Source organism: Palaemon carinicauda, chromosome 38 (genome assembly GCF_036898095.1).
Source record: "Palaemon carinicauda isolate YSFRI2023 chromosome 38, ASM3689809v2, whole genome shotgun sequence".
NCBI classification, from domain to species: Eukaryota; Metazoa; Arthropoda; class Malacostraca; order Decapoda; family Palaemonidae; genus Palaemon; species Palaemon carinicauda.
The window spans coordinates 4,968,843-5,107,212 of record NC_090762.1 but is presented as its reverse complement, the minus strand read 5'-3'; the positions used below and the strand labels follow the sequence as shown (position 1 = coordinate 5,107,212).

At 42.5% G+C, this 138,370-nt stretch overlaps 2 protein-coding genes across 2 annotated transcripts in view; one reads left to right on the top strand and one right to left on the bottom strand.

Annotated features, from left to right (window-relative positions):
* The first annotated feature begins 16,746 nt into the window (after positions 1-16,746).
* On the top strand, positions 16,747-112,028 carry LOC137630396 (BRO1 domain-containing protein BROX-like). The gene is made up of 10 exons (XM_068361844.1): positions 16,747-16,934; positions 48,110-48,316; positions 57,734-57,829; positions 58,484-58,662; positions 62,060-62,235; positions 62,388-62,469; positions 70,956-71,106; positions 88,712-88,883; positions 94,787-94,910; positions 111,983-112,028. Exons 1-9 carry the CDS (start codon positions 16,834-16,836, stop codon positions 94,889-94,891), a joined length of 1,269 nt encoding a protein of 422 aa, XP_068217945.1. The 5' UTR covers positions 16,747-16,833; the 3' UTR covers positions 94,892-94,910; positions 111,983-112,028.
* Positions 112,029-134,708: 22,680 nt separating this feature from the next.
* The window catches only part of LOC137630041 (uncharacterized), an 86,364-nt gene continuing 82,702 nt past the window's right edge, over positions 134,709-138,370 (bottom strand). The window contains exon 18 of the mRNA XM_068361533.1: positions 134,709-137,176. Coding sequence (XP_068217634.1) covers positions 136,686-137,176 — 491 coding nt within the window. The 3' untranslated portion in view covers positions 134,709-136,685. The remainder of the gene's footprint in view (positions 137,177-138,370) is intronic.

Below are 138,370 nucleotides of genomic sequence, written 5' to 3'. Positions count from 1 at the left end.
TTTCTCATGTCTCACTGAACAAACCGAAGATTCTCTCTTCAAGTAATCTCAAGGATACATTATTCTAGAAGTTTTATTCCAGCTGTGACCAAGTTGTGGAATGATCTTCCTAATCAGGTAGTTGAATCACTAGAACTTCAAAAGTTCAAAGTTGCAGCAAATGTTTTTATTTTGACCAGGCTGACTTCAGTCCTTTTATAGTTTATGTGACATATCTGTTTTGACGTTGTTAATATTATATATATGACATATCTGTTTTGATGTTGTTACTGTTTTAGAATGATTTATTGTTAATTTGTTCTCATCATTTATCTATTTCCTTATTTCCTTTCCTCAATGGGCTATTTCTCCCTTTTGGAGCCCTTGGGCTTATAGCATCTTGCTTTACCAACTAGGGTTGTAGCTTGGATGATAATAATAATAATAATAATAATAATAATAATAATAATAATAATAATAATCAGAAGACTGTGAGATCAGTACCGCTCCATCCTAGAAAGACTTTGAGCAAAGGAATCTGACAAGTACAAATCAAACACATTGAAAGAAAGACTGATAGGCCAGAATGCAATCCTTCAACATAGTACTGGATCAGATTTTGATTATGTATCAAGCATTCCATTAAGGGTGAAGCCTTGGAGAAAGTGAAGGTCTACATTATTGGGTAAAGAATGGACTCGGAAGGAAAAATTTTATAGACTATGAGAGAAGGAGAGAAAGGGGATATTCAAGGAGGATATATCCTTTGATACAGAAGAACAAGTCTACATCATCGGATAAAGGATGGACTAAATTGAAAGGATCAAGTTGATGGACTATAATAATTCTCATGTTATATTTACCCTTAACTGTGTCTTATTTTCAGTTATGTTTATTGTTCTAAATGCGGATTCATAATTGCTTTCATGAAACTATGAATGGTAAAGGAGTATTCTATGTTTGAATGATTAGCAAAGAATAGCTTTTGCTTGCTCAGGCACTTCATATATTGTATATTGAATATCCATGACAATGTGTGAATAAATTTACTGAAAGACACCACCTTGACACTCTTTACAGGCAGAAATCTTAACAGCTACTACAAAATATTCTTAGTAAAGAGTAAATATGTACTTGTTCACTGATTACATGCATAATACATATAACTGCATAGGCATATTCAACGCGCAATGAACTAAAATGAATATATGTTGTTATTTAGCAATGAACAGTAGATTCTTTAAGGTTGTCCACCTAAAAGTTTTATACTAGGGTCCAGAGATATGGAAAATATGCGCCAACCTTTTACAACACACCATGACAGGTTTAGCCCTGTGGCTCCCAGGGTATGTTCGGAGTTGATGCATTGTATTGTATTTACTTAGGATGTTTTATGCCATGTGTGTTCTTTTATTGCCAAGATTTATTATTATTATTATTATTATTATTATTATTATTATTATTATTATTATTATTATTATTATTAATAGCGGCTAAGCTACAACCCTAGTTGGAAGAGCAAGATGCTATAAACCCAAGGGCTCCAACAGGGAAAAATAGCCCATTGAGGAAAGAAAACATGGGAAAAAATAAACGATATAAGAAGTAATGAAAAATTAAAATATTTTAAAAACATAAACAACACTAAAACAGATATTTCATATATGAACTATAAAAGGAATTATGTAAGCCTGTTCAACATAAAAACATTCGCTGCAAGTTTGCACTTTTGAAGTTCTACTGATTCAACTACCCGATTAGGAAGCTCATTCCACAACTTGGTCACAGCTGGAATAAATCTTCTAGAGTACTGTGTAGTATTTCCTGTAAAACTAATCGTCTTGTATTTCTTTAATTTCATCTTCATTTCTAAAATATCTATCCCAAAGGGTTAACTACTAAACTGTAATTGTTCAGTGGCCACTTTCCTCTTGGTAAGGGTAGAAGAGGCTCTTGAGCTATGGTAAGCAGCTCTTCTAGGAGGACACTCCAAAATCAAACCATTGTTCTCTAGTCTTGGGTAGTGCCATAGCCTCTGTACCATGGTCTTCCACTCTCTTGAGTTAGAGTTCTCTTGCTTGAGGGTACACTCGGGCACACTGTTCTATTTAGTTTCTCTTCCTCTTGTTTTGTTAAAGTTTTTGTAGTTTAGATTGGAAATATTTATTTCAATGGTTTTGCTGTTCTTAAAATATTTTACTTTTTCCTTGTTTCCTTTCCTCACTGCGCTATTTTCCCTGTTGGAGCCCCTGGGCTTATAGCATCCTGCTTTTCCAATTAGGGTTGTAGCTTAGCATTTAATAATAATAATAATAATAATAATTATTATTATTATTATTATTATTATTATTATTATTATTATTATTATTATTATGTTACAATAGCAGTGATATCTTAAAAACCGAGAAAAATAATATAGAGAAAATAGACATCCAAATTCCAGAGCCATATAGCCATGCGCCATTTAGCCACCATTATGAAATCGTTTCATCTATATAAAAAATCAATTATCACGTTTCTTTGGCGGGGGTGGGGGGTGGGGGTGGGGGGGGTGTACTCCCATCACTCCTACTCGAGCCCGGCCTCACCCCATATGCAGCCTATTTGGGGCTAATTGGCGTAATTACTCTCACTGACTCAAATGGTTTCTATAAATTGCTCTAATGTGTGCGTGACGTCACTGCTACCAAGGTAACAGGAAGGACAGGGATAAAAAAAAGTGAGGAATGATTTAGAGGGAGAGAGGAGGAGATTCAAGAGCGTGGGTTCATGGAGGAGGTATTTGGAAAGACTTGACTGGAGAATATTCAGCCTACACTGCGTAGGCGGAAGTTTAAAATGAGACATTCAGGAGAGATTTAGAAGCCTTTTCAGAGGTGAAATTTTAAATGAATTTGTTATAAAGAACAGAAAGTGGCCTATTGATGAAAAAGTAAAAATTTCATTGGGGAAGATGTAAGCCTACAAGTCTAGAAGGGAACAGTGAGGAAAAACAGTATGCCAGAATTTCAGGGAGGAAAAGTTCAAAATGGAATCAGGGAGAGGTTCACAAATTCATTTTAAGAAATTAGGCAGAAGTTTCTGTAGTCTATGCCTATGATCAGAGATTCGGTTAGCACAAACAGAGAAGCTCTGTAATAAGAATGTTTTACATTTTGGCGAGAGAAGATACTTATGAGCCTGTAGCCTAGACCTATTGACATATAAAAGCTCTGTAATTAGATTTTTTTTTTATTTCGTGAAGAAATCATGCTCATGACATCATTATTAGAAGATTTGGAATGGTAATCAACTTCCTAAAAAGAATAATCAATTTTTTTTTAACGAGACGCATTTGCACCGACTCGCAGCGGTGCCCTTTTAGCTCTGAAAAGTTTCCTGCTATCTGATTGGTTAGAATTATCTTCTCTAACCAATCAGCGAGCAGGAAACTTTTCAGAGCTAAAAGAGCACCCTTGCGAGTTTGTGCAAATCTGCCTTACTAAAAAGATTTGATTAACATAGCTTTGAAATCAATATTACCATAACTGGTTATCCTTCACAGTGAGGAAATAACACACACAGAAGGTCCAAAAGGCCACTTGTAAGGCAAGTTACCACTATAACGAAAGAAAATGTAGATTATTACAAATACTACACCATACAATATCAACAAGCGATTATTATTATTATCATTATTATTACTAGCCAAGCTACAACCCTAGTTGGAAAAGCAAGATGCTATTAGCCCAAGGGCTCCAACAGGGAAAAATAGCCCAGTGAGGAAAGGAAATAAGGAAATAAATAAATGATGAGAATAAATTAACAATAAATCATTATAAAAACAGTAACAATGTCAAACCAGATATGTCCTATATAAACTATTAACAACGTCAAAAACAGATATGTCATATATAAACTATAAAAAGACTCATGTCAGCCTGGTCAACATAAACACATTTGCTGCAACTTTGAACTTTTGAAGTTCTATTGATTCAACTATCCGATTAGGAAGATCATTCCACAACTTGGTAACAGCTGGAATAAAACTTCTAGAATACTGTGTACTATTGAGCCTCACGATGGAGAAGGCCTGGCTATTAGAATTAACTGCCTGCCTTAATAAATAATGTACATTGATGGGTATGGTATCTTTAAAAGGTACTTACATAGAAAGAAATAGAAAATAATATTACTGTGTAATATAGACGAAGGAAACAACTAGATGGTAATGTAATTAAGTATGAAGGGGGTCAAAGTTCAAACAAAAGCGAATGTTTTCATGGTTATCAAACTAACATAAGACTTTTCACAGTTAATATATGAAAAATCTACTTCACTGGTGTTACCGTTAATAAGGTGTTTTATTCTAATTATTCATTACATTTATTATAGTTTATTTCTTTACTTTTTTCCTCACTGGGGTATTTTTAACTATTGAAACCCTTCGGTTTATAGCATCCTGTTTTTCCGACTGGGGTTATAGTTTAGCTAATAATAATAATAATAATAATAATAATAATAATAATAATAATAATAGGGAACAATTGTACAAGACCACGCAAATGCCATCACAGCGGATACCTCATCTCAATCCCTTCCTCCGACGAGAGAGAGAGAGAGAGAGAGAGAGAGAGAGAGAGAGAGAGAGAGAGAGAGAGAGAGAGAGAGAGAGAGAGGTTGGAGTTGAGAAAGGAAGATGATGGACGACTCTGTTCGAACGACTTTATTTCCCAGAGAAATGCTAAATGGATTTGCCCGCCTGGAAGCTACCAACACATTAAGCTTGATTTACGCGAAGGAGGAGATTCAAGAAACGTGAATTTTGGGAAACTTTGGGAAAGTGCGTCTGTATACTTTCTTTGCAAATTCAATAATATCATTAATTAAAAATAGAGGTTATTGTACCAACCGTGTGTCACACGATCGTACATAATTCATTCTGTATGTATGCTTGTATCTTCGCTCTTCCCTCGCACTAAAAAGAACCAGAATAAACATGTCTTCGTTTTTCCTCTGTAACATTGTCTGTTTTTCAAACATGAAATTTCCTGTTGCCTTGAGGTTTTGTATATAAAGGAGAGTGTTCTATGATAAATTACTCAGTTGCTTTCAACCTACCTTTGAGTCGCAACCTTCTCTCGTCACCGTCACATTATAAGTACAGGGTAAACAGGTGATCATAATAACAGTATAAAGTTAAAATATTTATAATGGGTCTTGTTGCAGATTATGTAATCTGTGTCAAGCACAAGGCCGATAAATGATAAGTACATAAATAATGGTGTGTGTGAGAGAGAGAGAGAGAGAGAGAGAGAGAGAGAGAGAGAGAGAGAGAGAGAGAGAGAGAGAGAGAGAGAGAGAGAGCCAACAAATAGGGTTATGAACAAACCTCTTGAGATTGTCAATGAATATACGTGCACAGGACAGATAGTAAGTGTTTCCGTAGGACGTGAGACCGAAATTAAAAGAAAGAGAAGCATGGGGTGGAGAGCAGCTTTCAGTAAACAAAATGAGATTATGAAAATTAAAATGCCACCTTCTCAAAAAAAAAAAAAAAAAAAAGTATTTAATCAGATGGTCCTACCAGTATTAACTTAAGCATCAGAAACTTAGAGCCTTGCCAAAGCCTTAGGACACAAGCTAGGTACAACTCAAAGAGTTATGGAAAGAATAATTAAGGGATTAACACTAAGAGACAGAAAAAGAGCAACATGGATACAAGAGCAAACTAAAGTAGAGGATATTCTAACATGTAAGAAAAGAAATTGACATGGGCCGGACATATAATGAGAATGACAGACAATAGATGGACATTAAAAATAACAGAATGGGTCCCTAGAGATTGCAAACTAAGCAGGTGGGGGAGGAAGAGAAGAGGATGGATTGACGAGCTAAGAAACTTTACGGGTATAGCCTGACATAGTAAGACCTTAAACAAACGCGTATGGGAGAACATGTCTGAGGCCTTTTTCCTGCAATGGACAAGCAGTAGCATATATATATATATATATATATATATATATATATATATATATATATATATATATATATATATATATATATATATACATACATATATATATATATATAATTTATATATATATATATATATATATATATATATATATATATATATATATATATATATATATATATATATATATATATATATATATAGTTTTCATCTGCACATAAAATGTATGCAAATACAATCCCGCTTCATATAAAATTTATGATTGTACCAGTGCCAGAAGAATATTAAGTCGACAGTTATTACGTTCTGAGATAGACCGCCTAACCCAAGCCTCAAGTCTTCCTAATCTTTATATAACCTTTAATTCTATTAATTCCCGCTTCTGTTTTGGACAGTGGTCAGGCGCACGAGTAAATTCTATTGCTCGTTACCGCAAATATATATTGCCCTTTATTTCGTCCGCTCGTAATGGCATCCAGCCTAGATCTGTCGTTAATGGTGCTCAACAGATTGTGTCTAAAGGTCCTAATGGCCAAGGTTTTTATTCGAGCCCTAATTCTTTTGGTTCTTTTATAGATTTTCGTTTTCCAGTCTTAGATTATAATGGGTGTATCGTATGCATTTACTAACAAAATGATAGTCTGAATATGAGGACATAGCTACAAACCTAGTTGGAAAAGCAAAATGCTATTAGCCCCGGGGCCCCAACAGGGAAAATAGCCCATTGAGGAAAGGAAACAGGGAAAAATAAAATATTTCAAGAACAGTAACATTAGAATAAATTTATCCTATGTAAACTATAAAACACTTCAACAAAACAAGAGGAAGAGAAATAAGATAGAATAGTGTGCCCGAGTGAACCTCAAGTAAGAGAACTGTAACCCAAGACAGTGGGATACCATGGGAAGAGCCAATAAGCTCAAAAATCAATATTTCTTACTTTATGCTTCTTGTTTATCAATTTATTTGTTCCAAGAATCATAATTTACCCTCAACAGCATAGCATTGTAATAGAAGACGTTTTCGAAATCTATCCTTTATCGTTTTTGTTTTAACTTTTCAGAGTAGAGTAGAATGTATGGAATGCCCCCATCCCCACTGTGGTTGCGTTGGTGATTCAGCACTAGGCCTAGGCCAGACCTTTGCCTAGACCCGAGACCGCCTCTATAACGTTTAAAACGCTTCCAGAAGATTAAAATTACTGCCAGCTCTTTGCTCAAACAGCACCAATTACGTTTGAAACTATTGAAAAAGTTGAAGCGAATAAACAAAAGACAACTATTATCAAACCTCACAAAAGACAACACTTTCATTTGAAAGGACTCATAGCTTGGACACCTCAGTCTAGAAGCAATATACAAGAGCAGCCGCGTAGGCGAAGAACAGAAGATTAAGTAAACTAGAGAGAGAGAGAGAGAGAGAGAGAGAGAGAGAGAGAGAGAGAGAGAGAGAGAGAGAGAGAGAGAGAGAGAGAGAGAGAGAGAGAATCCGAACCGTTTGATTCTCCTCTTCTTAACAGTCTCTGAATTATTAAACAAAAGTTCTGAATGGTGACTTGGGGCTAGACGATGCCCTGCTGTGATGATGCATTCACTTTAAACGTCGAAAATCCTCCTCTCTGCCGAGGGCTCAATAGGGAAGTCTTGAATCACTGATTTGCCTTAGTACTTTGGATCTGGTATCCCATGCCGTGTTTGTTTTAATAATAAATCTCTGGCAATCAAGAAGGTACACATAATATCCTTCGAAAGAGTAACCTTATCTATCTACGCCCTCTTTAAATACTCCACTGCACCCCACCCGCCCTTCCCCGTCCCCCCAACACAACCAAGAACCCAAGAAGCATTTCTCCTTAAAAGGAAAGGAAATTATCCGTGTGTGCTTTGGAAAGTTCTTCCGTTTTTATCTCGTTTATTGGTTGACGATAGCATTATCTTATTTCTATAATCATTGGAATTTGTATGTAATGTGTCACGAAGTAAATAATTAAATGAGCCATTAGATCCTGAAAAACACCTCGGGCATGGAAAAGAGTTGCACCATGTATGTTGAATGAAAACAGTTGACATTCTTTTACCTCTCAGGTCAAAGCATGGGGGAGATTGGAACTGGGGGATTTGAGGTGGGGCAACCTAGATCGCAGATGTCATATAGTAATAGGCTACCACCTATCCCCTGAAGGAAACACCTGATCCCCATTGAGACAGATGCCTTAAAAACTCACCCTTGGAAGTTGGGTGAGGGGAGTTGGGCGCGAACCATAGTCGCGTGCCCTTGTCGCCTCTGGGCGTCCAGTCCGCACAAACGACACTCCACTGGGTTGCGATCTTAGTAGTAACATTTGCCTAAGACTTGTAATGTGAGACAAGTAACATTAATGTCCCTCCCTCTTACTTGACTTGGATAGAAATTAAGATTGTAATTTTTAGTAGACTTGAGATGAATTGCTCTTTCACAGACTGAAGGAGATTAACAATAATGCTGTGTCCTTTCTCTTCAAGTGTGTCTGTAAATATGAAGTGATCCATCGTTATCTACGTGTGAGCATTATACAGCAAAATATCCAAGTAATTTAAAAGTCAACGAGAAACTTATAGTTCAACTGTTTATGTAATTAAAGAGATTCATCCATTTACTTTGAAGAAGATTTTTGTTCATGTTCAGTCAATCATTATAGACATTAAATCCTCTTTTCGGCGTAAAAGTCTATTTCCACCGCCACTCATCATTCATCATTTAATTGCCTCTAAAATCAGTGACATGTGATTATATTTACAGATAATTTACCAGTCTTGACTCATGATTAGTTATACATACACACAAAACCAAACAAATGCGATTGTAAAGAAAGCTACATAGAGTGAAATTTCAAGTCGAGATATGTATATACATATAAAGCACACACAAACTTGTATATATATATATATATATATATATATATATATATATATATATATATATATATATATATATATATATATATATATATATATATATATTAGATTTGAGAACAAAGCCCTCAGAAGGATATTGGGAGTTGAATGGCAGGCCAGAATTAGAAATGAAACTATAAGAGAGATTACTCGAGTGCCATATGTGGATAAGGTCATGAGAAACTAACTCACCAAACGTTTAGCTGGGTTCCACAAGACACTAGAAGACCCAGGCCTACATAGCTGAGGACTATGAAACGTGAGGTAGAACATGATGAATGGAGAAATATTGAATGGAAAGCTCAAGATAGAGACGACTGGAGAAATCTAACCGAGGCCCTTTGCATCAATAGCGTAGGAGGAGATGATGATGGTGATGATATATATATATATATATATATATATATATATATATATATATATATATATATATATATATATATATATATATATATGAAGAGAGAGAGAGAGAGAGAGAGAGAGAGAGAGAGAGAGAGAGAGAGAGAGAGAGAGAGAGAGAGAGAGAGAGAGAGAGAGAGAGAATCATAGTAGTCAGCCTATAGGTAGTAGGTAGTAGGTTGGTCAGGGTAGCAGCCACCCATTGAGATACTACTACTAGAGAGTTATGGGGTCTTGACTGGCCACACAGTACTACATTGGATCCTTTTCTCTGTTTACGGTTCATTTTCCCTTTGCCTACACACACACACGCTGAATAGTCTGGCTTATTCTTTACATATTCTCCTCTGATCTCATACACCTGACAACACAGATTACCAAACAATTCTTCTTCACTCAAGGGGTTACTGCACTGTAATTGTTAGTGGCCACTTTCCTCTCGGTAAGGGTAGAAGAGACTCCTTAACTATGGTAAGCAGCTCTTCTAGGAGAAGGACACTCCAAAATCAAACTATTCTTCTCTAGTGGGTAGTGCCATAGCCTCTGTACCATGGTCTTCCACTGTCTTGGGTTGGAGATCTCTTGCTTGGGGGTACACTAGAGCACACCATTCTATCTTATTTCCCATCCTCTTGTTTTGTTAGTGTTTATAGTTTATAAATGAGATATTTATTTTGTTGTTGTTACTCATCTCAAAATATTTTACTTTCCTTTTACCTTTCCTCCCTGGGTTATTTTCTCTGTTGGAGCCCCTGGGCTTATAGCATCCTGCTTTTCCAACTAGGGTTGTAGCTTAGGAAGTATTAATAATAATAATAATAATAATAATAATAATAATAATAATAATAATACAGGCAGACTTCTAGCACTGTGTCGTATCCCAGACTACGGTTCAGTAGTCTAATAAATGTGTTAAAAAACGGAACTAGCAACACCACTGTAAGCTTAAGAACTTTCTATACATACATACATACATACATACATACATATGTATATGGTCCTATGTATGATTTTATTAGGGCCAAATTCCAAAACTACAGGCGAAGTGCCATTACGGGAACATTTCATTGTGTCGCTGTTAATGTGAATTCACGAACGAAAGGAAGAAACATTCAAAGTGAATAAAAAATAAATAAATGTTGTTCGAACTGTTATTGTTACGTAGCATGTGACTGCACTTTCCAATTGTGGGGATCGTAATATATATATATATATATATATATATATATATATATATATATATATATATATATATATATATATATATATATATATATATATTCATATTTATGTATGTGTGTGTGTCTGTGTAAGGAACTCAAGAATACGAAAAGTAATTTTAGATATTGTGTTTACACATGTTTTCTAAATAAACCAATGGGGGGGGGGGCACTGCCCTCTTTTCAGGTAAATTGCTACTGACATTGTTAATTTATCCATAATAGTGGTTAGTTCACCCTCTGAATCTTGCATAGAAAATATGAGTATGTATATATATATATATATATATATATATATATATATATATATATATATATATATATATATATATATACAACTGATTATAAAATAAGAATATTTATTCTACGGCTATAAAACACCCAGAAACTCTTGAAGGGATTAATGACGCGCCCAACAGGGTTATGCTTAACACCCCACCAGCAAAATAAAGTTTTCCCAGGTTCCATGCATTACCTAACTCTTCCCTTTCAATTATGTATGCCATATCATGAATACAATCACCACTACAATTTAAAAGAGCATATATTTATTTACTCACGGTTCAGCTGTAGACTGAGACTTCTACTCTATACAAAATTCTTGAATGTTTTAACTGCTATACAGCAAAAACTGTTTGTTGAAGATTGAAATGCCAATGAGACGGCTAACCTCCCAGGCAAAATTGGCAATCTTTAAGATGCGTACCTGAAATAACAAAAAAAAATTAACAGTATGACATGCTGAAAGTAGTGATTTAAAGCTGTTCTGTGATTAATTATTTTCTACAGTTAGCGTAAGGCTTGCTTAAAGCCAACCGAAAATAGATTCCTCTTATGACAAAATCAAACCATTGTTCTCTATTCTTGGGTAGTGCCATAGCCTCTGTACCATGGTCTTCCACTGTCTTGGGTTAGAGATCTCTTGCTTGAGGGTACACTCGAGCACACTATTCTATCTAGTTTCTCTTCCTGTTGTTTTGTTAAAGTTTTAATAGTTTATATAGGAGAAATATATTTGAATTTTGTTGCTGTTCTTAGAATATGTTATTTTTCCTGGTTTCCTTTCCTCACTGACCTATTTTCCCTGTTGGGGCCCCTGGGCTTATAGCATTCTGCTTTTCCAACTAGGGTTTTAGCTTAATAATAATAATTATAATAATAATAATAATAATAAAAATAATTGGAGTGAAAACCAGTTCTGAATATTAATCTGTAACTGTTGTTCAGTTAGTACTTTGTGGATGTTCCGTAATTTTTCCTTATTAATCTTTGGATTCAGAACCACCTAGACGGCATAATTATGTTCTCAGGATTCAAAATAGTATTTTAGAGGTTTTATTCCAATCATGACCGGACTGTGGAATGATTTTTCCTTATCAGACTGTTGAATCTGTGGAACTTCAGGCATTCACATCTTGCAAATGCTTTCCTGTTAAACAGGTTGATTTTAGTCTCATTTCATAGCTTATATAAGACTGATATATTACAACGTTGTCACTGATCTCAAAATATTATAATTAGACTTTATAGCTCTTTTATAATTTCTTACAATGTGCTTTGTTCATTACTTCTGTAAGTTCTTTTCGAACTAGGCTGCTTTCCATGCATCCAGATTTTCCAACTAGGATTGTAGCCTGGCTAGTAATAACGTTTCTGTAACCATAATATTCTTTCGTTCTTTTTCGTACAGGGGGCTACCCTCGCGGAGATCATAATTTTGCGTTGTTTCAGCAGAGCATCTCAGTTTCTTTGGTAGCTCCGTGACCCACTGCGTGGGTGGAGCAAACGAAACGACGTGCCTTCGGACTTTTACTTGCGGGAGCATTTAACAAGGTGTTTTCGCATAACTCATTGATCTTAGTTTCAATACAAATGTAATATACATTAACAATAACGCTGGGTCCGCAGAAAGTCGTAAATACATATCACACATGGGGGTCATCTAACATTATTTATACATCAAATTTCAATAATTGGGATCTGCACTGGGATAAACGGTCTGGTTGGGGTACCCAAGACCCACATGTCTTCACTTTGAAGATGTTCAGCACGACTAATGTTCTTACCCAGGAGATTGTTCAGCACGACTCTATTCAGAACAAAGGAGGTTTGGTCGGATAAAATAACAACAGTATAAGCTAGTTTCAAGTGCCAGAAGTGTAGATTCTGGTGGATCATTTGCTACTGAATACAGGCTAGTACTATTGCTGTAGGCTACTGAGCCACATTGATGTGTTGTAAATTACTTGTGACATTAAACAAAAGCTAAAAACAATTCCCAATTTCCTTGTTGGTAACCGTATTAACAGCTTATGATTTTACACTTGAAACTGTGTTCATAACTATTGAACAAATTGTCGTACTATATCAAGCTTGATATAGGAAACAGTATTTGATTTGCGTGCGGTATACTACTGTATTGCAATTGTACAGGGAAATGAAATGTATGTGGAAATTCCACATACATTTCATTTCCCTGTACAATTGCAATACAGTAGAATACCGCACGCAAATCAAATACTGTTTCCTATATCAAGCTTGATATATTACGGCAATTTGGATAATTATCAATAAATTGAATATTGTTTAAAAAGAAAATTTATTTCAACGCTTATCTCTTTAGTTAATGATATATTATTATAGTTATTTTTTTATTGTTGAGCTTCAAAAAATCATATGGGTAATGTTCAACTGTGAAATGGTAATTTGGTTAAATTTCGATAAATTTAATATTGTTTAAAAAGTTAATTTATTTTGACGCTTCGCTCGTACACTGATTTGAGGGCCCTGTAAAGTCACCGGGCCTAGGGCCCCGCACAACCTAAATCCGCCACTTATTTCTTAAGTTTTATAATTATATGTGTTATATCAGATAATACAAACCTATAGGCTACACTTATAAACTTGATACTGTATTGCATTTACTTATTTTCTTATCTATTTCTGGGATTAAACGTAACAAAACAAGATTTATTAATTTATAAATCTATTTGAATTCGGTTATCAATCTACTTATCTAATCTCAACATTCACCCCCATCTACAATATTTATTACTTTATGTAAAAGCACCAATATACTATCATCGTTTCCTTTCCACACAAATATCTATATTTATTCTTTCATCTTTCTCTTGTTTAAATGAATATGCATACCAGTTTAATGTCATCATGGTTGATATTAGGTTCCTTTGCACGAATAGTTCCCTACTTCAAGCACACTTTCAGACCATATAATACGTTTCACCTTTCTGCTTACGAGACCAGGCGTTGGAATGGTTGAAAATTGTCACGTAGTGGCCCAGTTGTATCAGGAAATGACGTAAAAGACTAAAATAACATCACTAACATGAACACTAATGAATGGCATAAGTAAACCAACTTTAAAGCATAAGGTACATGAGCCTAACTATAACTTCAGAATCTTAGCTAATAAAAACTTGAAATTTTCATTGAAAATGATGATTGACTGATTGATTTAAGGTTTTCAGGCATCCTGACATCTAGGGTCATTGACGCCGATATCATTTAGTTTATATATATATATATATATATATATATATATATATATATATATATATATATATATATATATATATATATATATATATATATATATATATATATATATATATATAAAGAATATTCAATTAAAACCATAAAAGTTAATAATTCATTATAAAAGTTAGATAGTTTTCAAAAGACCCGATTCTGAAACAAATCTAAAAATGCCACATGCAGAGTAGGACACATCATGTCCAAGAATCTTGGCAAGGATGAACCTGCCACCCTCAACTCGAGGCTCTAACAATTATATATTCCTTAAGTTATTATAATTAGGGCATTCGGTCAATAGATGCCTCACTGTTAGAGGTACCAAACAGTCGTCACAATACGGTTAGTGTTGGCCCTTCAGCAGAAACTCGTGTGTCAACCTAGTGTGACCAATACGGAGACGACAAAGAGAAGTCTCCCATTTTCGGGGCATCATGTTATACCTCCAAGGAGTTATGACATTTGTTACCTCTCTCATTTTATTGCCATCTAGACTATCCCAGTGCTGTTGCCATTTATTGCAAAGCAATTTCTTGATGTTAAACAGCCTTAAAAAATATAGAGGTTTAATAATAATAATAATAATAATTATTATTATTATTATCATCATCATAACTATTATTATTACCCGTTATACTAAGACCCTAACTGGAAAATAAGATGCTATAAGACCAAGGGCTCCAGAAGGGAAAATAGCCCAGTGAGGAAAGGAATTAAGGAAAACAGATTGAATAGTGTACCCTCATACAGAACTCTGACCCAATAAAGTGGAAGACCATCGTTCCATGGTACAGAGGCTATGGCACTACCCAAAACAAGAGAACAATGGTTAGATTTTAGAGTGTCCTCGTAGAGGAGTTGTTTACCATAGCTACAGTCTCTTCTATCTTTACCAATAGGAATTAAGAAGCCACTAAACAATTCTAGTAGATAAGCTCTTTAGCGAAGAAGAATTTTACGGTTATTCTAGTGTTGTCAGGTGTATGAGGAAAGAGGAGAATGTGTTGAGAATAGGCCAGACTATTCGGTGTACGTATAGGCAAAGGGAAATTAGCCGTACCCAGAGAGGGGTCCAATGTAGTAATATCTAACCAGTCAAAGGACCCACTAATAATAATAAGAATAGGGAAGTGGGGAATATTGGGAAAGGAAGAGTACCCCTGGATACAATCCAGTTTATAGCTCAAAGGTAGGTACTCGGGTGGGAAAGATTAAGGAAATAGGGAGAAAGAGAAGTACAGGAGAAGAATGAAAGAGAGGGGCAGACCCTCTTGCAATATTAGGGAATTGGTATTATTATATCAGTCATTGTTCAGACTGCAGCATTTGCTGCGGTGGTTCATAGGCTATGATAAAATTTCTAAATCGACAGTCGTTGAAGACGGATTACTTGAATAGCTTAAGAGACATCAAATTACTAGGGCTTTTAAAAATACAGATAAAAGAAACTGTAATTCTACCGTAAAATGTTAAAGAGGCGTAATTCGGGAGATAAGTGTCCTTTCATTACTAACTATGTATTGAAAGGTCATAGCAGGATATCTACCGAAGAATCTGCAAGCTTCAATCCATAAAAGCCAAATTAATACTGAAAATCTCTTCACAGGGTATAGTAACTCCTATTCTTACTGTCACTGAGCTTCTTTGGCTATTTGTTATAACCAAATGTATATACATACACACACACACACACACACACACACACACACACACACACACACACACACACATATATATATATATATATATATATATATATATATATATATATATATATATATATATATATATATATATATATATATATATATATATATATATATATATATATATATATATATATATATATATATATATATATATATAGTGTGTGTGTGTGTGTGTGTGGATGTGTGTTTGTTTGTTTTGGCAATGGTGCGATGATGAATCAAGACTCGCTTGTCAAAATATGTACGTCTACCACCAAAACCTCGAATGAAAATAACATGGACAAATATATTAATAGAACTTGATGCAACAACGATATTGGAAAACGAGTTTGCTTACGAGAACCCCTTTAAGTAGAAGTATACAATGGCCATTATTCACCTAGCTTTAGAAATTTCATAATATACGTAAAAGAAAAGCTTACGAGCTTTACCTGTGGAACATGAGTATGTTAAGCTCGCAGTTTTCCTTATCAAGGACATTCAAATTATACAAAAGAAACTATAAATGTGGCAGGGAATCATTTATTATTTAACCTAGTTTCGTACCCTTGCTAGTTTTCACAGGTTCTTACCAAATAATGGCCATTAATAATGAAATACATAACACCGTGACACCTACCAATACCGTATTCCGTTATATAGTTGGTCAAGATTCTGAATGTCATTATAACATAGAGTTTTTTTTAGGAGTTATAAAACTTATTAGTTATCCAGGTTGAATTAAACGAAAAGAAAAGAAGGCGCAGTCAAGATTACCATGGCTAAGCAATGTCACACAATCATGAGCAATGTCAATATTACCAACACTCTCAGTACTAGAAAGCTTTAAAATCTATTTCAAATTATGAATGATTTAGTAAATAGCAGAAGATTACGATAATTTATATATTCAGAATATACTTAAATAATATTTTAGTTGTATTTAAACAATATTATGGTATATTTTTCAATTAGCTGAATCTTAAAAAGTCCAGAAAGACTCCTTTCATCTGGCAACAATTGTGTTGTGATTGAGAAATTTTGAGTCTTCCTAAACTTCGTAGGAAGTCATTGGTACCTGAACGACCAGCTGTAAATTAGCAATCATGTCTCATTGGTTTCACAGGAATCCCCTTAAAGCTACAGCTGAGGTTAAGTTTGACTTGAAAATGGTGGCATCTGATAGTCAAGCTATAAAGATATGCAGGTTAGTGTAACATATATTGAGCGAAGAGTTTAGAAAGGTCTCTTAGGGTTTGGATGTCTGTTTTGTCAATTTTCCCGACCTGTAACTATGAATTTGTCATTTAAAAAGTGATAATTCAACTCCTGACCATCATAATTGCTTGTCACACCTTGGTCAGGGTGGTTGACAACCAACACAAGGCAACGGTAAGCTCTATTAGGGGTCGTAGCCAAATCTAGGGATATTTGGTCCTGCTGGGCTAGACGGCTAGTTTTAAAATAACAAAACGACTATTGGTGTTTAGGTTTTCTTACAAACAGGTGTAGGTAAATATGGGTGTATGTATGATAGCCGCCACCTGTATGTATTATTATGGCTAACTTAGAATACGGCAGCGTAAGGGGGGTCGCAGGGGACGTTAGCCCCCCCCCCCCCCCCCGTTAGGGATGTAGGTAAGGACACTGCTTGTAGGTTAGGTTAGGGGGAAGTTTAGGTTAGTTGATGTCCATTTTTAATCAATGCATGAGGAACTGGCCGCTGATATGCAAAGGCTCTGGCAAATATATTCCTTGACCTTAGTAACTTAGTACGATAAAGAACAGAACCTCACAACCCCCTAACCTAACCAAGGATGCTGTTCCTTTATGATCTTACCTCATTTACTTTAACTGACTCAGACGCCATATTCTTATTCATTGAACACCTTTTGGTAGCATCAAAAAACGACCCACTGGAAAAGTGATGCTATACTGGTAAGTAGACATGTACTGTAGTAGAGGCCATCAAATAAATTTTTTCTTTACAAATGCTGGTATAAATGTAATCTTGCAGAAATGTTCTGATCGATCATGTAGAAAACAGTTAGGTTTTACTGTGTTTTAGAACAATATTACCTTGGAAACTGAAACTGAAATAATTGAATAGATCTCTTTAAACACAATTTTTTTAGTCTTGCAAGCTATACTCTTAAACTAATAATAACTTTGATAATTTGGTATTATAGTAGTATAGGTCAGTATTATTTAGGACATTGGAACCAACGTAATTGAATAGAGCACTAAAAATGCACTATATTGAACCCAATATTCTATTGGTGGTAGCCACTATTGACATTCCCGTTGTGCTCCGACTTTCTGTTTTTATTTTAATTCTTGCCATGAGAAGCTCCTCCACACTGATCATAAAAAATCTGATACAGTAGCTGGTGCTTATGACATAATTTACATGTTCGAACAGAATCTTAAGGTGCTGTCATACTAACGAATTTCCGTCGACTTTAAATGTTTTGAAGACAACTATTTAGTGTCGTCGTCACAAATTTTGAAAACGATAGGGATTGAATTCAATCTTTTACTACTGTCGATTCTATCATTTGTTTACATCTCGAGAGTGCAAATTCCTAGCAATCAGAAGTAATTCTACAGTGGATGAGATTTTCTGAACAGTATTTGGTTGAAGAGGTGAGGGAGAGAAGTTCCCTATAGGATCATAAACATTATAGTTTTAAATATTAAACTTAGCCGGTGAATATATAATAGCTGACGTCTCCGACGGCTCGACAGATTCCAAAAACTCGCGAGTGATCGCCATGAAGGTAGCGGGTGTGCCCACCAGCGCCGACTATCGGCCAGATACCGCATATACATGTAAACAGCCTCAGTTCTTCTCTGTCGGTTTCATCGACAAGTCGATTCCACTCGCTTTATGATCTCGAGTTTTCTACCGAATTGGTGAAGTACTTGGTTTTGGTTTTATTGCTTTCGCCGTGTTGGATTATTCAATACTATCCTCAAAAGAAATGCTTTTGAAAGGAGAGTAAAAGTGTTTTGCCCTTGCTTTTTTATCTCTGGTTTTTTTCCATAGAGTGAAGATGGCCGACCCTTCCCTCAGTGTACGGAAGAGTGTTTTAGGCTTTTAGTAATTATTTTATCACGTTAAAAATTATTGTTGATAATTATAGATTTTCCTCTATATATTTTATATCTCACCCGCCTTTATTAGGCCTCTTCGATTAGCTTTCCATTTATACTAAACATCAAGATAAATTTTATGTTTTGTTTATATGCGGCCTTTACCTCCGAGATGTAGGCGGTCCTAACTTGGAAACCGAAGTTAAACAACGTTGAGCCCATTCAACTTTTATTTTCGTTAAGTTTAAATCATTTGCTCTGTAAGAGTTATGAAATGAATATTTTTTAGAAAATATTTTAAGAAAGATATTCTTTGAATAGTCTTCGTGCTGTTTTTTTCAAAGATGAACTAACGTTTGGTTTATTTATGCTACGCAGTTTGCGCTCTATCGTTACGATAGAGAAAGAGAGAATCACGGTTTCACTTATTTTCGTTAAGTTTAAATCATTTGCTCTGTAAGAGTTATGAAATGAATATTTTTTAGAAAATATTTTAAGAAAGATATTCTTTGAATAGTCTTCGTGCTGTTTTTTTCAAAGATGAACTAACGTTTGGTTTATTTATGCTACGCAGTTTGCGCTCTATCGTTACGATAGAGAAAGAGAGAATCACGGTTTCACGTTTTGTTCATTCTTCTTTCAAACTGAAGTGTTTTAAATACTAATTTAAAGGAACTTGTTAATTTTCAATTTCTTAGTCCTTTCAGTTTTTTCCTTTGGTCAAATAAGCTGTTTATTGACGAAGGGTGAGTTGGCTTTTCTCTTGTGTGTGACAAGAGAGAGAAAGAGAGAGAGAGACGGAGAGAGAGAGAGGAAGAGAGAACGATCCGATCTTTATTCTCGTCCCAAGTAAGGAGTTTGGGAGCGAGTAACGTTGTTCTCGATTCAGTTTTTTTACTCTCGTCCCAAGTCTCTGTACGGGGAGAAAGGATAAAACTTTTTTAGTTTTTATTCTCGTCCCAAGGCGCTGTACGGTGAGAGATTGAAAACGTAGTCTTTAATGAACTAGTGTTTAGTCTCCTCCCCAGTCACTGATCCTTTTTAACTTTATATATTTCCGTTTTATTCGATATATATGTTTACTGATTTTTGCATGTACTAATGTGCTTACATTATACGACTCATTTCGCAATTATCACCTTTTGATGTAAGGGAGAATTGCGTGCTTCAGGTAGAAATCAGTTTTATACATGCCTAATGTGAAATTATTGAAAAATACGATATCAGTGAAGTAAATGCAAAAAAAATCGTAGTGATAAAGTGATAAGTGCGCAAAGTGTTTTTAGTGTTGCGACCGAGGGTTCGTCTGTTCATGCTTGTCGTTCACCTAGTCCGAGACCTCTTTCAGGCTCCCCTGCACCAGGGAAAAGTAATGTCGTAGGACTTAAGGGGACGAGAGGCTTTAACCAACGAACAGACGTTCCCTCTGTGGTATCGGGCGTGTCTCGTCAAGATCGCCCCTACCATAAGACGAGCGAGGCTTTTTTCTCCTCGTCATCCGAAGGCTTCTCGCAAAAGAAACCTTGGAGCAAAGTTTCTAGACCCTTAAAGCGGAAGTCAGTCCCTTCAGGACAGGTTCAGCGTCCTGGCTGTAGCCATGGGGACAGCTCTGACACTTTGCAGTCGTCGGAAGACGGTTCGCCTATTAAACGCAAGCGTAACACGGGGTCCGAGGGTCGCGGTAAAGGCAATGTTTTGCCAACACAGACGTTACCGTCGTCTCGGCCCGTTCCGACTCCCGTTGATCCTAAATGGGTTGTCCTGCAGGACATGCAGACTAAGCTTGCCTCCCTTATGGAGAAGTATGACGTTGAGCAGGTTCACGATGAACCTTCGCTTTCGAGTCGCCGTTACGCTAAACGAGACTCTGGCCGTCAGCCGCCCAAACGAGCATTTACTCGTCCTTTTGACGTTATGAAACGTGATGTCGGTAGTTTGTCACGTCAGTCACGTGACTTGGATCCTCACTCGCTGCAGTCCCGTGTTGACTTTCAGCCGCTGCCGCAGCCTCGTGTTGACGTTCAGCCGCTGCCGCAGTCTCGTGTTGACGTTCAGGACGTTCGCCAACCAGCTCAGTTGCCTTGTTTTGACGTTGAGCGTCAAGCACCACAGTCAAGGGTTGTTTTGACTGCTCAGTCTAGGCAGTCAAGGCAGTCTCGACTTGACGTCGAGCGTCCATCAATTCCTGTTGTTGTTGCTGGTCAGTCCTTTCAGCAGCGACATGACGTCGCTTCCTTGACTGCTACTGCTGCTCCTTTGCGTGTGAACTTTGCTCGTCAAGCATTGCCACCGCGGCAGGTCTCTCCTTTTCATGAGACTCGGCAATTGTCGGACGAGGTTCCTTCAGATGAGGAAGTTGCTGATCCCCCTCCTACTGATATTCCTTTGGGGACTTTGTCAGACGGAGAGGAGCCTAAACTGCTCAGCCCTCTATGGACTTTAAAAAAAAAATCATGCTGATTTTTAAGGATCTTTGTCCGGACCATTTTGTAACTGCTGCTCCTCGTTCGCCTTCGTCAGAGTTTACACTAGGCCTAGCTACTTCGAAGCCGTTGTTGTCTAAGCTAGTGCTCTCTCGCTCTTCTAAGAGAGCTTTACGTTTGCTAGGCGACTGGTTGATCACCAGGAGGAGTTTGGGGGACACAGCCTTTGCTTTCCCTCCTTTTAAACTGGCTTATAGAGCGAGCGTCTGGTATGACACGGGAGAAGTTCTCGGCTTGGGAGTTCCTGCCTCTGCCCAGGGAGACTTCTCAAGCCTCATAGACTCTCCCCGTCCCCTGGCCATGAGACGCTCCAAGATTTTATGGTCGGCTTCAGAGCTAGACCATCTCCTGTTAGGAGTTTTTCGAGCGTTTGAAGTTTTGCTGTACAATTATGTCATGCATGAACAAGGCTATCAGGGATGGCTCCAATGATCTGGCAGCCACGTTCTCTGCAGGAACAAGGCTATCAGGGATGGCTCCAATGATCTGGCAGCCACGTTCACTGCAGGAGTACTTAAGATGTAAGTGCGCTCAATGTGTTCATTGTCAAGACAAACTTCACGATGAAGACTACCAAATCTGTCTTGGCAGCATTAAGGGAAGGCGACTGGATGGTCTCTCTCGACCTTCAGGATGCATACTTCCACATCCCGATTCATCCAAACTTTCAACTACATCTGAGGTTTGTGGATGGGAAAGTAATGTACCAATGTCAAGCACTGTACTCCAACCTCATTCCTGCTCCTCTTGTTTTTACAAGGCCCTTGCAAAATGTAGCAAGCTTTCTACATTTTTTGAGGATTCAGAGCCTCCCTTTATTTTGACGACTGGTTAATCAGGGCGTCGTCATTATATCGCTGTCTGGAGAGCCTCTAATGGACATTAGACCTAACCAAGGAGCTAGGTCTCATAGTGAACGTAGAGAAGTCGTAACTTACAGTACCCCATCCCAGACTATTCTTTATTTGGGAATGGAGATACAGTGTCTGATTTTTCGGGCCTTTTCGTCTCCCGCAAGAATGGAACAAGCTCTGTTAAAAGTCCTTCACTTGCAAGAGAAAAACAGTTGCTCTGTAAGAGTTTGAACTAGCCTCGTGGGAACTCTTTCATCGCTGGAGTAGTTTATCTCTCTGGGGAGACTCAACCTATGCCCTTTCCAATTTCACCCAAACCATTGGAACAAGGAGAAGGGCTTAGTGAGTATCTCTTTCCCAATCTCCAACTCAGTCTAGACATGTCTGACTTGGTGGGACAGCAACATCAGACTTCGAGAAGGTCTCTCTCTTGCGATCAAGAACCCAAACCATGTGTTGTTTTCAGATGCATCGGATTTGGGTTAGGGAGCTCCACTGGACAGTCTGGAAGGCTCGGGTCTTTGATCCACGGATCAGAAGGAACTCCATTTAAGGCATGTAACATCTCTCCTTTGGCGAGATTTGTGCAAGGAAAATGAATGTCTTGGCGGACGGCCTCAGCAGAAGAGGACAAGTCATCTCCATGGAGTGGACGTTGCATAAGACTGTGTGCGAGAAGCTATGGATGACATGGGGTCAACCCACCATAGATCTTTTTGCGACTCTCTCTGACAAAGAGGCTCTCGACTTACTGCTTTCCAGTTCCAGATCCAGAGGCAGCCCACATAGACGCTTTCCTGCTGGACTGGTCTCACCTGGACGTTTATGCCTTTCCACCTTTCAAGATCCTAGACAAGGTGCTGCAGAAGTTCACCTCTCACGAAGGGACCAGGTTGACATTGGTTGCTCCACTCTGGCCCGCGAGAGAGTGGTTCACAGAGGTACTTCAATGGCTGGTAGACGTTCCAAGGAGTCTACCTTTAAGGATGGATCTCTTACGGCAGCCCCACGTAAGGAGTCTTCATCAAAGCCTCCCCGCGCTTCGTCTGACTGCCTTCAGACTATCGAAAGACTCTCAAGAGCTCGAGGTTTTTCGAAGGAGGCAGCCAGAGCGATTGCGAGAGCTAGGAGAGCATCTACCATCAAGGTCTACCAGTCGAAGTGGGAAGTCTTTAGAGACTGGTGCAAGTCATCATCCATTTCCTCTTCCAGTACCTCTGTAGCCCAAATTGCAGACTTTCTCCTACATCTGAGAAATGTTCGCTCCCTCTCAGCGCCCACTATTAAGGGCTACAGGAGCATGTTGGCGTCTGTGTTCAGACATAGAGGCTTAGATCTGTCCAATAATAAAGATCTCCAAGATCTCCTTAAGTCCTTCGAGACCTCTAAGGAGCGTCGTATGGCAACTCCTGGATGGAACTTAGACGTGGTCCTAAGGTTCCTAATGTACAACAGGTTTGAGCCATTACATTCAGCCTCCCTGAAGGATCTCACCCTCAAGACGCTTTTCTTAGTGTGCTTGGCTTCGGCTAAAAGGGTCAGTGAGATCCATGCCTTCAGTAGGAACATCGGCTTTTCTACAGATAAAGCCACATGTTCACTTCAGCTTGGTTTCTTGGCCAAAAATGAACTGCCTTCTCGTCCTTGGCCTAAGTCGTTTGATATACCTTGCCTGTCAGAGATCGTAGGCAACGAGCTTGAAAGAGCACTGTGTCCAGTCAGAGCCCTTAAGTTTTATTTAGCTCGTACAAAATCCTTACGAGGTGGATCTGAGGCCTTGTGGTGCTCAGTTAAGAAGCCATCATTGCCTATGTCTAAAAATGCTTTATCGTCTTTTATTAGATTTTTAATCCGAGAGGCTCATTCTCATTTGAGTGAAAAAGATCGTTGCTTGCTTAAGGTCAAGACGCACGAAGTAAGAGCTATAGCAACTTCCGTGGCCTTTAAGCAAAACAGATCTCTACGAAGTATTATGGACGCGACCTTTTGGAGGAGCAAGTCGGTGTTCGCTTCATTTTACAGTACTTAAAAGACGTCCAGACTCTTTATGAGGACTGCTACACACTGGGTCCATTCGTTGCAGCGAGTGCAGTAGTGGGTGAGGGTTCTACCACTACATTCCCTTAATTCCAATATCCTTTTAATCTTCTCTTGAAATGTTTTTAATTGGGTTGTACGGAAGGCCAAGAAGCCTTTCGTATCCTTTTTGATTTGGCGGGTGGTCAAATGTCATTTCTTGAGAGCGCCCAGATTAAGGGTTTTGATGAGGTCCTGTTGTATGGGTTGTCGCCCTGGATACTTCAGCTCCTGGGAGTCTTTCAGCATCCTAAGAGGATGGCTGGGCTTCGTGAGGAAAGCGGACTAACAAGGCAGAGTAATCGTCAGAGTCAGCTTCCTTACCAGGTACCTATATTTATTTGGGTTTTGTTATGATATAACTGTCAAAAACTCTAAGCATATACGCCTATATTGTATTAATACTGGTCTCTACCCACCACCATGGGTGTGAATCAGCTATTATATATTCACCGGCTAAGTTTAATATTTAAAAATGATATTTTGATTATAAAATAAATTTTTGAATATACTTACCCGGTGAATATATAAATTATAGGCCCTCCCTTCCTCCCCGATAGAGACCCAGCGGAATGAGAAGAACTGAGGCTGTTTACATGTATATGCGGTATCTGGCCGATAGTCAGCGCTGGTGGGCACACCCGCTACCTTCATGGCGATCGCTCGCGAGTTTTTGGAATCTGTCGAGCCGTCGGAGATGTCAGCTATTATATATTCACCGGGTAAGTATATTCAAAAATTTATATTATAATCAAGATATCATTTTCATGAAAAAAAGCTCTCAAAAGAAGAAAAATTAAGAAGAAATCACCATGCGAGTCTGGGAACACTTTGCAGAACTTGCTGATCTTCAGACAGGTAATCATGCTATATCTTTAATATCTGATTGTGTTATGGCCTAGGTCTGCTCTCATTATGTTTTCTTATTTGCATTATTAAATTATATAAACAGATCTTTAAAATTTTTGCAGCGATTCTCCAACTTAATTTTAGTTCATGATATATGTTTTTCTTTTCATGTTGTTTTAACCTGGACCAAACCCAAAGAATTTTTTTTTTTTTTTATTTGTAATATCATCAAGCACATACAAGCATGCCCAACAAGTTGCTTTGTGTAATTAGGCATAGTTGTTTTATCAGTCCGGGAAGTCACAGAAGAGATGATTGTTAATGTTTTAACATTGTCAGCTAGAGTATGAAGAAGATCGTTTGTGGCAGTCAGAGTACAAATTGACGTTGAGTTTTTGTAAAGTTGATGGCAAAATTAGAACGCGTCTAGCAAATTTCCTTGGTGTGACAGCGACTTAAATCCTAATGTTTCACAGTCATAACCTCTTGATTATGTGTTTGTGAACATCAGGACATATACAGTAGTGTAATAATCCCATTAGGTCTATTTCAGTTATGCAAATAATGACAAGTTAGCCTAGGTTAGAAACATGTTTGTTCCGTAACTGGAATACAAACCACGCTATTTAATAGGGGTATTACTTTCGGCGTAGCTGAAATGATGAGCCATTAATTTTTAAAGAGGGTTTACTACCCACACCGCTAGTTAGCGAGGGTAGGGGAGAGTAGCTTGCTATCCCCCCATCTCACACACCTTTGCTTGAGCTCACTTTGCTCTTGGCTCGGATGGTGGTCGGACGTGTCCGCTCTCATCCTCGCCTTCATATTGGCAGCCATTTAATTGCTTTTGTTCTTTCTTTTTCTAGTTTCTGTGTATGTAAAGTTTGCCTCTGCGATCATGCGCACCTGCCCTGGTTTTCCCGACCGCCCCTGTGGAACGTTCAATTTGGCGGTCGAGACTGATCCTCACGCCCTTTGTCCTTCTTGTAGGGGCCAACGATGTGATAGTACAGTACCAACAACTGTAGTGAGTGTAGGGAGTGGTCTACCTCCCAGTGGGAGAGGTTTTCGCGACGACTGAAGAATTAGTCCAAACGGGATATTTCTCCTTCGAAGATTGCTTCGAAGGGAGAAAAACCCAAGGCCTCTTCTTCCGTTGCCCAAACCTCCTCCGAAGCTCCCACTCGGTCGGTCTCTTTCGAGAGACCGTCGAGTGGTAGTCTAGACCGATTTATTGTTAACCAACCTTCGGGTCTCGAGAGATGACGTTGCTTCCCCTAGCGTAGCAGCTCCACCTCTCCCCCCGGGGAAGGACATGTCACTAACCTCTCTGTTTCAGCTTTGGTCCTCCTTGGGGCTTACGGGTTCGCCCTCCAAGGAGGTTTTGCTTAACTACATCCGATTGGGTGCTGCTGTCAAGCAATTGTCGTCACCGTCAGAGGTTGACCTCTGTCTCTTGTCGACGTTGTGGTGTCAGAGGTATCCAATGCGGTTTCACCCATCTCCTCATCCACTCCAGACTCTACGGTAGCTGACGGCTTAGTTTCTCCCGTTCCTGATCAACCTACGAGGGAGAAACTTAAGTCCATCGTCAGTCTCTCCTGCTAGTGTTTTTCCCCCTCGGGGGAGTTCACTTATAGAGACTCCTCTTCGGAGGACTGCTGAAGGTCAGCTTGCTGATCCAACGGCCTCCAGAGGGCACATCCGTCGGAAGGCTCGCCTTCCTCTTCATCATAGAGGCCTTCTTTCACCTGCGGTGAGGAGGCTCCTCTTTTGTTCAACGTCATCTATGCAGTCCCCCGCAGAGGAGCCTCTAGACCGATCATCCGTCACTGCACCTGCATTGGTCCTGGACCTCTCTGCAGATCTTTCGCGATCTCCTTCGGTGGAAGGTCGTCCTTTTAAAGGACACGTCGACCTCCCACCCGACAGACCTGCCGTCGCCGTTCCTGTATGGGCCTAACAAGGTTCCAACTGAACGGGCTATTGCGCGCCAACAACCTACGCGCCCACGAAACCTTGTCAAGCGCTCTTTAGTAGCTCGTCAGGCCCCATCACTACGCGCTGATCTTCCTTCTAACCCTAACACAGCGCATCAAGAGCGTACGGGCCAACATCCGCATACGCTCCAACAAGAGCATAGCTCCACCACGTGTCCTCATGCGAACATGAGCCCATGATCTCATGCGCACACTGCGCCCACGCGCCCTGCGCTTACACGCTCATGATCTCCTATGCGCCAGCGCCCACCTGCGCGCCAACACTCGCCTGCACGCCAGCGCTCACCTGTGCGCCAACGTTCTCCTGTGCGCCATGGATCTCCTGCGCAACAGCGCTCTCCCGCGCGCCAAGATTCTCCTGCACGTGAGCTTACGAGCCCTACATCTTACTCTCCTACGTGCCAGGTAAAACCTGGGCGCCAACTTTCTCCTGATAGCAGGACTACTGACAAGTCAGCCAAGCTGCCTTCACCCGCACGCCACCCCTTACCAACGCGCCAGCCTTCTCCCGCGCACGTCCACAAGGATATGCGCACGCTTGTCAATCCTCTCCTAGGGATGCGCGCCAACACTCTCCCGCTCGCCCCACGTTTCTAGTACGCGCCTGCACGCTAGGGGACTTTCTCCTGCGCGCGCTCGCCCTAGGGCTGTAACAGATGCGCACGAACACTCTCCCGCGTGCTCTTCGTGATGTTCCTGCGCGCCCGTGCATGCGAGCCCCGATATTCTCCCTCGCGCGAGCGTCAATATCCTCCTGCGCGCGGGACTACGCATCCTAAGGAACGACGTCCGGCAAGGTCGCCATCGCCTCATTCCCCTCCCCGCAAGCACATACCACCGCGCATTGTGGGAGAAGGGAAACTTCCAGAGGGGTTCAGGATCCCAAAGCTACCACAGGCGAACTCACCAATTACAGTGACTCCTCCCAGGGATCCTTCAATCCCTTTCCCTTCAAGGGGTTTGTCTGACAGTGTGTCTGTCAGCCAACAGCCCTGGTTCGGTGCCCTGATCAGAGCCGTAATTCAGGCTTTCAAGCCTGTCCTCTCTGAATTGGGACATGGAACCATGGCTTTCTCTACCCCTTTGAAGAGAAAAAGAGGAGTTCTAGACACGGTCACTTCCCCAAGGGCAAAACTGACTCCGCCCAGACCTTCGAGGCAAGTTCCTTCTATTCCTCAGACTGCTTCTCCTTCCCTTTCAGACGAAGATTTCCCGTCTCCAAGGGAATCACGCGAGGAGAGACTTTCCCCCTTCGCACCAATGGAGGAAACCTCTCTTTGCGCCAAGAGTTCCACAAAGTCAGGGATTGGAAGGAACATGCCACCCTCATCAATGTTGGAGTCTTACGTCCTTCCCAGGAAGGAATCCAAAGACTCCAAAACATTGCCGAAGTCCTCCACTAGGACTAGGATGGAGCCAACTAGCCACTCAGGGAATGTCCCCAAGAAGAGCCTTCGGGGATAGAAGGAGACTTCGCTGCAAGTCCTACAACAGGAGGAGACCAGCAAGAGTCAGAACACGCATTTTGGCAAGTTCTGACTCTAATGAGGGCTCTCAACGGGTTTTCCAACCCAGAGATCCCTCCTTGAGAGGTCAAAGACACGGTCTTAGACCGTGTCTTTGGTACTCTAAAGCCCTCTAAAACCAGTGCAGCCCTGCCCTGGTCTCAAGGGGTAAAGAGTACTAGGGTCAAGATCTCACAACAGCTCTCCGAGATGTCCTCCTCCAACCGTTCCGGTACCACCAACAAGCTCCTCCCACCTCCTCGCGTACAGCAGAGGAGGTACTTCGAGATCCTAGAGGAGCCTTGTCTAGCTCTTCCACTTCACCACTCACTGGAAGAGCTAACCAGGGGAGTCCCTCTTGAGAGACTCCAACCGGCAGGTCTCGTTCACGGCAGCCAAAATCCTCAATCAGGAGAAGGTCGCGAAGTGTGCTATGCAAGCTACATCGTGGCTCGATATCTGGTTGGGGACCTTAGGTATTCTGATACGCTCTGAGGATTTCTCCAAGGAACGTACCAGGAAAGCTATGGAGACCTTCCTTCTCTCAGGTACTCGCATGATCGAGTTTCTGGCCCACCAAGTCTCGAACTTGTGGGCAAATACCATCCTGAAACGTCGGGAGGCAGTAGCTGAGAGATTCCATCGTAAGGTCCCTAGCGCCGAGATCAATAGGCTCAGACATTCCTCCATGGAGGGGTCTGTTCTTTTCGAGCCTAAGGATGTGGAACATGTCGCTGAGAGGTAGAGGAAATCTCACCAAGACTCCCTCCTTCATAGGGCTTTAACATCCAAGCCCTATAAGCGTCCAGCACCACAGCAGTCCCGTCCAGCCAAGACCAATACGACGACAACAGCAGCGAAGACGATGGTGTCTAAGCCCTTTCCTGTCAAAGAAAGGAATGGCAAAAAGTTCTCCAGGGGAGGCAAAAATCCTAGAGGGAGCAGCCAAGGCTGCAAATGCTAGGATAGGCAGTCCCCCTACATTTCCACCATTGGGGGATGACTACAAAGTTTTTCAAACAGGTGGAAGCAACTCGGGGCCGATTCCTGGACAATCTCCGTGATCAGTCTAGGATATCGCGTCCCGTTCATAACATCTCTACCTCCCCTGATGACAAATCCAGTGTCATTGAGCTCCCTTGCCATGGGATCGGCAAGGGGGCAAGACCTTCGGGCAGAAGTCCAGACCCTGTTGAAGAAGGGCGCTCTCCAAGAGGTCCTTGACGGATCCCCGGGCTTCTTCAGTCGACTCTTTCTTGTAAAGAAGGCGTCTGGGGGCTGGAGACCAGTCATCGACCTCTCAGCTCTGAACAAGTTTGTCAAACAAACTCCGTTCAGCATGGAGACCGCAGACATGGTCAGACTAGCAGTTAGACTGCAAGACTTCATGTGCACCCTGGACCTAAAGGACCCATACTTCCTGATCCCAGTCCATCCGTCTTCAAGGAAGTAATTAAGATTCAGTCTGGACAACAGAAAATACCAGTTCAAGGTGCTGTGCTTCGGTCTTTCCACAGCACCACAAGTCTTCACCAGAGTGTTCACCCTAGTATCATCTTGGGCACACAGGATTGGCATCCATCTCCTCCGTTATCTGGACGACTGGTTAATCCTAGCAGACTTGGTGTCAACCCTTCTTCAACACCGAGACAAACTTCTGAGACTTTGTCAAGATCTGGGGGTCATGGTAAATCTCGAGAAGTCTTCCCTGCTTCCCACTCAAAGACTGGTATACTTAGGCATGATTATAGACACCACTCTCCACAAAGCCTTCCCATCAGACGACAGGATAGCAAGGCTGAGAAAGGTTGCAAGACCTTTTCTCAGACGAGAACTTCCAGCCCAATCATGGTTACGTCTCCTCGGTCACCTTTCATCGCTGGCCTGTCTAGTTCCCAATGGTCGCCTCAGGTTGAGATCCCTCCAATGGCGACTCAAGTCCAGGTAGAATCAAGCCTCATACTCCCCGGACATCCAGATCCCCATGGGACCTGCGGAACTGACGGACCTCCAGTGGTGGGTGGCAGACGAGAACCTACGAAAGTGAGTGGATCTTCTTGTCCTTCACCCGGATTTGATGCTGTTTTCAGACGCTTCAAAAAAAAGGGAGGGGGGCCCACGTGCTGCACCACACAACCTCAGGCCTCTGGTCAGAGTCAGAAAAGTACCTTCACATAAATCATCTAGAGAGGAAGGCCGTCTTTCTAGCCCTTCAACAGTTCCAACAGTACTTGGCAAGTCACTTTGTGGTGGTGATGAGCGACAATACCGCAGTAGTGGCCTACATCAACAAACAAGGAAGTACTTTTTTGCAGCAACTATCCCATCTAGCAGTAGAGATACTGAGATGGGCTGAAATCCACTCGATACCACTATCGGCACGCTTCATTCCGGGCAAGAGGAATGTGCTCGCCAACAACCTGAGCAGAGCATCTCAGATAGTGAGTACCGAGTGGTCTTTGGATCATCTAGTAGCCAACAAAGTCCTAACTTTGTGGGGTTCTCCGACTGTGGACCTCTTCACAAAGGCCCTGAACTTCAGGCTCCCGCTGTGCTGTTCCCCAGTCCCAGACCCCAAGGCTCTCTGGCAAGATGCTTTCCAACAACGGTGGGACAACATCGACGTTTACGCCTTTCCCCCGTTCTGTCTGATGAGGAGGGTACTCAATAAGACCAGAACATAGGTCAATCTTTCAATGACCTTCATAGCTCCGCAATGGCATCACGTAGAATGGTTCCCGGACCTTCTGCAGCTCCTAACGGAACCACCAAGAGAACTCCCTCCACGACATAATCTGCTCAAACAACCACACGCCAACATCATCCACAAAGCCGTAGCTTCACTACGACTTCATGCCTGGAGCCTATCCAGAATCTCCTCTCTGAGAGAGGATTTTCACAACAAGTTGCAATCAGGATGTCTGGACACCTGCGAAAGTCATCAGCAGCAGTCTACCAGGCAAAGTGGAAAGTCTTCTGTGGTTGGTGTCGTGGAAGGGGTATCTCTCCACTTGATGCCACTATTCCAGCAATAGCGGAGTTCCTCGTGTATTTGCGTGAAGAAATGCGCCTATCAGTCTCGGCAGTGAAAGGCTATTGCTCAGCCTTAAGCCTCGCCTTCAGGCTGAAAGGAATGGACATTTCTTCATCGCTAGAAGTTTCTCTACTCATACGGAGTCATGAACTTACCTGCCCTCAGTCGGAAGTGAGACCTCCACCATGGAACGTGGTTCGAGTTCTCGGGCTCTTAAGAGACCTCCCTATGAACCTTTACGTCAGGCATCAGATCGCCACCTAACTTGGAAGATGGTGTTCCTGCTAGCTTTGGCTTCGGCCAAGCGAGTCAGCGAACTTCATGGTCTCTCGTATGACATCGCCCATTCAAGGGGATGGGGGGAGGTAACGTTCAGCTTCGTCCCTGAGTTTATTGCTAAGACTCAGAACCCGGGAGTAGCGGATCCTCGATTCGACTCCTTCCAGATTTCTAGTCTCCGTACTGTAACAGATGACCCAGACTATCTCTTACTATGTCCGGTAAGGAGCTTGAGGCTGTACCTTAAGAGATCAGCCGCAGCCCGTCCTCGTGTGCCAGCACTATGCGTCAGCACAGGAAGGACTAGGAGGAGGGTCACCAAGAATACCATCTCTGCATGGATTCGCAAGGTCATTGACCTTGCACTGAATCCAGACCCTCCTCCGTCACGTCGCCCCAGAGCACATGATGTCAGGGGCATAGCTACGTCCCTGGCCTTCAAAAGAAATTTGTTCCGACGTAGATACAAACCCTCCGCTATTTATAGGGTATACTTTCGGCACAGCTGAAAGTATACCCTCTAAATAGCTCCAGGTTTGTATACTAGGAAAAATACAAATTACTTACAAATGTGTTATTTTTTAGTGACGCAGGTTCTTCAAGCTGGGGTGTGGAAACGGCAAACTACGTTCACATCCCACTACCTGCAAGATGTGACCCACAGGAGACTCGATACGTTCTCTATCGGTCCTGTGGTGGCTGCACAATATCTGGTTTAAAACCTCAAGCTCCTTATTGGACAAGTAGCAGAAAGTTGAGGACATTGTTACCCAGTTTTAGTCTGCATGAATGAAAAGGTTTGACTGGCCCTTATTCTTTTCTTCATCATCCTCTTCCTTGGGGAAAGCAGCATCTTGGGTTCTCTGCATAGCTGACCTCAAACCACTGCAGGTAAACCATGCTCCCTTGTGTTCCTAGTATTGATATTAATACTGTTACGTCCCCATACCCTGACGAGGTGGTATGGGGAAAGTCCTAGTCTACAAGTTTCCATCCAAAGAACTTCAGAACAACTTTCTAGGACAAGTCACACTTCTTCATACCTTCACACACAGCTTGAGTAGGCCGCAGACCTTGCGTAGCAAGGTTTTAGCGAGGTGCAGGGGCTCCTTTTTTCGTGAGTGGTAACACACTCAAATAAGGAGTCCCCGGGCAAAGCCAAAAGCCAGACTGGCTGGGACGTCCACCCTTCCTAATGGGTGAGTCACTCCTATTAAATAGCGTGGTTTGTATTCCAGTTACGAAACAAATGACAAATTCGTAGATAATTTGTATTTTTCCTAACTATACAAACCTTAGCTATCTAACCAAACTTGCCCGCCAGCCCTATCCCCCTTGAAGTCCTACCTCTAAGCAAAGTGAGCTCAAGCACAGGTGTATGAGAAGGGGGGGGGGGTTGTTAGCAAGGTACCCTCCCCTACCCCTGTTAACTAGCGGTGTGGGTAGTAAACCCTTGTTAAAAATTAATGGCTCGTCATTTCAGCTACGCCAAAAGTAATACCCCTAATAAATAGCTAAGGTTTGTATAGTTAGAAAAAAAACAAATTATCTACGAATGTCATTTTTGGTATATTTAGTCTGATAATTAGAAATGAAAGCCAAGTTCAAACAGATGCTGGTATGGAAAGCTTAAATTCACCTCTTTGTTAAGTGTGTACTGTATATCCATGCAGAATGCAGATCCCGTTCAAATGGGCCTAAAGTGAAACTGGAGTGGAACACTCGCGCCAACATGAGGGGAGCAGTAGACAATCCGAAGCACAACACTTTGAACTGGTATATGACTCCCTGGAAGTTGGAGCAGAGGTACTTTCTGTTGGAAGGATGGTCGGTATTTGAAAATACACATCCTTTAGGTCAACAGAGAGCAGGAAGTCTTCCTTCCTGATGGTAGCACAGACCATGCTTACTTTCTCCTTCTTTAATGGAGTTTGTGGAACAAAACTGATCAGGAAAGAGAAACCTATGACAATTTCCATTCACCTATCACTTTCTCCACCAGAAAGAAATGGACCATTCTTAGACGACTTCCAGTGCATTTTTCCCCAGTATCGCCTTCACTTTGTTCTCGAGTATGAGGGCCTTCGGTGATTCCAATATATGTGATAGGAATGTCATCTGAGAGTGAGTGAGGGGAGGAGGAGAGGTGATGACAGGAAGGTGGTATCCATCTTATAAGACTTCACCACCCAGCTATCAGTGCTGTATTGCTTTCATGTTGCCCAAGAAGACAAAGCTCTTGGTGCAGTCAGTCTTGAAGGTCCATGGCCTCTAAAGGTCACTGCTCTGTGGATAAAGGAGTCGTGACTCTCCTTTCTCCACTTCTTGACTGTCTTCTCCATCTCTTCCGTGGTGAAGAGTCAAGATGTCCAGATGTGGTGCATTCTTGAGGGAGAGTGTTGCGTCCTATCCCACCTGTTTGGAGGAATGTCAAGCTACTGCATATCACCTCTTCAAAACCCAGTTTGCCCACCGTTTGGCTGACTGATGAGCCAAGAAAGTCACTGCCTTTGCCCCTGAGAGCACAAGGTCAGCAAATTTCTTCTTCATCTTAGGATCTGAAGCAAAGTATGCCAAGGCTCTCAACCATGGTCAATCTAATTGGCAGCCTTTATGCTGAACATTGCTGTCATTTCTATTACTGTGTACCTGGCTGCCAAGAATAAAGTGCCCTCATACTTCAATCTATACACTGCTGTGCCTGTGGTCAGAGCCGTCATTGTTGGATCTATCAGAATAGGTGACAGAAGGCTTCTTGTGGAGCATTAAACCTCCTCTGTCAAGAATGTGCTGGAAGCAGGAGCTGGGTGGATCTACTCGATTGGAATAAATTTTTAGTTCTGGTGACATCGATTTATTGCATTAGAACGAGTATATCCATGGAAGCTCAAGGGTGGGCCTGGAGGTTTCAGGGGCGCCATAACGTTTATCAGTCTTTGTCATCCCACCTGTGATAGGTTCTATGGCTGCCATTTTGAGTTCATTCAACTCCCTATTATTATTTTGTTCCGTAAGTGGAATACAAACCAACGCTAGTGATAGGGTTATTACTTTCGGCAAAGCTGAGAGGACGAGCCATTAGAATTTAGCGAGGGTTAACTACCCATTCCGCTAGTTAGGGGGGGGGGGGGGGTTAGGGAAGTGGCTAGCTATCCCTCTCACACACACCTGTGACTGCTTCACTTTGCTTTTGGCTCGGATGGAGAATGGTTGTTGCCACTCTTCTTCCTCACCATTGTTTTGGACTGCCATTAATCTGTATTTGTTTCGTAACTGGAATACAAACCACGCTATTTATTAGGGGTATTACTTTTGGCGTAGCTGAAATGACGAGCCATTAAAGTTTAGCAGGGGTTAACTACCCACACCGCTAGTTATGGGGGGTAGGGGAGGGTAGTTTGCTACTGCTCCCACTCACACACCTGTGATGTATCCCACTTTGCTCTTGGCTCGGATGGTGAATGGGCGTTGCCGCTCTTCATCCTTCGCCTTATTTGGACAGCCATTAATGTGTTTTTTGCTTTTTCTTTTCTAGTGTGTGTTTGTGAAGTTGACTTCTGCTGCCATGTGCACATGCCCTGGACTCACTAGCCGGCCCTGTGGAACATTTATGTTGGCGGTGGAGACAGATCCCCACACCCTTTGTCCTATCTGCAGAGGTCAATGGTGTGATAGTGTTAATAAGTGTAATGAGTGTAGGGAGTGGTCTTCCTCCCAGTGGGAGAGGTTTGGGTAACGGCAGAAGAAGAATTCTAAACGGGATATTTCTCCTTCGAAGGTTCCTTCGAAGGGAGTAATACCCAAGGCCTCTTATTCTGTCTCCCGTCCCTCCTCCGAAGCTCCTACTCGTTCGGTCTCTTACGAGAGACCGTCGATTAGTAGTGTAGAACAATTTAATGTTGGCCAACCTCGGTCCTCGAGAGATTCTATTGCTCCCCCTAGTGAAGCAGCCCCACCTCTCACCCTGGGTGAGGCCGTATCACTAACTCCTTTGTTACAGGTTTGGTCGTCCTTGGGGCTCTCGGGTCCACCCTTCAAGGATGTTTTGCTGCACATCATCCGCAAGGGTGCTTCTGTTCAGCAGTCATTGTCGCTGTCAGAGGTAGATCCTCTGGCCCTTGTTGACGTTGTGGTGTTAGAGGTGTCACCCTTGATCTCTTCCGACTCCTCTGCCCCTCCAGACTCTCCAGCGGATGCTGCCGACTTAGTTCCCCCCTTTCCTGAACATCCTTTGAGGGGGAAACTAAGTCCAACATGTGTCTCTCCTGCGAGTGTTTTTCTCCCTTGGGGAAGTTCACTCATAGAAACTCCTCTTCGGAGGACTGCTGCGGCGTACAGTCAGCTTGCTGATCCTACAGCCCCTAGAGGGCGCCTTCATCGGAAAGCTCGCCCTCCACTTTGCCTTAGAGGTCTCCCTTCACCATCGGTGAAAAGGCCCCTCTTTGGCTCTTCTGCTTCGTCGTTGCAGCCTTCACCTGCAGAGGAGCCTCCGCTTCAGTCATCTGAACCTCGACCTTCAACCGTCACTGAACCTGCTACTAGTCCTCCGACTTCGGTCCTGGACATCTCTGCAGATTGTTTGTGATCTCCATCGGTGGATGCTCGCCCTTACAAAGGGCACATCCTAGTTCCTGACCTGCCACTCATCAGACCTGCCGACCTTCCATCACCGTTTCTGTTCCCGTTAAAGCCTCTTGAGGCCCTACCGAGGTGCACAGCTGCACGCCATCGCCCTGCAGCTCGCCAATCTCCTACAGGACACCAGCACTCACCGGCAGCTCATCAACACCAGCCTGCTCGTCAGCGCTCTACAACGCTTCGGCGCCCCCCTTCACCTGCTCTCCCTTATAGACGGCAGCTTCAACATGCTCCTGCGCACCCACGGTCTCCTGCGCGCTCACGATCTCCTACGCGCCAGCGCTCTCCTGCGTGCCGTGGGCCTACGCGCCAAAGATCTCCCGCGCACCAGCACTCACCTACGCGCCAGCGCTCTCCTGCGTATCAAATCTCTCCTGTGCACCAGGGCGAAGGACGCCAGCACTCGCCTGCACATCAGTGAGGTACGCGTCATCACGCGCCTACGCACTTGCAAACAACATGTGCCGATCCAGCGCTCACCTGTACGCCAGCGCTCTCCTGCGCGCCAGGTCTCTCCCGCGCTCACGCACCAGGACATGCGCGTCCGACACTCACCTGTGCGCGCCAACACTCGCCCGTGCGCGCCAACACTCGCCCGTGCGCGCCAACACTCGCCCGTGCGCGCCAACACTCGCCCGTGCGCGCCAACACTCGCCCGTGCGCGCCAACACTCGCCAGTGTGCCAGCTCTATCCCGCACGCCACCACTCGTTAGCGGGCGCAAACCAACGCTCGCCCATGCGCCAGCTCTCACCTGCGCGCCAACTTTCACCTGCCGCGCACCAACACTCCCGCGCGCACGTGCACAGGAACTACACCCGGCCAGGTCACCTTTGCCTCATTCCCCTCCCTGCAAGCGCATTTCAGCGCGCCCTTTGGGAAAAGGGGAACAGGTATCAGCAGAGGGGTTCAGGATCCCGAAATTGCCTTCTTCTAAGGCAGACCCACCTATTACGGTAACTCCACGAAGGGAACCTTCGGTCCCTTTCCCTTCAGGGGATCTGTCTGACAATGCTTCGGTCAGTCAGCAGCTTTGGTTCAGTGCCTTAGTCAGAGCTGTAAGCACAGACATTCAATCCTGCCCTGTCTGGCCGCTCGTCAAAGCAGCCTATAGCTCTAGATTCTTGACACGGAACCATGGGGTCCTCCACCCATTATTATTATTATTATTATTATTATCACTTGCTAAGCTACAACCCTAGTTGGAAAAGCAGGATGCTATAAGCCCAGGGGCCCCAACAGGGAAAATAGCTCAGTGAGGAAAGGAAAAATAAAATATTTTAAGAATAGCAACAGCATTAAAATAAATATTTCCTATATAAACTATAAAAACTATAACAAAACAAGAAAGAGAGAAATTGGATAGAATAGTGTTCCCGAGTGTACCCTCAAGCAAGAGAACTCTAACCCAAGATAGTGGAAGACCATGGTACAGAGGCTATGGCACTACCCAAAACTAGAGAACACGGGTTTGATTTTGGAGTGTCCTTCTCATAGAAGAGCTGCTTACCACAGCTAAAGAGTCTCTTCTACCCTTACCAAGAGGAAAGTAGCCACCGAACAATTACAATGCAGTAGTTAACCCCTTGGGTGAAGAAAAATTGTTTAGTAATTTCAGTGTTGTCAGGTGTATGAGGAGAAAGGAGAATCTGTAAAGAATATGCCAGACTATTCGGTGTATGTGTAGGCAAAGGGAAAGTGAACCATAACCAGAGAGAAGGATCCAATGTAGTACTGTCTGGGCAGTTAAAGGACCCCATAACTCTCTAGCGGTAGTATCTCAACGGGTGGCTGGTGCCCTGGCCAACCTACTACCTCTAAGAGGAAAAGAGGAGTTTCCGACGCGGTCACTTCCTCGAGGGTGAAACTGACTCCGATCAGGCCATCAAGGCTAGTCCCTCCGGTATCTCCCCAGGGATACTCTCCCACCTCCCCTCCAAGGGAGGCGCATGTGGAAAGGCCCTCCTCCATTCCACCGTCAGAGGAAACCTCTCTTCACGCTGAGAGTCCCCCACAGTAAGAGATCAGGAGGGACACAACATCCAGGCCTTCGATGTTGGTGTCTTACCTCCTTCCTCGGAAGGAGCCAAAAGACTCCCAAGACCCTGCCAAAGTCCTCTACCAGGACTACAAAGACGGAGACAGCCAGCCACTCGAGGGATGTCCGCGACCCACCCCGGGAAGAGCTCTCAGGGATGGAAGATGGAGACTTCGCTGCAAGTACGATGTCAGAAGGAGAGCAAAAAGAGCCAGAACATGCATTCTGGCAGGTCCTGACTCTAATTAGGGTTCTCAACGGGTTTTCCGACCCAGAGATACCTCCTCGGGAGGGCAAGGACACTGTCTTAAACTGTGTCTTTGGCACCCAGAAACCCTCATAGACCAGTTCAGCCCTGCCCTGGTCTCAAGGGTTGAAGGGTGCTAGGGCTAAGATCGCCCAACAGCTCTCCGAGTTTGCCTCCTACAACCGTTCCGGCTCTACCAACAAGCTCCTCCCACCTCGTGTACAACAGAGGAGGAGCTTTGAGATCCTGGAGGAGCCCAGTCCAGCTCTTACTCTTCACCACTCACTGGAAGAGCTAACGAAGGGGATCTCTCTTGAGAGACACTCCAGTCGGCAGTCACTTTCGGCGGCCGAAGTCCTTAACCAGGAAAGGTCACAAAGTATGCGATGCAGGCTACTTCATGGCTGGATATCTGGTTGAGGGGACCTTAGGAATCCTGGTACGAACTGAGGATTTCTCCAAGGAGCGTACCAGGAAGGCAATGGAAACCTTCCTTGTCTTAGGCACTCGCACGATCGAGTTTCTTGCCCACCAAGTTTCGAACTTGTGGGCAAACACCATCTTGAAACGTCGAGATGCGGTGTCTGAGAGACTCCACCAGCAGGTCCCCAACGTCGAAATAACTAGGCTCATACATTCCTCTCTAGAGGGAGTCCACCTGTTTAAGCCTAAGGACGTAGAACTTGCTGCTGAGAGGTGGAGAAAGTCTCATCAGGACTCGATCCTCCATAGGGCTTTGACATCCAAGCCCTATAAACCTCCAGCACCTCAGCAGTCCCGTCCAACCAAGACCATAACGATGAAAACAGCAGCGAAGACAGTGGTGTCTAATAAGCCCTTTCCTGCCAAGGACAAGAAAGGCAAGAAGTCCTCCAGGGGAGGGAAAAATCCTAGAGAGAGTAGCCAAGGCCGCAAACACTAGGATAGGCACTCCCCCTGCTTCTCCACCAGTGGGGGATGCCTACAAAGTTGCTTGGACAGGAGGAAGTAACTCGGGGCCGATCCCTAGACAATCTCCGTGATTCGTTTAGGATATCGCGTCCCATTCATAACATCTCTCCCTCCCCTGACCAGGAATCCAGTGTCAATAGACTCCTTTGCCATGGGATCGGCAAAAGGGCAGGCCCTTCGGTCAGAAGTCCAGACCCTGTTGAAGAAGGGCGCTCTCCAAGAGGTCCTCGACGGGTCCTCAGGCTTCTTCAGTTGACTTTCTTGTAAGAAAGGCATCTGGAGGCTGGAGACCAGTCATCGACCTCTCAGCTCTGAATAAGTTTGTCAAACAAACTCCGTTCAGCTTGGAGACGGCAGACACGGTCAGACTAGCGGTAAGACCTCAGGACTTCATGTGTACACTGGACCTAAAGGACGCGTACTTCCAGATCCCAGTCCATCCGTCTTCAAGGAAGTACTTAAGATTCAGCCTAGACAACAGGAAGTACCAGTTCAAGGTGCTGTGCTTTGGTCTTTGCACAGCACCTCAAGTTTTCACCAGAGTGTTTGCCCTAGTGTCATCTTGGGCACACAGGATTGGCATCCATCTCCTCCGCTATCTGGACGACTAGCTAATCCTAGCAGACTCAGTTTCAACCCTTCTTCAACACCGAGACAAACTTCTGAGACTTTGCCAAGATCTGGGAATCATGGTAAATCTCGAGAAGTCATCTCTGCTTCCTACACAGAGACTGGTATACCTAGGCATGATTATAGACACCAATCTCCACAAAGCCTTCCCATCAGACGACAGGATAACAAGGCTGAGAAGGGTCGCAAGACTTTTTCTCAGACGAGTAGAATTTCCACCCCAAATGTGGTTACGTCTTCTCAGTCACCTTTCATCACTGGCTCATCTAGTTCCCAATGGTCTCCTCAGGATGAGATCCCTCTAGTGGAGACTCAAGTCCGGGTGGAATCAGACTCGCGATTCCCCGGACATCCGGATCCCCATGGGATCAGCGGAACTGACGGACCTCGAGTGGTGAGTGGCAGGCGAGAATCTACGAAAGGCAGTGGATCTTCTCGTCCTCCCCCCGGATTTGATGCTGTTTTCAGACGCTTCAAAAAATGGGTGAAGGTGCCACGTGCTGCACCACACAACCTCAGGCCTCTGGTCAGAGTCAGAAGAGTATCTCCACATAAATCTCCTAGAGGTGAAGGCTGTCTTTCTGGCCCTTCAACAGTTCCAATTCCTGGCGGGCCACTCAGTGGTGGTGATGGGCGACAACACCACAGTAGTGACTTACATCAACAAGCAAGGAGGTACTTTTTCGCAGCACCTATCCCATCTAGCAGTAGAGATACTGAGATGGGCCGAGATCCACTTGATACCACTATCGGCACGCTTCATTCCCAGCAAAAAGAATGTGCTCGCCGACAACCTGAGCAGAGCATCTCAGATAGTGAGTACCAAGTGATCTTTGGATCATCTAGTAGCCAACAAAGTCCTGACTTTGTGGGGTTCTCCGACAGTGGACCTCTTCGCAACGGCCCTGAACTTCAGGCTCCCGTTGTATTGTTCCCCAGTCCCAGACCCCAAGGCTCTCTGGCAAGATGCATTCCAACAACGGTGGGACAACATCGACATTTACGCTTTTCCACTGTTCTGTCTGATGAGGAGGGTACTCAACAAGGCCAGAACATCGGTCAACCTTTCAATGACCCTCATAGCTACGCTATGGCATCAAACAAAATGGTTTCCGGACCTTCTGCAACTCCTTCCATGACACAATCTACTCAAACAACCACATGCCAACATATTCCACAAAGCCGTAGCTTCGCTACGACTTCACGCCTGGAGACTATCCAGCATCTCCTCTCACAGATGATTTTCGCAACAAGTTGCGATTAGGATATCTGGACATCTGTGAAAGTCATCAGCAGTAGTCTACCAGGCAAAGTGGAAAGTCTTATGTGGTTGGTGTCGTGGAAGGGGTATCTCTCCTCTCGATGCCACTATTCCAGCAATAGCGGAGTTCCTCGGGTATTTGCGTGAAGAAATGCGCCTGTCAGTCTCGGCAGCAAAAGGCTATCGCTCAGCCTTAAGCCTCGCCCTTAGACTGAAAGGAATGGACATTTCTTCATCACTAGAACTTTCCTTACTCATACGGAGTTATGAACTTATCTGCCCTCTGTCTGAAGTGAGACCTCCCCCATGGAACGTAGTTCGAGTTCTCAGGTCTCTTAAGAGACCTCCCTATGAACCATTACGCCAGGCAACAGGTCGCCACCTGACTTGGAAGACGATGTTCTTGCTAGCTTTGGCTTTGGCCAAACGAGTCAGTGAACTTCATAGTCCCTCATACGACATTGCCCATTCAAGGGGATGGGGAGAGGTAACATTCAGGTTCGTCCCTGAGTTTATTGCGAAGACTCTGAACCCGGCAGGAGCGGATCCAGGATTTGACTCCTTCCTGATCTCGAGTCTTTGTTCTGTAACAGATGACTCAGACTATCTCTTACTATGTCCAGTGAGGAGTTTGAGGCTGTACCTTAAGAGAACAGCCGCAGCCCGTTCTCATGTGCCTGCACTATTTGTCAGCACAGGAAGGACCAAGAGGAGGGTCACCAAGAACACCATCTCAGCATGGATTCGTATGGTCATAGATCATGCATTGAATCCAGACCCTCCTCCTTCACGTCGCCCCAGAGCTCATGATGTCAGTGGCATAGTTACGTCCCTGGCGTTCAAGAGAAACTTCTCAGTGACACAGGTTCTTCAAGCTGGGATGTGGAATCGTCAGACCACATTCACATCCCACTACCTGCAAGATGTAACCCACAGGAGACCCGATACGTTCTCTATCGGTCCTGTGATGGCTGCACAACAGCTGGTTTAAGACCTCAAGCTCCTTATTGGACAAGTAGCAGAAGGTTGAGGGCATTGTTACCCGGTTTTAGTCTGCGTGAATGAAAAGGTTTGACTGGCTCTCATTCTTTTCTTCATCCTCCCCCCCTCTTGGGGAAAGCAGCATCCTGGGTTCTCTGCATAGCTGACCTCAAACCACTGCAGGTAAACCATGCTCCCTTGTGTACCTAGTATTAAAACTAATACTGTTGCGTCTCCATACCCTGGCGAGGTGGTATTGGGAAAGTCTTGGTTTCAACAGTTTTTCCTTCTAAAGACTCTAAATAACTTTACCTGGACGGTCACACTTCTATATATCTCAACACACAGCTTGCGTAGGCCGCAGACCTTGCGTAGCAAGGTTTTAGCGAGGTGAAGGGACTCCTTATTTTTGAGTACGGACATACTCAGATAAGGAGCCCCCAGGTAAACCCAAAAAACCAGATTGGCAGGGACGTCCACCCTTCCTAATGGGTGTGTCACCCCTAATAAATAGCGTGGTTTGTATTCCAGTTACGGAACAAATGACAAATTCGTAGATAATTTGTATTTTTCCTAACTATACAAACCTTAGCTATTTATACAAACTTGCTCGCCAATCCTATCCCCCTTGAATTCCTACCTACAAGCAAAGTGAGCTACATTACAGGTGTGTGAGTGGGAGCGGTAGCAAACTACCCTCCCCTACCCCCCACTAACTAGCGGTGTGGGTAGTTAACTCTCGCTAAACTTTAATGGCTCGTCATTATAGCTACGTCGAAAGTAATATACTGTAGTACCCCTAATAAATAGCTAAGTTTTGTATAGTTAGGAAAAATACAAATTATCTACGAATTTGTCATTTTTTTTTTTACTTTTCCTCCCAGTGTGTGTGTGTCTGCATCCTTCTTGCCAGCCTTGGGTACCTTTCCGGGTCCTGAGGGCCGCACCTGTGGTACCTTCATTTCCGAGGAGAATACCGATCCTCACCAACTTTGCCCGGTCTGCTGAGGACAACGTTGCGACGAATCTAATAAGTGTGTTGAATGCCGGGAGTGGTCTGCCTCCCAGTGGGAAAGGTACGGCCGTTGGCGAAAGAAGGCTAAGCGCAATGGTTCTCCTTCGAAGCAGAAGAAACCAAGGCTTCTTCTTTCGCCTCCTGACCTTCCTCCGAAGCTCGTGCTCAAACGGTTTCCTCCAGGGAACCATCGAGTTGTAGAGTAGGCTGATCACCCCCCGGACAACCTCAGTCCTTGAGAAATGGTGCTGCTTACCCTAGTGATGTGGCCTAGGCTCTCCCCCCAAGGGATTCCGTGTTTCTATTTCCTATATTACAGGTTTGGCTGTCCGAGTTTGCCCGTTCCTCCCTCCAAGGAGGCCCTGCTGTAGCTGTTTCATCAGGGCTCTGAGCTGCAGCGTCGGAGGTCGACCCCTTGACCTTGGTCAACGTGGTGGTGTCGTAGGTATCGTCTACTGCTCGGCCAGCAGACGCTGTTCTTGCTTCATCTTCTGCTGCCGAGGACTGATCTCCCTCTGATGAACATCTTTAGGGGGTGGAGCAAAGTTCAAGGCATGTCTCTCCTGCGAGTGTTCCCCTCTCTTGTTCGCGAGAAGGAACACTCATAGAGATTCTTCTTCGGAGGCCTGCTCCTGATCCTAATGTTCACCTTCGGCGCTTTGGAGGAACCTTCTCGTCCTGCCTCTGCTGGTTCCCAACCTCCTGCTTCTACGACTTGTCTGCTCACCAATGAACTCCAGTGTGCAACTCACCTTCAAGGGATCGTTTGCGATCCCCTCCTGAGGATGTACGCCCTTCAAGAGGTCACATTCCTCCTTCAGAACATCTTTCAGCTGTTCCTTGACCATCCGTTCGTCGATCGCTTGTTTGCCGATCTCCTACTCAGCGTTCGCCTACTTGTCAGGCTCCTGCTTAGCATTCGCATGCTCCTCAGGCTCCTGTTCATCTTCCTGCTGCTCGTCAGCCTGCAGTTCGTAGTTCGCCTGCTCATCGATACCCTGCCCACTGTCGGGATACTCCTATAGCTCGTTAATCGTCTGCTTGTCGGTGTTCGCTTGCTCGTCAGGCTCCTGCCCAGCGTTCGCCTGCTTGTCAGGTTCCTACCCAGCATTCGCCTGCTCATCAGACTCCTGCCTAGCGTTCGCCTGCTCGTCAGGCTCCTGGTCAGCGTTCGCCTACTCGTCAGGCCCCTACTCATAGACCTGCTGCTCGTCAATCTCCTACTCACCGTTCCTCTCCCATTGGTTCTTCTCCGACTCAACAAACTCAGGTTCGCCATTCGCCGACTCGCCGGTCTGTTGATTACATTTCTCCGTTGCTTGACCGTATGGTTTTTCCAGCATTGCATATGCTTCGGTCGCCTACGTGTCAACCCTGCCGTTCACCAAAGCAGCTTTCTCCTCACTGTTCTCCAATGGCTCGTCGATTGCCAACTCGTTGATTGTCGGTTCACCATCCATCCTCTCATCAGATGGCTGCAGTTGACCCTACGATTTTGCATCAACGCTCCCCAACACACAAGTGTTCAGCAGTACGGCAGTGTTCGCCAGCGATTCAGCAGCAGTGTTCGCCAGCGATTCGACGTCTTTCATCGCTCCAGCGTTCGGAAATGCTTCCACTTTTGATTGCACCTCAACGCTCTCCAACGCACCAGCGTTCGGCAATTCGTCAACGTTCTCCGACATCAGCGTTTGCCTGCGAAGGTAAGTAGCCACCATCAGCCACGCGAGGGTCGCCAACCATTGTCGACCTCTCAGCAGCAGGATTCGCGTAAAGGTAAGATCCTTGCCAGGTCTCCTCCACCGAGAACTTCGGTTATCTCTCCAAGGAAGGGCAAGGTTCCTTCTCATCATTGACCGTCGCCCTCATTTTTTCCACAAATATATAACAGCACGACCGCCAGGGAAGGAAGAAAGGGGCAAGCTGCAGGTTTTCAGAATCCTGAAGCTGTCGGCCTCACGGAAGGAACCAACATCGACGCTTCCGAAGTTTTCCTCTTCGGAGATGAAGACTCCTTGGAGAGACCCTTCGGCATTGTTCCCTTCAGTGGAACTCTTGGACAGCACCTCCATCAGCAAACAGCTGTGGTTCGGAGCATTAGTCAGGGCGGTATCATAGGCCTTCGGCCTGGTATTTTATTCTCTCATCCTGCGGAAGTTCCCGGAGTTCCCTTGGGCGACTCTGCCGTATCTGTAGACTCAAGACAAAAAACCACGGCTTATCTCCCCTGAAGAGGAAGAGAGGAGTACCAGATGCTATTACATCATCAAGGATTAAGCTGACTCCAATCAGAGCTTCAAGGGTAGGGGTTGACCATGCCATTCCATCTTCTCTTCGACCTCTTGCTGCCTCGTCACACCATCCGAGAGGTACTCGCAGGGAAGAGTCTTTTTCCGACTTCCCAACTGTGTCCAATGGAAGAAGCTCTACGAGAGGGCACTGTTACAGCTACGGAGCCCGTAGAGGTTCCTAGCCCTCTCTCTACTATTGTCCGTCGGAAGGTCATTTCACCAAGACCTTCAGTTTTGGAGACCTTTTTCCATCCTAATAGGGAGTCAAAATACTCCAAAACAATTTTGAAATCCTCGTCTTGGACTCCAAGATCCGCAAAGGGGTCAAGGCAATAATCAGCCAGCCGAATACCGACCTCGACCCTCCCTGAAACGAGATCTTGGCGGTGGATGATTATGACCATGCTGCTAGCCCAATATCGGACGGCAACCAGAGAGAGTCGAAACATGCTTTTTGGCAGATTCTGGCTTTTATGAGGGCCCTCAATGGGTTGTCAGACCTGGAGAGGGCTCCTCAAGAGGGGAAAGACAGTCCTGGATCGTGTCTTAGACACTCGGAAACCTCTGAAGTCCAGTGCGACTTTGTCCTGGGTCTGTATGTTGAAAAGTGCCCGGCATAAGGTTGCCTCCCAACTTGCCGAATTCTCTGCATCGTTCAGGCTCGTCTCCCAAGCTCCTCCCACGTCCGGGCGTCCAGCAGAGGAGGTATTATGAAGTTCTCGATGAGCCCTGCTCGACTCTTCCTCTCCACCACTTCCTTGAGGAGTTGACGAAGGGGGTCTCTCTAAGGAGGCTTTCCAGTTGTCAGGTTGCGTTCTCGGCCTCAGAGATTGTAAACCAAGAGAATGTGGCAAAGTACGCCATGCAGGCTACTTCATGGCTTGATCTTTGGTTGGGATCCATGGGAATCTTGGTTTGGACTGAGGAATTTTCCACAGAAAGTACCAAGAAGGGGATGGAGACCTTCCTTCTCTCGGGTACCCGTACCATTCAGTTTCTGGCCCACCAAGTGGTAAACTTGTGGGCCAACACCATCTTGAAATGCAGGGACACAGTAGCCAAGAGACTCCATCAACAGGTCCCCAATGTCGAGATCGCAAGGCTCTGGAACTCCTCTCTGGAGGGTTCCTCTTTATTCGAGCCCAAAGACGTAGAGCAGGCAACGAAGAGGTGAAGGAAGTCTCTCCAAGACACACTCCTCCATAGGGCCCTGACATCCCGGACCTATAGGATCTTCAGTAGGCAGACGTCTGGTTCCATTGCTTTCCAAAAGGAACTATTGAAGGTCCAGTAGCCTTCTACTTCGGGCCTCACTCATCCAAGCATCCTAATCCTCCTCCTTTTCAGGCTCCCAAACCTAGACCTCCAGCACCTAACCTTCCGAGGGATCTTTTGGCCAGTACTACGTTCAGTAAGGAACCCTCCTGGTTTGAGGCCCTGGAAAAGGCAGTGCGTCAGGCCATCACGGTTTTTTTTCCTCTGGAGCAGTCAACTACCAGCTCTCCGAGGATTCATTTGGAGAGGTCAGCCTCCCCTCCATCCAACTCCAGACATATGTTTATATTGTTAGGAAAAATACAAATTACTTCCAAATTTTCCATGTTTACAGTTTTGTGAATAGATAATTATTCTGTTTTGTTTTATATTGAACAATTATACATTTTACTTTGCAGTATGTTAGTCTTTCCGTGCTAAATGGGTATTTTCTTCTAGGAGGATCTCACTGTGACTGCAGAGCCTTTAGGCCTGTCCTATAAGAAAGTGCAATGTATGTACAATAGGATTTGCAGTAAAGGGTGATAACCTCAAACCCTAGGTTTTTATTTTTTTGAGTATCTGGTACCCATTGAAATGTAGGACCCCTAAGCTGGAGATGCAGTAAAGCAGATATTTCAGATCAGTCTAACAAGGGGTCTGACTGAGCAATTGGCTAAATGCTGATCATCATATGTAGTCTGCTCAGAAACTACATCAATTTAAGGTTTTCGTTTTATTGTTTAAAGTTTCCATTTTATAGTCAGAACTAGTACTATTTTTGTTTAGAGTATAATGTACTGTACAGTATATATGTGTACAAAGTCTACATTTATATATTATATGAATTTTTTAATAATTATATTTATTTTGATTAATTTTTTTCTCAATATTTTGGCAGTGATCTTAAGCAAGCGAGAACCAGGTTACTCCAACTCATACCTGATGCTAACCATGAAATTGACGTTGTGGAGCCAGCTCTCACACTTTACCTATCTCTCTTACGAGGAACAATTGAAGCTCCTGAAGGAGAACATTCTGGATGGAGTAAGATTCGTCATGCCATAAGATTTCGATGGACTCATTCCATGCAGGGAAACACCCCAGAGTAAGTTTACCAAAAGGGAAATGTTAGTTTTTTAAAAGTGGTTTTGTTCTGACACGAATTCAAACCCTTTCGCTCTTTACAGTGGATATTTTTTCGGTGAATGCAGAAAACTAGCCAAAAGACTTTTTAGCAAGGTGTAACTACCCACCAGTTGAGTGACGCCACTTTTTATTTTGGCTAGTAAGAGATCTGTCTCCCCTTAACATTTTGCTCCAGTGATTACAAACTGGTTAATTCTTTCTGCTTTTTCTTTTCAGAGTGAAAGTGTACTGTACTGAAGATTCAAACCATTGGGGTTTGTCCAGGTGTGGAAGGGCGCTCATGTGGATCCTACATGTCCGTGGTAGAGAAAACCCTCACAACCTGTGTCCTTCCCGCAGGGTCCATTCATGCACCCAGGAATATCCTTGTAATTTGTATATAGTGTGGCCAACCTTTCAATGGTAGAGATTTACTAGATGATGAAGGAAGAAGTCCAAGCGTCACTCTTCCCTGTCGGGTTCATCCTCGAAAGGGAAGAAACTCAGACTTCGTGTTTGTCGGCTCGCTCTTGCCATTCTGACTCTGCTCGACTGATTTCCTCTGGGGCCTTTTGGAGTAAGAGTGATGGCCCTTTGACCTCCAAACAACCTTACGAAGAGGGCTCTGTCACATGCCCTAGATAAGCGCCACCACCCTCGAGCATAGGGGATTTCTTACTGCTGATGCTTTGCAACAGTTGTAGCCTTCCATGGAGATTTTGGATTTACCCTCTAAGGAATGTCTTGTTGAGGCTCTGCAAGCAGGAACACAGTGGGAGCACACACTGCGGTCTCACAGGAACCTTCCGTGTCTGGCAGCAGTAGTCTCCGCACCTACTACTTCTCTTATTTGAGCTACTTCAGTAGTTAGGCAAGAGCAGATGTTGACGAGTACTTCTCGGAGTTTCCCGTCGGGGGATCCCTTCGAGTTGAACCCAGAAACTGACTGCAGCTAGGTTTCAACAGTTGCTTTTGATACCCAGTCTCAGTCTGAGTCTTCTCAGCAGGCTGAGGGTATGCTAAGTTTGCTTCCTCCTCTGTCAGCCGATGATCGCCCTGTCATGCCAACAAGTTTGACTCCCTTCTACTGATTGGTCCCCTCCCAGGGGACCTGGCAAGTAAGTACCGCACTCCTCCATGCCGCCATCAAGCTCTTCAAATCATAGCTTGTTAGAATAGGACAACAAAGGGGTTTGGCAGGGTTTGTCTCACCAGAAATGTTCGCCCTACCAGAAATGTTCACTTTGCCAACAATGTTCATTTGATGATGCAACTGAACAATGAACAGCAGGCAACTAGATCGAACAAAGCTAAGGAAGGGAATACAGGTAGTTGTCGACTTACGACTTCGATTTTACAACCATTTTTTCACTGTGATGACGTCACTAGTCTGTAGGAAATACTGTAGTACACGAATAGGACAACTATTTCCTAAGACAAAATATTTTTCTAGTATAAAAATTAATTAATGGTGTTAGTATTTTCTTTTATTGTTGATATACAGTATCCATTTTGAATAATAATATATTAAGTAAAGTTTTAACACCTGTTGAGTTCATACTGTACTGTATCATATGTTTGGTGACGTTATATTTCTGGAGAAGCTGTGAAAAACTAGCGGGCAAAGGCAAAATGATTGGTTTCCGTTTGATAGGCTTCCGATTAATGTTAGTTTACCCATAATTGAGATATCGAGCAATGATTCAAAGTATTTTATGGGTCTGTATCAGTAGTTATGAGTACTACGGAGCATAAAATTGACTCTACAACTAGGACAGAGTATCAAATTTTATGCGAGTTTCATTTTCTTTATTTCCTCTGATAGTACTGTTAATGGGAGGATACCTGGAGAGCATGTGGCAAGAGATGGAGTTTCCACAGGGCCGAACCTTGGTCAGTCTCTATCCTCCAAGCAGGATACCTTGTCCCATTCACACTTTCTCCCTCCCCGAATTTGCAGTCCAGCAATGATGAGCTCCTATTCATCCGGATCAGCAAAGAAGTAGGCCGTTTGGGCCAAAGTCTATATCATGCTAGAGGAGGACGCTCTCTTAGAGGTCCAGGATGGGTCTCCGGGCTTCTACAGTCAACTCTTACTTGTTGAGAAGGTGTCTGGAGGCTGGAGACTGGTCATATACCTCTCATCTCTGAATTAATTTGTTCAACTAACTCCGGTCCACCATTCATCAAGAAAGTATCAAAGGTTCGTCTTCAACAACAGGATATACCATTTCAAAGTGCTGTGCTTCGGCCTGTCCACGGCACCTCAGGTCTCCGCACTGGTTTTTTCCCTGGTGTTGACCTGGACTCACAAGAACGGCATTTGGCTACTTCGATATTTAGACGATTGGCTGATTTTTCCGGACTCGATAGAAATCCTTCTTCATCGTGACAAACTTCTCAAGTTTTTCCATGATATGGGGATTGTGGTAAATCGCGAGTAGTCCTCTATGTTCCCTACGCTGTAGTGGTTTGCGGACTTGGCTAAACGTAGCACATAGACTGCCTAGTGTCAGAATGCCGATCACACCCCAACTTTTCACTACACAAAAAATATGGTGGAATATCCAGAGATCTGGGCAAATAGTAAACAGTCAAGAAGAACTGGTCATGGGGCACCACCCCTTAATTTTATACTGGGCAAGGGAACCCAGCTAAAACCTCAGAATTTCCTAATATTATTCCTGAGTACATAGTTCTTCAGAACAATGGCATGGCTCTATGATTTAGGTAAGATTTCTTTCTTTATTTCAAGTTAGTTAGGAACATTAGGAGAGGAAGTAAAATTATACATTAAAAAAAAGTGGTGTCTGAGGAGGAAACAGGTTATGAAAAGATACGCTTACTCCTGTTTACAAAAATAAACAAAATTATTTCATTAATGAAGAAAATTAGTTGGTTGAAAATAACACTAATAATGTAAATTTACAAGTTCAATGGCAAAATTTATATTATAAGAAAAAAAAAACTAGTATCCCTATACACTTCAGGCCCACAATAACTAGACTAAAAAAGAATTTGGAAAAAAAAAATAAACCATTCACATGTTGGATACTCCCATATTAATACAAAGTCACCCGGAACGGGTTACAGTATCGAGTAAGCCACACATTAATAAAAAACATTTAAAATACAAAAGTCCTTCAAATTACCATCCTATCAGGTTCTAGATGCAAAACCTATACTGTAAGCATTAACATCACGACACAGCCTCTTTGGTAAAGATAAACATAAGAATGCTTTCAAATATGAGGACACACACAATAGTAACTACACAGGTGATGTGTTAAAAAAAGTTCCATGTTAAATGATATAGCCTCTTCCAGGCAGGCTTTAGTCACTCATAGTAAAGCAAACTACGATTACTCCTTTTAATTTTAAGGAAGACACTGGAATCGGGATTAATAAGGCCATTAAGTTTGTAACGTAGATTTTCTCACAAAAAAAAAACTCAAATCATATGATCACAACCGTGAAATCTTTATACGTCCTCATGATCTAAGCACCAGCACCTGTGTAAAAAGTGCAACTAAGGCCATTTTTCCAAGGGGGTTTTGACACTTGGTTGGCTTCATATCACAGGGTATACCTTCAGGAGGAGAGTCATGGAAGTCAGGTTTCACCGTCGAGTAGTTATAGACACGAATGAAAGTTGTAATCATCACAGACAACTCGCTTTCTTCTTTCTCAGCCATTGTTTGCTCCCACCCAAAACTCCGTTCAATATTCAGTAAACACCACCAGTAATTATGTAACAAAATGCAGTAATGAATCGTCAACACTATCAGCAAGGACAAACTGGGCACTTTCAAATTCTTCAACAGTGCCTTGTCGGCAGTATTCTCAGTCTTTCTAAATCTAAAACCTTATTTCTAAAACCCTACGGGGTGTAGGGATTGCTGCCAGCTACCTGGTAAAATAACAAAGAAAGGAATTTTGAGAATGATGGACAAGAGCTCAACAAGTTATAGAAAATATTAATAAAAAATCTGAAATAATTTTTATTTTTCCTAGCTATACTTTTTTCACAAAGCAGAACCTGGTATATCTCAAAATAGATATCGACACAAAGCTACGCAGTCTTTCCGTCCTTAGACAGAATAGACAAGACAAGTTACTAGCTTGACTGGCAGAAGCTACTTGGTCAAATGTCCTCGTTAGAGAGGCTGGTACCCAATGGCCATCTTCGTATCCGTTCTCTCTAGTGACAACTGAAGACCTTATGGTTAGCACAAAGACCCTCTGAACCTCTGGGTTCCGATAGGGTTAGAGCAAATGAGAGACCCGAGTTGGTGAGTGTCAGACACCAACCTCCTTAAGGGAGTAGACCTCTTTCCTCCCCCAAAATTGATGTTCTTTACAGATGCATCAAAAGAGGGGGGGGGGGGGGGCACTTATATGTTGCACCATACAGTCTCCGGATTGTGGTCCGAGTCCGAGCAACAGTGCCACATAAACCCTGGAAATGAGGGCAGCCTTTCTAGCCCTCAAATAATTCCACCAGTTCCTTTCAGAACACTCCGTGCTAATGAGCGACAACACCACACTAGTGGCTTATGTAAACAAACAAGGAAGTACTTTTTCACAGCCCATTTGACATCTAGCTCTGGAAATATTGAGATGGATGGAAGACAACTCAGTAGCCCTCTCAGACCGATTCCTTGCAGGTAAGAGGAATGTTCTGGCAGACAAAGTGAACAGGAAGACTCAGATAGGTGGCTCTGAGTGGTGTTTGAACCATCAGATTGCCAACAAAGTCCTGACTTTATGGGGTTTTCTAACAATAGACCTCTTTGCAATGTCCCTCAATTGGAAACATTCCAGTGTACTGCTTGCGAGTACCGGATCCCCAGGCCATCTGGCAGGATGGCTTCCAACATCTATGGGACAGGTTGGACTTTTATGTGTCCCCCCCCTGCCTAGTAGGACGACTCATAATCAAGGTAAGGGCATCGCAGGATCTCTTGATGACCCTCATAGCTCTGATGTGGCAGCAGGTATAGTAGTTCCCAGACCTTCTACATCTGCTCACAGAAGCTCCGAGAGGGCTACCACCTCTTCCCAAGATATTTACACAGCCATTCGCAGAGATATTTCACAAACCTGTGGCTTCGTTACGATTTCACACCTGGAAGTTATCCAGCGTCTCCTCTCAAAGAGAGGCTTTTTGCAACCAGTTGCGAAAAGGATGTCTGGGTACCTCCAAGATGTGGTTAGTGTTGTGAAAGAGGTATCACTCCTCTCAAAGACACTATCCCTGTCATAGTGGAGTATCTTTTATACCTCAGGGAGGAAAAACTCTGCTCGATCTCGGCAGTAAAAGGCTATCGCTCAGCCTTGAGCCTCGCCTTTAGATTGAAAGGAGTTAACATTTCCTCCTCTACAGAATTCTCACTCCTCTTATGGAGTTTAGAGTGCTGCTCTGAGTCAGAAGTTAGACCTCCTCCTTGTAACGTAGTACATGTACTACGAGCCCCGAAAGAAAAACCCTATGAATCTTTACATCATTCGTCAGATGGTGTCTTGACATTCAAGACGGTTTTTCTTCTAGCCTTGGCCTCGGCAAAAATTCAGTGAGCTATGAGGTCTATCGTACGATATCTCCCATTCAAGGGTATGGGGACAGGTGACACTCAGCTTCGTCCCTGAGTTTATTGCTAAAACCCAAAATCCAGCGGTAGCGGATCCTAGATTCGAGCCCATCCGGATTGAGAGTCTACGTTCTGTAACAGATAATCCAGATCAGCTGTTATTATGCTCTATTAGGGCACTGAGGACTTATCCCAAAAGAACCACAAGAGCTTGCCGACAGACTAACAGACTTTTCGTCAGCACGGGCAGGGTCAAGAGGCAAAAAATATGCAATACTATGTCCTTCTGGATTAGGCTAGTGAGAGAGCTCTCGTTCCAGACTTTAATCCTCAGACTAAAAGACCCAGAGCTCATGACGTCAGGGGCATTAAAAAAGAACTTCTATGTGGCAGGTATTACAGGCGGGCATGTGGAAGCTTCAAACAACCGTCACAGCCCACTACTTGCAAGACATAACACATAGGTAACATTATCCATAAGTCCTGTGCTGCACAAAACGTTGTCTAAAGCACCTCAGCTTCCGTGTAGGACGAGTAGCAGTTTGTTGAGGGCAGACGTTACCCGGTATAAGACTAGAATGAATATGCGAGTGACTGGCATTTTTATCTTTCACGTTCCACTCTCTTGGTGTTGAGCAACAGAGGAACTCTCCAAGCTGATCTCCTCTAACCGCAGGTGGGTACCATCGTCCCTTGTGTAACCTGATATACGTTTATATATTTGTTATGGCCCGATATCCCTGTAAGGTGGAATCTGGGAATGTCTAGGTTAAGTGTAGAGTTTAGCGCAAAATATTAGCTTACCTGGTCAAGTCACATTGCTGAGTTCTCACACATTCACTTGATTGCCCAGGCTGTTAAATCTCATACATTCTGAGAATTAGTGAAGTGACAGGGTGTATCTATTAAGCTCATGCAAAGCACAGACTAGCACCCCAGGTCAGGAACCAACCAGTTAGTTTTAGTACTTCCACCCACCTAAGGGTGAGTCTCCACTATAAAGAGGAAAAGGGTTTGTATTTGTGTTGGAACAAATTAGAGTTTTGGAAATAATTTGTTTTTTTCCCTAACTTGAGCTCTTTACACATACCTGACCAGCCATCATCTTACCCCCTAGAAAGTCCTGTCTGCAATTTGAAAAGCGGTGTCACTCAACCGGTGAGTGTGTGAGCAGGGCGACTAGTCTACCCCCTGCTACTCCCCCTCCCCATGCTAACATTAGCTTTCTAGAAGAACCTGTCATTGAGTCAAGTGTTGAAGGCTGGAGTCTGAAATGCCAAAGAACTTTATCTGCCCACTGTCTGTGGGATTATACCCACAAGTCCTGGAATACATTCTCACTGGAATCTGTGGTAGCTGCTCGTCAGATTGAGTAATGAGCCTTGTTACTTCATAAGACAAGAATTATCTCATTTAAGATAGCGGTAATGACGTAAGTCAAAGATAACATGTAAGAAGGTCTGGCCCCTATCCTTATTTCTTTTCTCTTGGGATACAGTAGTCGTGCTGTTATTTGCTGGATCAAATGTTGATGCAGATAGGCTTCCGCATCAAATAGTTTTTTATATAAGTTGATATAGAAGTATTTCTCCCATGATCCTTATGTTGGAGTGGATAGAACCGAATGTGGACAACCCCATTGCTTACTTGACCATGTATTGAGACATCATACCCTTTTAGGAAAGAGGTTCTTCATTGTCTGTTTGTCGCCAAACAGATACTTAGCTTATCACCTGAAATCATGTCTTTGGTGGTTTGAGGTGAACACTTTTGAACCTCCTCAGGTCAAAATGTTCGGCCGTGATTTTAAACCAGCCATCTTGGTCATATGCACTTACTCCCCTCTTTAGAATAAGTCTCCTATGAAAGGATGATGGTTTTTGTATGTGTAGGAACAAATAACAAAATTTAAAAGTACTGTAATTTGTATTTTTCCTAACTATATAAACCTGAGTCCTTTAAGTTTTACTTCCCACCTCAGCCACCCCCACAAGTCTTAGGTGAAAGTCAAAGTGTCTATTCAGTGTGCCATTGGTGGGGGTTACCGGGGCTTCTTGACCAACTGCCAGTAACTACTGACACCTTATTTAATTTTAACACCCGAATTCCAGCAATGCTGAAAACATACTCCTATTAAAGGACTAAAGTTTGTATAGCTAGGAAAAATACAAATAAGAGAAATTTGTGGTTATTTTAAATGCAAAATTACCTTAAGGACCGATCCTAATGTATGTGAAGGATTCATATTTGGTAAGCCTTAAGTATTGAAAATTAATGCAAGTGCTCCATTAGGAAGTTACTTTAAAATGAATGCCTTGTTGATAATATATTTTCAGTCCTATCAAAATATGTATCCCATCATCTGTTATGTGGGATTATCTTCGGGTACAAGTTGGGTATAGTCATTGAAGCTTGGTTGTAAGGAACAGTAGTCAATTGGTAGCATTTTATAAGACCACTCCTTTTTTTGTGCGGTCAATATGCTCAATTTGGGTATGAAACATTATTATTAGTGTAACTGTATTTGTGTTTGGTGATCATTGTGAGTGTCAGGTATAATACATCAACAATTTAGTAAATTTTTTTCCTATATTTATGTCTAAGAAGATTAATAAGTTACAGATTTGATGTATTATACATGTTCGTACAATTTCTGAGTTGTCTATGCCAAAAGACAATTTTGTATGTATAGAAACGATGTCATATTTATGAAAAATCCCATGATGATATTTGTTAGGATCTGTTCACATAAACTTCTCCAAGTGCCTCAGTTATCATCTCTTCCCTACCTGCTGTAACTGTCCATCTCAGTTCTTAGACCAAAAATTTGGTGGGTAGGGTCTCCGAAGTCTTGTAGGTTATTGGAATACCTTTTGTATTTTTCTATGAGCATTGTTTCTCATGGAAGTGTTATTTCCTGCACTTGGTCTGCACGTGCCAGTGCTTGGTGTGTATGTGTTGCCCTACCCCTTCCATCTCATCATCTTCCTTAAGTTAACAAGTGTGATACTGCATGGTTCCTTTCCTATCCATCTATGGAACTGACATACTACGCACCTACACTTCTGACTGCCGCTACTAATGTTCATCCAGTTTATGCCCGTTTTCTCCCTTCTGCCCTAATCTGCCCCCCTGTCAAAAGGATTATCAACATTGGCCAAATTTACAACCGAAATATGAGTAATACCTGGACTCTTGCCTACTCTCTCTCTCTGGAAATTTTGTTGACTTTATCCTGGTACCTATGTTTTAGTTTTGAGGCTTAATTCACATGGCCTTATGAAGGAGTCAGAGTTTTCCTTTTCCCTAAAGTATTTGGTGTTATTTACTAGATACTTTCCCATGCTGTCCAAAGGCTTAGTAATAGAGGGGAAAAAGGGCTATAGGGAGACAACAAAATTACAGTAAGATCTCTTTAAGGGGAAAGAGAGAGAGATGATATATTGTATTAGGCTGCTACCATATAAAACATTTAAGTACTGAAATATATTATATATATGCTATGGTATATACTGCACTAGTTGTGAGTTGACTAGCATTAGTTAATGTTTTGGATGCATGCTACTCAATTTTTTCAATTTTGGATATTCCCTTGTGGCTCTGATTAATTGAATAAACAAGGCAGTGATTTTGTGAGTAATTAGCTCATTGTAGGATTACAGAGAATTATTTTTGGTACCTGAATTATCACATCTTGCAGTGTTCATGTTAAAAAGAGTTTATTGGGAGTTTTATATTTTAGTACTGTACTATATTGGTATTATGATTTAGAAACTGGCTAATTTTAAACTTTATTTTGTTATTAGGTCACACTATGATGCTGTCTTTGAGCTTGTATCTATTCTTCAGAATGCAGCCTTTTGGTATATGAAACATGCTTCCAAAATTGCAGCCCAAGAAGAGTAAGTGTATCAAATACTGTATAGTTGTATCATGGTTTACCATTTTAATTCATTCTGGGAGTGAGCTCGCAACCTACAGTGCTCACATTCTAAAATACATTTTCCATAAGAAATATAGGAAATTCACTTAGTGCATTTTACAAGTCCATGAATACAATTGTTACAAAAGAAAAAAAATATTAAGATCATTAGAACTGATGTTCCTCTTGGCATCTTGACTAAAGTACTGATGGCTTCAAATTCTCTAGATTTTTATGTTTTGAATTTCTAATACTGTATCATTACATGGAACAGTTCGATCATAAATGATTAAAACATCCAATGTGAATAAATGAATATTAATACAGTTTGAAGTAATTGAGTACGGGAAACCTGGCTCTTGGGTAAAGGGTAGGAATATTAGTCCTCAAATATTATTTTAAGGTATATGTAATGTTCTATAAGAAATTTTAAGAGATTTAGTAGTAATCTCTTGAATTTTTAACCAATAAATATTAAAGAAAAAAGATTAGTAGGTACAGTAAATACTTTACAAGCAATGCTTTTCATGAGTAAAAATTAACTTCAACTTAAGCAATATTCTTACTTAAATTAAATATTTTGATCTGAGTATTGTAATGTCATATAAAACTATTCTTAAATTTTTCTTTGCAGTGTAAGTATGGATGAAGCAAAGATAGTTCATCGTAGCCTTCGTAGAGGAGCTGGTTTATTAAAGTATGCTCAAGATGAATGGGTCGACAAATTACTGGAAACTCCACCCGCTGGTAGTGATTCTGATCCCAGAGTTCACACTGCCTATCTCAATCAGTCAACTGCAGAAGCTCAAGAAGGTAGTGAATATTAAAGTCTTGTAATTTTTGTACTGTATTTATTTAACATAGCCAATCTTTTACTTTTGTGCAATTATGCATTCAGCAAATGTAAGCTGATAAGGTAGTATTAGAAAATCAAATCTTTGCTCAGACAGCCTGTATAATATATACAGTACAACGCTTCCGAAAGGCTAAAATCGCTTTCAAATCTTCGCTCAGACAGCCTTTATGATATATACAACACTTCCAGAAGGCTAAAATCACTCTCAAATCTTTGCTTAGACAACCTTTATAATATATACAACACTTCCAGAAGGCTAAAATCGCTTTCAAATCGTCGCACAGACTGCCTTTATAATATATACAACACTTCCAGAAGGCTGAAATCACTCTCAAATCTTTGCTCAGGCAGCCTTTATTTGTTTAGTTTTAATTTTATTATTCAGTAATACAGTAATGTTATTAAATTAATTCAAAATCAGCTCACTGATTAAAATAGCTTGTATTGCAGAATATGTCCTGAGGATTTAATCATGATCAAAATTAAAAATGGAACACATACAGTATTAATTTTTTGAAAATATGTTCATATAGCTTTTATTCAAAGTTGTGTCAACGTCTACCCTAAAATTCTTTTTACTTGCAAAATGCTTCCCCCTCTGGGAACCACTATCCCATCTGGTAGTTGATGATATGAGGTATTACTGTACCTCCTACTATTTGGTTCTCAAAGTTGAAAACCCAATCAGTAGTCTCTTGACATCACTGATCAGTTGGGAGGAGAGGCCCATGTATATGAATGTCAGGCAACTAAGAAAATGAATTTTATCATTAAAATTCTTTTCAGTATCATGATACTCACCTTGATGTTCATATTGCTGATTCACACACTGATGGAAGTGGGATAGTGAAGGAAAGATGGGAAAGTAACAATCTAGTTTATTAAATTTATGAACCATCCTAACCACAAGTAAATTTGCAATCATTCAAGTTGCCTTGTTGGATTCCAAACCCATAACATTAACTCAAATCTTAGACAATATAGTAAATAAAAGTGAACTTTCTCATTGAGAAAAGTAAAGGTATAACTTAATCAAAATTAACCGTAAATTCTTAATTACACCACATCTCTCACAGTTACCATATGTTATAGTACCCAGTAAATTTCTAATAAAAAAGTTTATTGTAGATAAAGCCATGCAAAAACTTATTATGTAAAGCACTGAGTTCCTGTCAACACCTTTCTAAAAATGTTTTTTATCTTCATAGTAATGTGAATTCTGTTGATATGCATCAGTATTATGCTCTCTTTCCCTCGGTCCAAAGATAGATTTAGTGTCAGGGTTGGTAACAAGGTTTTCTTCTGTTGTTGACTAGAATACGCTGCCATCTCAAATACGTGGGCTATCACATTTCCCCACTGTATCTGACCTAGTAAGGTAAAAAAGATGCATTTATTTGTCCTTACTGACTTGTCGTTGTTCAGCTAAAGAAAAGAACTCTAATTCTGTCCTTATTTTTTATCGCTATGTATGAGACTTTTTCCCGCTTCCTTTCCTCTACATTTCCAAATAAAAAAGTAAGGTGGAAAAAGGAAAGACAAGATTATGCCAGGAGTTCCACTTTGTAAATCAAATACAGATACTCGTCAACTTACAATCTGCGACTTAAGACTGATTGACTTTATGACCGCAACCATGACTGGTACCTGTGGTTAAGACATTCATCAATGTGAGAAATTTAGTTGAAAATCAACAAATGGAGCGTAATTTAAAAAAACAAAGTCCAAATATGAAATTTTGCATTTGTAATTGGCAAATAGTAATGTACAGTATTAAAAATTACCAAAGAACATGAATCAAGACGTAAGATTTAGTTCCAAATTTCCAAATACAGCATAATGTTAAAAAGTGCAGGTCAGAATGATAAATTTAGCATTAGAAATCAGCAAATAATACTGTACAGCACCTAATTAACAATTGCCAAAGAACGAAACTCAAAACATGAAATTTTGTATTAAAAATTGGTAAATAATACTGTATATGTTATGAAATTATGGCAATAATACTGTGTTTGATTATATGTGAGTATATTCTCAATGCCGTCGTCATTTTGAGATCAGGTGACAAAAAAAAAAAAAAAAAATATGTTAAAATAATGAGTAATTACTTTTGTTAAAATATACCTTAAATTGATAACAGAAAAGTAAAAAAATTATTACAGTACATGTAAGTTCAGTTAACATCAGAAATTAAGATTATTTTAGACATCTTTCAGTATGTTGTCAGCTAAAACTAGATGTCAACTGACGAAATCGAATGACCGTGTTTTAAGCCCTGTCTACTATCGAACATCGATTTAAGAAAATTATAAGTTTATTTTCTGTGTAGTACGTAATTGACACTTTTTAAGGAAATAAATATTTTTGTTTCTTCTGTTATATGTATGCTTTGTAAGGCATCTCTGAGAGAGAGAAGGAACACATTCATATAACTACCAATAATAATTAAAGCAATAAATTACCTGTATGAAAATTATATTCTATACTGTAACATATTTGTGCTAAAGTAATATTTATTATAAAGAAATTTTGAATAGATTAAGAAATTATATAAATGATACTCTTTGTTATTCGTATGTGCGTAGTTACGGTAATCAAGCAGGACGTGTGACACCCCCTGTTTCGGCCTCTAGGCACAGGGCCAGTGGCCGTGATCCAATGTCAGTGTCACAAGCCTCGGAGTCGGGCCTTGCTTACCTAGGTGGCCATGTTGCCCTTTGTGGCTAGGTGTTATCCCCCTTCATGGTAAGGGATCCTCCTTTAACCATATACCAAACTTTTGGGACAGGGCAGTCCCTATCAGCCTATTCATCCCTATGAAACACAGATTGGAGGTTGCTGGAGTCATCTCCTTTTCTCATGTACAAGAATAAGTAGATTGATACTTCCTGGGAAGTAAAAGAACCAATCGTTTTCGGTTCTAATGGGACTTCCGACCCACCAATCAGAGAGTCTCCCTATGTTAAAGAATGAAACGTTTGGATATGTGTAGTAACAGATAACGAATTTCAAAAGTAATTTGTATTTTCCTAGCTATACAAACCAGAGTCCATTAAAGTTAAACTTCCCACCTCAGCCTGAGCCGAAAGTTGAAAGTGAAGAGTTTCCGACATTGCTACTCGCCTGTTGTTAACTACCTGGTTAACAAGTTTAACGGCCGTTCCAGCTCTGCTTGAAGACCCATTCCGTTTTAAAGAACTCAGGTTTGTATAGCTAGAAAAGAACAAATGACTTTAAATTTATTTTTCTGCAGCTGTATTTCTGACCCAATGAGGGTTGTAATGTTTTAGTTTTACTGTTTGGGAATGATAAAGTTAGTCCAGCTGTTGTATGATTATACTGTACTCTTTTCAGTTACAATTGCTCGAGCCATCGAATTGAAACACAATGTTGGGTTGATTTCTGCACTTTCCAATGAAACATCGAAGTTATTTACCACAGCTGCTGATTCTATTGCTTCCCTAGATGAAAAGAGATTTGGTCACTGGAGAAATTATCTACGCTTGAAAGCAGCTCTGTATGCAACCTATGTAAGTTTTGAAGGATCTTATTGTTATTGTTCTTGTTATATAGTTTAGTGAGACCACTTAAGTCTCATTTTTAGTGATTTTTTTATTCTGACATCCAATTGCTTAGCCTTAAAAGATTTTGAATTTTCTCAAGACTTAACTCTTTATTCCAGGCGTACAATTATGCAGGTGAAAATATGCTGAACCAAGATAAATGTGGAGAAGCAATTCGATCTCTCCAGGAAGCTAAGAAATGTAAGTTACTACTTGAATTGCATAATACTAGCAGTGTACAATATCATCAATTCATTTCCAATTTTTTTAATGTTGCTTGTTGCAGCAGGTCATAGTTGAGTTATTTTTCATACCCTCAGTTTACCATTTAGGATCATCTATTAACCCTTTTACCCCCTGGCTATTTGGAAATTTCCAACCCTTAACCCCCAGGGGGTTATTTTTTTCCCAGCACATTTTGCAGTATATTTTTTTAAATTGCTCTAAAAGCCTTAATTTTTGTCATAGAGAGGTCAGGTTGGTCTCATTCTCTTGGAAAATGCCTGAATTTTCTCAAAAAATTATAAAAAATATGAAAAAAGAAAATTTTATTGCATTTTTTTGCAAGGACGTACCGGTACGTCCATGGGGGTAAAGGGATGGCTTTTGTGAAACGTACCAGTACGTCCTTTGGGGGTAAAAGGGTTAACTGACCTGCTTTTCCTTCTGTTTTGCTGGTTGGCCTTCTGTATTTCTGTCATCCACAAAAGGTTAAAGATTTTCTAAGTATTATGATTAATACATCTGGGGATAAAAACTTTATATATATAATTTATTTTATGGGTGGATAGGGTGTTATAGTCATACGTAGAAGTCAAAGGTCAGATTAGTGTGCAACCTTGGCCATAACTTTCAAGTTATATAAGATCATAATTTGTATGTTTACTACAGTAAGAAGCTGATATGCTGAGTTAGGTCAAGGTATTAAAGGTCAAATAGTAATCATAACTTTAGCCATGAATATTGACCTATGGGACATAGAGGATTCATTGTTGACATATGTGCTTCATTAAAGAATCCAATGCACAAGTAAAATCAAGGTCATATCTAGAGGCCAAAGTTCAAACTTAAATTTGTCAATAATGTAGAAAATTGTTTCAAAAAAGGGATTTTGACGTAGGAAAAATCTATTTCTGGGCGAGGGACCTGTGCCGCCCAGTGAATAAGCTCCATTTAGCACTTATTCCTAGGTAATTTACTGCTAAATATACCAGAGAAAAAAATGTAAAGGAGTGCTAGGTTAACTAGCTCGCTCACCTATTGGTGTCGGTATAAAATTGGGCGTATAATCCAGAGGTCCCGCACTATTTAGATTCATCCACGACAAAGACCCCAATAGAGGAGAGCCGTTCAACCTCACTCGGCACCACCAACTCTGCATCCGCTCAGAACCCAACTCCTTAGCACCCAAAGTTTGGGGACTCCAAGGGAGAGGAGCTGGGAGGGTTCACTGGGCGGCACAGGTCCCTCGCCCAGAAATAGATTTTTCCTACGTCAAAATCCCTTTTCTGGGCTCGAACCTGTGCCGCCCAGTGAATATATACAAGAGAAATGTCACCAAACTTGCAAAATAAAGGAAAAAACATAAGCGTAAGGGAAATACAAGTTGCTTTAATCAGAGATGAGTGCCAAAAACAATTATAAGGGTATCTTAAAAGGAACATAAATCCACTTGGTAGAACAACTGACAAATAAGGTAAGGTATAATAATGCCGTGAGTGATAATATATACAGATACTCAGGAGTTAAAAATTTACAAATATAATAACAGTATTCAGGTGCGAAACCAACGAATACAAATAGGGTATAAATGAGGCAGGTAAGGGGGAGAGATAACATGACAAGGAATTAACATGTGAGTTACCTGGGAGTAACTACGCTCCCTGCAGCTACTGTAGAAAATTTTAGGGCTTCCAAATGTTTAAGGTAGTGTTTCTTGAACACTGACGGTGATTTCCACCCTGTATACCTGGAAAGGTCCGTAAAATTCATGTGGTGAAAAAAGTTCACCGAAGTAGCAACCGCTCTGATATCATGTGCAAGAGGAAAAGAGTCAGGGCTAGCTTGTTTAATAAAATACAAAATTTGTTGCCTGATCCCTTTAATGGTAATGGTACCACCTTGTTCTCTAATGAATAGAGGCCCCGAGGAGTTAGAGGAGGTCCGGGATAAATAAGACCTAAGAGTAGTAACAGGGCACAGAGACGGATCTTGCGTGAGGGGAACAATTTTCCAGGAGGACCATCTGTTCTGAGGGTCTTCGTTCTTAGCCAAAAAGAATTTGTTAGGTGAAAGAAGGACCTCTCCCGAAGGAAGGAACTCAATATGACCCGGGTCTCTCGACAAGGCTGCCAGTTCAGAAATTCTTGCCCCGGAAGCCAAGCTCACCAGGAAAAGTGTTTTCCTGAGAAGGAGAATGTAATCACAAGAACTGTTAATGGTATCAGAAGCCAATTTGAGTACATCATTAAGGAACCAGGTCACCGGGGTAGGACGAGTAACCGGTTTCAGTCTGGCACAGGCTTTCGGAATTGAAGCTAACAAAGAGTCGGTTAAGTCTATGTTAAAACCCACTAGGAAGATCTTTTTCAAAGCAAATTTAATAGTGGTGATAGTATTGGCTGCCAGACCTGATTCTAATAAAGTTCTAAAGAAAAGTGACTGTAAGGTTCAAGTTCATACAGTGCACGTCTGAGTCTATCAAAAATTTTGCCAACTTTTTAACTGCAGAATCATATTGGCGGATGGTGGAATCCCGTTTATCTGATTCTAGGAACAGGGTGTTTTGAGGATCGATATTGGCACCATGCATGGCCGCAAACTTCATGAAGTCCATAAAGTTAGGGCGCTCTGAATGTTTGAGAAAGCGTACACAACGCGTGTTTGTACTATCTGAGACAGAACCGGATTGGGTATCGGGTGAGGATATAGTCTCAACTCTCGCAGGAGAGGATACCAGTTGCTCTTGGGCCAGTTGGGTGCGACCAAGGCTACTTGTCCCTTGAAGGATCTCAGTTTGTCTAGGACTTTCAGTAAAAGATTCACCGGGGGAAAGAGATAAATCCTTTCCCAGATGTCCCAATTCTGTGACATGGCGTCTGTGGCGTAAGCCTGAGGGTCTAGATTGGGAGCCACATATACTCTCAATTTGTGGTTGGATTCCGTGGCGAAGAGGTCCACTTGGAGACCGGGAACCCGAGAGAGAATCCACCGGAATGACTTTAGATCGAGTGACCATTCCGATTCTAAAGGGGAGGTCCGGGACAAGGCGTCTGCCACTACGTTCCGGACTCCCGCCAGGTGGACAGCTGAAAGATGCCAACGGTTCGAGGCTGCTAGGGAGAATATGGCTACTAGAACATGGTTCAGAGGCCCTGATTTTGACCCGCCTCTGTTGAGGCAGCGGACCACCACTTCGCTGTCGAGGACCAGACGAAGGTGTTGTCTCTTGGGTAGAGCGAGACGTTTCAGGGTTAGAAGAACTGCCATGGCCTCCAGCACATTGATGTGAAATTGGCGGAATAAGGGAGACCAAAGACCTTGAACTTTCCTGAGCTGAGAATAGCCGCCCCAACCTGATAGGGATGCGTCCGTGTGAATGATTAACTTCGGAGGCGGAAATCGAAGGGGAACTGACTTTGACAGATTGTTGGCTCTTGTCCAAGGAAGAAGTCTTTCCCGTAGAATGGGAGGAAGGCGGACTTTCCTGTCCCGGAGCTTCCGGTTCGCCCTCGAACGCCAGACACGATTGATATCTTTCAATTTTGCCTTCAGAAGTAGATCCGTCACTGAGGCAAATTGAAGGGACCCCAGAATCCTCTCTTGGAGTCGTCTGGAACTTACTTTGTCTTTGAGAAAGCGTTTGGTGTTCCTTGCCATCTCTAACCTTTTGGGTTTGGGAAGACACAGAGTATGAGATATAAGATCCCATTGCAGGCCGAGCCATTGGAACTTTGATTTCGGAAGAAGACGGGACTTCTTGAAGTTGATCTGGAAGCCTAGAGATTGAAGATATTGGATGACTCTGTGAGTGGCTTTTAGGCAATTTTGGGAGGTGTCTGACCAAATGAGCCAGTCGTCCAGATAGGCTACTACTTGAATCCCTTGATTTCTGAGTTCCTGAACAGCGACTAATGCTAACTTTGTGAAGATCCTTGGGGTGATGTTGAGCCCGAAAGGCATCACCTTGAAGGAGTAATTTTTGTCCCCTAGGCGGAAGCCTAGATACGGACGGAAGTGTCTCGCTATCGGGACGTGATAATAGGCGTCTGTAAGATCGATAGAGGTGGTGACGGCCCCACGGGGAAGTAAGGTCCGCACCTGCGAGACGGTAAGCATTCGAAACTTGTCGCATTGAATGGACAAGTTGAGAAGGGATAGGTCTAGAATCACTCTTCTCTTGTCTGAATCCTTCTTCGGGACACTGAACAGCCGACCCTGAAACTTCAGGTGTTTCGTTTCTTGTATGGCGTTCTTTTGTAACAGATCCTGGACAAATTCGACTAGGTCCGGAGTGGAATGTTGATGAAATTTGTTCGGAGGAGGAGGCCCTTGAATCCAACTCCACCCCAGTCCCTTGGAGATGATACTGAAAGCCCAGGGACTGAACCTCCATTTGTTGCGGAAGGCATAAAGCCTCCCCCCTACCTGCTGCACCTCAGTATTGGCTTGAGGAGTTGCCTCCACGTCCGCCTCGGAAGTTCTTTCCCTTGCGAAAGACTCTTCCTCTACCTCTGTTCTGGTTTGAACCACGGTGGTAGCCTCTACCTCTGTTATAACTCTGGGAAGAGCTATGAGCCTCATAAGACTGGTTAAAGGCAGGAGAAGTGGTGGAGGCACCGGAAAGCTGGCTCTTAGGGAGCAGAACGGTGACATAGTCGTCCGAAGGAGCCTGAGAGGTGGAAGGCTGTGCAGGAGCAACGGGAGATGGAGGAAGAGGCAGTCGGAAATTGGACGAACTACTCTGCTGTTGCCTGAACTGGGTGGAGGTATACGGGCGGAGCTTCTTCCTACCCCGGGCTTGGTAATTTGCGGGGTCATATTTCCGTTTAGGAGTCAAACCCCAACGGGCTTTAAGGCTCTGATTGACTCTAGTGGCCTCTGCCAAGACTTCCTCTACAAGATCCTCAGGGAAGAGATTTGAACCCCAGCAGGAGGACCGGATAAGCTTATTAGGCTCGTGCCTAATAGTCGCCTCAGCCAGGACGTGTTTGCGACACCTACGTTTAGCAATAGCGAAGTCATAAAGGTCGTAGTATAATGACTGCAACGTAGCCTTATTGAGGGACTTAAAGATACTCTCAGTATCATAAGTTAAGGCTATCGACTCCGTGGACGTGGCCAAGTTCAGAGTACGGCCAACACGTAGGCGAGAATCATACTCCTGTTTAATGAGGGATTCCGGGAGACGGGGAAGCCGCTCACTAAACATAACTGAAGCACAGTCCGCTGATAGCTTGCCAGAGGTAAAAGTGGTATGGACATTGTCCCAACACTCAATGCCAGAAGGAAGAAGGAGGGAGATCGGATCCACCTCTCGGATGGGAGGCAAGGGCTTCTCCTCCAGAGCATATTGGAAAGCAAGCTCTGCTACCTTATTGACGCATGGAGTCACGGTGTTTTTGTCCATTATGAACATTGTGAAGGAGCTCTTATAAGGCGTCAACATGGTGTTGGTGCAACCAATGTCATTCAGGAACCTAGCCCAAACAGATTGGGCTTGTTCTTTTGGGAAGATGACAGTCTCTTTGGGGACCTTATCTAACCGAACCAGAGCTTCCTCGGTAAGCCTGGCATAACCATGAAATGGAAATGCCAGACCAGGAGGAAAGAATTCAAAGTCCTCTAGAGGACGAGTGCCAAGACCTTCCAAAGTTAACATTCCGTCTGAGAACGGGGAATGAAGAGCCATGCGCCAAGGATTATTCTTGGTAAACGGCGGGAGCTTAGAGGCATCCGGGATGAGAGAGCTTTGGACTCGCTCCGGAGCACCTTGCTCTAATGCCCCAAGTCTCTGACCGATGTTAGAGAACATCGTGTCCATCTTGGCCTGCATTTCCGACACCAACTTAGCTTGCATCTCCGACACAATGCGAAGCATGGCTGATTCGGAAAGGCCCGGGCTAGGAGCAGGAGTGGCGGATTGTACTCCCAGGTCGTGAGACTTAGAGGAGGAGCCAGAAGCCTTAGATGACGGGTTTGTATTCAGCTTAGAACTATGGGAAGCCTTGTGAGGCTTACGAGCTTTAGGTAAGGTTCTAGATGTAGACTTATCCTTGGGGGGAACCGGATGTGATCGTTGAGACGAATCACGGTCCCCAGAAAAACCATGAAAGGAAGAGCGATCAGATGAAGAAGAAAGAGCGGGGCTGAGGATAGGAATCTCAGCGCCGGTAACACCTGCCTCACTTACCACCCTACCTGCATCCGGATCATCCAATATCATGGGTTCAACATCCAGGTTCATGGAAGCAACATTGTCTTCCAGATCTCCGGGGGCATCCGACGGATCTTGTTCTTGATCAATGAACCCCGCTATGGTGGCATCAATGTGGGCAATGATGGGAGCTGCAACATGCCTAGCCACAGCGGCTGAAGACTTGGCGTTAGGATAGATCATGGCACAATAGTCTTCGGATAGGACGTAAGGCTGCTTGGATTTCACGTTTCGGGCAAAACCACCAACCCACACTTTCAGTGTGGCCCGAGCCGCAGACTTTTGCTCCGGGGATGCCTGAAATAATAGTGGGAATTATAAAAGGGAAGACTCCCAGTGGTCCTTCAAGACCATAGAGATCTTACTAAATAGTGTATGTATACCAAAAAAAGGTAAAATAAATAAGAAGGCAACATAGCCAACGGGACTCACCGAGTCAGATCCAAGGGTGGTGATGAGGTCAAAACAGACCATACAGTTATCAGGGTGCCATACCACGATGTCCTCCAGCTGAACTCCGCAGAGGGCGTGAGACCGACATACGGTATGGCCACAAGGCTGATGAAGAACAGCCGCACAGGCCGTCGTCTGACAATGCACCATCTATAAAAAGAATAGTATATGAGAAACTGTAATTCTCTTAAGTAGGGGCGGGTCCGGAGGACCCGGGCCTAACATAAGTCTAACATAAGATTAGAGCTTAACTGTAATATTCTCAAGTAGGGGCGGGTCCGGAGGACCCGGGCCTAAACATAAGTCTAACTTGAGACTAAAGTATAGCTATCCATTCCGGTCGAGCCGGGAGCATAAAAAGGATGCAACAAAGAATTAAGACACATGGTGTCTGATTTCCCGGAGCGAGGTTAAGCCCCGGGCCGGGAAATAAAAGTATATCCATAAACCAATTCATATAGGAACTCCGGGATAGTGATCTGTCATATATAATCATATATAATCATAGGAACTGTTATAAATTAATAGGGGGGCGGAACTGTAGATAAGAACCGCCAACCGAACCCGGAGGGTTTCGTATAACATAATAAAAGTGTGATAAGTGAATATACAATAGGGTGCACCGGGATCCAACTCTGTTGACCGGTGGCCAACCAGTCTAGACAGAGACGAACCCGCCGGGACACCCGGAGGACAAAGTCCATAAACACTGAACTACCCCCTCTAAAAGGAGGGAAGGCAACGGTCCCCTAGGGGAGGGGGGGAGAGAAGCCTAGCCGCCCACCTAGCGAGAGGGGGAGCTTGGGGGAGGATCACGTGAAACGGAGCAGCAGGGCTACCAACTGACGATCCCCAACCAGACAGATCAAACGGAGTAATAGCACAAATATTCATTTTAATAGTAATAGCGTTGAAAAATTATATAAATATACACATAAAAAATTTAGGGCAAGGCATGCAACATAATAAATAAATCACAAAGGACACACCTGATGGCTTATAAAATAACATTGCCGCCTAGTAACGAAGGTCGGCAAGCCATACGATACGTAACTGATATCGGCCCTAAAAATGAACCACGAGGGTTCTAAACGCTAAATAATGAATATCCACAATAACAAATAAAATTTAATTAATAATAAAAATAATACACATAGTAACACCGCGAGTGAAACTAAAAGCTCTCAAAACAGGAGTACCAACTGTAAGCGGAATCAAGCAAGATCGATATGAACGAAGAGAATAAACTCCTATAATTTAAATATTAAACGATCTAGATTGCTCAAAACACAGCAAAACATAGCTTGGTACTTAACTTAGACGGTGTCTCCTGGGAAACCGATGAAGAAGCCATAATCCAAAGGAAAATCGCAAAAACACGAGAGCACAAACAAAAAGCGGGTTACCATAAAGGCGTGCTAAAAGGAGTTGGGTTCTGAGCGGATGCAGAGTTGGTGGTGCCGAGTGAGGTTGAACGGCTCTCCTCTATTGGGGTCTTTGTCGTGGATGAATCTAAATAGTGCGGGACCTCTGGATTATACGCCCAATTTTATACCGACACCAATAGGTGAGCGAGCTAGTTAACCTAGCACTCCTTTACATTTTTTTCTCTGGTATATTTAGCAGTAAATTACCTAGGAATAAGTGCTAAATGGAGCTTATTCACTGGGCGGCACAGGTTCGAGCCCAGAAACACTTTTTTGAGATTTCCTTTGTATAATGTACAAAATTTTTGTTTTATAAAAATCTAATTCTGTTTTCTTTGAATGCCACAATGCCAAATGAATTTATATTTCAGGTTATGAGTCTGCTTCTGAATTGTGCAAGGAATATGCTCAAACAAAAGGTCCTGGAACACAAGCAAAACCTGAACGACATCAGTTTTTCAGACGTGTGGCACCTATAGTTGCTAGAACACTTGAAAAATGTGAAAGAGAAAATGGGATGATGTAAGTTTTATTTATGTCGAGTATGAAGACACCTCTTTCTATAATTTCATGTAATTTAAGGATATTATTAGAGAATATATTCATAGCCCCATGTGGCCGCGGGAGCATAAAACAATTAGAATAGCGCCAACGTATCCCTGCGTGTCGTAAGAGGCGACTAAAAGGGACGGGACAAGGGGGCTGGGAACCCCCCTCTCCTGTATTATAATCCTGTGAGACATCAAAGAGGTGGAGCTGGGGGGAGAGTGACTGCTCCCCACACTCTAGTTTTGGGGTGTTTGAATGTCCGTGGATGTAGTACGATAGAGAGTAGATGTGAGATTGGAAGTATGTTTAGGAATACAGTAGAAGGATGGATATATTGGCTTAGTGTGAGACAAAGATAAAAGGGAAAGGTGAAGTGATGTTTGGTGAAATGTCTGGTAGAGTGTTTGGGATTGAAAGGGGAAGAGCAAGAGAAAGTGTTGCTTTATTGCTGAGTGAATGGATGACAGGTATAGTAGTGGAATGGAAGGAGATATCATCTAGGTTAATGTGGGTAAGGGTTAGGTTGGGTAGGGAATGTTGGGCTTTTGTCAGTGCATTTGGGCTAGGTTGTGAGAAAAGTGAAGAAGAGCGGAATGAGTTCTGGAATGAATTAACTAGGTGTGTAGAAGGACTGGGTAGAAGGAATTATGTAGTTGTCATGGGTGACTTAAATGCTAGAGTGGGCGCAGGAGAGGTAGAAGGTTTCATTGGGAAGTATGGCATACCAGGTGAAAATGAGAGTGGTGAGAGGCTGGTAGATATGTATTGATCAAGAGATGGTGATAAGTTCTAGTTGTTCCGTAACTGGAATACAAACCACGCTATTTAATAGGGGTATTACTTTCGGCGCAGCTGAAATGACGAGCCATTAAAATTTAACGAGGGTTTACTACCCACACCGCTAGTTAGGGGGGGGGGGGGTAGGGGAGGGTAGCTTGCTAAAACCCCCCCCCCCTCCCTCACACACACCTGTGCTTGACTTTACTTCACTTTACTTTACTTTTGGCTCGGAGCGAGAACGGTTGTTTCCTCTCTCTCTCCTCACCTATTTTGGACTGCCATTAATTTTTGTCTTTTTACTTTTTCTTATACTTGTAAATATATATATAATCATTCTTAATGTTTACGTATATATATGTGTATAGAAATGTAGTAAGTTTTCTTTTCAGTGTTTGTACTGTGTGTGTGATATACGACAACAACACTTGCGTAGTAGCAAGGCCAGCACAGTTCCACTTCGTGGGGAACGGCCTCTCCCTCGCTGGTCCATCGGTCTTCCCGTCGGCATATATCCGTTAACTCGGCCGCCGCAGGGGAATCGTCATCACTTGGACCCTCTTCATTCAACTAATGTCTTCGCCTTTTCCTCTTTTCCTACGGGAAACTTGGCGAAGGCAATGTGACCTTTTAAAGATTGACTACGGTCTCTCTCTTCTCGAGGTCGTTCGCCTTTACTACAACAACGTACTATTGCGGAAGCTCCTTTCCCGTGTGCGGGTTAGGTTGCTATTCCGTTTGTTTGTCTCAATTATTTTTAGTGATATCTAATTGTATTTTTACTTTCAGCTTTCTCCGTGGGGAACACTTAACTTCAGGGTGTCAGTGGTTCTCACTATTAGTGAATATTCTTTGATGTTTTGAATAATTATAATTCTGATTTTATTACAATTACTCCGCTCCCCCCCCCCCCCCTTTTCCCGTGGATGTCATCTGGGGAAGGAAGGGCGCATACTTAATTCTTATTTTATGTTATTCCCTCGGGGTTCCTCTTCGGAGTTCCTCCCTAGAGAATTTCTCTTAAATAATTATTTAATTTTATTTTCCCAGTTAACTATGCAGTTTTTCTTCGTTCGACTAAAGAGTGCCAACGAAGCAGAGCTGTGCTGTTCATGCCTGGGGAATCTGCTGTCACTGCCGTCCCTCAGAGGACGTCGTCGTGGGCGTCATCCCTTCTCTTAGAAGTACTCCCGTGACAACATGGCCAGCACTTCAGATCATCTTAGAACACTAAAGGAGGTTCGCCTCCAGGGGTTGGACAACTTCCCTTCCGAGGGAGGTTTCCTCCCCAGGTGTGAGGTTGTTTCTTCCTTCAGAGGGAGAACATCCCATACCTTAATAAATTCATCGCCTCCGACTACTGTTCCTGCCCTTCGGCCAGACTTCTCTCCCCCCTTGCTGAGTTTCTCTTCCTTCAGGGGTGGAGCACAGTCTTGGCAAGTCTCTTCTATGAAGTATTCACCTCTCTCGTTCGCGAGAGAGGCCACTCATAGAGACTCCTCTTCGGAGGATCGCTACTGCTAAGGTCAGCTTGCTAATCCACTGGCCCTAAGGGACGTCATCACGAGTGTCTTCAAGTCTCTTCTACGAAGTGTCACCTCTCTCGTTCGCGAGAGAGGCCACTCATAGAGACGCCTCTTTGGAGGATCGCTACCGATAAGGTCAGCCAGCTTGCTGATCCAACGGCCCTATGGGGCGTCATCACGAGTGTCTTCAAGTCTCTTCTATGAAGTAGTCACCTCTCTCGTTCGCGGGAGAGGCCTCTCATAGAGACACCTCCTCGGAGGATCAAGCAGACCTTCCAGTGACCTACCGATCTACCAGCGCAACCCTGTGCTGCAACGTAGTCCTTTGGACTTCGGTCCTGGACTCTAACACGGACCTCTTACGGTCTCATTGGTGGATGCTCGCCCTTCCAAAGGGCACATCCCAGTTCCTGATTGTCCTGCCAGCTGACCTACCGATCTACCAGCGCAACATTGCGCTGCAACGAAGGACTTCGGTCCTGGACTCTAAAGCAGACCTGTTTACAGTCTCCATGTGGGGATGCTCGCCCTTTTTTAAAGGGCACATCCCAGTTCCTGATTGTCCTGCCAGCTGACTCTCTAACCTACTAGCGCTACCTTCGCGTGCGCTCGCCGATCTTCTTACGCGCAAGCGCCGACGATCTTCCGTGCGCGGGTACCGATGGTTTCCCGCGCGCGCTCTTATATACGCGCGCAAGCGCCGACGATCTTCTTACACGCGCAAGCGCCGACGATCTTCTTACACGCGCAAGCACCGACGATCTTCTTATGCGCGCAAGCGCCGATGATCTTCCCCCGCGCGGGTACCGATGGTTTCCCGCACGCGCGCCAATAGTCTTGCGCGCACGCGCCGATAGTCTTCCGCCCGCGCGCCAACAATCTCGTACGCGCGCACTGATAGTCGCGCGCGCGTGCCAACAGTCTTGTACGCGCGCGAGTGCCCATGGTCTCCCGCGCACGTGTCGATGATTTTCCACGCGCGCTAGTGCCAACAAGCGCACGAGCGCCAACAAGGGCGCAAGCGCCAATGCTCTTGCGCACGCTTCATTGTCTGGCATGCGCGCGCGGCAACAGTTCCGGCCGACTTTCTTCCCCGCGCGAGCACCTAGGGTCTCCTGCACGCGCACCAACAGTATTGCGCGCATGCGTGCCGATTTTCCTCTGAGCGCGGGCGCCGATGGTATCCTGCACGTGCGCCAATAGTCTACCGGGCAAACACACCAACGGCCTTACACGCGGACGCGCTCCGACGGCCTTCGCGTGTGCGCGCTCCAATAATCTTGAGTGCAAGCACACAGCCTTCCGTGCACTCCGACGGTCTTCAACTTGCGTGTGCCGATGGTCTTCCGCACGCACGCGCCAACAATCTCCACGTAGTACTCTCACGCACGTGCCAATGCTCCCACTCTTGTGCAACCAGTCACGCTTTGGTGCATTCTAGGGAGAATGCACAAACTACACAGTACCTTACGGCGCGCCAGCGATCTTCCTCACTTTCCTGCGCAGTTACGGTCCCCGGATTCATACGTCAGCTCTTGCCAAAGAGTCAAGGCTCGCAGATCCAATGCACCAGCTCTTGTCTAAGAACCAGCGCTTGCCTGCTCTCCTGGCAGATATTAAGCACCAGCACCATCCTGTGTGCCATCGCTCCAGACTCACCTACACACTCGCGCAACTGTCAGTAAAAAGGAGTGAAACTTTTTGGACAGGTCACCATTGCCCCATTCCTCCCCGCAAGCACATAAACATTGCCACCGGGAAAAGAGGAATAAGGCTCCACAGAAGGATTAAAGATCCCGAAGATTCCATCCTACAAGGGAATCGAATCGGGGAATCCTTGGTCCCTGTCTCTTCTAAAGTTTCTTTTTTCCTTGACAGACCAGCGGCAGCAAACAGGAAAGCATCAACAGACTAATCTCTAGATCACTGTTTGCTGATGGCTAGTTCACAGTTTACTGATCGCTAGGTCACCGATCGCCATTTGCTAGCTCAATGCTGATCTATGACCTCTAGTCCCTCCAATGACTAACGATCTTCAATTGCTAGCATTTCCAATCATCGATTGCTAGTCATTATCCAGTCATCAGCTTGCTGATCACTAGATCACCGATGGGCAGCTCATCTTTCTTCGATCATCAAACTCAGCTCGCTGATCTCTGACCAGCCCATCTTCAGCTTGCTCATCTCTGACCAAACAGGGGGATCATAATCAGCTGGCTGATCTCAAACTCACCATTGGCGCACAGACCACCGATTCATGGTCTTCAGTTATTTGCCAGCAGTTCGTGACTCGAACTTACTAGCCAACTGCTTCCTGTAGTTCCTAGATCAGAAGTTATACAACATACTTCTCGCTACTGGCCGTTTGCCATCACGCTAAAGTGATCGGTAAACGTTCGACATCCCTCATCAACTGCTTGCCAACAGGGAACTACTTGCGAGCACTCTCCAACTGCACAGTATCCACGATACCCAACGGTTAAGCATTGATTAACATTCGCCAGATTAATTCTTTTTAAGGAATAGCTTCAGTCCCATCAGGGCGCGTGGTAAGGCTAAGCGTGGCCTTCCTTCTAAAGAAATTCTTTCTCAGAGAAGAATCCTTACACTGGATATCGCTCCTGTTCCTTTACGATACGAGTTAAGACTCCAGCGTCGACAATCTTCCATACAAAAGGATCACCAAGGAGCTGTCCCTTTGGGTAGATGTCCACTCCATGTTGGAGTTCGATCGAGGGTTAAGACCTCAGGTCTTCATTTGCACACTGGACCTTAAGGACACTTACTCCCAGGTCCAAACCATCCATCTAGGAAGGTTGGAAGATTCAGTCTAGACAAACAAGAAACACCAGTTCTAGGCACTGTGCTTTGGTCTTTCCATTACACCCATCCTGGTTTCACAGGATCGGCTTCCGTCTCCGCTCTCTCGGGACGACTGACTGACCTTAGCAGACTCAGTGGCAACCTTGCATTAACACTGGAATTTCTGAAGTCTTTTTACCAAGATCCAGTGATCAGGGTAAACCTACGGAATCTTCCCTACTTCCCTCCCAGGAGACTGGTGTATCTGGGAATGATTCTAAACACCAATCTCCACAAAATACTTCTCGGAACGAGAACGACTTCCATTCCAGGAGACTGGAGTTGGAAAGAAGAAAGGAGGGACCATAGAGCTGCACCACACGACCTCAGCCCTCTGGACAGAGCCCGAAGGTACCTTCACTTAGATCTCTTAAGAGATGAAGGCCAACATTCCTGTCCTTCAACAGCCTCATCGGTTCCTAACAGACCACTCAGTGATGTGATAGACGACACACCGCACACCACATAAGAGACTCACATTGACAAGCAAATAGGATCTGGCTTGTAGAATCTAACCATCTAATAGTATAAACACTAAGATGGGCCAAAGTCCGTTCAGTACCACTTTCAGCCCTCTTCATTCTAGACTGGAAGAACAGGCTCGCCGACAATCTGTGCACAGCATCTCAGATAGGTATACCGAATGGACTTTGGATCGCCATGTAGCCGACAAAGTCCCGACTTTACGAGGTCCTTCAACTAGGGGGTCTGTTCACAATGCCCCTGAACCTCAGGCTACCGTTGCTCACCAGCCCTAGACCCCAAGGCTCTCTGGCAACAACGGTGGGTACAACAATGACGTTTACGTCTCGTCCCTGTTTATCTGGAGAAGAGCACTCAACAAGGTTAGAACATCGGTCAACCTCTCAAGGACTCTCCTACCTCCGCTATGGCAGTATGCAGAAAGGTCTCCAAACCTTTTGCAGCTCTGGATAGAGCCTCCAAGAGAACCCTCTCCGCATATCAGACAACCCACTTCGACACCTACCACAAGCTATAGCTTTGCTATGAGTGTATGCCTGTAGACTACCCAATACCTCTTTGCGAAGAGGTTGTCTAGATACCTGAGGAGTTCCTCAGCATCAGTCTACCAGGCAGCATCACGTCTTGTGGGGTGGGCGTCATGGGAAAGTGTCTCTTCTCTCGATACCTCGATTCCAGCAATAGCGGAATCCTCAAGTATATGCAAGTGGAAAAGATCCCCTATTCAGTTTTGACAGGTAAAGATGATCACTCAACCTTGATCCTTCACCTTCATACTGAAAGAAAGGGACACCCTTTCATCGATAGACTTTTCCTAACTCATACGGACTTACTGCTTGCCTTTCCCCAGTCGGAATTGAGACCTTCCTCTCAGAACATAGTTCAATCTCCGATCCCTAAAGGGACCTCCTTGTGTTCCACTTCACCAGGCAACAAATTTCCTCCTGATTGAAGAACACAATGTTCTTACACACTCGGACAGCAACCATACGAGTTAAGGAACTTCATGGTCTCTCTTTCGACATCGCCCATTATTGAGAAGGGTGAAAGACACAGTTCAGTTTCGTCCCTGAGTATGTCACCAGACACAGTCTCCAGAGGTGACAGATCCTACACAAATCTCAACTAGGTCGATCCAGATCATCCGTTACTGTACCCAGGGTAAGGTATGAGACTTTACCTAAAGGAAACGGCAACAGCCTGCCCGGGTCCCTCCTCTTGTCAGCACCGAGAGAGACTAGAGGAGGATCGCCGAAACATCATCTCAACATGACGACTCACAGTGTCAGGGGCATAACTATGCCCCTGGTCCTTCTTAGCAGATTACTCTGTGACGCAGGTTTTACAAGAAAGGATGTGAATGCTCCAGGTGACTTTCACAACCTTCCTCCTGCAAGACGTAACCCACAGGAACTCAATACGATCTCTATCAGTCCAGTGGTGGCTGCACAACAGCTGGTTGTATACCTCAAGCTCCTTATTGGACAAGTAGCAGAAGGTTGAGGGCACTGTTACCCGGTTTTAGTCTGCGTGAATGAAAAGATTTGACTGGCTCTTATTCTTTTCTTCATCCTACCCTCTCGTGGGGTAAGCAGCATCCTCGGTTCTCTGCATAGCTGACCTCAAACTACTGCGGGTAAACCATGCTTCCTTGTGTTCCTAGTATTAAGACTAATACTGTTACGTCCCCATACCCTGACGAGGTGGTATTGGGAAAGTCCTAGGCTACAAGTTTCTATCTAAAGAACTTCAGAACAACTTCCTAGGATGAGTCACACGTCTTCATACCTTCACACACAGCTTGCGTAGGCCGCAGTCCTTACATAGCAAGGTTCTAGCGAGGTGCAGGGACTCCTTATTTCTTGGGTGCTTACACACTCAAATAACGAGCCCCCGGGCAAAGCCAAAAAGCCAGACTGGCAGGGACGTCCACCCTTCCTAATGGGTGAGTCACCCCTATTAAATAGCGTGGTTTGTATTCCAGGTACGGAACAAATGACAAATTCATAGATAATTTGTATTTTTCCTAACTATACAAACCTTAGCTATTTAATCAAACTTGCCCGCTAGCCCTATTCCCCTTGAAGTCCTACCTCCAAGCAAAGTGAGCTCAAGCACAGGTGTGTGTGATGGGGGGGGGGGGGGGTAGCAAGCTACCTTCCCCTACCCCCGTTAACTAGTGGTGTGGGTAGTAAACCCTCGTTGAATTTTAATGGCTCGTCATTTCAGCTGCGCCGAAAATTTACCCCTAATAAAAAGCTAAGGTTTGTATAGTTAGGAAAAATACAAATTATCTAAGAATTTGTCATCTTTTTCAAAAAGAAAGATAAAAACAAGTATACATGGGTAAGAGTGGCAAATGGAATAGTGGTAGAAAGGGCGTTAATGGATTATGTGTTGATAACTAAAAGAATGCTTGGAAGATTGAAAAATGTGCACGTGTTTAGGGGTATGGCTAACGGTATGTCTGATCATTTTTTGGTGGAAGGAAAATTAGTTGTAGCAAAAGAGTGGGAGAATAGAGTAGGTGGATGTAAAAGGGAGCTAGTGAGGGTTGAAGAGCTGATAAAACCGGGAGTAAGAAGTAAATATCAAGAAAGGTTGAAAATGTCATATGACGTAGTGAAAGTAAGAGAAACTGGTAATTTAGAGGATGAGTGGAAGTTAGTAAAAGAAAGTTTTGTTGGGATTGCAAGTGATGTATGTGGCAAGAAGTTTGTTGGAGGCAGCATGAGGAAGGGCAGTGAATGGTGGAATGAAGAAGTGAAGGTAAAAGTGGAAGAGAAAAAGAGGGCTTTTGAAGAATGGCTGCAGAGTAATAGTGTAGAGAAGTATGAAAGATATAGAGAGAAAAATGTGGAAGTAAAGTGCAAGGTAAGTGGGGTCAGGGATTGGGTCATTCATATGAACAGAATAAGAAGTTTTGGAAAGAAGTGAAGAGAGTAAGGAAGGCTGATTCAAGAATTGAAGAGAGAGTGAAAGATGGAAATGGGAGGTTGTTAAAAGGAGAGGAGACAAGGAAAAGGTGGGCGGAATATTTTGAAAGTTTAGTGAATGTTGAGGATAATAGGGAGGCAGATATAATTGCTGTTGCAGATGTTGAGGTGCCGGTGATGGGAGATGAGAATGAGAGAGAGATTACAAGAGAGGAAGTGAGGAGAGCACTAGATGACACGAGAGTAGGAAAAGCATCTGGTATGGATGGTGCGAGAGTGGAAATGTTGAAGGGAGGGGGTGTGACTGTACTTGAATGGTTGGTGAGATTGTTTAATGTGTGTTTTGTGTTGTCAATGGTACCAGTAGATTGGGTTTGTGCATATATTGTACCACTATATAAGGGTAAGGGATATGTACATGAGTGTTGTAATTCATGGGGTATTAGTTTGTTCAGTGTAGTTGGAAAAGTGTATGGTAGAGTACTGATTAATAGGATTAAGGATAAAACAGTGAATGCAATATTAGAAGTACAGGGTGGTTTTAGAAGAGGTAGGAGTTGTATGAATCAGATTTTTACAATTAGGTAGATATGCGAGAAATATTTAGCAAAAGGTAAGGAGGTGTATGTTGCGTTTATGGATCTGGAGAAAGCGTATGATAGAGTTGATAGGGAAGCAATGTGGAATGTGATGAGGTTATATGGTGTTGGTGGAAGGTTATTGCAAGCAGTGAAAAGTTTCTACAAAGGTAGTAAAGCATCTGTTAGGATAGGAAATGAAGTGAGTGATTGGTTTCCAGTGAGAGTGGGACTGAGATAGGGATGTGTGATGTCGCCGTGGTTGTTTAACTTGTATGTTGATGGAGTGGTGAGAGAGGTGAATGCTCGATTACTTGGACGAGGATTGAAACTGGTAGACGAGAATGACCATGAATGGGAGGTAAATCAGTTGTTGTTTGCGGATGGTACTGTACTCGTTGCAGACGAGGAAGAGAACCTTGGACGATTAGTGACAGAATTTGGAAGGGTGTGTGAGAGAAGGAAATTGAGAGTTAATGTGGGTAAGAGTAAGGTTATAAGATGTTCGGGAAGGGAAGGTGGTGCGAGGTTGAATGTCATGTTGAATGGAGAGTTAGTTGAGGAGGTGGATCAGTTTAAGTACTTGGGGTCTGTTGTTGCAGCAAATGGTGGAGTGGAAGCAGATGTATGTCAGAGAGTGAATGAAGGATCCAAAGTGTTGGGGGCAGTTAAGGGAGTAGTAAAAAATAGAGAGTTGGGCATGAATGTAAAGAGAGTTCTGTATGAGAAAGTGATTGTACCAACTGTGATGTATGGATCGGAGTTGTGGGAAATGAAAGTGACGGAGAGACAGAAATTGAATGTGTTTGAGATGAAGTGTCTAAGGAGTATGGCTGATGTATCTCGAGTAGATAGGGTTAGGAACGAAGTAGGAAGGGTGAGAACGGGTGTAAGAAATGAGTTAGCAGCTAGAGTGAATATGAGTGTGTTGAGGTGGTTTGGCCATGTTGAGAGAATGGAAAATGGTTGTCTGCTAAAGAAGGTGATGAATGCAAGAGTTGATGGGAGAAGTACAAGAGGAAGGCCAAGGTTTGGGTGGATGGATGGTGTGAAGAAAGCTCTGGGTGATAGGAGGATAGATATGAGAGAGGCAAGAGAGCGTGCTAGAAATAGGAATGAATGGCGAGCGATTGTGACGCAGTTCTAGTAGGCCCTGCTGCTTCTTCCGGTGCCTTAGATGACCGCGGAGGTAGCAGCAGTAGGGGATTCAGCGTTATGAAGCTTCATCTGTGGTGGATAACGGGGGAGGGTGGGCTGTGTCACTCTAGCAGTACCAGCCGAACTCGGTTGAGTCCCTTGTCAGGCTGGGAGGAACGTAGAGAGGAGAGGTCCCCTTTTTTGTTTCATTTGTTTGATGTTGGCTACCCTCCAAAATTGGGGGAAGTGCCTTGGTATATGTATGTATGTATATTCATATGTTACAAAGACAACATAATATACAGTATAGTTATTTCATACATATAAACTAATGATTAGTGGCTTTTCACTTCCTTTTTTTTTTAATTGCCACTTGAAATAAGCTTTGTACAGTTAGAAAAAGTAGGACATCTGTAGGAAAGAGAGACCCTAGAAATAAGCTTTGTATCTATCTATCTACCAAGGAGCTTCTCCCAATTTTTGGGGGTATCCGACATAAAAAAAATAGGGAACTTTTCTTTTCTTTGCTTCTCCCAGCCTGACAAGGGATTCAGCCAAGTTTGGTTGGTATTGCTGGAGTTCCACAGCCCACCCTCCCCTGTTATCTACCACAAAGGAAGCTTCATATGCTGAATCCCCTACTGCTGGTACCTTAGCAATCACCAAGGCAACCGGAGGAAGCAGCATATCCTATCAGAACTGCATCACAATTGCTCGCCATTCATTTCTATTTTCAAATATTTAACTTAGCCGGTGAATATATAGCTGCAACTCTGTTGCTCGACAGACAAACTCTACGGAAAAAACTCGCCAGCGATCGCTACACAGGTTGCGGGTGTGCCCAACAGCGCCATCTGTCGACCAGATACCCAGCTCTTATGTAAACAAAGACTCAATTTTCTCTCTGTCGAGGTGTCGACAAGACGTACCTTACTCGCTGTTGCTAAACTGGAGTTTTTCACATCTTATTGGTGAAGTACTATATTCTGGTTTTGAGCTTTCGCTGTGCAGGGTTTTTCTTCAAACAAATCCTTGAACTCTTTTTTGTAACGGATTCATTGTTGATGACTTAGATCGTTTTTGGAATTTTCCTTTGACCAATTCAAAATGGCTGACCCTTCACAAGTTCCCAAATTTAGGAAATGCAATGCTAGGGACTGTTCTAGGCGTCTTCCGAAGGCTTCTATCGACCCTCACACTGTTTGTTCCAATTGTCGGGGTAAAACCTGTCAATTGGAAGATCGGTGTGAGGAGTGCGTGGGCCTTTCGGAATTCGATTTTATCGAATTTGAAAAGTACACACGCAGGCTAGAGAGAGATAGAGTTAGGAGAAGTTCTTCTCGGTCTATTGATGTATCCTCTCCTCATGCCCCACAACCTATTCCTTCCCCTGTAGTGGTTGTTCCTAACCCCCCTCCTAGCACTCAGGAACCATCGATGGCTGACATGATGCGTGCCATCCAGGCTCTGGGTGAGAGAGTTGAGTCCCTTGCAAGTGACCGCAATCAGCTCATGGCGGATGTTAAGGAGCTTAAGTGCCAAAGTGCAGTGGGAAGTGCTAAAGTGCCAAGTGATAGTGTTGTGAACAGTGTTGCGCTTGAGGGTTCGTCTGTTCGTGCCTGTCGTCCTCCTAGTCCGGGACCTCTTGCAAGCTCCCAAGTCCAGGGGAGAAGCAATGTCGTACGACGCATGGGTTCGAGAGGCTTTAATCAGCGAACAGACGTTCCCTCCGTGGTATCGGGCGTATCTCCCCAAGATCGCTCCTACCTACCTAAGACGAGAGAGCCCATTTATACCTCGTCGTCTGAAGGTGTTTCTCGCAAGAAACTTTGGACCAAGGTCTCACGACCGTTAAAACGTAAATCGGTCCCTTCAGGACAAGTCCAACGTCCCGGTTGTAGCCACTGGGTCAGTTCGGACTCGTTGCCGTCATCCGATGACTGCTCACCGCCTAAGAGAGGCAAAGCGGTACCGCTTCAGACACTAACACCGTCTGTCGCCGCACCTGCTCCCGTAGACCCTAAATGGGCTTTACTGCAAGACATGCAGTCCAAGCTTACGTCTCTGATGCAGGACTTTCATGCGGAGAAGGTTGCTGCCGTACCAGCAGCGAGTGCAGTACCTAGCCTACAACCCTCCAAGCGATCGGTTGTGCGTCCTGTGGACGCTGAGGTAACCTTCTCACGTACACCAGTTGAGGGAGTTCCTCCACCGATGCGTTCCAGTGTGGGCTGCCAGCCGCATGTTGACGTTAAACGACGCACGGAGGTTGGTTTTGACGTTCTGGACGTTCAACAACCATCAGAGTTGCCTTGTTTTGACGCGGTGCGTCAACCTCCGCAACCCAGTGTGGTTTCCACTGCGCAACCCAGTCAGTCTAGACAGTCTCGGGTAGACGCTGTGCGTCCTCGCGCTACCATGGTTGTTGACAGCTCACAGACTGTGCAGCAGGTCCATGACGTTGCGTCCGGCTCAGTCACGCATGCACCAGTGCGACCGGACTCAGCGAACCAGCCGTTACCCACTCCGTTGCCGTTTCCTCATCAGTTTTCGGATGAGGAACTTTCTGATGATGATGTTGCTGCACATCAAGATGAACAACAATCAGAATTGGATGAGCCTAAGTCTACTCAACCCTCTTTGGACTTTAGAAAAGTTTTGGCTATTTTCAAAGAGCTGTTTCCTGACCAGTTTGTTTCTGTGGCTCCTCGTTCTCCGCCTTCAGAGTTTGTTTTAGGCATGCCTTCTACCGCACCTGCCTTTACTAGACTCGTCCTCGCACGCTCGTCCAAGAGAGCTTTGCGGGTGATAGGAGACTGGTTAGAGTCCAAGAAGAGTTTAGGGAAGACAGCATTTGCTTTTCCCCCTGCTAGACTCTCTTCTAGGTCGAGCGTCTGGTATGCCACGGGAGAAGTTCTCGGCTTGGGAGTTCCTGCCTCTGCCCAGGGCGACTTCTCAAGTCTTGTAGACTCTCCCCGCCGCCTTGCCATGAGACGCTCAAAGATTTGTTGGTCATCATCGGACCTGGACCACCTTTTGAAAGGAATCTTTAGGGCTTTTGAAGTCTTTAACTTCTTAGACTGGTGCCTAGGAGCCCTAAGCAGGAAGATCTCTTCGACAGATAAAGAGACTTCTTTGCTCATTATGTCCGTGATGGGTCCAATGAGCTTGCTGCCTCATTTGTGTCCGGAGTCCTGAAAAAGGGAATGCTCAGGACTGTGGAACTCGAGTCAGAAGAACATGCATATCAACTGCAAGGAGCTGTTGGCAGTACATCTGGCCTTGAAAAGCTTCAAGTCTCTCCGAGGCAAAGTGGTGGAAGTGAACTCAGACAACACCACTGCCTTGGCGTACATCTCCAAGCAAGGAGGGACCCACTCACTGACGTTGTACGAGATCGCAAGGGACCTGCTCATCTGGTCAAAAGGTCAAGACATCTCACTAGTAACGAGGTTCATCCAAGGCAACTTGAATGTCATAGCAGATTGTCTCAGTCGGAAAGGGCAAGTAATTCCAACAGAATGGATCCTCCACAAGGATGTATGCAAGAGACTTTGGGCCACTTGGGGCCAACCAACCATAGATCTCTTTGCAACCTCGCTGACCAAGAGGCTTCCAATCTATTGCTCCCCAGTCCCGGACCCAGCAGCAATACATATAGATGCCTTTCTCCTAGATTGGTCACATCTAGATCTCTACGCATTCCCACCGTTCAAGATTGTCAACAAGGTACTGCAGAAGTTCGCCTCTCACGAAGGGACAAGGTTGACGCTAGTTGCTCCCCTCTGGCCCGCGAGAGAATGGTTCACCGAGGTACTTCGATGGCTAGTAGACGTTCCCAGAAGTCTTCCTCTAAGGGTGGACCTTCTACGTCAGCCGCACGTAAAGAAGGTACACCAAAGCCTCCTCGCTCTTCGTCTGACTGCCTTCAGACTATCGAAAGACTCTCGAGAGCTAGAGGCTTTTCGAAGGAGGCAGCCAGTGCGATTGCTAGAGCAAGGAGAGCATCCACCATTAGAGTCTACCAATCGAAGTGGGAAGTCTTCCGAGACTGGTGCAAGTCAGTCTCTGTATCCTCGACCAGTACCTCTGTAGCTCAAATAGCTGACTTTCTCTTATACCTGAGAAAAGGACGATCCCTTTCAGCTCCCACTATCAAGGGCTACAGAAGCATGTTGGCGTCGGTCTTCCGGCATAGAGGCTTAGATCTTTCCAACAATAAAGATCTTCAAGACCTCCTTAAGTCTTTTGAGACCACTAAGGAGCGTCGTTTGGTTACACCTGGTTGGAATTTAGACGTGGTACTAAGATTCCTCATGTCAGACAGGTTTGAGCCGCTACAATCAGCCTCCCTGAAAGATCTCACTTTAAAGACACTTTTCCTGGTATGCTTAGCCTCAGCTAAAAGAGTCAGTGAGATTCATGCCTTCAGCAAGAACATCGGATTTTCGTCAGAAAAAGCCACATGTTCGCTACAACTTGATTTTCTAGCCAAAAATGAGCTGCCTTCTCGACCTTGGTCTAAATCGTTCGATATTCCCAGCTTATCGGAGATTGTAGGCAATGAACTAGAAAGAGTCTTATGCCCTGTGAGAGCTCTTAAGTTCTATTTAAAGCGCACTAAACCTTTACGAGGCCAATCTGAAGCTTTATGGTGTTCAGTTAAGAAACCATCTTTGCCTATGTCAAAGAATGCTTTATCCTACTTTATCAGACTGTTAATACGAGAAGCTCATTCACATCTGAGTGAGGAAGACCAAGCTTTGCTTAAGGTGAAGACGCACGAAGTTAGAGCTGTTGCAACTTCCGTGGCCTTTAAGCAAAATAGATCTCTGCGAAGTATAATGGACGCAACCTATTGGAGAAGCAAGTCAGTGTTCGCGTCTTTTTATCTAAAGGATGTCCAGTCTCTTTACGAGGACTGCTACACACTGGGACCATTCGTAGCAGCGAGTGCAGTAGTGGGTGAGGGCTCAACCACTACAATTCCCTAATTCCATACCCTTTTAATCTTTCTCTTGAAATGTTTTTAATGTTGTTTTTATGGGTTGTCCGGAAGGCTAAGAAGCCTTTCGCATCCTGGTTGATTTGGCGGGTGGTCAAAGTCATTTCTTGAGAGCGCCTAGATTAGGGGTTTGATGAGGTCCTGTTGTATGGGTTGCAACCCTTGATACTTCAGCTCCTAGGGGTCGATCAGCATCCTAAGAGGATCGCGAGGCTCCGTAAGGAAGACGTACTTAAAAGGCAGAGTAATTGTTCAAGTCGACTTCCTTACCAGGTACCTATTTATTTTGTTTTTGTTATTTTGATAACTTCTAAAATGAAATAAAAAACTCTTAGCTCATAAAATGTAAACATATATTACTGGTCTCTACCCACCATCCTGGGTGTGAATCAGCTATATATTCACCGGCTAAGTTAAATATTTAAAAATGATATTTTAATTATAAAATAAATTTTTGAATATACTTACCCGGTGAATATATAAATTAAATGACCCTCCCTTCCTCCCCAATAGAGACGCAGTGGGACGAGGAGAAAATTGAGTCTTTGTTTACATAAGAGCTGGGTATCTGGTCGACAGATGGCGCTGTTGGGCACACCCGCAACCTGTGTAGCGATCGCTGGCGAGTTTTTTCCGTAGAGTTTGTCTGTCGAGCAACAGAGTTGCAGCTATATATTCACCGGGTAAGTATATTCAAAAATTTATTTTATAATTAAAATATCATTTTTAGTATGCTTTTTTGCCTCTCTCACATCTATCTTCCTATCACCTAGAACTTTGGTTGCTTCATCCATCTACCGAAATCTTGGCCTTCCTTTTGTACATCTCCCATCAACTCTTGCATTCATCATCATCTTCAGCAGACAGCCATTTTCCAATCTCTCTACATGGCCATACCACTTCAACACATTCATATCCACTTTAGTGTCTAATTCATTTCTTATACCTGTTCTCACCCTCACTACTTCGTTCCTAAACGTATCTAATCAAGATACACCACCCATACTCCTCAGACACTTCATCTCAAACACATTCAATTTTCTCTCTTACTTACATTCCCCACAACTTTGATCCATACATCACAGTTGGTGCAATCACTTTCTCATACAGAACTCTCTTTACATTCATTCCTAACCCTCTATTCTTTACCACTCCCTTCACTGGCCCCCAATACTTTGCATCCTTCATTCACTCTCTGACGTACATCTGCTTCCACTCCACATTTGGAGCAACATCAGACCCCAAGTATTTAAACTGATCTACTTCCAATAACTCTCCATTCAATATGACATTTAACTTAGCACCACCCTCCCTTCTCTTGCAATTCATAACATTACTCTTACCCCCATTAACTCTCAACTTCCTTCTCTTACACACCCTGCTAAACTCAGTCATTAATTGACCCAGCTTCTCCTACTTTGCAACCCATACAGCGTCATCCACAAACAACAACTGATTCACCTCCTACTCATGATCACTCATCTATCAGTTTCAATACTCGAGCATTCACCTCTCTCACAATTCTATCAACAAACAAATTGAACCATGGCAACACCACTCATCTTTGTTTCAGCACCACTCTCACTGGAAACCACTCCATTCCTTCATTTCCTAACCTAACACACGCTTTACTGCCTATGTATAAAGTTTTCATTGCTTCCAACAACCTTCCACCAAATCCATATAACCTCATCATATTCCACATAGATTCCCTATCAACTCTATCATAAGCTTTCTCTTGATCCATAAATGCAACATACACCTATCATTTTGCTAAATATTTCTCACATATCTGCCTAACTGTAAAAACCTGATCCATACATCCCCTAACTCTTCTAAAACCTCCCTATAGTTATAAGATTGAATCTTCTGTTTTATCCTTAATCCTATTAATTAGCACTCTACCATATACTTTTCCAACCACAATCAATTAACCAATAACCCTTGAATTACAACATTCATGCACATCTCCCATACTTTTGTCAAGTTAGAAAAATTAGGTATTATGGAGGAAAGAGAGAAGGGGCCCTCCATATGTATTTCTCATTAACAATTTTACAAAATTAGGAAATCCATTTGAATTTGGAGAAGGTATGCATGTATGTTTCCACCAAAATTAAGGACTTATGTATACAACGTTTGTGATTTGTATTTCAGAGACAGAACCTTAGAAAATATAGTGTTTAGATATATATAGTACCAAAGTAATTGTAGTAATATCATCAGGATGAAATAGTTTTAATGGAAATATGCTTTCTATATTTATATTTCCAGATATCATCAGAAAGTTCCTTATGACCCTCCTCAGTTGGAGCTACGAGCAACTTATGGACTGGTCGCACCCGATGATTACACCCTCCCTCCAGCTGCACCTCTTTGGTCACCAGTTACTTATGCTGCTTTTGATTTGACAAAGAATAATGCAGATGATCCAACTTCTAAGTCTGTAAGTACTGTAATGAGAGAAGTCTAGCCTTGCCCCCCAAAAAAAGATATTGTCTTACAGCCTCCTGGTGGAAGCAAATTATATTCATATATATCAGGAGTATAATATTAAAACATCTCTGTTAGATGTCACCCAGAAATCTGTATCAATTAAAGCACCTTAAAGATTTGTAAGTCAAATCACTCGTCCAAGGAATGCTGATACCAGAACCACACTCTTAACTAGATATTCTGTTCATTCTGTTTCTGTGACATTTTCACTGTATAATGATATGTTGTAGTTTTTTTTGTTTTTTTTTCAAGAGAACTGTATTATTTATTTGTCCTTTTACAGCTACAAGTATGATTGCTTTTTATTCTATAATGCTTATGCATAATATTATATCACCATTAGAACGTGTCCCATCAGAGGTGCGAGTTGCTCCTCCATACATTAAGAAGGGGGATCTGCGTCCTATAGACCCTAGACTGGGGCTACCAAAGATTACGGGTGAACGTAGGCTCTCTCCTATAAAAATTGTTTGTGAGAGAGGGTCAAAATCAACCCAAGAACCCTCACCACAATCATGAAAAATGACCCAAGAGCCATCACCAGAAATATGTAAATTGACCAAAGAGCCACCACCACAACCATGTCCAATTCCAGAGTACCTGGATGAGATGGAACTTCCTCTCTCTGAATATCATGTGTCTCCCTACCTCTCTTCCCTTTCCAGTGATGAGAAAGTTAGGCAGAAAAAAGACATTGCTTCAAAAAAGAAGAATAAATTGGTGCCATCGACAAGAGACTCCATATAGTCTCACAATAAGATATTTTCAAAGAGGGCAAGACTTGTCTCCCCTGAGCCCATGGAGACTTCCCATATTGCCAACTCACTGGGTCATGCTGAGGTGAGACCCTTCGAGTTTACCTCTACTGAGCCTGAAGAGGAGCCTTCTTCCTGAGGGTCTTAATTGACACTCCATAAGTCCCATTTTCTGGAAGGCAGACTTCCATTGACTCCTTATTCAGGAAAGCACACACTTTGCAGCACCACCTTTAGTTGCTATGGTTGTGTCAGTCCAGGAAGACCATCCAGAAACTAGAAATATAGGTGTCTATAACCAAAGACCCTCTGCGAGCACGGCTTGTTCCTCAAAGCTAATTCCTCCAATCTTTTTGAAACCGAGGAAATTCTAAATGATAGAGGAAGCTCATCCCTTTCCCGTTTCCTTAGACCTGGAAGTAGCGACCCTATCCCTGGGGATGTCACCAGATAAGCTCGCACAACAACCATCACTTTTTTTGGCCTCGGAGGCCATGAATATGGAGGTAGCAGCAATGTCAGTTTAGCAGGCTTCTTCTTGGTTGGACCACTGGTCTGGTACACTCATATTCTGCAGTATCTCAGAATTGGGTGGATTCCAAGATATGAAAGCCTTTTCAGGAGCAAAGGGAATGGAAATTTGGTACTTCAGATTGCATACCAGTGGAGAAACTTGGTACTGAAATGAAGGGACACTGTGGTCAACAAGTTCATCAGACATATGGTTTCAAGGACTCTGTCCGTACAAAATGCTTCACTGACACAGACTGTCTCTCTTTTCCTCCGGGACGAATTGGATATAGAAGTGGGACAAATTGGATGCAGAAGTGGCAAAATGGGAATAGGTGAGTCAGGTCTCCTTCTTCAGGAGAGCTGTCACCTTCAGACATTGTACTACAGCGCCTACTAAACGTAAGAACTCGCCCTACAGGCAGCCGCCTGTGTGAGAGAGTCAGACAAACAACAACTTTCAATTTAAGAAATCGACTGATCAGAACTAGCCCTTTCATTAAAGGCATCAAGGCAAACAAGAGCGAGATGGGTGAGGACCTTATTACGGGTAGCATTCCCCCCATGCCACTACCTGTGTGGTGATGCCTGTTTAGTTGGTGGACGAGGTGGCAATTCCACAAAGAAGAACCTTGGACAATGGAGGTTTTGTGTTGAACGATAGCTCCTGGAGCAAATGTTTTTATGTTGACCAGGCTGACATGAGTCTTTTTATAGTTTATATATGACATATCTGTTTTTGACGTTGTTATTAGTTTATATAGGACATATCTGTTTTGACGCTGTTACTGTTTTTAGAATGATATACTATTAATTTATTCTCATCATTTATTTATTTCCTTATTTCCTTTCCTCACTGGGCTATTTTTTCCTGTTGGAGCCCTTGGGCTTATAGCATCTTGCTTTTCCAACTAGGGTTGTAGCTTGGCTAGTAATAATAATAACTCTCTTCCTCCTGTCTGTCAAACTCCTACTCCTTTAGGAGGAGGTCAAAAATGTTAGATAAGAAAGTGGTCAAGAAGATCAAAGACTCTCCTTCAGGATTCTACAGCCATCTGTTCCAGGTTCAGAAGTTGTCAGTGGGTTGGAGACCAGTCATCAATCTGTTCCATCTGAATGATGTTGTTCTGCAAACAAAGTTCTAGATAGTGACCCCAAGTAATAAGACCTTTGTACTGTCCATAAACCTGAAAGACACAATGTATAGTACTTTTAAATTTTAATTCATCGGAATTCAGGGAAGTAACTTCAATTTGTTCGGGGAGCAAGAAAGTTCCAGTTTCATGTTCTCTGCTTCAGACTTTCCACAGCACCTTAAGTGTTTATGAGTGTTCTCACTGATTTCAACCTGGACTCACGTGATGGGAATATGACTTCTCCAATACCTAGATGTTGGCGGAGTCAGTCTCAAATTCTACTTTACAGGGACCTTCTCAAGTTTTGTCGGGATTGAGAAATCGGGTAAATCTTAAAGTCCTTTCTTACCCCATGTCAGAACCATGTCTACTTGGGATGTGTATAGACATAGGCCAAGGAAATGTTTTCCCATCACAAGACAGATTATTATTATTATTATTATTATTATTATTATTATTATTATTACTAGCTAAGCTACAACCCTAGTTGGAAAAGCAAGATGCTATAAGCCCAAGGGCTCCAACAGGGAAAAATAGCCCAGTGAGGAAAGGAAATAAGGAAATAAATAATCAATATAAAAAACAATGAGCAATTAAATTAAAATATTTTAAAAACTGTAACATCAAAACAGATATTTCATGTATAAACTATAAAAAGACTTATGTCAGCCAGTTCAACATGAAAATATTTGCTGCAAGTTTGAACTTTTGAAGTTCTACCAATTCAACTACCCAATTAGGAAGATCATTCCACAACTTGGTCACAGGTGAAATAAAACTTCCAGAATACACTGTAGTATTGGGCCTCATTATGGAGAAGGCTTGTCTATTAGAATTAACTGCATGCCTAGTATTACGAACAGGATAGAACTGTCCGGGAAGATCTGAATGCAGAGGATAACCAGAATTATGAAAAATCTAATGCAACATGCATAACGAGCTAATTGAATGATGGTGCCAGAGATTAATATCTTGATCAGGAATAAGAAATTTAATTGACCATAAGTTCCTGTCCAACAAATTAAGATGAGAATCAGTAGCTGAAGACCAGACAGGAGAACAATACTCAAAACAAGGTAGAATGAAAGAATTAAAAGACTTTTTTAGAATAGATTGATCACCAAAAATCTTTAAAGACTTGATAAGCCAATTTTTTGTACAATTGAAGAAGACACTGACCTAATGTGTTTCTAAAAAGTAAATTTGTTGTCGAGAACCACACCTAAAATTTTATGTCATACAGAGTTAAAGAAACATTATCAATGCTTAGATCCGGATGTTGAGAAACCACTGTCCTTGACCTACTTACAATCATACTTTGATTTTTGTTAGGATTCAACTTCATGCCCCAAAATTTGCACCATGCACTAATTTTAGCTAGATTTTTAAGAGATTTAGCAACCCTAGATCTACATTAAGGAGATGGAATTGAAGCAAAGAGTGTAGCATCATCTGCATATGCAACAAGCTTGTTTTCTTGGCCAAACCACATGTCATGTGTATATAGTATGAAAAGTAATGGGCCAAGAACACTACCCTAAGGAACACTAGATATCATATTCCTTTGTGATCCATTATTTAAAAATTCAATGATAATGCTAGGAAACAACCCACCCACTCTCAACTGCTTGAGTTTGAAAACAAGGGCTCCATGATTAGCACGGTCCAAGGTAGCACTAAAATCAAGGCTAATCATACGAACTTCCCGTCCACAATCAAGAAATTTCTGTACACCATTGGAGATTGTAAGAAGGGAATCACATGCTCCAAGGCCTTTACGAAAACCAAGATGCAAACTAGATAACAGATGATTACCTTCCACAAACCTATTCAGACGTTTTGCCAAGAGACGTTCAAATCCTTAAGGTAATATAGGAGTTATGGAAATTGGGCGGTAATCATTGGGACTTGAGCTACCACAAACACATTTACATAGTGGAGTAACATTATCAATTCTTCAAAAAGTGCTAATAGCTCCTCTTCTTACTAACTTGCACAAAATAACAGATAACTTTGGCGCTAAGAAATCTGTAGTCTTTCTGGAGAAACAAAGGAAAAATACCTTTGGGGTCCACACCTCCATAAGCATCAAGGTCCATCAAGAGAGCTTTAATTTAACAATTTTGAAAAGCTAAACTAGTTAGTTTAGCCTCAGGAAAACAGCAATGAGGAAGATCAAGTTTCTCATTACTAGTTAGTTTAGCCTCAGGAAAACAGCAATGAGGAAGATCAAGTTTCTCATTACTCTGCATACTGTCAAAAACGCACCAACCCAAAGGGTTGCCTTTTTCTTTGGACCGGGAGTGACTGAGCCATCTGGTTTAAGTAAAGGAGGAACTGTTGCATCCACACCAAAGAGCACAGATTTAAGGAAATTGTCCACCACTTATGTTCCTGGGTTGTACCAGAAAGGGTTTCTTTCATGGTTAAATTATATTCCTTTTCAGTTAAGCATAAACTCTCTGAGCATAATCTCTAAGCAGAGTACAGTATAGTTATTCTAAGTCAAATCTGATCTGTTTCCCTTCCAAAGATGATAGGCCTCTTGTTTCTCCAAATAAGCACTTTTACAATTATCATTGAACCATAGTTTGTCCTTCTCTTGGTACCTTAGCATGCGAGAAGGGAAACGCCTATCAATTATCTTGACTAGATTCTCATTCAAAGGGATAACATGATCAACAATACTATATAATTGTGACAAATTTAAGCTCAAACGATCACTTAAAATCCCATTCCAGTCTGCTTGAGATTTCATATAAATCTTACACGAGTATGATACATCAGGGACAGGCTGTTCTCAAACCACCAGTGGATGCTGGGTGGTAGTTGCCAGAACCTCGATAATTCCTCATGGGCTGTTGCTAGCTATTACCAGAATCTTACTCTTATGACAAAGAACATTAATTTCATAACACAGAGAATAGTTATACCAATAGTTCGCACAATTTAGTGTATGTTAAGTCAGAGGAAAACATTTCAGATATATGGTTAAATAATTCAGCAAAGAGAATATTCACCCATTTTCTTGAAAAATAAATTTTTTCGCATATGACTTAGTATCTCACATTACAATGAAGGGGTTTTTTGCAGTCAGAGATGTCCAACCTTTTTGACATATATTCAAAGAATAAAGGACTATTACACTTAATCAATGCATTATACAGTGCCCTTTATTTATGGTTATAAAGATATGTAGATTATACTGAATGTTAGCTTTCCATTATTTATAAAGTACCTTGTTTTTCATCCATTATTAATGATATCAAATGTTAAAAGTATTTTCAATCAGTATACTTTACACGTCCCAAAATTACTGATCAATTTGGTTTGTAGCCTAATGTAGGTGTCCTGTTCAACAAATGAAATGGAAAATTGTTGTTACCTAAGATAATGATTTAAGATTTGTTTATTTTATTAAAGTAATGTAATTTTATTTATATTTCCAACAGAAAGCTGCCCAGAAGGTTGAAGGAGACCTACCACCTGTAAAGGAGGCAGATATTCACCAGTCTAATAAAGACCACAAAAATGATAGTGGCTGTAGTGTGATGTAGCTTATTTTCTACTTACAAGGTAATTTTTTCTTGTATTTTGTGCATTCTTCATTACTGAAGCTATTGTTAACAGTTACTATGACATCGATTCATTCAACTCACACGGCGGAGCTGGTTCGAGTCTACCAATTAGGTCAAGCTCTGTGCTGTAGAACTTGAGGTAGGTATTAAAACCACAAATAGATTAGAAATAGCTAAATATGCTTGGTATGAGTTTGAACCTGCTTCCTGGCTGCTACCACTGAACCCCAATCTGACCCAATGCTGTATTTTGTGTGTTAATTGCTCTAGTTCCTTTACCATTTGTTGTTCCAGCATGTCTTCTATTTTATAAGTGTCTTTGTGTACCTCCGTTGTGATTCTTGTACATATTTTCTAATCTTCATGTTATATTTTATCACTAATGCATAATCGATTTGTCTTCAGGAAGGAGATGGTGGGCTTGGCTCTGTGCCCTGACATAATCTAAGCTTTATGGTTTCTGGTAATAACTATACATGTTTCCTAGTACAATAAAATTCAATAGTCTATCAATACTCACTGGTCAGTACTTTCCCAGTGTAGTGAGTTAGACTTACCTAGATAACAAAGTGTCACAGACTTGAAATTGATTGTGTCTGTACATCTTACCACAAGATTCTGGTAAACTTTTTTATTTCTATACCACCAAAAATGGCACTAGTGCAGTTTGAATTCTTCCTTGTGTCACTGATGCAAGCTATATATTCTGCCCTGTTGTATTGAATGTTCATTGTACATTTGCAAGAACATTTTTTCCATTGCAAAATACAAATCATTATCTTTTAATAGGGAGATGTTTTCACAGTGAGTTAGAACCGTTGTCAAAATCGTTTGACGTATGGTTGAAGGACCGGTGGAGGGAGTGGCCGAGAAGTCCTACCTCCCACCAATCAGACTATCCACACTGTGCTTTCAGCCACCAGCTACTATAGACGTGCTGCTTGCACTCTGCACGAACTTTTCATTTTCCTTAGGAAACTGAATGCTGGTCATTAGTTTTGATTACTTGTGATGGATGTGAAAGAAATACATACTTGCTGGGGAAAGGGTGTATGTTGCAACTGGTTTATGAATAATCCAGCTGTAGATCCACACTCTCTCTGTGCTTCTTGTAGAGATCCATGGATGTTGCAACTGGTTTATGAATAATCCAGCTGTAGATCCACACACCCTCTGTGCTTCTTGTAGTTATCCATGATTGCTCACAATCATCTCCTCGTGTTGAGTGCCGGTTATGGTCTCTTGTGCAATGGCAGCTTTATGCCCTGAAGACAAAGAAAAGACCTAATCCTTTGCCAGTGTCTATCTTGGCAATGCTAATGAAGACACCGTACTAGTCTTTTGCTTCTTCCGCTTCCTTAGTGTGTGCGTCAGCTGTTGCTGCCCCTATGCATATGACTCTGGTTCTGTGACCCGGGAGGGGAGTATGCATTAGGAGCAAGGAGCCCTCAGATCTGCATCAGTGGGCTTTTCAGGTTCTGGTGGTGTGTAGGGTTCCCCCAGTGTTTGCTGCACTCCTTCGGAGGCTGGATGCCCGAGAACTTCAAGTCATTCATTCATTCATTCGGAGGCTGGAATCTCCTCACCTGTCTCCATGCAGATCTTTGACAACTAATTTGGCCTAAGGAAGTCTTAGGCTTCCTTAGGACTTTCAGGTAGGCCCTCTATAACTTTTACGGAGTTAGTTGCTAAGACTACCTCTCCCAGGTTGTCCCAGTGCCAGTGTCTCCCATGGTAATACCAGTGGTGAAAGGCATGTGTGTGAGCCCTGTGGTATTCCTCCCTGAGCCCAAGAAGATTGTTAAGGCACTAGGAGTGACTCCTGTGCTGGCATAAAAAGTTCTGGCACCAGGAGAAGTCAATCCAGAGTTTAGGCATAAATCATCCTCAAGGCCAAAACTGCTTGTTGCCCTGTTCTCTGATCTGATCATCCCTGTGTTACCCACCCCTTCCCCTGTGCCTGTCACCCCAATGCTTGTGCTTGGGGTCCGAGGGCTGTTACCCCTGCTCCTTCTGTGGCTATGCCTGGTACCCCACCTTTTGCCGTGTCACAGGCCCCTCTGAGTGTGCTTTCCCTCTCCCTTGTGAAAGTGTACCTTAGTGCTGTGTCATGTCCTCTGTCAGTTGACTCTCCTTGCCTTATTGCCTTACCTTACCTTACCGAGACTTGAGGCAGAAGGTACGTCCTCCTCGCCCTATTGAGTCAGTATCTATGAAATTTTCTGCCATGGTCTCCCTCCACAGTGTTTCTTGGCTTGACCAGTTGTCAGGGGCAGTGACATACTTATTAAAGTCAACGGGGTTACCAACCAACCATGGAGTCTTTGGAGAGATTCTCTTCAAAACTCTTTAGTGCTGGAACCTGGCTGCACAGGACTCCCTGGTCCAGTGTGATGTTTCCTTCAAGGCCCCCAGTGCTTCAAAGAGACCAGCGGCGAAGCCTGCAAAATCGGGTGCAAGGAAGGGCCCAGGACCTGCTCCTAGGCCTTGATCGGCACTGCCTCATACCTCTCAGAAAGAGCCTGTGCTTTCACAGCATTTTTGAGGCCCCCAACTTGATTTCATCAGGAAAGGCAATAGTGGATTGAGGGGAGCTAGAGGGAAACGTTGATGCTGGTATTCCCTCCTCTCCTGCTGTCGAGAGTAGTTAAATGCCTGCCTTGCCATTGGGTAACCTGGCAGAGACACAGGGTCTGAACCTTTGGTAGTGAGTGATTTCGGGACAGTTACTTACCAACTAGTTTCAGAATTGTTGACCCCTGCCTGTCTCACTTATTGATAGAGTTCTCATCCGATTCTTCAACATCACGGAAATCTACAAGTCTCAGGGTTTCTACAGTTGGCTCTTCTTTGTGAAGTCAACTGGGCCTGGAGATCAATCATTGACCTCTCTCATGTGAAGTTTGTTTAAAAAACTAAGCTCTCTCTCTCTCTCTCTCTCTCTCTCTCTCTCTCTCTCTCTCTCTCTCTCTCTCTCTCTCTCTCTCTCTAAAAAAGGATATTCCTTATTTCCTTAAGATTTTATAGTATCATTCAGGTACTAGACATAGATTTATACTTTGCTTAAATCTAAATTCAATAGTAGGTCAAGTTTGAAATAGCATATCATTCGATTTTCTCAGCTGATCTTCAGTTTTAGTTGACAACATAACGTATATGGACTGAAAGAAGTCTAAAAAGATGAATGAAATCGCAAAAAATAAAGAGAATCAAAAGAGTTGAAAGATACATTGTAGATTTGTATTGGAGAGCAAAGTAAATGTACGAAAGGGATTTGGGAAGGAATTGGGAAAAAGATTAAGGACATAATAATAAGTGAAGGACAATAATAATGTGAAGGAGATATCATACTAATATGCATGATAGGTTATATCATTGAGGTAATTCTGTGAAAGTAAATGGTCATATCAGTGGGATAATATTGTGAAAGTGAATAGAAGTTGACGACAAACTACTGTACGCAGATTTGATCAGCTGATTTGAATGTAAACAATGCATGAGATTACAATTCAATATGTTTTTGATTATAAATATGATGCTAAAATATGAGTGTTACATGCATTATTATTGGATACAGTTAAGTGAAACGCCAGTTTAATCAAAATCTGGTTTATTTCAAATATAACTGTAATTTTGTACCACAGTAAATGTATATACACTGTACAGAGAGAACTAGAACCAGGTGGATGTAGAGATAGGTAGTGGCATACAGCGCTCCCAGTGTAAAGGAGCGCGAGCTGTTTGAAAACATCGCCCACCTTGTATTTATTGCAATTCTTATGAGAATTTTCATTTAATAGGTAGTGCATTACATTGTTCTTAGCCATCCCAATGCTGTTGCCAACTATTAGAATCAAATTCTTAATATTGGATAAATGATCATCACAAAGAATTTTTTTTTCCTTCTCCTTGGCCACAAAAAACCAAAACCACGAAGCAAGAAACCACGATTAACGAGGCCCAACTGTACTGTCGGGCCACTCAAAGGACCCAATAACTTTATTGCGGTAGTATCTCAACGGTTGGCTGGTGCCCTGAACCCACTCGCAGAGGATATATCTGCTAATGTATCTCGATAATTGACTGATCCTGGCCTCCTCAGAGAGACAGTTGCTGTAGGATCAAAATCTGATTTTTACATTACATGCGGTAATGCATAGTTAATACAGTTATTTTGGGGGAAAAATATTGTTCATTTAGTTAAAATATGAAAATGTTCGGGACTAGAGGTCCATATTATACAGATTTACCATGTATTCATGTGGAAAATATACAGACATTTTCATATACGAATTACTCGTGGATAACAAGAGTCAACTGTGTCCAGTTCTTTCTTAGAAAGAAAGGGTTTTCGAAGATATAGGAGATATCGGATTTCTTCAAGAAATCCTCCACAGCAGTCTGCTAAGCCAAGTGGGCAATCTTGTGTATATGGTGTCGGGGTAAGGACAACTCTCCAGTTTTAACCTCCAAAAGCGTTATAACGGACTTCCTGAATTTTCTCCGTATGGAAAAACCACTATCAGTGCTATCAGTAAAGGGCTACTGGGCAATGCTAGGTCAAGTATTTTCCCTGAAGGAAGTCGACTTGAAGGTCTACAGGGAGATCTCCATTATCATGTGAAGGTTTGAGCAGTCAGCCAAGAGAAGCTGTGAGATCCATGGTATCTCCCACCAGGTCTCACACACAGGGTTGGATGCAGATGACGTTAAGTTTCGTATCTAAACTTGTTGCTAAGACTTGGAACCCTACAGTTCATGATGAGCGGTTTGAGTCTTTCTCCATGTTATCCCTCAGTTCAGTTTCCAAATCTCTGGAAGATTTTCTGCTTTGCCCCTTCAAGACCATTAGAAGGTACATGAAATGAATGGCAAGCTGCAGGCTGACCATTCAGAACCTGTTCGTAGCCACAGGTGAGCATAAGTAGAAGATCAGGCGGAACACCATATCTTTTTAGTTGTAGGGAACAATCAGGAGAGCATGCGAGACTAGGGGTGGTGTGACCCCTACTACTATAAGGCTCACGAAATACGAGGGCCAAGGGCAATTCCCGTATTTTTGGAAAAAAGAATTGAGGATTTTACAACATATCATAGCAGTAATTCCTAGTTGGGAATTCTAAAGTGTGATTTTTTTATATTGTGGGTGTACTATGAAATGGGACGGGTAAATATTAATTAGCTATACACTTGTTAACCCAATTTTATTACATTTTCGAATAAATAAACACTAAACCAGTCGTAGTTGCTGTCATCGTAACAATTTTTTAAAGTGTTTGTTTACATGAAAGAAGTGTTGCCAAATGCTCCTGATCAAATGTTGGTAGGACAAGTGTTGAAAGCAGGAGTGTGAAAGAGGCAATCTTGTTCCTAAGCAATTACCTGTGGAAGGTTACTCAAGTCACTAGACACTTCCTTAGGGATGGTTATAGCTGCCCAACAAATGATCTAGATCATGTTCAGATTGTATCTGAACCTGAGCACGGAGTGAAAGTGTGTGAATGTCAAATACATAGTTTTTCTTTACTCTTTTGTCTCCTTCTTTAAAGTACACAATCTATCACCCAGGCTAGAGGAAGAGTACCAGGTTACTTACAGAAAAGTGGAGAGTTGGATTCTGTGAATCGGTCTATGCCGCGAGAGGATGAGGAGGTTAGAATAGACAAACCCATTACTCGGTTTAAGCCTAGTAGTATGGCACCTTCCTTTTCCAAGTTTCCCCCACTGAAGGGGTAGCATGAGGGAAGGTACATGTAGTTCTCGCTTCCCCCCTATATGTCCGAGAATGGATGAAGGAAGTGGGTTTTTTCTTGGAGTTTTCTCATGGTCAGTATTGGTAAGGTTTCTCCCCTCCTAACTGTGAGTCTCCTACTTAAAGGACAAGGGTTTGTATTTGTATCATAACAAATCACCAATATTTAGTAATTTGTATAATTTCCTATCTATACAAACCTGAGTCTTTTAAGGTTTACTTCCGACCTTTCCTCCCTACAAACATGAGGGCTGGTGCTTTCAAGAATGCTGAATTAGGCTATGCTGGAGAACAGGTTAATCCCCCTTCTCCCTCACACTCCCACCAATCTCCCACACAGGATGCTTCTCTTCCTACTTGAAGGATCAGATTTGTAGTTAGGATAAATGCAAATTACAACAAATCTGTGATCTCCTCCGTCCTCCCTAATGAGGGGGGGGGGGATGGTGGAAATTACTCCAACCTATTAATAATCATACAGTACAGGTATATTATTCCAAGCTGATTTCCCCTTGTAGGGGAATGTTTTTTTTCATTTGACCATGTACATTTCATCTTGAACAGGCCAGACCCAATCAGTCGCGTCATCCTTATGAAAGACAGAAGTCATTGCCTTTGTTCCTGAAAAGGACCAGGCAGACTGACTTATCCAGGGAAGAAAAAAAATTCATTTCAGTTATGGGGAGACTTCAGTCCCGCCAGGCAGTGAGTCTTTCTATTAAAGAATGATGGTTTGTATTTCGTATAGGAACAAATCATAAATGTTAAAAGAAATTTGTACTTTAAGTTAAATTACCTCCTCAACCAACCCTCTCAATCCTGAGAGAGGTCAAAGTAATAATAGTGCAACTGGGTGGGGGCTAGGGCTTTTTGCCCACTCTCTCCACCAGTCATCCATTCTTTTGTTAATTGACTAATGACTGTCCCAGCTAGTCCCTAAAGCATCCACCTATTAAAGGATTCAGGCTTGTATAGCTGGGAAAAATGCGAATTAATTTGAAAATTTGTAATATTTTTTTCGATGAAAAATTATGCAAGCTTTATTTTAGTAGGAGGATATACTGGTTTTATTTATTTTGTGGCTCACTTTAAGAGGGCAATTCAGTTATCTTTGACAATCTAGTCATGATTGTAACCTTAGGTATCTGGTTCCCAAATAATGGTCTTTATTTTAGCAAGTAATGGAATCTCTTTACAAGCCCAAGAGGTTGTGCAGGTTTACATTGATATATTTTGGAACAAACCATCTTTTTATGGTGTTACTTAAAACTAAAGTGCTATGTTCAGTGTAAATCTTGAATTGTATTTTATATTTTTCAATATTAAACTTAGCCGGTGATTATATAAGCTGCAACTCTGTTGCTCGACAGAAAACTCTACGTTCAAAATACGCCAGCGATCGCTATGCAGGTAGGGGGTGTACATCAACAGCGCCATCTGTCTAGCAGGTACTCAGTACTCAATGTAAACACAGAACCAATTTTCTCTCTGTCGGGCTACCGGCAAGACCTACTAATACGCTGTTACTAACTGGATTTGTTTTCACAACTATTTGGTGAAGTACACTATTCTAGTTTTGAGCTTTCGCTATGCAGGTGTTTTATCTTCATCTCAAAACTTGAACTCGTTTTGGATAGATTTAATTAGGGTGACAAAGAGAGTATGGACTCTCTTTCACTTTTAAATGGCCGACCCTTCCCTTAGACGGAAGTGTGTTTAGGTTTTTAGTAATTTTGCTTAACACGTTATAGGTAGTAGGTTGGCCAGGGCACCAGCCACCCGTTGAGATACTACTGCTAGAGAGTTATGGGGTCTTTTGACTGGCCAGACAGTACTACATTGGATCCTCCTCTCTGGTTACGGTTCATTATCCCTTTGCCTACATACACACTGAATAGTCTGGCATATTCTTTACATATTCTCCTCTATCCTCATACACCTGACAACACAGATTACCAAACAATTCTTCATCACCCAAGGGGTTACTGCACTGTACTTGTTCAGTGCCACTTTCCTCTTGGTAAGGGTAGAAGAGACTCTTTAGCTATGGTAAGCAGCTCTTCTAGGAGAAGGACACTCCAAAATCAAACCACTGCTCTCTAGTCTTGGGTAGTGCCATAGCCTCTGTACCATGGCCTTTCACTGTCTTGGGTTAGAGTTCTCTTGCTTGAGGGTACACTCGAGCACACTCTCCTATCTTATTTCTCTTCCTCTTGTTTTGTTAAAGTTTTTATAGTTTATATAGGAGTTATTTATTGTTGTTACTCTTCTTAGAATATTTTATTTTCCTTTTTTCCTTTCCGCACTGAGCTATTTTCCCTGTTGGAGCCCCTGGGCTTATAGCATACTGCTTTTCCAACTAGGGTTGTAGCTTAGTAAGTAATAATAATAATAATAATAATATATATTTTATATCTCTCCGCCTTTATTAGGCCTCTTCGATTAACTTTCCTTTTATTATAAACATATAAAAATAAATTTTTATGTTTTGTTTATATGCGACCTTTCCTGATAGAAGGCGGTCCTAACTTGGAACCGAAGTTAATCAACGTTGAGCCCGTTATATCGTATTTAGCCTTTAAAGAATTTAAAACTTTTTAAATTTAATGTTTTATGAAAGAATTTCTTTGATAGTCTTCGTACTGTTTTCAAAGATGAACTAACGTTTAGTTTTTTAGACTACGCAGTTGTTGACGTTCAGGACGTTCAACATGCGCTCTATCGTTACGATAGAGAGAGAGAGTGTATCACGGTTTCACTTTGCAGTAAGAGTAAATCGATTCTGACGTTTTGTTCATTCTTTCTTAGCTTTAATGTTTTAAATTCTAAATTAAAGGAACTTTTTATTGGAAAACCTTTCAGTTTTTTTTTTCCTTTAGTCAAATAACATGTTTTTTTGACGATATATAATTGGGCTCTTCTCTTAGGTGCGAAATCAAGAGAGAAAGAGAGAGAGAGATAGAGACGGAGGGAGAGAGAGGAGAGAAAACGTTCCGTTCAAGCGGGTAACGTTGCTCTCGTCCCTAGTCGCTGTACGGGGAAGAAGGTAAAACGTTTCTAGGGTTTTATTCTTGTCCCCAGGCTATGTGCGATGAGAGATTGTAAACGTAGTTTATTTGAACTAGTGTTTAGTCTCTTTCCCAGCCACTGAATTTTTTATCTTTATATATGTTTTCTGTTTTTTGCTAGTATTAATGAGCTGCATTATACGACTGATTTCGCAATTACTACCTTTTAATGAGGGTAGAATTGCGTGTTTCAGGCAGAAATCAGTAAAAGTTTCGATTTCAGTGAAATAAGTGCAAAACAGAAAATCGAAGTGATAAAGTGATATGCGCAAGTGTTACAGTGTTGCGTCCGAGGGTTCGTCTGTTCGTGCCTGTCGTTCACCTAGTCCGGGACCTCTTGCAAGCTCCCAAGCCCAGGGGAGAAGTAATGTCGAACGACTTATGGGTTCGTCAGGCCTTGATCAACGAACAGACGTTTCCCTCCGTGGTTTCGGGCGTATCTACCCAAGATCGCCCCACCCACACAAAGACGAGAGAGCCCATTTATTTCTCGTCTGCGGAAGAGGTTTCTCGTAAGAAACCATGGACCAAGGTCTCGCAGCTTATTAAGCGCAAGTCGGTCCCTTCCGCGCAAGTCCAACGGCCCAGTTGTAGCCACGGGGTCAGTTCGGACTCGCTGCAGTCTTCCGACGACTGCTCACCTCCTAAGAGAGGCAAAGCGGTACCGCATCAGGCAGTCACACCGTCTGTTGCCGCACCTGCTCCTGTAGACCCTAAGTGGTCTTTGCTGCAGACCATGCAGTCTCAGTTAACGTCATTGATGCGGGACTTTCGTGCGGAGAAGGTTGACACTGCACCAACCTCTAGCCTACAACCAACCACGGTTGTGCGTCCGGTGGACGCTGAGGCGACCTTCTGCCGCACTCCAGCTGAGAGAGTCCCGCCATCCATGCGTTCCAGTGTACCCTGCCAGCCGCATGTTGACGTTCAGTAACGCACGGAACCTTCCGTTGACGTTCGCGAGGTACAACAACAGTCTAAGTTGTTTTGTTTTGACGCGGTGCGTCAACCTCCGCATTCTAGAGTTGTTTTGACTGCTCAATATAGACAGTCAAAGCAGTCTCGAGTGAACACTGTATGTCCTCACGCACCTGTTGTGGTTGACAGTTCAGTTGTTGACAGTTCACAGACTGTCAAGCAGTTACATGACGTTGCCTTCTGGTCTGCTACTAATGCACCAGTGAGAGACTCACTGAGGTAACCTAGCTTTTATCGGACAAGGTTCCTGTAGATGAGAAAGTGCTGTTCTCCCTCCTACTGATATTCCCTTGAGGACTCTGTCATTTGGAGAGGAGCCTTAAGCTGCTTAGCCTCCTATGGACTTTAATTAAATCATGATGATTTTTTAAGGATCTTCGTCCGGATCTTGTAACTGCTGCTCCTCGTTCGCCTAAACGTCAGAACGTACACTAGGCCTAGCTACTTCGAAGCCGTTGTTTTTAAGCTAGTGCTCTCTCGCTCTCCTAGAGAGCGTTACGTTGGCTAGGCGACTGGTTTTTGCACCAGGAGGAGTTTTAGGGATACAGCCTTTGATTTCCCTTCTTTTAAACTGGCTTATAGAGCGAGAGTCTGATAGGACACGAGAGAAGTTCTCGGCTTGGGAGTTCATGCCTCTGCCCAGATAGACTTCTCAATTTTGGTAGACTCGCCCTGGCGCCTAGCCAGGAGACGCTCCAAGTTGTTTACAGGTCAACTTCTCAACTTTTGTCGAGCCTTTGAAGTTTTGCTGTACTATTATGTCACACATAACAAGGCTTTCAGGGATGGTAATTGGTTCCGCCTCAGTCGCTAACCCCGTCTGTTGCCACACCTGCTCCCGTAGACCCTAAATGGGCTTTGCTGCAAGACATGCAGTCCAAGCTTGCGTCCTTGATAGAGGACTTGAATGCGGAGAAGAACCTTCTGGCCAACAACCTTCCAACCGGTTGGTTGTGCGCCCTGTTGACGCTGAGGTAACCTACTCGCGTCTGCCAGTTGAGGTGGTTCCTCCTTCTGGCCAACAACCTTCCAACCGGTCGGTTGTTCGCCCTATTGACGCTGAGGTAACCTACTCGCGTCTGCCAGTTGAGGTGGTTCCTCCACCGATGCGACCCAGTGTGGGTTGCCAGTCGCACGTTGACGTTAAGCGACGCTCGGAGGTGGTTGTTGACGTTCAGGACGTTCAACAACCAGCAGAGGTGACTTGTTGTGACGCAGTGCGTCAACCTCAGCAACCCGGTAGGGTGTTGACTGCACAACCCAGACAGTCTAGACAGTTTCGGGTTGACGCTGTACTTCCTCGCGCACCCATGGTTGTTGACAGTTCACAGACTGTGCAGCAGTTCCATGATATTGCGTCCGGCTCCGTCACGCATCCACCAGTGCGACCGGATTCAGCGAGTCAGACGTTGCACACTCCGTTGCCGTTTCCTCATCAGTTTCGGATGAGGAACCCTCTGATGAGGACGTTGCTGAACAAGACGATCAGCCCCCAGCCCTGCTATCCATCCAGAAGATGCTGAAGAAGGAACGCTGCCCAGTCAGGCTGTGGATGAGTCTGGTAGGGACACTGTCATCCGTGGATCAATTTGTGTCACTAGGAAGACTACACCTCCGTCCTCTTCTATACCATCTAGCTTTTCACTGGAAAAAGGACAAGACGCTAGAAGCGGTCTCGATCCCGGTTTCCGGAAAGATAAAGTCTTGTCTGACATGGTGAAAGGACTATATCAACCTTAGAGAGGGTCTTCCCCTGACTGTTCAGACTCCCAACCACGTTCTCTTCTCGGACGCATCGGACGTAGGCTGGGGTGCGACATTAGACGGTCGGGAATGCTCGGGATTATGGAACTCGAGTCAAAGGACAATGCATTTCAACTGCAAGGAGCTACTGGCAGTAAGTCTGACCTGGAAAAGCTTCAGGTCTCTCCTTCAAGGCAAAGTGGTGGAGGTGAACTCGGACAACACCACGGCTTTGGCGTACATCTCCAAGCAAGGAGGGACCTACTCTCTGACATTGTACGAGATCGCAAGGGACCTCCTCACCTGGTCACAAGGTCTAGACATATCACTAGTAACGAGGTTCATCCAAGGCAACTTGATTGTCATGGCAGATTGTCTCAGTCGGAAGGGACAAATAATTCCAACAGAATGGACCCTCCACAAGGATGTATGCAAGATACTTTGGGCCACCTGGGGCCAGCCAACCATAGATCTCTTCGCAACCTCGATGACCAAGAGGCTCCCAATATTTTGCTCACCAATCCCGCACCCAGCAGCAGTTCATATAGATGCCTTTCTACTAGATTGGTCACATCTAGATCTATATGCATTCCCTCCGTTCAAGATTGTCAACAAGGTACTGCAGAAGTTCGCCTCTCACGAAGGGACAAGGTTGACGCTAGTTGCTTCCCTCTGGCCCGCGAGAGAATGGTTCACCGAGGTACTTCGATGGCTAGTAGACGTTCCCAGAACACTTCCCCTAAGGGTGGACCTTCTACGTCAGCCACGCGTAAAGAAGGTACACCAAGGCCTCCACGCTCTTCGTCTGACTGCCTTCAGACTATCGAAAGACTCTCGAGAGCTAGAGGCTTTTCGAAGGAGGCAACCAGAGCGATTGCTAGAGCAAGGAGAACATCCACCCTTAGAGTCTACCAATCGAAGTGGGAAATCTTCCGAAACTGGTGCAAGTCAGTAGCCGTATCCTCGACCAGTACCTCTGTAACTCAAATAGCTGACTTCCTCTTATATCTGAGGAAAGAACGATCTCTTTCAGCTCCCACTATCAAGGGTTACAGAAGCATGTTGGCATCAGTCTTCCGTCACAGAGGCTTAGATCTTTCCAACAATAAAGATCTACAGGACCTCCTTAAGTCTTTTGAGACCACGAAGGAGCGTCGTTTGGTTACACCTGGTTGGAATTTAGACGTGGTACTAAGATTCCTTATGTCAGACAGGTTCGAACCGCTACAATCAGCCTCCCTGAAAGATCTCACCTTAAGACTCTTTTCCTGGTATGCTTAGCCACAGCTAAAAGAGTCAGTGAGATTCATGCCTTCAGCGAGAACATCGGATTCTCATCCGAAACGGCTACATGTTCTACAACTTGGTTTTCTAGCCAAACACGAGCTGCCTTCTCGGCCTTGGCCAATGTCGTTCGATATTCCAAACTTATCGTATGGTTGGAAATGAACTAGAAAGAGTCTTATGTCCTGTAAGAGCTCTTAAGTTCTATTTAAAAACCTTTACGAGGCCGTCAGAAGCTTTATGGTGTTCAGTTAAGAAACCATCTTTGCCTATGTCAAAGAATGCTTTATCCTATTTTATCAGACTGTTAATACGAGAAGCTCATTCCCATCTGAATGAGGAAGACCAAGCTTTGCTGAAGGTAAGGACACACGAAGTTAGAGCTGTCGCAACTTCCGTGGCCTTTAAACAAAATAGATCTCTGCAAAGTATAATCGACGCAACCTATTGGAAAAGCAAGTCAGTGTTCGCGTCTTTTTATCTTAAGAATGTCCAGTCTCTTTACGAGAACTGCTACACTCTGGGACCATTCGTAGCAATGAGTGCAGTAGTGGGTGAGGGCTCAACCACTACAATTCCCTAATTCCATAACCTTTTTAATCTTTCTCTTGAAATGTTTTATTATTGATTTTGGGTTGTCCGGAAGGCTAAGAAGCCTTTCGCATCCTACTTGATTTGGCGGGTGGTCAAAGTCATTTCTTGAGAAGCGCCTAGATTAGAGGTTTTGATGAGGTCCTGTTGTATGGGTTGCAACCCTTGATACTTCAGATCCTAGGGGTCGCTCAGCATCCTAAGAGGATCGCGAGGCTCCGTAAGGAAGACGTACTTAAAAAGGCAGAGTAATTAATTGTTCAAGTCGACTTCCTTACCAGGTACTTATTTATTTTATGTTTGTTATTTTGAATAACTGCTAAAATGAAATACAAAATACTTAACTCATAATAATGTAAACAAGTAATGCTGGTCTCTACCCACCCCCCTGGGTGTGAATCAGCTTATATAATCACCGGCTAAGTTTAATATTGAAAAATGTTATTTTTATTAATAAAATAAATTTTTGAATATACTTACCCGGTGATTATATATTAAAGGACCCTCCCTTCCTCCCCAATAGAGACCCAGTGGACCGAGGAGAAAATTGGTTCTGTGTTTACATTGAGTACTGAGTACCTGCTAGACAGATGGCGCTGTTGATGTACACCCCCTACCTGCATAGCGATCGCTGGCGTATTTTGAACGTAGAGTTTTCTGTCGAGCAACAGAGTTGCAGCTTATATAATCACCGGGTAAGTATATTCAAAAATTTATTTTATTAATAAAAATAACATATTTTAATGAAAATTTTGGTAGAATTAATCTTCTATAACCCTTACTGTGCTTTTGAGTCTAATATTGATTATCCAAAGAACTTGAAGGAGGTTAATGTTGAATGGCATGTCTCCTCACTCATACAATTCAAGTACCGGACATGGTCGAGTGAGGTAAAAGTTTAATATCATGCTCTATGTAAATGCTGGGTCCAATCTTGACAGACTAACAGCCCTCAGAGCAGTAGGAGCTTTGCAAGTATATACATATATAAGCCCTAGGGTGGCCCTGACTTGGTGGATATACCTGTCTTTCAAGTTTAACTTTGTGGTAGACATGGGAAAATACTGGGATAAACATAGAATCTAGGTTTTTAGGATTTTTATTTTATAAGGGATTAATACACTTTTAGAAGGAGTGATGTATAAAGTTGAAAAAAGTTGTTTCTGTGCTAAGTTGTTGGATAATTAAACGAGTTATGAATGGAATGTGGAATAGGTTTTTACAAAATATATAGTACTAGTCCTGAGGTAACTGCCTCCTGGAGGAGGCCAGGATCAGCTAATTGTCAAGAAACCATAAGAGCTTAATCCTATTCTAGTGGACCAAAGTGGAGACCAGCTTCAATACTTGGAGAGTGGTAGGCATTCTGAAATACGGGGCTTTTAGCTTGTACACTACTCCTCCAAGAACTTAGTAGGCTACTTTCTGTTCAACTGATGTTTGGATATCGAGAAGTATGCATCCGTTTGGACCCCCTTTAGCATGACTTCTTCTCTGATGGCAGACTAGACAGTTGCCAACAATACTAAAGTGGGCATAAATTCTGCGAACTCAGTAGACGTAGAAGCCTTAAGAGAGGATTTAAAGCTAGGAGAATGGTCCAGAAAATGGCAAATGCCTTTCAACTGTGGGAAATGTCAAGTAATGCATATATGTTATAGTAACCCACAATCAGATTACTCACTGCAGGGTAATGAAATAGAAAGTGTGGACAAGGAGGATGATCTCGGTATTATTATTAGCAAGGGTTCGAAGTTCACCAAACAAAGTATAAAAACTGTAAAGAAAGTACAAAAACTATTAGATTACATAAAAAGACAATTCAATTCCAGAAACAGACACTGTACTACAGCTGTACACATCATTAGTAAGATCCCATCTAGAATACGGAGTCCAATTCTAGGCTCCAAATATTCAGAAGGATATAGATTGACTGGAAGTAAGTACAAGCTAGGGACACCAAACTAGTTCCATCACCAAGTCAATTTGGATGTAGACAGAGAATGGAACGTTTTAACTTATTTGATCTACAAACTTGACGACTAAGGGGACATTTAATAGAGGCTTTCAAAATTCTTAAAGGAATAAATGTAGATTATAACAAAGATCTCTCTCTCTCTCTCTCTCTCTCTCTCGTACCTTTACCACGCACCATGACACGTTCACGAGCTGGGTACGTTATTGTTTTGCATAAACTACCTTTTAAAGGTTTAAAGTCCACTCATGAATGGCAAAGGCAAGAGACAGTGACATTGCCCTAGCAAGCAAAATAATGCCCTAGAAACTGCACTCAAGACCCCTCTCCATCCAAGCTAGGACCAGGGATGGTCAGGCAATGGCTACTGATAACTCACGAGGTAGACCTATAGGCTCTCCCAAACTCCGTCTGGCGATCACGAGGCAGAAACGTTACCAAAAACTGTTTGTAAGTAGAGGTTGGTCGCAGTCTCACTATCCGTCTGATAGTTTTCCAGAACTTCAATGAATTTTATGTGGCAGAAGTATGTAGCAGCGTTATAAGATTCAACCAAGGACACTTGGTTCAGCATCAAACCAAGCAAAGGTAGTGGACTAATAATCACTTATATTGTTTCCCATTATTTCTTCCCAGAGTGGGATAGTTTTGGGCCCTGCATCACCTTCCCTCACTCTCTTGAGCGAGAGATCGTCCAGGAAAGGGGAAGGGCAGTACCCTTCGTCCCAGCTGACAGTACATGTGCCGAGTTTGGTATGTACAGTTAATCTTGTACCGAGACACCTCCCTGTTGTGGGTTGGTTCTTGGTACTGCGTTGTCTCATCCACATATGCAAGGAGAGATCGGTTGGAGCCGATATTTACGTAACTTTTATCAATATGTTTTCCTGGATTTCTTCTAAGATACCTTCTACTTTGATGCAAGGGCAGAAATGCAGTTCCCCCTCCTTGGAAACCTAGCCGCAGCAAAACCACCTTCTGTCAATGGAGTACTTGTGATGTCCAAGGAATGCAAATTTCCTTAGGTTCATGGTTTTGTTATAAAGAAAATTATCATAACATTTGCAGTTAATCTGTAAAACAACTGCATATCCTTGTCTTCTTCCATAAATCTATCCCCCAAACATGGTGGGTCAGCACATTTATCCATTTACTGTACATTAGAAGATAAGAGCCAAATATTAAAACAGTTGAAATAAGAGAGGCAGAAAGAATATTTCTGTATTATTTATGGCCGAAATAAATTGAAGGTGAATGAAATATTATTGAAGTTTTTCAAATTATTCATTTCCACAGGAATATTTAATGGGAGAAAAATTGAGATACAACACTTAGAAGTGGTAAAATATTAGCCTAGAGAAAGGATTAATCAGAATTTGTTGAGGCAATTTGCTCATGGAGGATGATTGGTTGTCTAAAAATCTTAATTCAGTAGTGTTACAAATTAGGGGGAGATGATAGATTTGAAATACTTGGAAAAGAAGAACCTAGTGTTTAGAAAGTACAAGTGTGTGCAAGGAAGAGAGCAATGGTTTATTCATTACCCTTTATGGTTTTTTCCTCCGTAACCACCCTCTATTCAAAGAAATTACTTGAATGTTTTAAAGATTATTGACATATACAATGTTTATAAATTTATTTGTTGTTTGTTAGTCTCAATTCAGCTTTTTTTCTTTCAGGTTTCAGCAATATCTTAATGAAACTGAAATGTGAAGGCACCATCATCCTTGAAAAAAAAAATAATGTACATTGGGCTTTTAGGACATACACATATTTGTGACAGTAATACTACTACTGTACTCTGTTACTGGTGAGTGTAAGTATCATAAGCATCACTTTTACTTTTATTAAATGCAACTACCGTTTTCCAAAATGTATAGATAAATATTTATGTGGCATTTAATACTACATAGGTGGAGAGGCAAGAAATAGGATAATTTGTACATCTATTTGTTCATGCAAGTGAATACATAAGGATACTTTATGACAATTCCTCATAGATATAATACATACATTATGTAGCTTATCATATATATCGGCAAAGATTTTTGAAGAGATATTTGTGTATCGTGATTGATCAGTAGGATGAATAGTACAGTAGTTTTAAGAGTTAATTACATTTTAGAAATTTATCATCCCTTATATGCAACATAACGATCCCTCAACATAGATATTTTTTAGACTTACTGCAGATAAATTTTTTTAAGAGCAGCTTCTGTAAGTTTGTGATCTTTTTATATTTTTGAACACTAATATATGTGTATGCAAAAAGAACTTATTTCCTAGCTTAAAGCATCCATAGTTTCATTCTACAGAGAAAATTAATAGGTTTGAGTAAAGGCAGTTCAGTAATGAGCCAAGCAGAAGTCCATACTTCTGTCAGCCTTCACAAACATAAAAGGAAATCTACTCGTGATTTGCATCATGGATTTTGTTTATATTGCATAGAAAGGAAATCAACTTGTGATATGCATCATAGGTTTTGTTTATATTGCATAGCTTTTATTATAATATTCTTCACAGGAAAATTAATCATATCTTTAACTGGTCATCATGTTATTGCTGATTATTTACTGTACAGTTTAATTATGGCAATAGCCATAAAAATTTTGTGAAATTATAGCACATCATATGTCTTTCAGTGGCCTCTGTGTATGGTACTTGATAAAATAGTTAACCAGAAGCCACCACGTAACTCAAACTTAAAAAGGAAATTTTTAAATAAAATTGAAGGAACAGTGTTGCTCAAAAACACTAAAACTGATAATGTTGTGTAAAGTATAAGGCGAAAGATGCTGCCCAGAGATGCGACTTGTCTGATTAAGTTGTGGGGGAACTAATAACTGTTAGAGAACTTGGATTTAATAAACTTGGATTTAATAAACTTATATAATTAGGGAAGATAGTTGCAGTACTCATAAGCTGACTCATGGCACACAAAAATGGGGATTTGGCCTTGGAGTTTTAAGTCAGAATGAACAGATAATTTCTTTGATACATTCCCTTTGAAAAGTTAATTTAAGCAGGGAATACTTCCAATATGAGGGAAATATTCCAAATAGGAATGATTAAAAATAGTTTATAAATAGTGATTGAAATAGATTTAAGTGCATTAAACTGAAAATTATCTTTAAAGGCAAGTATCATGAAATTAAGACCGTAAAATGTTACACCACGGATTTGAACTTTCACCATTATAACAATTATGAAAGGAGGGAAAATAAACTACAAATGAAGCAGTCTTGCACAGAATACACATAACTAAATTTTGGATTCCATAACAATTTACTTACAACATTAAAATTTTTTAAAGGAAGAGCAATAGAATGGGGGCAAGCTAAAAGCATCATGAAGACAAATTTAGAATACTTAAAAATGAGGAGGAAAATGTGAATAAAAGAACAGAATTCCGTAGTGTACTTCAGGCAGTGTGGAAGTTAACTGATGCTATGCCATTTACCACCACAGTACATCAAATTCCAGGCATAAAACTACAATGATTATAAGGAGTAAAAAGTTTGGTCAGAAGTAGATCATGTCTGTAATGATTAGCGATTTAAAATGGTTGCCATTAGTCCTTCATTATAGAATGATAGGAAATTAAATAAGAAGGCAATAAATAGACCTTTCCTTATGAAAACTATAGTTGTGATCTGAACGGTGAAACTAGGGTTAAATTTTTAGGCTCTGAGGAAATAGGAAGGTGTAATTCAATTTGTTTATGGAAGCCAGAGAAAAATTTTTGTTGGAAGGATTTGAGTTGGCATGTTTATTAGAAGATGATCAGCTACTGGTATAAATTGTAGATTGCAAATTAATATATATAATCTATCTAATAAAAATGTATATATCTGCTCTCTATATTTCTTTTAAACATGAGTCACTACAGATTTCATACAAGGCCAAAGAAGAATTTTATAATCTGTCATTTTTTTCTTGATACAGGATAAGCAAATTATTTATTGAGGTCACAGGAAGAGTAGTGTATTTTTTTGGGTTGAAATGTTAGCCAGAGTATGTAAAAGAGAGAAATGTTGAATGGAAATTTAAAATACATTTTGTATGGCGAGTAGCCGTGAAACTTTGTTTATATGCTAGTCATTTCCAAAATTTTTCCAAGCGATCATACTCTTATTGCAGGAGGTTGTTAGTACCGGTATTTAACTTTATCCTTAAAAAAATATGGTCTCGTTTGCCAAAAGGAAATTGTATTGTTCTAATGTATGTTAAATATTGTTGTGTTCCTCATTGTTACTCTTTTCTTATTTTTGAAAAGCTAAAACTTTCTATACTTTTTTTTATCATTCTGATTTTTTATTGCATACTGTATTGTTATATTTTTCAAATATAAATTTTCAAATGTAATAAATTTTAGGGCTCTTATAATGTTTTTATATTTGAATGAAAACATTGTAAATATTATTATGAACTAAAAATATTTTAGGCCATAATAGCATAATAGGCAGAGTTTGTATTTGGTGCTATTGGTAATAGCTGATTTATTCACTTATTTTTACTTAGCAATATATATAAGTAGATATTTTATGCTAAAGAAACAATGATTACATGGGAGATAGTTAGTCTTTCATGTGTTCTCTTGTTACTCGTTAATTTATTTTGATTGATCTGGATGAAATAATAAATATTGCATGGTCATAGCTTTGTATTTATCATAGTAAACTGCAAAATTTTTGCCATTTAAGTTCATAAAGTAGAATTGAACTTCATAAAAATATGGTTCTTTTCAGTTTACTAAATGTAAAATTCATGATCCATGATTCCATCATGCTATTATAAAATAATCTCTATAAAGAAGTTATGTAACATTTGTATTTTGTTTTCAGACCCTTAATGTCTTGTAACTCTTTCCATTAAGTACACTGAACTTTAATTTTATGTGAAATTACTTGGTTATTACTTTTAAAGGGTAATATTTTATAAAGAGAAGCTGCACAAAGTTTTATGTAGTAATGCAGTATTCCATCTTTAATACTCTTCCCTTATATCAATTAGTGAAACCAACCACCTAACATCACGGTTGTTTTGCATGCAGTTTTATGGGACTATCTGAAATTATATTCACTTATCCCCAATATTTCACTTTTGTACATCAGTGTTGAGGTGATAGGTGATAGAAAGGATTGTTGCATGTAATTTTTTGTATTTTAATTGATTTGTATACTAATTATTTTGATGCTCTTAATGTTAAGTTTGTTCCAACACTGAGTACTTACCTCGAACTACTTTCTTAGGAGTATCTGGGATCTCCTCCCAACCGACCAGAGTTTTGTGTAGTTTACCCTACTCCCATTTTCTATGAGGGGTAACCTCAGGTGGTGTGATACACGCCTTGAGGCGACCCCGGGTCAGAGAGCATGCTTGCTCAGATCTCGATCTCCAGTAAGTTCTCTGGTCGCGTCGTGATAACATCACAACGCTCTCCTTATCAAGTGCGACCCTTTGTGTCCCCGACCCCCTTTGTGTCTCACGCGGTTCCCACGTGGTACCTTTGTACTCCCCCTTATCCTTTCCCTTTGTGTTCCTGTGTCTCGCGGTGCCTTACTAGTGCGTAATGGAGCATCCCCGCCATTGTCCTGGGCCTATGGCCGGTAAATCGTGGGGTGCTTTCCTATCGAAACCTGAAGTTAACCCGAACTCCTTGTGTTCTTCGTGTAGGGGCAGTGTGTGTTCCCCTACAGCCATGTGTCTGGAGTGCGAGTCCTGGAACGAGGTGCAGTGGGTGCGTTACGGCACCAAAAAGAAGAAGGCGTCTAAGAGATCGCCTAAGAAGTCGAGCGTCTCTTCTCCTCTTGCTTCGCCGGGCGTATCGTCAGACAGAGCCTCGCTGCCGCCTTCCCCTACCCAGAGTAGGGGACGAGGCAAGTCAGTTGCGGGGAAGAGGCCTGTGGCCCTTCCCCAGGATTCTGATTTACGGGATAGTGGTGTTGTGGCGTCATTCCAGGCAAGTGAGGGGCCTGAGGGAGGGATGGGAGTGTGTTCGGCGGGACAGAACCCTGGTGCAAGCAGGGCCCGTCTCCTCAGATAATCCTATGTGGGGAAAAACTGTGCCTACCTCTTCTCCCGCCTCGTGGGCGTGTTTTTCAGGTGCTTCCGCCGAGAAGGAAGACTCGCTGCCGTCGTACTCTCTCGCGTGGGTGCCGCCGAGGACGCCCTTCAGGTCTCCGTTGGGGATGGAGGAAGGTTTTGAAACCTGGTCCCCTATCGAGGAACTCCCACGTTCCCCTCCAGTGCCTTCAGCTACGTTTCTGTCCGTCTTCCTACAGCCCTCTTCTTCCATCGAGCAACGCGTGGACCCATCAACAACGCGGCACGAGTCGGGCCCGCCAGTGAGAACATGCCAGTCGTCGGGCTCCTCGGTTGAAGCCTACTCTTGCTCCTCGGAAGACGGAGCCCCGAGGGACCATAGAAGACGTCGTGAGAGGTCACGCAGGAGATGTTCTCATTCTCGCTCCCGCTCCAGAACCCGCCACGGGGGTAGGCGCTCTAGATCCCCCAGGAGGAAGTTTAGGAGAAGTGACTCCCCGGGGAAGAATGGGTTGTCATCCCTTGTAGCAAACTTCTCGAGATGTCAGCAGTTCTGGGCCCCTCGAACTGGCTCCCAAGGGCTCGCTCACCAGTGAGGTACGTATCCAGCGGCAGATACGATCGACGGAGGGAGTCGTCTCTTCAGGTCCCAGCGGACAGGTATAAGTCCGCGAAGGTTCCGACTCCATCCACCCAGCGGAGAGAGTCGCCCCTTCGGTCTGGCAGCCGCGTCCCGACCTCCAAGTCAACAGGAACGAGACAAGCAACTCCCTTCGACGAGCAAGCCCGCATCTACCTGGACCTCCGTAAGCAGGGATAAGTCCAGGACGGAGGCCTCCGTCCCGACGGAGATGCCTGTGCTACGCTCTGAGCCACCGAAGTTGGACCATTCCAAGATGTTTCCTCCCCCCCGCGCGCCAACCTCCGTCACAGGCAGCGGAGCGTCCTAAGGAGGAAATGGACGACAACGTAGAAGGTTCAGCAGCAGAAGTTTCGGCATACAGGAAGGTAATAGGACTCATTAGGAGGCATCACAGACTGGACGAACCTGAGCCCTCCTCTGACGAAGTCTGGCTCTCGAGCCTCAGCAGGCTGGTTGATGCCCCGGTGCAACAGAGATCCTCGCTAGCCCTGCCTTTGGCTAGGGATATTAGGCTGGGTAGGGCTCACGTGGACAAGATCGTGGCCAACCATGCAGAAGCCCCCAAGACCCAGAGCTCCTCCAAGCTTCTTCAAGGCCTAAAATCCCAGAGCCGGTTTTACCTTCCTGAAGGGCATCGCGCAGGTCCCTGTACTGTGGAGCCTGCAATCGCCATCCTGGGACAAGGAGCAGCTGAAGAGAGGGCTACTACTGCCCCGATCTGTTTCTCCCTTTCAGAAGCTGCCATGATGGAGGAGATAGCCAAGGACCTGGTGAACGTTTCCTCGTGGCTGGATTGGTGGGCCTCCACGCTGGTAGGCTTCCAGTCCTCTTACGACCTCACTATCCCGAAGAACTAGGCCTTACTGAAGGAGCTGATTAGCTCGGGAGGTAAAGCCCTTGAGTTTCTCTCATACCAATCCATCACGCAGGCCGCCAATTGGGTTCTGCGGAAAAGGGACACGGTGCTCAACAAGCTCGTAAGGAGGCTCCCCGACAGAGAAGCGAGGTCCCTGAGGAGCCTACCCCTGTGGGATGACTCATTTTTCCCCCTGAAGGTAGTGGAAGAGACGGTAGAGAGGGTCAGGAAGCTGAAGGATACGGGAGACTCCAGACCCCCTCCAACGAGAAGACCTACCCATAGAAGGGCACTCTCCGACGCCTCCCATCCTCCTCGTGCCTCACCTAGTCAACCCAGGAGAGACGCCCCTACTACGGCCTGGTCTCAGTCTTCGCAGCCCTCCCACAGAGGAACGTCTTCAGCACAGTCATCCTTCAGGCCTTCCTATGCGGCAGCCAGAAGAGGTCGTTCACCGCGCCTCTAGAAGGAGATAGGGAGAGAGGCCCCCTTCTCCTGCCGAAGCCTCAGGTGGGGGGGTTGCCTCAAACATTCTTGGCAAGCTTGGAGAGACCACGGAGCAGATCCGTGGACCGTAGCAGTCCTGAAAGAAGGGTACAGGTTGCCCTTCCTGCTGGTGGACCCCCACCTCTAATGGCAGAGTGGTTGGCACCCAAGGACCCCTTGAGAAGGACGGCCCTACAAGAGGAGGTCTCTGCAATGCTGGCGAAAGGGACGATAGAACCAGTCAAGAACCCGGGCATGGGGTTCTACAGCAGACTCTTCCTGGTGGAGAAAGCGACAGGGGGCTGGAGACCAGTCATAGATCTCTCAGCCCTCAACAAGTTCGTGTGCAAGACCGACTTCAAGATGGACACCACGAAGTCGGTCCTAGCGGCCTTGAGGGAGGGGGACTTCATGATGTCCATAGACCTCAAGGATGCATACTTCCAAATCCCTGTTCACCCCTCCAGCAGGAAGTACCTAAGGGTGAAATGGGGTACCCAAGCATTGCAGTTCAAGTCCCCCTGCCTCGGTCTGTCCACAACCCCTCAGGTCTTCACGAGGGTCTTCACAACAATCTCAGCCTGGGCACACGAACAGGGCATCCACCTGATTCCGTACCTGGACGACTGGGTGTTGCTTTCAGCCTCAGGGGAAGTACTGAGGGAGCAAGGCGCGAAGCTCCTGCGGTTCTGCAACTGATACCCTCCACCAGGATGACCTACCTCGGAATGGTCCTGGACTCCCGGTTGGTGAGAGCTTTCCCTTCCGCGGAGAGACTAGACAACTTGGACCAGATCCTCCGGCCCTTCCTGTCGGACCAGCCCAGGAGAGCCAAGAACTGGCAAAGACTGATAGGCCACCTCGTGTCGCTGGAGAAGCTAGTCCCCCAGGGGAGTCAAATGGAACCTGAAGGGGACCTGGAACCAGAGAGACTCCCCCCACAAGGTGGTCCCGGTGTTCCCGGAGACGAAGGAAGTCCTAGAGTGGTGGCTCGCCAGATCGAACACCCTCAAGGGAATGCCCTTCGCAGCCGACCATCCGGAGATGCTTCTGTTCACGGACGCATCCAAGGAGGGGTGGGGTGCCCATCTCCTAGGCAGGACAGCAAGAGGAAGTTGGACGGACGAAGAGAAAAACCAGCACATAAACGTACTAGAGATGATGGCAGTGCGAAGAGCGTGCCTAGAGTTCGTCCATCGGCTCCGGGGAAACACCGTGGCACTGATGTGCGACAACGCCACGGTGGTGGCCTACATAAAGAAACAAGGAGGACTAAAATCGAAGGAGTTGTGCGTCCTCACAATGGGACTGCTGGAATGGGCCGTAGAAGAACAGATCAAGATCTCAGCAAGGTTCATTCCAGGGAAGAAAAACGTCCTGGCCGACGGCCTCAGCAGAATGGGTCAAGTGGTAGGATCCTAGTGGTCCTTGCACCCGAATGTGGCCAAGACCCTCATTCAGATCGCCAGTGTTGGACCTCTTCGCAATGAGACTGAACGCACAGCTCCCCGTGTTTTGTTCTGTGCCAGATCCAGAAGCGGCGTTCGAGGACGCCTTCCAGCACCCGTGGGACAACCTCGATGTTTCCACCTTCCCTCCCTTCGGGATGCTCAGACATGTCCTCAACAGGGTGAGGCGAGCGGACAACCTGTGGATGACTTTGGTAGCGCCCTGGTGGCCGGAGAGAGAGTGGTTCGCGGATCTAAATGAACAGGCGCCCCTTCCGGACAGGCCAGACCTTCTCCGGCAGCCCCACTTTCAAAGGTTCCACGAGAACCCTCGGTCCCTCCGCCTTCACGCGTGGAGATTATCGAGTGTCTCCTGAGGAAGGAAGGATATTCTTTGAGAACGGCAGCAAGAATGTCGGGGTATCTGAGGCGTTCATCAGCGGCAGTATACCAGGCAAAGTGGGCCACATTCACTAAATGGTGTGTCTCGAGGAACATCAAACCATTGAGGGCCTCCATTCCAGAGATAGCGGACTTCCTAGTCTATCTCAGGGACGCGGTAAACATGTCCATCCAAGGCATCAAAGGAGTCCGGGCTGCTCTGGGTCAAGTCGACCTGGGTGCCTCCAGACATATCTCGATGCTCATCAGGAGTTTCGAACAATCGTGCCCAAGCCAGTAGGGTGCCCCTGTGGAACGTGGCCAGAGTCCTGAAGATGCTGTCAGAACCTCCCTTCGAACCCCTAAAGGACATCTTGGACAAGGAACTCACCCTCAAGACAGTTTTTCTGTTAGCTCTGGCATCAGCAAAACGGGTAGGGGAGTTGCACGGACTGTCGTACGAGGTGTCACACTCGAAGGGTTGGCGTGAGGCTACCTTCAGGTTCGTCCCATCCTTCGTGGCAAAGACTCAGAATCCAGCTGTTTGGAATCCCAAGTTTGAAGGGTTCTCAGTGCCGGCAATCCCTCGATCGGACAACTCAAGGGACTTGCTGCTGTGCCCTGTCAGGGCAGTACGAAAATACTTAGAGGACAGCCAGACTTCGACCCGAGATCAAGTCTGTTCGTCTCCTCGGGACTAGTGAAGAAGCCAGTCTCTAAGAATACTATCTCCTTCTGGCTATGGCAGGTGATCGTCAGGGCCTACAGTAGTGCAGGGGTCCCCCTTCCAGGAAAGCCCAGACCCCACGACATTAGGGGTCTAAGTACTTCATTGGCATTTGAGAAGAATATGGCAGTGGGCCAGATCCTGAGGGCAGGTACTTGGTCTAACCAGTCGACCTTCACAGCTCACTACTTGAAGGACTACTCTAGGAAGTCCCTGGACGGGTTCTCGATAGGTCCCGTCATTTCCGCGCTCCAAACGGTTTAAAGGTGTAGCCCCAGTGATAACCGTGGTTAGTAAGTCCAAGAGACACAGGTTCCTTCCTTAACCCCCTTGTTCTTCCTTCCCCTGCTCCCTTACCAAAATTACTCCAGTAGTCCCCTGAAACTGCCATGGGATACACTATCTTTGGACGGACATGTCTCCAAGGATTTCTTGCAGAGGTGAGTTACTTAGACACTAAGATGGGTTTTTGCGTAGTTTTCCCTATTCTCTCGTGTTTTCCTTGGGGTTAGCAGAACCTAGTCTCCTATCTAGGTTCCTCTTATATACTTCTCACGGTCTCTAGGTCTTGAAGGACACTCCCACCTCCTAAGGTATAAATCTAAGAAAGTAGTTCGAGGTAAGTACTCAGTGTTGGACCAAATCACAAATTTGAAGTAATTTGTATTTTTCCTAACAGTACTTACCTCGAACTACTTTCGGGTAATGGCCCACCCATCCTTCCCCGAGTGACTTGCTGGACCTCATAGAAACCTAAGCTATCAAGAACTTACTGGGGATCGAGACCTGAGCAAGCATGCTCTCTGACCCGGGGTCGCCTCAGGGCGCGTATCAGACCACCTGAGGTTACCCCTCATAGAAAATGGGAGTAGGGTAAACTACACAAAACTCTAGTCGGTTGGGAGGAGATCCCAGATACTCCTAAGAAACTAGTTCGAGGTAAGTACTGTTAGGAAAAATACAAATTACTTAAAATTTGTGATATTGTAGTCATTTGAATATCAATCACATTGTTAGTGAGGGTTCCTTCCTTTTGTTCCTATATGTTGTACAAACCTATGAATTTTAATAGGAGCACGACTTCAGTAAACCTGGAAACCAGCCATTAAGCTTTTAACGAGGTAAACACAGCCTCACTTTGCCTTTGGCTCAAAGAGTACAGATGTACTTTTTGATACTCTTGTTAGAAATTTCTAATCAGTCTGCTTTTTCTTTCAGATTGTGTGGTTTGATTGCTGTTGGTTCTAGACATACGGCTGTTTCCCAGCAAACCCGGTAAGGGCTTTGGCCAGTACACAATTAAGCCTGAAGTCAACCCGTATGAACTTTGTAGCTGCTACAGGGGGCCATTGTAATTCTAAGTGTAAGGAGTCACCTCCAGTGCAGTGTGCCGAGTTCACTAAGAAGCCGAAGTTGAAGTGAGATTCTTCAGAATCAGTTTTGGGTACGCGCAAACTTATACCCAAAAAGCTGTCGGGCTCATTTCTCCCTATTTTGGGTTCTAAGACTGCTGCACCCTCTTCTTCTCCCTCTGAGGCAGTATCTGTTGGAGGAGGGAAAAGGAGGAGACCCATACCCTTTCCTCAGGGAGCTTTTTGAATGTGACAGGAGTATTGCCTTTCTTTAGCAAAGGTAATACCCCTCACTGCCTCTCGCCCAAAGTTCTCTCGCAAAGATGTAGATGAGTCGTGGCCCACCTTTGATATTGATGGTGCCCTTTCAGCAGAGAAACTCCCGGAGATTTTAGCTGCTGCTAGATCACAGAAATCTTCTTGTCCTGTTGCTGCTCCCATCCTGCCTGCAGAAGAAAGTGGTCGATGTGTCCATTACCGTTGTTGCAGACGGTCCACTGCCAGTTGCTGACGTTTTGTCTACTGTGAAATCCTTGACTTTGGTGAAGGAACTGCTTCGTCTTTTCCTGCCCTTTCTTCTTCCCTTGCTGAGGAGCTGCCTGCCGTCAAGAAGAAGAGGAGAGCTCAACGAAGATCTGGACGATCGATATGGAGAATTCTCTTGAGACATCTCCTTATTTCTCTGCACGGTTTCGTGGGAAGACTAACGTTGTGTCAAAATCTTCCCTCGGGAAGTGTCGAGGTAAGAGGTTTAAGGGCTATGGTCCATGCCTGAAGTAGTAAGTCTCGCAAGGTACTTTTATGGGCACAACTGGTCAGGATGGCAAGCTATGCTCTAGTCCCTCCTGCCCAGGGATGCTCCCCGAATACTTTGGTACAGTACAGTATCTCCATTTCCATGTCCAGGAACAAGTAGACGAGCAAAGAAACCTGAACAAGTAGACGAGCAAAGAAACCTGAACCTAAGACCTCTAATGCTGATTGTGAATAAATGAATGATTTCAAGTTCTCTGGCATCCTGATATCGCTGATTGTGACTTGAACAATCAGCGCAAAGGCGGCTAATTGTCAGTTACATGTCAACTTCGTAAGAGCCACCCCCACAAACTGATGAACCACGAGCATAATAAATCACCAAAGCGTCAGATATCACCAGAGATTTCTAGATCTGCTCCCCGATCACTTCCTAAGGCTAGACTGGGGAAGGGATAAGATTGCATAGGAATGCTTTGTTGTCACCAGGGACAAGCGATTCATGCACGCCCTCATCCTCATGAGACCTTCCTCTGAGCACTCTCCAATGATTCCTAGAGTAGAGAGGAGTTATAAGAAGGCAAAGCCTTCTTCATCGACGAAGACACAAGAATGATCACCAGCATGCGCACAATCCCCACAAGCTATGTTCCCACTACTACAATCATCCCTGCGCATGATCATGATGCTCTAAAAAAGCACATAATACCTTCAAACTCAACATGAACACAATCACCTCACATTAAGAAAAGGGCATGATCACCAGTACACGCTAAATAACTGGCTCTTTCGTACTCTAGTACCAGGGAAAGCTAAATTTCTCTGTTTAGGAAATGTTCAACTTCTCAGTCTCTTTCCTCGACACTCACACATTCATCAGCTAGTATGTGTTCACCTGTTAAGGAGAAAACTGACAAACTTTCCAAACGTTCTCGCTCGTTGTCCCATGAACATTGGGTCACAAAACTAAATGAATTTTGATTTCTTGCTTTTTGCCTAATAAGCAGTAACACCATGGGTCAGACAATTCCATTCCTCCGAGTGACAACCCAGAAGAAATCCCCCCCCCCCCCCCAGGAGAGGAGTAAGTTCAACTGAGATACCCTGCAAGCCAAAAGAACCCCTAAGCCTTCGTCTTCCAGCGATCAAGATTCCCTTGCAACCACATAGCCTGTCTCCTACGATCCCCAAAAGTTCAAGCTTAAACCCAGTACTAAGATGTGCCATCAGCTCGAGGTCAATCTTGGTAATGCGGAATGTCTACAGTTCCTCCCTCAAGTAAGTGTGAGAAGAAACATCTGACAACAGGTATGAACTCATGACACTTCGGAGCGAAGGGAGTCTTCCTATTGAAGAGAGAGTTCCGGTCATAACTATTCCTCAAAGAGGAAGTACGAGCCCCAAACCAGGGCTGCCGGCAGACGGCTGCGCTGTCAGACACTCCCTCTGGAGGAGTCGCCTGTAAGAAGAAGGAAGATAAGGAAGAAATGTCCCTGGACCTTTCTGGAATCTCCCCCCCCCCACCTACCGGCAAGCGTGCTGTTCTGTGCTTGACTAGGGGGGGGGGTTGCAGTGATGGTGCCCTTACCGCGCGTGGGAGGGTATTGGCAATTGCGCTGGGAGCGCGCTGGCGCTCGCGCGACGGGGAATACCCGGGGCTAGCGCGCGGGAGACTGCTGGAGCGCGCGGGCACGATACTTCATAGTGTGTGCAGGAATCAGATTGACGTGCAGGATCAGAATGAAGAGCCCGTGCGGGCCAGAATGTTGGCACGCGGGCGAGACTTCAAAGAGTGTGCAGGAATCAGATTGACGTGCAGGGTGGGGGGGTAATGCGGTGATGGCGCCCTTACCGCGCGTGGGAGGGTATTGGCAATTGCGCTGGGAGCGCGCTGGCGCTCGCGCGACGGGGAATACCCGGGGCTCGCGCGCGGGAGACTGCTGGAGCGCGCGGGCACGATACTTCATAGTGTGTGCAGGAATCAGATTGACGTGCAGGATCAGAATGAAGAGCCCGTGCGGGCCAGAATGTTGGCGCGCGGGCGAGACTTCAAAGAGTGTGCAGGAATCAGATTGACGTGCAGGATCAGAATGAAGAGCCCGTGCAAGCCAGAATGTTGGCACGGGCGTGGGAGACCATCGGTACCCGCGCGCGGACAAGATCGTCGGCGCTTGCACGCGTAAGAAGCTCGGCGTTGCTTGTGTGGATCGTCGGCGCTTGCGTGCGTAAGAAGATCGCGCGCGCGCTAGGTTGAAGGGTCAGCTGGCAGGACGATCAGGAACTGAGATGTGTCCTTAAAAAAAAGGGCGGGCATCCCCCGATGAGGACTGTAAGCAGGTCTGCTTTAGAGTCCAGGACCGAAGTCCTTCGTTGCAGCGCAAGGTTGCGCTGGTAGATCGGTAGGTCAGCTGGCAGGACGATCAGGAACCGGGATGTGCCCTTTGGAAGGGCCAGTATCCACCGATGGGACCGTAAAGGTCCGTGCTAGAGTCCAGGACCGAAGTCCAAAGGACCACGTTGCAGCACAATGTAGTGGTCACTGGAAGTTCTGCTTGGTCCTCCGAGGCGGAGTCTCTATGAGTGACCTCTCCCGCGAACGAGAGAGGTGCCCTTCGAAGAAGAGACTTGAAGATACACGTGGTGAATCCCCTTGGGGCCGTTGGATCAGCAAGCTGATTTTATCAGGAACGATCCTCCAAAGAGGAGTCTCTATGAGTGGCCTCTCTCGTGAACGAGAGAGCTGAAACTTCATAGAAGAGACCTGAAGACACTCGTGGTGACGCCCCGTAGGACCGTTGGATCAGCAAGCTGACCTATCATGAACGATCCTCCGCAGAGGAGTCTCTATGAGTGGCCTCTCTCGCGAACGAGAGAGGTGAAACTTCGTAGAAGAGACCTGAAGACACTCGTGGTGACGCCCCTGAGGGCCGTTGGATCAGCCAGCAGACTTTATCAGGAATGATCCTCCGAAGAGGAATCTCTGAGTGGCTTCTCTCGCGAACGAGAGAGGTGAACACTTCGTAGAAGAGACTTGCCAAGAATGTGCTCCACCCCTGAAGGAAGAGAAACTCAGCAAGGGGGGAGAAAAGTCTGGCCAAGGGGCAGCAACAGTAGTCGAAGGCGATGAATTTATTAAGGTATGAGAAGTTCTCCCTCTGAAGGGAGAAATCTCACACCTGAGGAGGAAACCTCCCTCGGAAGGGAAGTTGTCCAACCCCTGGAGGCGAACCTCCTTAGCGTTCTACGATGATCTGAAGTGCTGGCACGTTGTCACGGGAGTACTTCTAAGAGAAGGGATAACACCCATGACGACGTCCTCTGAGGGACGGCAGCGACAGCAGATTCCCCAGTCATGAACAGGACAGTTCAGCAGACTCTGTTTCGTTGGCACTCTTTAGTCGAAAAAAGAAGAACTGCATAGTTAACTGGGAAAATAAAATTAAATTATTTTAACAGAAGTTCCCCAGGGAGGAACTCCGAAGAGAAACCCCGAGGGAATAACATAAAATAAGTATTAAGTATGCGCCCTCCTTCCCCAGATGACATCCACAGGAGAAAGGGGCGGAATAGCTGTAATAAAAACAGAATTATAACAGAATTATAATTATCTAAATCATCTAAGAATATACACTAAAAGTGAGAACCACTGATCCCCTGAAGGGAAGTGTTCCCCCACGGAGAAGCTGAAAAGTTAAATCACAATTAGATTTCACTAAAAATAATTGAGACAAACAACGGAAATAGCAACCTAACCCGCAACAGGAAGGGAGCTATCGTAATAGTACGTAGTTGTAGTAACGGGTGAACGACCTCGAGTAGAGAGAGACCGTAGTCAATCTAAAAAAAGGCCACATTCCCTTCGCTGAGAATCCAAGTTTCCCGTAGGAAAAGAGGCAAAGCGAAGATAATAGATGAATGAAGAGAGTCCAGGCGATGACGGTTCCCCTGCGGCGGCTGAGTTAACGGAAATAAGCCGAAGGGAAGACTGATGGACCAGAGGGAGAGGTCGTTCCCCACGAAGTGGAACTGTGGTGGCCTTGCTACTACGCAAGTGTCGTTATCGTACATCACACACACAGCACAAACACTGAAAAGGAAACTTACTACATTTCTATACACAAATATATACATAAACATAAAGAATGTTTATATATATATTACAAGTATAAGAAAAAGTAAGTAAAAAAGACAAAAGCATTAATATGGCTGTCAAAGAGGCGAGGGTGAGAGCGGACACGTCTGACTGCCACCCGAGCCGAGAGCAAAGTGAACTCAGCACAGGTGTGTGTGTGTGTGTGTGTGTGTGTGTGTGGGTGGGGGGTGGGGGGGGGGGGTTGGCAGGCTACCCTCCCTACCCCCCCGCTAACTAGCCGTTAAAATTCTAATGGCTTGTCATTTCAGCTACGCCGAAAGTAGTAACCCATATTAAATAGCGTGGTTTGTATTTCAGTTACGGAACAAGTATTTTTTACTGAAAATGGATACTGCATATTATCAATAAGAGAAAATACTAACTTACCATGATAAATCAGTTAATTTTTATATACGAAAATAGATTACTTTCAAGAAAATATTTGTTATCTATTAGTTTGCTATTTCTGACATCTATTTGTGACGTCATCACCGTGAAAAAATGGTCGTAAAGTCGAACATTCGTAAGTCGACAACTCCCTGTATCTGTAAAATTGTATTAAAAGTTTAAATACATTGAAAACTTCCTTAATAGCTGCTCAACCAAGCATGTTCTCCAAAGCTCGCTCTCTATTTTGAACATTATAGTTACATTAATGTGCATTTCCTTTCCCCCTATTAGGCATGATATTAAGTGAGATTAATAATTATTCTATGAAAAGAATATTATAAATAGTACTACTGTATTAATAATAAAAATTGTGATACAATGAATTATAATAAGCCCTATAATATAGCTAGGAATAAAAGGAATGTTACAATGTAAATGATTTAACTCTATACCAAATTTTACTTTCATAATACCCTGAAAATAAAACCTTAATCATGGTCATAATAAAAATAATTATAATAAGCCCTATAATATAACTAGGAATAATAGTAATGTTGCTGTGAAAAAGATTTTACTTTCATAATTTCCTATTACTGTTCAACACAATAATCATAGCCATGATAAAAATTATAATTATAATAAGTACACTAACCTTTACAGTAGGTTGGGATTCATAATGGCAGTGTCCACTCTACTTCCATCATCATCAATCCGAGCATTACAATTTAAAGGAATAAATTCTACTTCACTTTAAATATTTACACAAGACCTTCGTCCTTAATTTTACATATAATAAGGGTATTGAAAGAGAGTAACTTAAAAACTTTGGTGAATGTAATCTGGAAAATTACACCTGATCACTGTACAGACAGGCAATAAATATACACAACCACCTTCAAATAAATACTATCATATACAGTACCAGTACATAGAATTATATGCAAGTGTTCTCACTACATATGTCAATCAGTTATAATGAATGCAATCTAATAAACTTTTAATTGCTAGACACAAGAAAACTTGAGAGATCCCTATTTCATAAGCAACCTCTCGTATATAATAAAATAAAACCCACTAGACCAGCTCATCATGTCCGATTAATTCAATGGACTAGATTATCAAGAAAGTGTATTATTAGAAAGAAATTAATCATTCTAAAGAAAATCAGACAAAAATTGGGGTACAAAACAATATTCGGGTGTTTTCTTAATTTACTTTTGTGACGAACTTATTTGTGCTCACATCATTACCAAATTTGCTATGCAAATAAGTTTCACTTTATTTCTTTGGCAACCTTAGCAATTAAGATATAGCTTTCAACTTTAATATTGCAAATAAATACATACATACATACAGTGCATACATTCTAATACAAAATTCAGTGTATATCCTCTGCCAAATTTCAATAAATAACATTTTGCCTGGATAAGGTTAGGTTTGGTTTGTGATGTTCCAAATAAAAATCTTGAATGTAATATGGAAACTGATGATAAATTAACATTGTTTAAACCAAAGTAGTCTGAAATCTTTGTACCTATAAAATTTAACAAGTTATAGTAGATAGTATTTGATCCCTGCAACCATTACAATAATCTTTTTTCTACATTCACAATTTAAGCATTTTAACTTCCTAACCACAATGATCGTAAGTGGGACTTCTTTCCCTGCTTTGTGTACTTGAAAGCTATTATTGTAAAGTGATTATTTTGTTGAAGAAATGCTACTTGTCTAGACTAACATTTTGATAGTTCACATTACAAGCATAAAGAAATTATTTCACCAACACTACACAGCTTTCATTACCCAGTATGAGAATATTTACAATATTTAGTAACTCGGATAAATCTCACTACCTTTAGATCTGGAGAGCAAAAATAACTGAAAATTAAACTCAAACCATTCTGTCAGTAGAAAAATCGTAATCCACACACTGATGCACTATCAATTCTTACCAAATTTATGTAATAAAAACTTATTTCATGCATGTCAGAATCAATTTAATGATAAATGTTCTCAAAAGTGTAAGAATTTCTACTTGACTTTCCAATTTTATTCAAAACATTTCTTTTCTATGCATGTTAATCAGCAGTGAGAATTTTATTGGGAAAAATCATAACCCAAATTTACTAATTTGATGCTAAAGTTTTCAGACCCAGTGCCATTGCTATAATAATTTCCAAAATGTGTTCATAAAACATCACAGAAAAATTATATCTGCAGACAAAATTAAAAGGTTTCAGCATATATCTTACCCTGACCTAAACAGAGAACAAAATTCTATGAATATATTGAAAAATAAGTGATTCATATTTCACTCAAACTTTTATTCAGTCAAGAAATTCGTAACCTTAACCTAAATTTATTTTAATAATTCTTTATTAAGTACTGTCGGATAATTAAATGAACTACCTAGAATCTAGATTAAGGTACTTCTAGGAATGAAGTTGAAAATAACCCCTTTGATTTTTAGCTATAACTAATCCCTAAAATATTGTTTTTTAGATTCATATTAACTATTATGTTTTAAAATCTACAATACGGCTAATATCTCCTCTATATTAACTAGTGACAGAATGGTAAAACAAAAATATTTATGTGTTGAGTCCAGCTCTTTGACTTGTAATTTACTTATTTTACACTGATCTGGCTAAACAATTTAATAATGCAGTACAGTAACAAGTACTATAGTCAAACCAGAATGAATAGGAACATGGAGTACTGTATTTTTGAGACAATGCCACTTTACCAAGATTTCATAAAATCCTGACTCAAGTTGTGATATGTAGAAGGGGCAAAAACATTGTCATATATTTTCATTAGGTCAGAAAGATTAAACAGCTAGTCAACTTAGTCATGCGTATTCATCTGTGAAAACATAAAAAGGGGTTATCCACAACCATGGCCGCACTGCCTATCAAGTGAAAAACCCTGAGAAAACATTTTTTATACCAATCAGTATCTTAAGTGGAGAAAAGAAAGAATAAATCCCTATGCAAAGCTGTTATCAAGTTGTAAAACACACGCACAATGCTGCAATTAGCCATTACACAACAACAATTACCATATGAGTAGACATACTTAGAAGATATAACATTTCTCATAAATATCTCCCTCTAAACATTCATACATACATGTGGTAGAAACTCATAAATTGATGATATGCAAACAAACAAAATTATGCAATCTCAAATCTATGCTATGATGATAAAAATGAAGGAAATCCTTAGATACAAAATAAGTTCTTGACTCATAAAATGACGATACTGTACATTGTAGTGTAGTGTAAGGACTGCCTGACCAGTCTCTTGCTTCTGGCCAGCTTGTGGATGGGGTAACTTGAATATAATGACCGGATTAAGAAACCTTTGGTTGAGGGATACAGAAGCAATTATAAGTCCAGAAGAAATTTTGCAATGTGGCAAATGACACCCATGCTCCTACTCATTTTGTTTTGATTATAAATTTTATTTTAATATTGTGCACTTGAAGGAAAAATTCCTATTTAAGAAACTAATTTAGAAAAAAAAATTAGGTCAATAGTAGCGTCAAAAATGTGTCAGAGGATGGAGGTCAAAAGAGTAGAGGGGCTTCACTTTAATAATAATAATAAAAATAAATGTAAAAAGATGTACTCAGAAGGCTTTTAAACACAAATTTGGCCTACAAGACAAGGCAGAGTGACTCTGATTAAAAAAAATCAAAGAAAAATTATTTATGTCCAAGATCAAGAGAGGAACGACTATGAAAGCTAATCAATGGCACACCATCTAACCAAATGGACAAGCAAAAGTAGGATACTTTTAGATTCACAAAATTGAGTTGAAATGGATATACCATACATAAATAAATTGATAGTTTAGTTGATGTCTCAATGTAGTTCATTCATCAATACTGTACAGACTTTAACTTGCTGAAATTGTGCAAACGGTCAAAAGAAAAGGCAATCTGCAAGTACAAAATTCAATGACATTAGAAATTAAACGGAAAGTAACAATAAGAGGATTTGTCCTTCTCTCTAAGGCTCATTTTTATACTGGTTCTTTATTTTCTTTTATCCAATAATATTCCCATCCAATTATCATTATTGATTTTTCCTCTACACCTTTGAACGGATCCATAAGATCTGCACAGAAGTTTACTATCCTCGTATGGATTTGATTAAAGAAATTTGGGTTTTATAACCCCGCACTGAGGCCATTCAGCACCCAAGCGCAACTGTGAGGAAAACCCTGGAGTTCACTATTTAGCAAAAGTTAGGAGGGTGTACAGCAAAATGTTAGAGAAGCCATAACATTGATGTAATAGAAGGATAAGTGCAGCTAGAGGCCAAAGGAACATTGCAAATCCCTTTAAATAATGCCTACAGTGCAGAGCGATAGGTGCAACTGATGACACCAGCTCCCAGCAAGACTATCCAACCATGAAGTACTATTTTCCGGTCCATGAGAGTCTTGTTATAATAGATATCCATAAAAGTCCTACTTTTACTGGTCATTTGAAACAATATCATTGTCCATTTTCTGATCTTTTTAAAAATAACAAATACCCATGCATGAGAGTCCCCTTCTTGACTTATTAAATCAACATATGTTTCATCAACAACACAGCACTCACTCCCAGCTTGTTCTCATTTTGATGACTCATACAGATTGATAGCTGTTACTGTGGGCACTGAATTCAAGGTTTGCTAGTTTTCTACCAAAACATTCCCTGGTGTATGATATGATTCAAATATTTCAAAATTCATCTGATACTACATGGAAACTTTAGATCTGAAAGTTAAATGTCTTCATAACCAAAGTATTCAAGCCATAAATTAAAATAGATTTTGATGACTAGCTGTCTTGAGTGACCATACCATATAAAAAAATATTTAAAATTTTATGCAAGCTTCAATTCTATCTTAGTAAGAACAGACAATGCCTTTTATTTTCTGATCTACAAAAATTAATCTGCACTTTACCTTCAATAAAACCATGTACTTCTTTTAAAAGTAGTTGTTGCTTATGATTACTGTAGTTTATATTTCATATTTCATTTCACATACGGTGTATACACATACCGTCAACATGTCTCATCCTCTAAACTTTCTTTAGTAATTCCGAACACCAACATCCTTGCAAAGCTTATATTTAAACATATAGTAATGACAAAATATAAGGAGCGGTAAAATTTGAAATGCTCTATTATTAATGATCAAATGATATGATGGTACAAACTCTTATATCTCATTGTACTAAAAAGATAAATAAAATCCTACGTACATTAACTATACAATAATACTCATTTGACAAAACTATAAAATTATGTCCAATAACAATTCATGCCAATGCTACAAAATCCCATATAAAACTAATGGAACTGCAAAAGAAAGTTTATGAGATAACACATTGATATAAAAATGTAAAAGATATTTTCTTTGAAAAAGTTGTTGCTTGCAAAATGATATTAGATAAAAGTCTCCTGAAAAAAATAGAAAAAACTATACTTTTTTTACATTATAAATTGTTCCCTTTTCTCTGGTGTCATCAACTCTATAATTTTATAAACTGTATAGATATTTTAAAACACAAGAAAAATCCAAAATCTTGAAATATCAACCAAAAGGAAGAATAAGCCGTTAATAAATAATTACATATAAAATACCTGAGAAGTATACAAACTTCAAAAGTAATCATACAGAATTAAAATACAAATTTAGCCAGTTCATTAACACACATCAGTGATATAAAAACGTGAAGAAATTAACCAAAATAGAGCAATGCACAAAAAATTCCAGTAATTCAGAAATTCTACAATCAATTTTAATCTAACTATTATATAGGGATGTTTCAGATATTACCATGAAGTATCTAACAAGGAAAAAGATCAGCTATACTTTTTTGAGCCTCTATTTGTCTGTGCCTAAATATTTTTCTTATTAACCTGGATCAGAAAAATGTATACCTATGTCACACAATGATTTCCTGTAATAAATTAGGCTTGAGCACAACTACTTTTCAGTTTAATTATTTCAAATTGCAGTTTGGCACCATAACAACCTTCCTATATAGGCCATACATTTAGAACACTCACATTATGGGTTGTGATATTAAGAGTACAGGTCTTCATGAATATAAAATTTATGCATCAGCTTTTTATTGTACGTACATATGTGTACAATACAGTAGTGCATTATAAATATACCCAAATATATCCCCCTCATGGATAAGCTATTTGGAGATTTAAACTTGTTCTTAAACCAATATTTTTAAGTGTTCTTTTAAAAGAAGTATCATTAACCTCATATTTATCTCACTGCAATACACATGCAATATTAATTACCAGTGATGTAAATACTGTACATGTATGGGATTCCTACACAATCAAAATTTTCTTCCCTTTTGGTAACTTGTTTTCCAATGGTTATTTCTGTTCATTTTAAGGTAGGCTACATTTAGTTTTTGTTATGATGAATAAAGTTGTCCAATTATTCTTTATATTATCCTTTCAGGCTCATTATTAAAATTATAATCTTCCTACAGTGACAACTTACATTTCTCTCTTTTTACTTGTTTTTAAGTTTCAACTTTGTGTTAAGCCATGATATGTGATGATATATGAAATGATATGATGGCTTTACACGTAGAGAGGAGAGGTCCCCTTTTCTGTTTCATTTGTTTGATGTCGGCTACCCCCAAAAATTGGGGGAAGTGCCTTGGTATATGTATGTATGTATGTTAAGCCATCATATGATACTAGATAATAAATATTCATCTCTAATTATTCTAATGATGAACAGTATTTTGTAATGCTGGCAGTTTTAAAATCGATATGCATTTTTTAATAAATGCTTGCCTCTCAAATTATGAAAAAATCTATTTTAAAGTTTTTATCAAATATACATATGCAAACAGTGTTTTCCACTACTTGTGACATACTGTACATTAATCTTATTATGACTTATGGGATAGGTGTTATGCTCTACAAACCTTTTATAATATTCATTATCTCCTCAAAAATACTTTTTTAATTTAACAGATTTCTAAGGTTGACTTGATTGGTTGCAAATACTACATTTATGTATTTTCTTTAAATAATGAAAAATAATCATCTTATGATAATGGTATATATTTCTTGATAAACTAATGACTTGAATGATAAGATCTATTGTAGCTGTAACTTAGGTACCTTGTACAATTAAATATCTTCAGAACATAACAAAATCTATTTCAACATTTAATTAAAATATTAACATGTTAAATAACTCAAATAAAACACCAGGGATAAACTTAGCATAACATTTCTTGCCCCTAGAATAATATTACCCCTGACTACAATTAGCTCAATTGGAATATATAAACTTCACAGGTACATCCATACCTTCATTCAAGCTTTCCTTCTCCAAAAGAAACCATCACATGATGTAATCTTGGCTACAAATTATCTTTTACTATATCATTCTATATCTTGCCTCGGATGAAACTTGAATTTGTAACACCTCTTAAAAACAGATAGTGTTATAATTGTGTGAACTTCTCTAGCACATTTGACAGCGGGGAAACCTTTTATTTGAATTCACATTTAAAAGAAATATCAGAGGTGATATTGAACATTTTGATTCCAAACCCCCTATCAAAAAGATATATAAAGATATAGTACTGTATATAGCAATGGGCACAATTATGTATAACAAGTTTATCAATTTGGATTTATATATTGGTTAAAATGTACAGCCAATGGAAAGATCATGCTGTGAAGCTTTCTTTTGTTTGTAATCTCTCAAGACAGCAGGGAAAGTAGTTCAATATAGCCGACCTGATTATTAATTACCACACAATAGAATAATTTCAATTTATACCCATAGCATTGATTTTTAAGGAACATGTAATGGCTTAAAATTATTAACAAACAATATAATTATACTAAACTTTTAAGGAAGGGAAATCAAAGTTACTTTTCCTATAACTTGTACTTGAACTCTCAAAATAAAAATGAGAAATAATTTCCCAAGATCATGATTACGGTATTCAGAATCCTCTTGGTGCTTTGTACAACCACACTCAAAAGACATACATTTACACAGAGACCTGCAATAACAACATAGCACATGAATATGCAGACTTCTCGAGGAACAATTATGAACAGTCTATAACAATATATAAAAAATCACTGGACTGGCATTATATTATCATACTTAAGAGTTTATGATTGTACCTCTTGCACATTTAGGTTCTAAAATGTTACACTTCAAATGTAAAAAAAAATTATAGTTAATACAAATACCCTCATCAAAACAATAACAAACTTCATCATAGTCTAAAAACTGCTATTTCTATTTGCTACTATTAACATTACTGCAGAAGAGGATATTTGTTTTAGAGGCAAATTGTGGACGGCAGCTTTGTTTTTCTCCCTACGACTTAGGAGAGATACAGGCACTGGTTGTGCACTTTGTAAAACATCATCATTCTAAATTCAGACACCACCATGAAAGAATGGTTTAGACAATTAAATAAATAACCTTACATGAGTGATGCATGAATTTAGAAACAATGGACACTTCTAGTCATATCACCAGTATATTGCATAACTTTTACATACTAAACAAAGTTTATTTACAAATATTTTATCACAATACAAATCTCTTTTTTAAATGATATGCAAGTGTAATTATGTGTCTAAAAAAAGCATCTATGTGTTTGTGCTGTGCATTTACTCAATGTACAAAAGTACAGTACTGTATATGAAGAATTCATCTACTGTAAATTTACATGAACACCCCAAAAGTACAAGTCTCAGATAATAGCACAGCTTCATCGTCATAAGCTCCACTTATTCAACACAAGAGACGAATGTCACAAACATTTCACAATTAGGACCCTTTTAGTCCGAATAGCACTTAAAACAATAATCTAGTTCTTCTGAAAATCATTTGGACAATTCAGTATGTCATTTCAGTAGTAAAGTACAACTGTATCATCATTTTCCATATTTATCAACAAACTTCTCATGCGCATTTCATTAAAAGGTCAGGCTGCGTTAATCTAAACAACCTGTTTATTTAACTAATTTTCTTAGGAAATCCTGAGAGCTTTTAAGAATTGCTAGGCAGTAACTTTGGCAATCCACTACACTGTATTCACTTTGTCTCGCGTAACCTATAAAACGTACACTAACTACTTGACTCTCAAACCTCACTTACTTCAGGTTCACTTCTGGTCTGTTTGACAGCGGATGTAATGTCTTGTCCACTGTAATTTCCATATTCACTCTGTTCATTACTGAGAGTTAATGTTCCTGTGACTTTGGTACCATCACTAGCTACTGAAATTTTAGGTATTTCTAAACGTAGTTTGTCTCTCGTGTGACGTAGCTGACCCAAGCCAGTATTGGTAGGAGATGACTGTTCCAAGTCATCGTCCATTCCCAAATACTTATTTATCTGTATATTACAACTGTTGTCTCCTGCCTGAGATGAGTCTGTTAACAAATGATGTTCAGCAATTTCATTTGCTATATCATCAGCAATGGGATCAGGCAAAATATTTCTGTGATCCTGATCAGTAGTATAAAAGGTGGTTCCAGGGAAAAAATCGGATGCTGAAAATGAGGAACTTGTAAACGTGAAGGGTGACCCAGATGATCGAATGAAAAACTCACCATTTTCATCTAAAAATCCTGAAATGTGAATCATTATTTTAAAATGTCAACTTTCACAAATTTATTCTCATATTCATTATCATATCCATAAAAACCATTGTTTCTTTTATTTCATTTTTTTCATACAGCTATAAGACAATACTATCGAAATTCAATGGAAGCTACCTGCAAATTCTTGGAGTAATAATGTATGTACATTATACTGAAACTCTTGATGTACATACAATGCAATTTGGGAAGAAATCTACACATACTTGTATGTTAAATCTATTTTAAACAAGCTGAATACTAGACCAAGATCTGGCTGTTCATTTGGTTTTTAGGTGATAACACAATACTGAATTGACTAAAAACCGAAAAGGATATACTGTAAAATATTGAGAAATATATTATATGAGAAGGTTAAAAGGCAAGAGGTAAAGGCTGAGACTTCTAGATTTGTGTGGAATAGACTCAGAATATCAGCACATGAAAGAGAATAGAAAACTATACAAGCAAAGTGAATAATGAAAGATGGAAAAGTTGTGAATGGGGGAAATAAAAATTTTAAAAGTAATTGTGTTTTTTCTAACTATACAACCCTTTTTGCTTAAAGAGAAGTATGCTTTTAACTTGGCTTGAGCTTTCGCTATTAAAATTTATAACAAGGTGTCGGAGGTTATTGGCAGGTGATGGGGAAGCTCTGGTCCCCCCCACCCCCAGTACACTGAATAGCCACTTTGACTTTCACTTAGGCTTGCCAGGTGGCTGAGGCCAGCAGTGAAACTTAAAGAACTCTGGTTTGTATAGTAATTGCTTTTAAAATCTGTGATTTGTTCCTCCTTGAATACAAACCCTCACCCTAAGGAGGAAGAAAACCCCTATAACCAAATTGGCCGACTTGAAATCTTTGGAAAGTGTTGGTTCCTACCACCTCCCAACACTTGAGAATTCATTTCCTTGGGTTGGGCTAGGTTTCTGTCTACTGACAGACAATCAAGGGAGAACCTATATCCTCGGAAGGATATGATGTCATAATGTATGGCCAATTAGGCGTAATGTATCATACATTCTATCCATCCTCCCCTTCGTAAGGAGGATGAGGGAAATACTTCTAAAAAATTTGTATAGAAAAGCTGCTTGATGAGGAAGCTCGCCTGAATCAAAGTCCGACCCAGCAAAAAAACGGAACGAACGTTGTCCTCTGAGAGAAGGAAATAAGTTAGGAAAATG

Coding starts and splice junctions, on each gene's coding strand:
- LOC137630396 (XM_068361844.1), top strand. CDS start 16,834: ATGTCTCATTGGTTTCACAGGAATCCCCTTAAAGCTACAGCTGAGGTT. Junction 62,470..70,955: donor TCTCCAGGAAGCTAAGAAAT/GTAAGTTACTAC, acceptor TTTATATTTCAG/GTTATGAGTCTGCTTCTGAA. Junction 71,107..88,711: donor GAAAGAGAAAATGGGATGAT/GTAAGTTTTATT, acceptor TTATATTTCCAG/ATATCATCAGAAAGTTCCTT.